The sequence below is a fragment of the Haematobia irritans genome, chromosome 2 (assembly GCF_050003625.1).
Source record: "Haematobia irritans isolate KBUSLIRL chromosome 2, ASM5000362v1, whole genome shotgun sequence".
NCBI lineage: Eukaryota > Metazoa > Arthropoda > Insecta > Diptera > Muscidae > Haematobia > Haematobia irritans.
In genome coordinates, this window is record NC_134398.1 from 52,465,257 (window position 1) to 52,609,435 (window position 144,179).

Here is a 144,179-nt window from a genome sequence, read left to right on the forward strand (position 1 = left end):
CAAACACTCATAGAATCAAATCAGAAAAAAAAACAATCGATGTCTTATTTTATATATCTGTTATTCTTGGCTCAAAGAACAAGAATTCCAATTTTTATTAGGTTTTTTACCATACCCTCATAGGAAGAAGTCTGCTTAAAACAGAAGTCGATAACTGCTGTAATATTTTTGACCTTCATGGTCTAGCGGAGAATAATTGGTAAAATGTTCAAGAACCAAAAAATCTCGTAAAAGTTATCTGCAATTATTTTCCTTTTATGGCTTATTTTGAGAAAAAAAATCTTAAAATATAGTTTTTTTTGTGCTGCGAAAGCCCCTGGATTAATTTTTTCAGCCTAATCAAATGATAGTCGAATTTAAAAAATAACAGAAAAATTTTTGATATTTCAGCAAACATTGTCTGCTTCCCTTTTTGTTGTTTGAACTGAATTTTCTGTTGTTTCCACTAATGAATTTATTTGAGGGTACTTTACAGATTTTCAAGAATCAAAAATTGTTTTTATTGTACTGTGATAGCCTCTCGATTAAATCTTTTTTCGCCAAATGAAAAAATACCAGAAAATGTTTGCTATTTCAGCAAACATTATCTGCTTCCCTTTTTGCTGTTTTAACAATTTTTTGTGCCATTTTCCCTAACAAATTTCTTTGAGAGTATGCTACAGATTTTCAATAACAGCAGAAATAGCACAACATATTCGCTAGTTAAGCGATCATTGACTGCTTCCCTTTTGTTGTTTTAACTAAGTTATCTGCTGTTTCCACTAACAAATTTCTTTGAGATTACGTTACAGATTTTCAAGAATCAAAAATGTTTTTATTGTACTGCGATAGTCTCTGGATTAAATCTTTTTCCGGAAAGATGGCAGAAAATGTTTGCTATTTCAACAAACATTGTCTGCTTCCCTTTTTGCTATTTTAATAAAATTTTCTGCTGTTTCCACTTATTTCTTTGAGAGTACCTTACAGATTTTCAAGAATAAAAGTTTTTTTGTATATTTGTATATTCATATATTCTTAGCAGATTTTTTTACTGACAAATATTTTACTAACAAATTTCCTTATAAATGTTGAAGAATCAATAATAGTTTTCTGTTTTTGTATAGTCCAACATTCAAATATTCTGAAAATATATTGAATATGCAAATACATGGAATTTCAATATGTTGTTTACAATTTTAAGAAGTCAAAATCACCTGATAAAAGAATCGTATGGCATTGGTAAAAGTGGCAACTATTTATTCTTTCAATTGTCCTGAAAAAAATAATACAAATCCAGAGAAAAGTGAAGGTTCAAATTTAATTGCGTCTCCTATGAGTGATTGTGAAGTGGATAATACATCCGAGGAACGCCGATATGAGACAAATAAGACTATAATACCCACCAAAGTTAAGAATGGAAGTCAGTCAAATGGCTCTTCGCCAGCTATTAACAAAACAGTTCATGATGCAGTTTAAAAACTGATGTGTGTGATATTTTGGGACTGGAATATGTTATCAAGAATAATTCTCCAGCTATGAAAACCATAAACATATGATTTTGACATCTTAAAATTTTGTCGAAGTAAAAAGATTGTAATCATATGGGCCCATGATTTAACCTTCTTGTTCAGCCATTGGCAAATATGTTGTTTGCTTTTATGTCCCAATTTGAGAAAAAATAAAATTTTGGGATAAATGGTAGACAATTTCAAACATTCAAATATTTTGTTTGTTTTATTCAAATTAAATTGTGCCATTTGGTGATGTTTAAATTTACATTTTTTTTGTTCATATCAATTTGAATTATACCGAAATCGTATTTGAATTTGTAATTGAATTGAATTCTAGTCTTTAAGTTTTTTGTTATCGAACATCCATCTATGACTAATCGTGCCTAAATAGTGCTTATTCTGAAAAATCGATACACGTCAAGATTTGGCGGAAAACAAAAAGAGAGAGAGCTTTAATACGATGGATTGATGTTCGACGTAAGCATAAAAAGAAATAAATGGACACTTACTTTAGACAACTGCAACGGTGAGCATCAAGTTATTTCTTAACTCCTCTGCCTTTCCTACGCTAATTGGATTCCCATCTATTTTTATCGAGTCTTTGCTATTTCTAACTGTTCATAAAGAAAAGTTTGAATAGCAAAAGACATTGCGAATTTCTTCGTAGGTTGAATTTGGAGCAATTGAAAAATATAAACTTTTCTGTAATATTGGATTATCCAAAGTCTCGCTGTTTTCAAAGAAATATCGAATAAGGCGAATTTATCCAATCTTCTCTTTGCCCCTCTTACATATTGGATAAGGCCGAATTTTTTATGCATGGTCCTTCTGAACCTCACGTGAACTGGCTTTTGGAATTAAGACACTCTACGCAATCCAGACTTATTGTAAAATGAGGTATGTGACAAGCCAGGTGAAACGCAGCAAGCAAGATACAAGGTAACCAAAAATTTTATCACTCCAAAAAAAAAAAAAAAAAATCGTGAGTAGAAATGAACAAACATTTTTTCTTGAAAAGTGAAAATGAAAATTTTATGAACTCGAAAGTGTGATTTTTACAAAAATACCGTAATAACGGTTCCTATAGAACAAGTTAAAAATCTTGGTTTACCACATTGCATAATCGATGGTTGAGTTTTGTTTCTTTATTTCGGGGTATTTCTCAAATTACACGAACTGCGAATTAAAGAAAAGGAAACATTAAAGAAAACATGTGTCTGGACTAGTCTCAACACCGGCAATTGTATGAAGGTTGTTTAAACGTAGAGAAATGCATAGCAACATTTAGCAACATTAACATTTGTTATATTTACCAAATGTTAGTCTACATAAAATTTTGCTGTGTAACATCACGCCTCTCATTTTTGAACTACACCACATGTTTCAAATGTTAATTACCGTCTCCCCATACGTCTCCGAGTGTATTCTCTTTTCTGCTTTATCACAACTCTGTTATCTCATATTTGAAGTACACCACATGTTTCTAATGTTAATTACCGTCTCCCCATACGACTCCGAGTGTATTCTCTTTTCTGCTTTATCACAACTCTGTTATCGATCTTCTGCGTACAGGCATACATACATATCTATATTGAATCACTAACATAAGTTTTCACTTGCACTCTTAATTGGTTACGGTCTCCACGTACCATACTGTAAATTGAAGCTCATCTCTGTTAATGCGCTTTACGGGGCTCTGCTCGATTTCAAAATATATTTACACATATATATAGATGACTTACCGTATTGTCATGGAAGCCATTGAAGATTTGTAAAACTTTATCCCAACTCTGTCGTACACATATTATTTAATTTAAATTGCATTCGAAATTAGAATAACACTATCATATCTGAGCACAGTGAGAAAATTGTTATTGACTAAGAACCAAGAAAATTTGCAATTAGTAACTTTGTATCCGTTTGTGGTTGCAGTTTTGACTTTTAACGTGGTAAAGACTGCATGAAATAAATTTCATTCATTTACTGTGCATACGCGTTTGCAAAATTTCACAATATTCTAAGTCTGTAATCAAAGATTCTTAAATGCCCATTTTTTTAATTTGCCTGCCATGAAATGACTGGGTTCTGAAAATAAATTTGTTGCTTTGATGACTCACTTTCAAATGTTAATATGTCACAGTAAAAAGAGTGAATTATAATTCGTCTCTACTCCGCCATATTTACATTACTGAGAAGCAAGCACATAGAGAGTAATTCCAACAACGCCAAACTGTTATACAAGTTCCCGCAACATTTTGCTTATTATACATTGTCTCCATATTCATAACAAAAAGACGAGCCTTTTATATATTGCATTTTGTCTCCATTTTCATAACAAGGGACAGACATAGTGTTCATGGAGGAATAACACAGACAGAAGAAAACTGATGAAAGCAATCTTACAGATACTTTGTTTAACACATGTGATCGGAGAAATCAGATACATGTGATCGTATTTCAAAATAATTTCCCACAACATATTGTTAAATAAATCAATAGGATTTAAATTTTTATAACTTCTAATAGAAGTTTCATTACATGAAGACTTCGTACTTGCGTTACGTAGAACTCTGATATTAATTGATTTATTTCTTAAGATTATGTGAATATAGATTCACTATATTTTCGACTTGTCTGTTTTAAGTATCAATATTTATTGGTTCTTTGAACAATTGTACTTACGTTACAAAATTTTGGAAAACCGATCTCGTAATAGCACCGCTGTTTGGACAGGCGATTTTCTCTTTGTACATTTTGTACTGACGTTACAATTTGTGCTGATATTATATTTGTATATTCATGTATATATATTTATTTAATTTCAATATTGTGCTCTGTAAATCGGAAATTAGAATTAAAACCGTATCACTAGTTGCATTTTCGCTACAAATCATTGGTAATACATTTATACATATACATTTTGAAATACTTGCCAAAAGTTCTCAAACGTTTCATTTACAAGATACAAGGTTTAATAAGCCTGGGCTTGAAAATTTTGGCTGTGTTATTTAGTTTTTCGGTTGCCATTGCGGGTGCACTATATTAATATTTTTTCTCAGTCGGCTTGCCTCAAATCTCCACAATGGAAAAAGCAACGGATCCAAAAAATGTGTTTATATTCTCCTCTGACTTTTTAATATTGTTTTGTACCCAATTCGCATCAATCAGGGAGGATGACCAAACTGAATCGATTTTAGAGGTAAAGATGATGGATTTAGAGGAAAGGTGGACCAAGCTTCAGGGGGCATATTCCACGATAACAATTATGTTTGGTAGTAAGGACGGGGATGCCGACAGAGAATTTTTGGACTCAGCCCGGAGTAAGTTTGAGAACTGTTCGGATAACTACTATATTTGTAAATCTAAAATCTTAGACCTGTTACGGATTAAAAAGGGAGGAGTTAGGCACACAGAATTCGCTGCCCCTGTAGTACCTCTTCAATCGTGTCCACAGGCCATGGCCACGGGTTTAAATATTAAACTACCACCGTGCGATACCGAGATTTTTGAGGGAGGATATGAGGAATGGCCATCGTTCCGCGATATGTTTATCGCCATATACATCAATCACCCAAAGCTAACACCTGCACAGAAATTGTTTCATTTGAGAAACAAGACAAGAGGTGAAGCCGGTGCCATTGTAAAACGATTCACGTTATGTGACGAAACATTTCCCCTTGCGTGGGAGGCCCTAAAACTAAGATATGAAAACACCCGAGTATTAGTCGATGGCCAATTAAGAATCCTATTTAATATCCCTATTGCCTCGGCGGAAAATAGTCGTTCTATTCAGAATTTACAATCGACAGTGAACGACTGTCTAGCTAGACTCCAAACCCTTGGAGTATCAACTGACGGTTGGGACCCTTTACTAGTGTATTTGGTGTCCACAAAACTGCCCGAGGCTACTTTAGCATTGTGGGAACAATCGCTAGATTCTCACAAAACTTTACCGAAGTGGTCCCAAATGAATACCTTTTTAATAAGTCGATATGAAATTGTTGAACGAATTTCTAGCATTAAGGAAACTCAAAACTTTTTCGGGGCTCAAATGGAGCCAATTCAATCCTATGTTTCGGAGGAAAAAGTGGAGAGTAAGTGTAGACTTTGCGATATGATCCATTCACTGCGAATTTGCCCAGCCTTCAGACAACTCTCTGTTGCAGAACGAATAGAATTTGTATTTAAAAACAAATTTTGCAACAATTGCTTATCGCCTTGGCACGTAAAAAAAGAATGCAAAAGTAAAAATAGGTGTACTGAATGCAAACAATATCACCACTCCCTGCTTCATTTGAAAAAGGCCAAACCTCCATCAAATAATACCACAATCACTCAGACAGCAATGGTGGCTCACGACCTACCTAATGTGACCCCTCAAATCATGCAAGAGTCGATCCCATCGACTGAGAATTTTGCATCTCCATCGGTCTTACAACCTGACATAAACGTCCATGTATCCTCTGATTACACAAGCGTCCTTTTACGGACAGCTTTAGTTCCTGTGGAATATTTGGGTGAAATATTTACCATTAGGGCTTTAATTGACCCCGGTTCACAACGAACCTTTGTATCTGAACGGATTCGTAACAGGCTGCAAGTACCAACGAGGCGTTCACATTGTGTTGTATCTGGAATCGGTGGTAAAACTCAGAGTTCAGATAAGGAATGTGATCTTACCTTATGCTCAAAAGATATGAAGACCAAAATAGTGGTCTCTGCTATTATCTTACCTAAGGTGACAAATCACCTTCCATCATTTACTATCAAACCACCCAATTTTCATGCCTTTGCTGAAATTCAGTTGGCCGATCCATACTTTTTCAAGTCTGCACAAATAGACCTCATTATCGGGGCAGATAATACCCATCACATTGAGAGGGAAGGATTTCTCAAAGACATTTATGGCCATCTCTCGGCCCATAATACTATCTTCGGATGGGTTGTTAGTGGACCAGTTCCTACCGTTCATAGTTTTTCTGCCACAGTTAGTGCATCGGAAAATGTAGCCCTTAATGATCTTCTGCGTAATTTTTGGGAAGTAGAAGAAATTCCAAACGTTCCAAAGGTGTCTGAACAGGATATTTATTGTGAAGAATATTATAAACGCACTACTCTCAGGGAACCTGATGGTCGATACATGGTTCGCCTGCCGTTTAAAAAAGAATTCAATACCACACTTTCACTAGGTCCTTCGAGAATGATTGCACTACAACAATATATCCGAATAGAAAAATCACTTTCAAAACAGACCGATCTTTCTAATGAATATCGAAAAGTGCTGTCTGAGTATATCACTTTAAACCACATGCAGGAAACACATTCAGCCGAAGAGCGACAAAACGGGAAATATTGTTCGTTCTATTTGCCACACCATGCTGTGGTACGTCCCGATAGCAAGACTACCAAAGTTCGAGTAGTTTTCAATGGCTCTGTCAGAACTAACACCGGTCTTTCACTTAATGATGTGCTTTATTCAGGACCAACTTTGCAAGCCGATTTGATGTCAATACTTTTACACTGGAGAATTTATCGATACGTTTTCAGCGGAGATGTGCAAAAAATGTACCGCCAAATTTTAATTCACCCGGAAGATAGATGTTTTCAGAGGATTCTATTCAGATCTCACACTGAAACAGATATTAAAAATTTCGAATTAAAAACTGTTACCTTTGGCCTCAATTGTGCACCGTTTCTAGCCATTAGAACTTTGCTACAATTGGCACAAGACTCGGAGAAACAGTTTCCTTCAGCTGCATCCATTATTCGCAATGAGACATATGTAGACGATATACTGGCGGGAGGCCATTCTCTTGACGAGACAAAATTAGCTCAATCTCAATTAATTTCGGTTTTGAATTCAGGGGGATTTCCACTCAAAAAAATCACAGCCAATGATCCCTATCTATTACAAGATCTTCCCCCCGAAGATCTATACGACTCTGATTTCCTTAAATTTGATGAGGCTAGTTCTACGAAAACCCTTGGCATTCAGTGGAATGCTCTTACTGATTGCTTCTCGTACGCCTTCAATAATGAAATAGCTTCCGCCGCGGTTACGAAACGTCAAATCCTATCAGCTGTTGCCAAATTATATGACCCAGCTGGATGGTTGTCCCCAATCATAATTCGGGCTAAAATTCTAATGCAAAGCCTTTGGTTAGAGGGACTTGAATGGGATCAACCAGTTGGATCGTCTTCTCAAATTCGTTGGAAATCGATAGCTTCACAACTACCACTCATACATCAAATAAAAATTCCAAGATGGATACATTACAGCCCCTCTAATTGTATTGAAATTCACGGTTTTAGTGACGCGTCTTTACATGCATACTGTGCTGCTGTTTATATTAGGGTTAGCAGTTCCGATGGAATTTTTTCGAATTTATTGGTTTCGAAAACGAAAGTAGCACCCCTCGAAACAATTAGTTTACCTCGCCTTGAACTCTGTGGGGCCTTGTTGCTATCGAAATTAATAAAACAAATTCTGTCTTTTATGCCCTTCAACAATTCCGATATCTTCTTGTGGTGTGATTCTCTAATTGTGCTTGGTTGGCTTAGTAAACCACCATACATGTGGAAAACCTACATAGCCAACAGAGTTTCCCAAATTCGATACAATGTTCCAAATGCTTATTGGAGACACGTTCCTACAGGCGAAAACCCCGGAGATTTGGGAACAAGAGGTTGTCGCGTGAATGAATTAATCGATAATACTCTATGGTGGCATGGTCCAACTTGGTTGCGGCAGGAATCGTCCTGCTGGCCTCCACATATAATTCCATATCCTCCAGAATCCGAGAGAAGAAAGGTGGAGAGTTTTCCCGCTGTTTTAACTGAACCATACCCTTTCGAAAAATTTTCTACGTATTCGAAAGCTTTACGAGTTTTTTGTTATGTCTTTCGCTTCTACCATAACTGCTCCAAAGAGCAAAGACTCAATCGATCACACACGTCTATTTCCCATGACGAGATTAATTTTGTAAGAAGAAGATTTATACTTCTTTCTCAACAAAGATTTTATTCTGATGAATATCGGTACTTATCAAATTCGAAACTTTTACCTAAGAAAAGTCCCCTCGCTTCTCTTAACCCATTTATAGATGAACATGGTCTTTTGAGAGTCCATGGACGTCTTGCTAATTCCGACCTTCCATACAATGAAAAATTCCCAATTATTCTGCCCTATCAGGCTCATTTTACAAAGCTTTATCTAGAGTTTATTCACAACCTTCTTTTACATGGAGAATGTTCGCTTATGTGCCGCATTATAAATACTGAATTTCATATCAGTCGGCTAAAATACACCGTGAAAAGAATTATTCACTTTTGTAAAACGTGTACCATTCACAAAAAAAGACCATGCAATCAAATCATGGCACCATTACCTGTTGACCGTACCACACTCACGTTACCATTTGAAGTAACCGGTGTTGATTTCGCTGGTCCCTTTGAGCTTAAAAGTTCCAGTCTTCGTAATGCTCCAATCATAAAGGGATATGTCAGTGTTTTTATATATTTTGCCACAAAGGCTATACATTTGGAGCCTTGCTCAGAGCTTACTTCCACAGCATTTCTTGCTGCATTTTCTCGGTTTGTCGGAAGACGTGGTTTACCCAAAAAAGTCGTATCTGATAATGGGAAGAATTTCTTAGGAGCAAGCAAAAGCCTAATCAAGGATTTCAAACAGTTTGTCAACAAAACCTCCTTCGATATCTCACAAAGATATGTAGTACATGGTCTAGATTGGTCATTCATACCTCCTCATGCCCCCCATATGGGAGGTTTGTGGGAGGCAGCTGTAAAAAGTTTTAAGTTTCATTTCCGTCGTATCATGGGCTCCCATCGCTGTACATTCGAAGAATTTTCCACCGTTCTAGCTCGTATTGAGGGTGTCCTTAACTCTAGACCCATTTCTGCTCTATCTGAGGACCCCCATGATATTACTGCTTTAACCCCTGGACATTTCCTCCGAGGGGGTCCAGTTATGGCCCTACCTGAACTTCACAACAGTAATTTATCGGTAATAAATCGGTGGGAAAAGCTTAAGGCTCTTCACCACCAATTTGCTGCCCGATGGAAGGAGGACTATTTACGAAATCTGCAAAAGAGATATAAATGGAAATCTCCCACCCCAAATATTCAGAAAGATAATCTAGTGGTAGTCATTGATGACCTTCTTCCACCTAGTGAGTGGAAGCTAGGAAGAATTGATAAGGTGTACACAGGAAGTGATACCAAGGTTCGCATTGCCGATATACGTACTTCAACCGGTATTATCACACGACCGATTGTTAAGCTTTGCTTATTACCCTACGATAATGCTTAATATCCAATTGAGTTATTCATTTTCATTTTTTCTTTTTTATTCGCATTAAATTAAAGTATTCAACATCCTTCTTGTTTATTTTCAAAAGAGCTCGACGAGATCCAAGAATCCATCAGTGCAAAGTTTGTTTGAAATACCATTCTCTCCGATTCTGCAAAAGGTTCTTGCACATGAACGCCTCTGACCGGAAGCATGCTGTCTATAAATATCACTATTGCGTTAACTGTCTGGCAAGGAGCCATGGCTTAAGAAATTGCACCTCCCAAGTAACATGTCAAAATTGTGGACATTATCATCATACACTTCTTCACCATGCACTACACCCTCGTATAGAGCCAACATCTAGTAGACGACGTCCTAAGGCACCCAAACGTTCACAAAATGGTAACGGAACCTCAAAACTTCAACGACGCCAACCAAATGTGTTACATCGGCGAGTAACATCAAATTCGAATGAACATCAACTGATACCATCGGATAGACAACAAATTATCTCCGCAGCTATCAAATCTTTAGCAAATCTCCTTATATAATTCTTTAATATTTGCATACATGCAAAGGGCCCCCAGTATGTTTAAATTTACATTTTTTTTGTTCATATCAATTTGAATTATACCGAAATCGTATTTGAATTTGTAATTGAATTGAATTCTAGTCTTTAAGTTTTTTGTTATCGAACATCCATCTATGACTAATCGTGCCTAAATAGTGCTTATTCTGAAAAATCGATACACGTCAAGATTTGGCGGAAAACAAAAAGAGAGAGAGCTTTAATACGATGGATTGATGTTCGACGTAAGCATAAAAAGAAATAAATGGACACTTACTTTAGACAACTGCAACGGTGAGCATCAAGTTATTTCTTAACTCCTCTGCCTTTCCTACGCTAATTGGATTCCCATCTATTTTTATCGAGTCTTTGCTATTTCTAACTGTTCATAAAGAAAAGTTTGAATAGCAAAAGACATTGCGAATTTCTTCGTAGGTTGAATTTGGAGCAATTGAAAAATATAAACTTTTCTGTAATATTGGATTATCCAAAGTCTCGCTGTTTTCAAAGAAATATCGAATAAGGCGAATTTATCCAATCTTCTCTTTGCCCCTCTTACATATTGGATAAGGCCGAATTTTTTATGCAGGTGAATAAGAGGCAAAGATTGTTATTTAAAATGTAACAGTTTTCCATTTTTCAGTAGTAGATTTTTCTTCTGAGTGTTTCTACACTTTTTTTTGAGTGTGCACTCCAGTATTGGTTTTTTCTTTTCTCCGATACGAAAACAAACCGGGCAGATCATAGACCTCTTTTTAGTGTACTCAAAGATATTTGCTAGTGAAAACGGCAGAACCTTTTGCTGTATCAACAAAACGTCTACCAAAAAATGGGACAGCAGAATGGTTTTCTAAGAAGCCCGGTTTTATTTTTTAATGAATTGCCTCAAAAATTTGTTTGTTTGGCTGAAAGGAATGACCACATAATGTGGGGACTATTGTAAAACAATAAAAGCAATAATTTTAAAAAAATGTAATAGCAACTCCAGATGCAGACTTTTTTCCATGAGTGTGCGAATAAACCCAGATTTTTTGATAATACTGGACAAAATCTAATTTTGTAAAAAAAATTACTAAAATGAATTTAACTTATCGTCAGCAGAATGGTTTTCTAAGAAGCCCGGTTTTTTTTAATGAATTGCCTCAAAAATGTTTTTGTTCGGCTGAAAGGAATGACCACATAATGTGGGGACTATTGTAAAACGCTATAAGGAATAATTTAAAAATTTTAATAGTAACTCCAGTTGCAGACTTTTTTCTATGAGTGTGCGAATAAACCCAGATTTTTTGATAATACTGGACAAAATCTGGTTTTGTAAAAATAAGTACTAAAATTAAAATTTAACTTATCGTCGCTGAAGGTTGATATTTCTTTGCTGATTAACGAAATAAAAAAAACTAAGCTTTCTTTTGGCGCAAAAAAATCTTTACAAGCAAATTAAAAAAATATAGACTAGACGAGTTTAAAAACACTAGACGAGTTTAAAAAAAATACTTTATGATTTTCTAAAATTTCCAGAAGAAAGTATTTTATCTTTGTGTGTAGCTTCAATAAAGGCAGATTCTGTTTTTGTTTTTCAATTTAACTGTCAATGGTAGCATTTCCATATCAGCGGTTTCTGCAAACAGCATACACCCAAAGAAGAAATACTTTCCTCCGGAACGAAACTTTAGACTAAAGAAATTCTCCTTTTCTATAAAGTATTTTCTTCTAGAGCAAATAAACCTGCATTTATGATAAGTGATTCAACGATTGTCTCTAAACGATTTTATTAACTTTTAAAGAAAACTTTACTTTTTAAAAGAAAACTCTTCTTTCAATGAATTTTAAAACGATACAAAAGGTCAATTATAAACCTTCTGAAATCCAGAAATTGCAAATTTTATCTGGTTTCTCTTTTCATCAGATTCTGATTTTCTCTCTAGACATTTTTTTGTTAGTACTAACAAATTTTCTTGGGTGTAATATTTCTAGAATTTTGTTTTTAAAAATATCTTAAAAGTTTTTTCGAAACTATCACATTGTTTTAAAAAATTTTATATTTATAATTTTTCTCCTTTCATTTTCGATAATCATAACTTGCATATACACAAAACAAACTTTCTTTGCTCAAAATAATTTAAAAAAAAATGAAGAACAAAAACTGAAAAATAATAAAAAAAAATCTCAGTGAAAAAGTTTCTTGCAAAACAAAACAAAGTATTGACAAAAATATTAACTTACATTCCTCCGCATATCTTGTTAAATACAGACAAAATCTAACAACTTTTATAAAAAAAAAAAAATAAATAAAACAAAAAATACAAAAAACACCAATATTTTTTTACTTCCAAAAATAAAACAAACAAAAACGAAACAACAACAATTTATTTTAAATGTTGATCCTTAATTTAAACATTTTAAATATATATATATATAAAAAGTATATTAAAACACAAAACAATAATTACATATATTTTATAAAAAAAAATAATAATATTTTTAAATATTATACTGATATAAAACTATTAGACTGTTTACCATAGAAAAAAACTCCACTGAGCTCTTACCCAATCTGTCCGTCTGTCGTCAGTCTGATTTTATTTCATATTTACATTGATATATTTTTCACTCTATAAGGATTTCCCCATTTTACAAAATCAAAACAAAAATCATTCCATCACATACAAAATCCACGTATTTCACACGTATAGCAGGCCCCCCCCCTCACACAGGAAACAAAATTATTTACTTAAACTCATATAAATTTTATGTACAAACACTATATATATAGCAATGTGCATAACGTAAAAAAAACCAAATAAAAAAGCGATCTTGTCTAGGTTCATAAATATTATAAAATATTGTGCTTTTTATGTGAATGTTGAATATTTATTACAAACGAAAGAGAATACTATACTAATTATTACTATTCATAAATATTACAATATACAATACAGAATTATATAATTGTAAGTTATAGACGGAAATTCTTTGTAGTAGTTATTGTGCTAAAACATAAAAGCTCCAAAAAAATATTCCCAGTATATTTTAAATTTCAACAAATCATATATTAGTTAACAAAATTGATTGATTGATATTGGGATGTTGGATGAATCAGAAATAGTATAGTATACTTTTAGGTGGTACGGAATATTTATTCGTGCTTAGGTTATTTTTGGGGAATAAGATTAAGCAATATAAACATTTCATTAGTTGATCAGTATTTTCATCCATAGATATTTTTACTAGTAATAAATATTGTAAAATCATGCTATCAAAAATACTCGAAACAAGAAAAGAGGAAATTTTTGTCGGCAAGCTAATTGTATTTGTCATCGCAGAAAAAATGTTTCGCCTACCGCCTATCGCTATGGTTATATTTACACATTAACGGCGTATGGGAAATTGACATTAAGAATATCTCATATATTTCTATATTTTTCTCGTCAGATAATATATTTGTATTACAGCCTGTTTCTGTATGTCGAACGAGCTCTATCGATCGACTGAAATGCACAGCAACAGCTGATTTTTGGTTATAAATTCAGCTGTTTGTCTCCATTTCAGTCGATCGATAGAGCTCGTTCGACATACAGAAACAGGCTGTTAATGTCGGTACTAACATCCTGTTTCTGTATGTCGATCTAGCTCTATCGATCGACTGGAATGCTTAGAAAAAGCTGATTTCTAGTTATAAATTCAGCTGTTTGTGTCGATTTCAGTCGATCGATTGAGCTCGTTCGACATACAGAAACAGGCTGTAAGTTCTCCCACTGTGGACGTTTTTCATTGCATTTTATGGCGTTGTGAACACAATAGAATATACTGCGATTTTCGATTTTATTCTACAAATGGTAATATTTTGAAAATTTACACCCAAAAAAACGCAAACTGTTTTATAGGAAGAATGAACTAACACCCACGAAAATAAATTTTACTCCACAAAGGGTTGTTAAAACCGGGAAAATTTAATGTACTGTTCTACTTTTTAACTGCAGTTCACGAAATTACATCATCTCATAGAAGAAAAAATTAACTAAAAGTAAAGAAGAAAATCATTGGCGCCAAACCATGACCATTTTAACCATACATTAGTTCATTCTTACTATTTCTGGGAATCGTACGAAAATCTTCTTTTGCGTTAGTTCATATTGAACTTATGTGTACGGTCATTGAACTTTATACCCACGTTTAGTTCATAATATTTTTGATACATACTTAAAAAAAGTAAAATTTCATGAAGCTGTGGAAAATTTCGAAAAAAAATAATAAATTTAACTACTAGCAAATAATTTTTTTCCAATAAAATAAATTTAAATTTAGAGTTAGTTTAACTACGGAAATTTTTTTCGGTGTACTGAAAACTCGACTTTGATATTGCGACTTTCAACTTTCAGATGAAATGAATTTCAGTTCAAATAGGACTTTTCGATTTCTTCGTTAAAAGACGCTTAGTGGATTTAGATTATTATCGTTTAGTCGATTACTCGATTTTGATCAACATCAAAGTTTGATCAGTCAATTTGACTGAATTAAAAAAATGTCGATTTGTCATATTTGATTGAATAAAATAAAAATTTTGCAAAAAAAGACGAAAAGTCGATTTTCGACTGCAATGAAATTTGACAAAAGTCGATTTGGCAAATTTGATTGCATAAAGTAAACTTTTCGTCAAAAAAGTCGACAAGTTGAGTTTTAACTTTTGGTCCAAAAAGACGAAATGTCGATTTTGACTTTGGTATTTCTAACCTAATTTTGATTTTTTTTTTCGATTTCTTCGTAAAAAGTTGAATTTTGTTACTATCAAAAGTCCATTAGACGATTTTGACTATGTCAAATTTGATTTGTCAAAAAATCGAAAAGTTGTTTTTACTTATGTATTTTTAGCATAAATGCGAATTTTTGATCTCCACGTTAAAAGTCGATTTTGGTTACTATCAAAAGTCGATTAGTTGATCGATTTGATTTTTAAAAAAATCAAAAGTCATTTGTCAAATTTGATTGCATGAGAAGTAAAAGTCGATTTTCGACTTTTTACTTCTAACCCAAATTTGATTTTTTTTAATTTCATCATTAAAAGTCGATTTTGGTTACTATCAACAGTCGATTAGTCGAGTTTGGTCATAAAAAATTTGAAATTAAACTTTGTTTCAAAGAAAAAAAAGAAAAGTTTTGTTTCGACTTTTGTATTTCTAATATAATTTAGACTTTTTGATTTCTTCGTTAAAAGTCGATTTTGGTTACAATCAAAAGTCGATTAGTAGTCGATATACGATAGTCGATTATGTGATTGACTAGATTTTTAAAAAATCAAAAGTCATTTTGTGAAATTTGATTGCATAAAGTAAAAGTTTGTCAAAATGTTGATTTTTGACTTTTATACACGCAAAAAAATAATTCTTTCCTCCCAAACGAAATTTTAGACAAACAAAGTTCGTTTCTCATTTGCTTTTCGCTGTAAGGAAGTGTATTTGGAAGAAAAGTATATAGTTTTTGTGATAAACGTTTATTCTTTTCCAGGATGTAAAAACAATTTCATAAAGACAAACTCAAAAAAAAAACATTGTTTTCTTGCTAATTGCATTTTCCCTCACATCCAAGAGTTTTTTTAGTTCTTAACACCTTTTCCTGTAATACCAATAATGTAGAAGAAATTATACGATTTTATATATTTTTAAAATTGTTTTACCTTTCGCCTGGACGGAGAATCGAACCGCGGACCATGCACTTTGTAAGCCAACACACTAACCACTGAGCTATGTACCTGTTATGGTCATCAATAGATAAATATCCATATAAGTTATATTTATATAGCATAGCTTGCGGCGCCCACGAACGGAATAAACAAAGTTTATTTAACAGAAACAAACATTTAGTTTGGCACCGTGGAGCAGTTGTTGCTACGTCCAACTTGCATGCCAAGGGTCGTGGGTTCGATCCCTGCTTCGACCAAAGTTTTTTTTTTGTTTTTTTTTTTTTTTTTTACATATTCGGAAGATTCCGAAAAAATGTTCAACATTACATTGTAGTATATTAAATTTTGAACTGTAAAATGTGTCTTATTAAAGACCTAAAGTCAGAAAAGAACAGTGTTTGATATAAACGAATTGGACTGTGTTGTTGTTTCGAAAATAACTTTTTTTATTGAAAAAATAAAAATTTTCTAACAAACGATAAAAGTGATAAAAGTTTAAGCAATTCAAAAAACTCTAACAAAAGAAAAACGCTTTCGGCACACGTTTTCCAAACGTTTTTTTTGCGTGTATTTTTGACCTAAATTCGAATTTTTCATTTCTTCGTTAAAAGTCGTTTTGAGTTACTATCAAAAGTCGATTAGTGGATTTCACACAAAACAAAATTTTTCTGATTCATGAATCATGAAATTAATTGATCCAATATAATTTTTAATTGAAATGTCGTCAATCTCAGAAATGATAGTATCAATTAAAATTTAATTGAAAGTCAATTAAAAAACTAATTGATTGATATTAATTTTTGTGTGATTGATTTTTGTTTCATTTTAAGAAAATTGTTGAATCAATTAAATTTTTGTATTCCTAAACTATTCACAGGCATGCTTAAAGTGTTTTTGGTAATTCCAAAATGAGTTTTATAAAAACAAATATATTTTAATTAAAACCTGAAGTTTGTATTATTTCAATATTTCTGTTTCATCCAACATTACTGTCGAAGGTCTAACTAAAGTCAATATTACAATAAAAATTTAATACTACAACTCAATTTTTTTAGTCTTAAAAAAGAAGTACATAAAATCCTTACCACCACAACATGTTTTCAAAGAAAAGAATAAAAAAATACAACTTTTTTTAATTGTTAGGATCTGTGAAACAAAAAGAAAAAAACTTAAAGATAAAAATGTTACTGTAATAATGTTTGGAACAAATTGAAATAAAATACAAATAAATATCTATATATATATATTAATCAAAAAGAAATAAATAAATATTTATCAATTAACTATTTTAAATAAGACAAAAAAACTCTTTTTATATTACAAATCATGCAACTTTTTAAGCTGTTCTCATCGAATCAGTAATCACTCATATATTCATTACATTTGGTTTTTTCTATTTTTTTTTTTTTAATTATTAATCATCAATAAATGTTGTCTCATCTTCACAATGGTTTATAATAGAAAGAAAAATAACTTAAGAGAAAACAGTAAATACAAAAAATTAGGGGTTAGGATTAAAACAAAATGCAAAATAAATTGTTGTTGGAAAAATCGTTATAAAAGGCACAAAACTTCTGAGAAAAACAAAGAAATACAAATCATATGACAGAATAACAATGATGTTATGAATAATGTAGTTTATATTTTTGATAAATGTTGTTACCAAAAAACACAAAACAAAAAAACAAGCAATGGTCAAGGAACAATCTAAATTATCCCCTTAAGAAGAAGAAACGTTTTCTCCTTTTTCCCCTGTAATTTCTCTTATCTCTTACTATTTGAAAATGTTTTTCTTTTATTAAAAAAAAAAAAATATATATATATATATATTGAATTTAATTTTCTAACACAAAATTATATATTTGTGTGCAGATAAATAACTCAAAGTGATGTTTGCATGATAACGTTAAAAACATATAGACAAACAAAAAGATAAAATTACATTTCAGATAATTTTATTTACATATTTTTCTTTTGTTTAAATTTTTATCATTCCATTTGTATTTGCTGATGCATAATGTACATGAAGAATAGTGTCGTGGCTTTTTATATAACATTTAATTAATCAACTATATGCATTCATGGACCAGATTAAAGGATTTATTGTACAATATTAGAAAGTTAATCTGAACAACAAGTTTATTTTTTTCAAAATATCTGTGTTTGTAGAAAATATTGTAATCAAAGAATGAAGCCGCGGAGTCGCGCCGCCGGCGACAATTTATTGTCAGTCGACAATGCCGCGAAATATGTCGACTCATTTCGATTCATACTGAATTAAAATTAGTATTTGTACTTGTTATATTTTAAAATTTTGAACTTTCAATATCAAGTTGCTATACTCGTAATAATTTTCCCAAAATCCTCACCAAGAAGATATAAATGAAATGTAAATTTTATATAAGATTGGTTGTACGAATAATCTAAACACCTTTCGGACAAGTTCTATTCAATCAATTTGGTTTTGTAGTGAATAATTGTCACCGCCGCATAGAAAAAATGTTATCAGTTCAGCTGTGCAGCTGCGATCGCCGGTCGGAAAGATTGAGTATGGGCCACCGCCGAAAAAAGTGGATCGGCTTCATTCTCTGATCAGAGGTAAATAAAACAATAAATTGATTAAAAGATTGGTTGTAAATTAGCCCTCTGAATACTTTAAATTTGATGTTTTAATAGATAAACTTGTACCAGCTCAGCCGTGAAGCCGCCGCTGGTGGCAAAGATGAAACGCTAGGCGATGAAACGCCAATGTGAATTAAAATTAGCAACTGGTGAAATATAACAAATTAATAAAAAAAGGATGATAAAGGCATTTAAATAAAAAATATTTATTATGACGATATCATAAATTAAATACTTCAATAGATTTTCAAATATAAGCTACGGTGTGGCCAATTAGTATTTGAGAGTTTTAATCGAAAAGTTAGATATCGAAATTATTATGGAAAATTTTTCCAATCTGAAAAAAATAAACAGAAAAATACTTAGGCTGTTTTTCTATTAAAGTCTTAATTGTATTTGGAATTCGTAAAAAACCTATTGAATGGATTACATTGCTGATTGGACCAATTATTTTTTTAATTGGCATCAATTCATATGACCATTTGAAGCAATTTCAATAAAAAAAAATAATTGGATCAATTAATAAAGGCATTTAAATAAAAAAATATTTATTTGACGATATCATAAATTAAATACTTCTATAGAAGCGATGATTTTAACATGGGCTTGTCATAGGACGGATGTCCACCATTACAACAGACGTTGCACTGAAATTGCATCACTTCTTAAGGTGTGATGCGAATTCAGTGATTTGGATGTGAATAAAGAAATTTTGTGATATTTTGACGAATAAATATTTTTTAAATTTTTTTACGATTTTTAATGCATTATAATGCTTATCTGGAACGTTTGACATCAAATATTTTTAAAAATTCGCAATTTTCGTAGAAAGGATTTAGCATTTTTTCCAAAATTTAAATAATTTGCACTATTTTATTAATTTTCAATCTGTTTTTAACCCATTTGAAATAATAAAAATGTGAAAAAAGCGAATTATAAAAAATTTCTTCAAATTAACTTCCTGTGCAGTTAAAATAAAGAACATCTTTGGGAGGACATTTTTGGAACTGCTTTTAAAGTTGTGCCTTAAGAAGAACTTCCAAATTTTTTTGCTGGGATGGTGTGGCCAATTAGGATTTTAATCGAAAACTTTGATACCGAATCGATTACATTTTTAATTGCACCAATTAATTTTTTAATTGACATCGATGATTCATATGACCATTTTCATTATTGAAGGAATTTCAATAAAAAAATATTATAATTAATATCGCGATAGATCTAAAACAATACATTTCCAATCAATTTCTGTTTTAATATTTATAATCATTTAAATATTGTATCACTGATTAGTCTGAAACTTAATCGGGCTGCCACTTTAAACTTGTATCACTGATTTTATATAATCTAGAAAATGTCCAAAATCATATACCTTATACATCAGCATATATATTTATTATTATTATTTTTTTTAATTATATAGCTTTTGAAGCAAATTTACTTTCCTTTTCTATGATTTTGAACTCTTGCTAAAGAATTTATATAAAATCTAAGTATTATTAGCTAAAAAAAAACATAATTCGTAGTTTATACATACATTGAAAAAGAAAATTCTACTTAAAGAAAACGATATAACTTTAATATAAACAGAAAACCTAGTAAGCCAAGTAGTAGTATATTTTCTTTTTGTAGGCATTTTATGTATTTTACATGTTATGTACACAATCATATACTCTATATTTATATACATATACATAAGTAAATCTTTATATACACATACACACCAATTTTTAAAGAAAACGAAAAACAAACAAATTAACAATTACATGTTAATCATGAAAGAAAAATCCGTCAAAATATTAAAAACACTTAAAAGTCTTAAAAATGTTGAGGAATTTTAACAAACCATATAAATATAAGAATTTTTAAAGAAAACCAAACCAGAAACCAAAAGAAAAATCTAAAGTTTTTTTATTATTATTTTTCTTATTGACTATATTCTCACAGTATAATTAATGAAAAATCGTTAAAAAAAAAGCTCCCGCGAAAAAAATAAATGTTGTTTGAGGTAGTTGCAATTATTTTTTTATAAACGAAAATATTTACCATCCCGAAAACTCAAAAAGAAATCACTTAAAAAAAATAAATAAATAAATAACTTTTCTTTTCAAAGTGAAAGAAACAATGCAAAATCTGTGTTCTATAAATCATCCCTCTATACACATATGCATATACTCATCGATAATATAAACATAAATTCATCATTAGAAGTTATCAATTTTTAACACTCATGATAGCGATATTCTATCAATAAATAAATTTCTTAAAAAAAAAAATATATATATATATGTACTTCATAAATGATATACATATTTATACATAAATACATTAACTCATTCATATATACACATAATTCATAACTCTTGACTGATTTTTTAAAACCAAAAAAAAAATAAAAATAACGTAATATTAATCAAGTACTTAATAACTCTCACACAAATTATATTTATATGTTAATGTTACTTATATATATAAATATATATTTGTATAAAAAGAAAAACAAAGCGAATAACTCTAATAAAAAAAATTTAATTGCAAAATTTCAGTAAACCATCAAAACTAAATATAACTAATTGATAGTTTGCTGACTTCGATACTGTCAATATTCTTAATTAACTTATAAGTTCGCGTATTCTTTTTATTCTGCCTGGAAATGGGTAATAAGATCGTATTTTGCCAAGAGATAATAATATTTTAATAATAATATTTTATATTTTAATAAAAATAGTTTAATGTGAAAGTCGAATAAACATGAAAAAGTTTAGTCGGTCGCTCCTAACTAATAAAATAATTGAATTAGTTTGAAACAATCTGAGTATATCATCTAAAACATAGCCACTAATTATTTAGAAATTATTTGTTACAAAATATTGTAACAAATAAGAAATTATTTGTTACAAAATATTGTAACAAATAAGAAATTATTTGTTACAAAATATTGAATTGTCATGGACGATGAGAAATTAATATTAATCGTGAAATTCCTTTTAAATCCACATTTTTTCTGCCTGTCCTTGATAGTTTGTTGGACGTTTTTTTTTCAATTAAGCTCAGTAGTAATAGTAGCAGTAGTAGTAGCAGAGTGAATAAAAACAAAAGAGGACGAAAATTTCTCTTCTACAAAAACAACAAATGCCAACCGTATAGATGTCGCACAATGCCTGCAGCTTTGGTATTACCGACGTTGCGGTCGAAGCGCTGTTTTAATAAATTGTTTATAAAGGCATCGGCAGTTATAATTTCAAATTGTCTATCAAAAAAAAAATTAATGGAATGAAAACATTTATAAAAAAGAACATTTGTTACTACAAAGTAGGTTTTAAATCCTATTTTCTTTACGTTTCGTAAAGTCGGCAGAGAACTGAACTGGGTGACGCCGACGCAAACTGTATGATATTTGGGAGAAATGCCGACAAAAACTGCATGATATTAGAGAAATTTTCCTCGTGACTGCCACCTACTGACACAGCTTCGCTTCACAATTTCGTTCTCTTGTGTGTTTTATTCTCTCTGGTAATGGGCTGTTCATATGTCAAATTGATATGGGATTTACCAAAAAATCCCATGGATTTCCAGACTTTCTTATCCCAAAACGTTACAATCCAAATTATGTGATAAATGCAAAATTAATTAATCATGGGCAAACTGCAAATTGTTTTGATTGGATAACACATTGTTGCATCGAGTACACTTACCTTCGATTAAAATGTCAAAAACAGCTGTTTTGTTTATAAATTCGTCTGCAGCATACAAATTCCGGTGCTTGTATGTCTATCGGCAGACAGTTTTTATTGTTCTTGAGTCATAAAAATGCAAATTCTTCTATTCGTAAGTGTCCTAGGCTTTACATACGAACTTAGTACCCAGTTAAAATTCAGACTTAGTGAAAATCCAACATTTTGACATGAGGTTAACAACTTTAATGTAAATTTCCTTTAATTGCCAGTTGGAAAAAATGAGTAATGAAGAATAAAAATGCGACTATTTAGGTCGCTCCTCACTAATGTAAGATTTTCACTATAGCATATATTGCCTTTTTTAACCAAAAACAAAACATCCGCATGAGTTTTATTAAAAAGCTATATAATCTTAAACTTGTCCTTTCTTTCATTAATAAATCTATTTTTTTTTTCTATATACTTCTGTTTTTTCCTCTTAAAGAGCTTTTTGATGTTTTAGAGACGTTTTCTAGAAAAAAAAATAATAATAAAAAAATAAAAAATAAAAAAAATATTTTTATAAATTAAAAACAAAACACAAACACACAAAATCGTAATCAAGTTAGACTGCTTACAAAAACAAAACAAAAACAAACAAAAAAAAAAAACTTTTAACAAAAACTAAAAACATTTCGATTAAATTCAAATTACAAATTATTAAACTTAATTTCGTATTTTGAGTTTTTTCCTTTAACCTAAAAAAAAAATAATAAAATCTTAACATCTTGTGAACATTGAGACTCGTTTAGGGAATTTTTCAAATTCGAAAAATTTTTGAAATAAATGTGAAGCAAAACCAAACTTACTTACTACATACGAAAAATTTTTTAAGCCTAACTAAACAAAACAAAAAATAATAAAATTAACTTTTTATACCAATAACACATAAACCAAACACCATTTTAAAAACTAACCTCTAAACCTACCGCCATAAATGTTGGTTGGAAGTCTTCTTCTTATTAAGATATTGAGAATATCTAAGGAAAATCGATTAAGAGTTAAGAATTTCAAGAAAATTCGCAATATTGAAACCAAAAATATTACAAGAAAATATTCAAGAAAAACAAAAAACCCGCTCCCAAATGAGTTGAACAAGTGTGTGGAAAAGGAATAATTGATTTTATTTAGTTTTGCGGTCTTAGTAAAGTAACATTTAACTTTTATTACTTAATTATTTTCAATTAAACATAAACCAGTGGTAAAGAATATAAAATATTTGTTAATTGTTACCATACAAGACACCTCTGACCTTTTCTAAACACTATTAGTTTTTGTTTTTATGAACTTGAAATGAAAAAAAAAACACACAAAAATAAATATCAAAATGGAAGATATTAATTTTAAAAATAAGTAAACAAAAACTCTTGCAAACATATTTTTATATGGAACTTGTAGTATTCTTGAACATATAAAATATATATTAAATTACTGTTGTTGTTGGCTTTTATATATATTAAAAAAAAACGGAAAAAATTAAAAAAAATGCATTATTAAACTTTTATATACACCTTGCATTTGTAACTTTTAGTAGTTGTAATGAAAAATGGTGAATACATATAGAAAATACAACATTACAAGCATTACATATGCTACAAATATGAAATGAACAGAAAATGCAAAAATTAAAAAAAAAACATATTAAGAGAACATTCTTATTTAAATTAATATTAATTAAGCGAATAAGGCTTACATATACATATATTTTTAAGCTATCTTATAATGATTATGTGACAAACAAAGAAACCAAACACAAAACAAAAAATAAGAAAATCATACAACAAACGCCGCCGCCGCTTAGATTGTGTTTTTATTTATAAATAGATCTACATATATCTATGCAATAATATTATCATCATTATTATACTATTTATTAAATAAAAAAAACTGAATTTGTTTTATACAATTTTATACTCTTGCATATATTTTGAATTAGTTTCTTTTTTACTTGTTCTTGTTATGAAAATAGTTTGAGTTCGTTACATGAGAAAAAGGCATTTAAATAAAAATGAATAAAGTTTTAATAAATAAATCTATAAATTTATGTTAAGTTTAAGTTATATTTTATCTATCATCAACATTAATATACATACCATGGCAAATATTAAGTTTTATCTCTAATATAATGTAATATTTCTTCACATAGATATATTTGTCTTTAACAAAATGACTGATGAATCTATAAGTTGAAAGAAAAATTATTATGCTATTCAGAACTATTGAAAATATCTATTTTTTTATAAAAAAATTTATTTTTTTAGTACCCAGAAAAATGAGTTAGCTATTAAAAGGAGTTGTGAAACAAACTGATACAAAAATCTTAAAAAATCTTGCCAAAATGAGTTTATAATCCTCTCCTAATCAAAAATATCAAAATCAAACTTTGAAATATTCTAAATAATCAGTTATATAAATAAATAAAATTAATAAAATAATAATAATAATAATAATAATAAATCGAATTTTTGACTATTTCAGAATTTAAAAAATGTCGACTTTAACAAAAGAAGAAAGATTTTTCGAAATATTGGAAAACTCGAGTTTTGGAAATTTATAAAATTCGATTTTTATTATTATTATTCTAATTTTTAAAATTTGAAAAAGTCGATTAGCCTAATTTTTAACACAAAGAAAACTTCGACTTTCGTAACTTTCCGACCTTTTCAAAATTTTAACAAACTAACTATTCCAACTAACATTTTTTCGAAATTTGGAAAAGCCGAGTTTTCGAAATTTTTAAAATTGATTTTTATTATTATTATTCTAATCTTTAAAATTTGAAAAAGTCGATTATTCTAATTTTTAAAATTGGATAAAGTCGACTTGTGACTATTGAAAAGTCGGGTTTTGACGTCTAGACTTTCGTACATTTTTGACGTCGTGACTTTTGTCCTTTTGATGAATTTTCAGGCAAAAAAAAAGTTTCAATTCACTTTTACCCAAAATGAGTTTATAATCCTCTGAATTAGAAATAATCAAAATATTTATTTACGTGTGTGCTTCAATACTCGACTTTTCAATGATCGCTAATGGTGAAAACTAGATTTTTAAATATAAAAAAATACTCTAATCTAAATAATCGGGTATATACATATAAATAAAATAAGGGATAAAACGTCGAGTGTTTGACTTTTTTTTTCAAAATCTTAACAAAGTACACGCAGCGAAGGAATATGATCACCTCAAACATGTTTCAAGAGCAAAATGTTATTTTTGGATGGTGACCATGTAGCATGTTTGCTTGCCGAAAGCATATACATAATTTCCGAGAAAATAACATGGGTGCGATAAACATGTTAAATGGTCACCATCCAAAAATAACATTTTGCTCTTGAAATATGTTTGAGGTGATCATATTAATTCTCTGAGTGTAACTATTCGACTTTTGCAAAAGTAGACATTTCAACTTTCTGGCCTTTTCGATATTTCGAATGTTGACTTTGGACTCCTGCGTCAATTAAAAAGTCCACTTTTGGCGTCTCAACTGTCGACTTTGTGATGATTTTTTAGCAAACAAGAGTTAAATCCTATTCACCTTTCTATTCAATTTTCCTTAAATGAATAAGAAATAATCAAAAAATCTACGTGTGCTTCAATACTCGACTTTTCAATGATCGCAAATGGTGAAAACCAGACTCTTTAAACATAAAAAAATTAAATTTGGAAATAATTTAGGAATATATATGAAAATGCGGGCCAATAGTGTTGAATTCTTAACTTTTTAAAAATGTTTAACAGGAAACACTTAAAAAATATTTTAAATACGTTTTAAAAATGTTAAAAAAAAACGATAAGTTTGACTTTTACACGAAAAAAAATGATTTTTCGAAAGTTAATTTTTTAACTTTTTAAAATTTAAACAAATCTACATTTGACACTATTTTTATTAGAAAAAAAAATGACTTTTCGAAATTTGGAAAAAAAGTTTATTATTCTACTTTTTAAAAAATTAAAAGAAAAATCAACTATTGAAATTCATATTTTGACATTTCGACACTCGACTTTTTAATGAATAAGAAATTATGAAACAGCTGTATATCCAACTATCTTGCAGTCTATAGGGCTTTGCCCAAATAAATTTGACAAGCATACTTTACCCGCTTGGTTAAGCTACACCTGTAGTTTAGTCAATGCATGGTTTTAAGCTGAAATCAAAAACAACAATTATGCAAAATGTTGAAAACTGAACCCTAAAATATTAAAAATCCAATTTGGAATAATTAATACAATTAAAATGAAGTTTTAAAAATTCGAATTTTTTACTCCTTCAAAATTTGAAAAGATTGCACTTTTTTCTTCGAAAAATTGACTTTCGAGTTTTGCAAAGGAGAATTTTCGATTTTCGACTTGGAAGCCAATTTTTCAACTTGAAAAAATTTGAAAAATTCGAATTTCGAATTTAGCGATTATTAAAAAGTTGACTTTTTGGCGCCGCGATTTTCAACTTTGTGATGAATTTTCAGCATAAAGAGGGCTAAAACATTCCTCTTTCAATTCAAATTTAATCGTTAAAGGTAGATTGCCCAAAAAAATCGATTTTCGACTCTTGTATCCATACACTGGCATCAGCTGTTTAAATGCAAAAATAGAAAATATGTAAAAGTCTACATTTTTACTTAATGCATTAAATATTCGGTAATGAGTTTGTTTATAATACTTTAGTTTTTTATTTTTCCATTTATTGGATAAAGTAATAACAATAAATAGCTATTGTGAATTGAAGAAACATCACCAAGACAACTTGGCAATATTGGCAAAATTTGCCCTGATGAGATGTTCGAACAGAGAGAATAAAAACACAAGAGGACGAAAAATTCTCTTCTACAAATACAACAAATGTCAACCGTATAAATGTCGCACATTTGGTATTACCGACTTTGCGGTCGAAGCGCTGCTTTGATAAATTCTTTATAAAGGCATCGGCAGTTTAATTTCAAATTGTCTGCCAAAAAATTTAATGGAATGAAAACATTTATGAAAAAGAACATTTGTTACTACAAAGTAGGTTTTAAACCCTATTTTATTTACGTAAAGTCGGCGGAGAACTGCACTGGGTGACGCCAACGCAAACTGTATGATATTTGAAAGAAGCGCCGACAAAAACTGCATTAGAAAATATGTTTAGAGAAATTTTCCTCATGACTGCCACCTACTGACGCAGATTTGCTTCACAGTTTCGTTCTCTAGTGGTTTGGTTCGAAATCGGAACATGGATACCACAGTTGGTAAAATTTTACCAAAAATGCTAAATTTTTTACTGTTTGGTAATTTGGTAGAATTTGACAAAATTTTGTATATAAATAAAATTTTGACAAAATTTTCTTTAGAAATAGACAACGTTTTCTATAGAAATTTAATTTTAGGAAAATTTTTCTATAGAAAAAAAAATTTGCAAAAATTTTCTATAGAAAAAAAATTTGCAAAAATTTTCTATAGTAATAAAATTTTGCAAAAAATTACTATATAATTCCTATATAAATTTGCAAAATTTTCCTATGGAGAGGAAATTTTGCAAAATTTCCTATAAAAATAAAATTTTGCAGACATTTTCAAAAATGTTCTTTAAGAAATAAGATTCGGACAACATTTTCTATAGAAATAATTTTTTTTTGGTCGGTTTGTGGTAAAATTTTCTTCAAATTTTGGTAGATTATTTTTGGCAAGAGTGGCAACTGTGAATAATCCTAAAATTATGCTATGAACAAATCGTGGCACATATACCCAAAAACAAATGTTTACTTGGATCCAAAGATTTTTTAAGGATTTTGGTATTGATTCCGAGCCAAAGGCGCGGCTTCTTTAAAATAAAGAAATAAAATTTTGACAAAATTTTCTTTAAAAATAGACAAAATTTTCTATAGAAATTTAATTTTAGGAAAATTTTTCTATAGAAAAAAAAATTGCAAAAATTTTCTATAGAAAAAAAAACTTGCAAAAATTTTCTATAGTAATAAAATTTTGCAAAAAATTGTTATATAAATTTGCAAAATTTTCCTATGGAGATGAAATGTTGTAAAATTAAAAATTAAAAATAAAATTTTACAGACATTTTCTAAAGAACTAAAATTTTGCAAAAATTTCTTTAAGAAATAAGATTTGGACAACATTTTCTATAGAAATAATTTTTTTTTGGTCGATTTGTAGTAAAATTTTCTTCAAATTTTGGTAGATTATTTTTGGCAAGAGTGGCAACTGTGAATAATCCTAAAATTATGATATGAAAAAATCGTGGAACATACACTCAAAAGATTTGGATCCAAAGATTTTGACCTTCCCTTAAGGATTTTGGCCAAAGATGCGGCTTCTTTAAAATAAAGAAATTTTTTAGCGACATATCTGGCTTTAAATCTAGGACCAATAAAATTAAAATTAGGATACAAATCTCATTTATCAAATTTTCATTCTCCTTTCGCGGTTTATTAATAAAGGTACTCACATACAAATAAATACCAGATTAAAAATCCAAATTATAACCGATACTTGAAAATAAAAAAATGTTTTCTTAATTCAAAAAAAAAAAAAAAAACGTTGAACCAAAGACGCTAAATTCTCAAAATAAGTCTTAGCCTATATTTGAAGTATTTTTATCTTAAATCTAAAGTTTCAATATTTCAGTTAATTTATCAGGACAATTTCTTTAAATCAAAAATGTGTTTCTTTACTTTAAGGAAAATTAGGCTTAGTTCAAAGACATGCGACTTTAAAGGAGGGACGAAAATTTACAAAATCTGTGTCCTAAATTTAATGAAAAAAGTTTTTGAAGAAAGATTATAAACTTTATTTTAATGAAAATTTCATTATCTTAAAGAAATTTGTTCTTAAGAGTTTGTAAATTTCGCATCCCAAAATTTAAGTTGCGTAATCTTTAATATAACGTAATTTTTTTCAGTATATATGTATAAAATATACTGAAATATTCCTAAAAATAACGCTTTGACAAGCATGCTACTGATATTTAGTGTGTCAATTACAAAATATACAAAGGCCACCCTACAGGGAAAAAACACTGAAAAAAATAGTTTTTCTTCTATCTCGAAATGAATTGATCACAGAAATGCTAGTATTAATCAATAACGTCAATTAAAAAATTAATTTATGATTGATTGATTTTTGCTTTAATCAAAAATTTTCTGAATTAATAATATTTTTTTAAATGCATTTAATGTATACATTTTATCAGATTTAGAGTTGGATATTATAATTAGGGCTTGTTATCCTTTTATCGAACATATTCTCGTATGTCCGTGGATCAGAAACTTCTAATAGAAAACTTATTTGTCTATGGGTACTGTTATAATTTCAATGTCATATAAATAATTTATAATATTTTTTTAATTTATTTCTAAGTTCTAAACAATACAAAAGTTTAAAAATTTAATTTAAAACAAAACAATTCCTTTTTGATATCTAGTCATTCCTTTCTAAAAGTTTAAATAAAATTTTTGTTCGTTTAACCAAAATAACGAAAGGCGGATGCCTCCATTTTTTCTATGTAATATTTTTTCTGTTTGTTATTAGAAGAAAAAAAGTTAATGCAATAATTGCGTAGTAATACAGGGTGTTGAAATGCAAGTGAAGAAAAAACTATAAACGTTTTTTCTGTTAAAAAAGAGTTAATTAATTTTATACGTACATGAAAAAAAACGAAAATGCTTAAAGTTAAAAAACCCAAAAAAAAAATATATATATCCCTATATTGTGGACAATTATTTGTAATACTTTGCTTATATTAAGTTTATTTTAAGAAAACAACAAATGTGTAATAAAAATTAATCTTTTTCAAAAAAAAAAAAAAAAAACTAAAATGTTACAATATTTTCAAAAACTGAGAAACCCCACCTTTTCAACGAAATAACCAAAATGAAATACAAAAATATAAAATCGTTGTCATTAAAAATTTATTAAAATAAAATCAAACTCTCACAACCGCCCTTCTTCACAATACAACATTTACTTACCAATCACATCGACATATTTACATATATTTACATACTACTCTACAATATCCAGCAACACTAAACCACAAAAAAGGAAAAGAAACCATAAATGTTTTTTAAAATTTTTTGGTTTTTTGTTTTTTTTTTTAATGGAAACTAATATTTCTATACAACATTTAAAAATAAATAGAAAGCCACACTACTTTAGTCCTTAAAGGTTATTATTATGATTATTATGAATTTAAATAATAATGATAATAATTAAACATATTATACTTTATATAAAAATGAAATTATTAATAATAATTGTGTGTGTGTGAACTTAGATCAAACATGAATATTTTTAAATGTTTATGGTTAAAAACAAATAATAATAAAATAATACATAAAGAGCAATTATTAAACTAAATTTAAAATAAAATTAAACCCCCAGAAACCAAAAACAAAAAAAAAATAAAATAAAATCTTTGTAAAAACAAAAACGAACCAAATCATATTTTGCATATAGTCTCTATTGCATAGAATTTATTTTCTTAATAGTTGCGTTTTATTTGCTTTTCTTTACTTTCGTTTAGGAATCTATGTAATTTATATGTATATTGTTTTAGAAACAAAATGTTATATTTACTCCCATCTCCATACGAACATTTCATGATATTTTCATGAATTTGTCAATGTTATTATTGAAAATAAATTATTTTTAAACCTTATTGGCATTAAAAATTATTATAATAAAAATTAAGTCATGCATATACATATTTTTTATACCTTAAATATGAAAGAAAATTTTTGAAAAATCCCCCCCCCAAAAAAATATTGAAAAAGGAAAACTATTCTTATAAGTAACTATTATTATAAATTAATGATTATTATTATTATGTATTTGTCATTTAAAACCAAACAACCCACATCAATTTATCAAATATTAAAGCATTTTGATATAAACCGATTGAAAACAAAAAATCTTAAAACAAATACAGTCTTTTTTAATTGCTTAGGGGCCACAATTTTCCAAAAAAAAAAAATATTATAATATAATGAAAGTCTTATATAATAATAATTATTATAAAATACATAATTATAAATATTGTAAGTATTTCTATTTCCATCACAATAAAATTATTTTGTTTTTTAATAAAACTAAACATAGATGTGTTTTATTTTTAAATTGTGGTGGGGGAAGATGAGATAGTGAGCTATTATGCCAATGGTTCATTGAAAAAAGTTCTGTTTGCTTTGGGCTGTCGATCACGAATCGTTTTTTCTAAATCCCGGGATTCAGTATTTCAAAATATAGAATTCGCGGATCCTGGGATTTTTTAAATACATTGTACATTAAAAATTGCTGTACATTAAACCAATTTAGTTTAATTCATTTTTTTTAACAAAACAAGAACATAAGAGTAAATTGAAAAGCAATTTCAAATTGATACTTAACGAAAACTTACTCCAATGTAAAAAAAGAAAAACAAAAAATTATGAAAAAAAAACAAAATAAATTAAAAAGCAATTTCATAGCGCTATCTTACTCAACAAAACATTTTAACTCTTTTACTACCGCAATAAACCTAATGAAAAAAACCTTTTATTTTTCTTCTGTTTTTACTTGTACTAACATCATGTAGAACAAAAATTGTCATTTTGAAAACCTACCTCAATTACTTCAAGAGCTATATGAGCTTGTTCTGAAAACTTGATTCTTGAATTGTGACCAAATGGCCTTACGAAAATAAGCGCTATTTTGTCTATAATATCTTTCAAAGTGTGAGAAAAAATACAAAAAAGAATTCTAAAAGTATCAGAAACATATAGTAAAAAAATTGTCTCAAATGTTCGTATTTTTCTTTTATTGTTAAAGAAGTAAAAATGTATTTTAGACCTCATCAACAGGCAAAGAAAAAAAAAAAAACGTTTGGAAAACGTGTACCGAAAATGTTTTTCTTTTGTTAGAGTTTTTTGAATTCGTTTGTTACAGAATTTTTGTTTTTATACCCTAAACCACATAGTGGTCAGGGTATAATAAGTTTGATCGGCAAAAATTGTGCCTACCAGAAATATTGATTTTAGACCCCATAAAATATATACCGATCGACTCAGAATCACCTCCTGAGTCGATCTAGCGCTTGGTGTTCGTCCGTCCGTCCGTCTGTCCATGTATTTGTTGTTCACAGGATTCCGGTCGCAATTATTAACCGATTTTGATGAAATCGCTATTGAATTTGGAAGAAATCGGATCAAATTTAGATATAGCTCCCATATATATGTATCGCCCGATTTCGACAAATGGGGTCACGTTGCGTGTTTTTTCAAACGGATCGTCACGAAATTTGGCAAAAGGTAATCTTTTCTATCGCCCTTCAAGTCTGCAAAATTTCATCCAAATCGGTTCAGATTTAGATATAGCTCTCATATATATGTATCGCCCGATTTTCCCAAATTTGGCCACAAAACCTTTATTTATCAACCGATCTTACTCAATCTTGGCTAAATATAATCTTCTATGGCACTAACTATATGTGCAAAAAATCATCGAAATCGGTTCAGATTTAGATATAGCTCCCATATATATGCATAGCCCGATTTTCCCAAATTTGGCCATAGAACCCTTATTTATTAACCGATCTTACTAAAAGTTGGCTAGATCCAGTCCTCTATAGTACTAACTATATGTGCAAAATTTCATCGAAATCGGTTAAGATGTAGATATAGCTCCCATATATGTATCTCCCGATTTTGAAAAATTCGCCCCTAATAACCTTATGTTTGATCATACAGGCCTCATTTCTTAACTGATCTTACTCAAATCTTGCACAAGGTAACCTTTTGTGGTATTAATCAAACCCGCAAAATATTATGCAAATTGCGTCTAACGTTAGCGTTAAACGTCCCTAACGTAGGGCCACAATGTAGGACATTTTCATTCAACACATTTTGTAATAATTTTTACATTTTGGTGGCTCTAGAGGAGGAAATTAGAAGCCGACAAGGCTTGATCTTTAACAATGTGTGGTAAACTTTATTCCTGTAGAGAATTCTGTCAACATTTTATTTCTATAGAACATTTTGTCAAAATTGTACTTCTATAGAATTTTTTTTCAAAGTAATATTTCTATAAAAAATTTTCGCAAAATTTTATTTCTATAGAATTTATTGTCAAAATTTTATTTCTATAGAAAAATTTCTCACAAAAATTTGTTTATAGAAACTTTTTTCCAAAATTTTATTTTTATAGAGATTTAACAAAAAAGATTACTAATTTGGGTAGAATTCTACCAACTGTGGCAACCGTGGTGGTAATACAAATTTATATTCTAAGTTATATACGTTGCATATTCATGTATTAAGATAATAAAGTACTTAGAACCATTTTTGTTTTGTAAAATTTTTTTAAATTTAACGAAAAATATGGTAGGGAAAATTGTTTGGGAATGTATGGGAAAGTAGGGAACTTTTTTTGTCCTTGTAGGGTAAACCGAACATTTTCCGTGGCAACATTGACTATGAGCTATAGTCAGATTGACACAGATAGACATGTACCCCTTAATTTTCTTAAATATGCAACTGCGGTTTATCTCCCAGACCTATATGTTACCCACAAATGCTTATGATTACTAATTCTGTAATGGTGGTTTAGGGTATGATATAGTCGGCCCCGCCCGACTTTCTACTTTACTTACTTGTTTCAATATAAAAAGTTATTTTTGAAACAACAACACAGTCCATTTCGTTTATATCAAACACTGTTCTTTTCTGACTTTAGGTCTTTAATAAGACACATTTTACAGTTCAAAATTTAATATACTACAATGTAATGTTGAACATTTTTTCGGAATCTTCTGAACATATCTGGAATATATGTAAAAAAAAAACTTTGGTCGAAGCAGGGATCGAATCCACGACCCTTGGAATGCAAGTCGGACGTAGCAACCACTGCTCCACGGTGCCAAACTAAATGTTTGTTTCTGTTAAATAAACTTTGTTTATTCGGTTCGTGGGCGCCGCAAGCTATGCTATATAAATATAACTTATAAGGATATTTATCTATTGATGACTATAACAGGTACATAGCTCAGTGGTTAGTGTGTTGGCTTACAAAGTGCATGGTCCGCGTTTCGATTCTCCGTCCAAGCGAAAGGTAAAAAAATTTTAAAAATTTATAAAATCGTATAATTTCTCCTACATTGTTGGTATTACAGGAAAAGGTGTTAAGAACTAAAAAACCTCGTGGATGTGAGAAAGATGTGAGGGGAACTGCAATTAGCAAGAAAACAATGTTTTTTTTTTAGTTTGTCTTTATGAAATTGTTTTTACATCCTGGAAAAGAATAAACGTTTATCACAAAAAGTATATACTTTCCAAATACACTTCCTTACAGCAAAAAGCAAATGAGAAACGAACTTTGTTTGTCTAAAATTTCGTTTGGGAGGAAAGAATTATTTTTTTGCGTGAATATGGACAATATTTATAGCTTATTTAGATTAAAGCCTCTACTTTAAAATAACATCGAGAAATAAATCGAAACTATATGGGAAAATAGAATTTGGTGTCTTCTTCGAATGTCCTTCTAAGTGGACATCGGTAGTGAAAGGGTTAAGGGTTTTGATTAGATTAGATATATATTTTCGTACACTTGTGTTAATACTTTCGCACTTCATCGTTTTAAGTAACTTCTTAAAAATATCAAGGTATCCTAATTTTTATCAGATAAACGCGATCTTGTCATGTTGTCGACCGACTTTTTATCATTGCTTTTTATTTTATCTTGCACAAATTCCATTTCACATGAACTCATTGTTCAAAGGAGGGCCTTATCGTTTACTTCGGTATTTCATGAAATTCTGTTTGTTATAGTGTATAATAATCATGTATAATAATCTAAGGGGCGTTTCCACTGAATGAGGACTCCAATTTATAAATAAACAATCATAAAAACGCAAATTTAACAAATTGGAATTATTTTTCGGGATCCCGAAAAATCCCGGGATTCAAAAGAAAAAATCCCGGAATTCGAGATTAATCTCGTTCCGAAAATACCGCGATTTATCCCGGGTGACAGCCCTAGTTTGGCTTTAAAGATTTCATCACAGCTTCATCCTGTGCCCGCAATTTTCATTCAGTACGATTCAAATTCGCCTCATGGTGTCATTAATCGCCAATCATAACAAAATTGAAATAACTCTTATATATATGAATCATAATCATAAAAATTATATATAGCCTCACAAAAACAGGCCTATTATGGATTTGCAAATTAAAGTAAATAGTTCCAACACTAGATGGAGTTATATGAAATATCTAACAGATTTGTTGCATAGTTTTAGGCTCGCATAGAAGCATATAACGTTTGTGGTATTGCCAATCAAATGGACACAGTTTCTAACACTAGATGGGGGTGCCAGTGTACATGATGTTATAGAATCTACATATACTTTTAGGCTGCACCAATCCCAGCGTTGCCAATATCAAGATGTCGCACTTACATTACAGGCAAATCGCAATAGAGGTCGTTATTAAATATTAGCCATTGATTTTGTTAATTTTGATTTTAATTACAGGGTTGAATTTTATCACTGTGTCTACTGTTCTATACAACGTTGCCAACTCTGGCGAGTTTTCATAGGCAAATACGTATATAACAAGATGTCGCACTTACATATTTGGCAATATCCAATAGATGTCGTCGTTGCATATTGGTCCAATCTTTCACTCATTGGAAAAGTTCATTTCTGATCTTGCACTCAATGGCAGTGTTGCCGTTTTAGGAATTTCTTTACAAAATTGGGCAAACATATTTGTAAAGCGAGATAGCAATTTTATGAAATTTTGTAAAATTGATTTCTTCAAATGACAAAACAAAATTATTAGCACAAACTGCTAACCAATAAGCTAAATGAATATTAAGAATTGTCAAGGAATGCAAAATTTACTACAAAGTATAACTTCCTCTTACATATTGGAGTTTTAATAAACTGCGGTATGATAATGATTTTGTAAGATAAAATTTTCTTTGAAAGGCAAAGGCTGGCTATGTAGGAAATCATTTATAATTCTGCATTCTTTTATCTGTCATTATTATTATCATGTACTTCTTACGTATATTAGTGAACAATCAACGACTTGTGAAGAAAAAGTCATATAATATGAATAAAATTATCTCCAGATTTGAATAACTAAAATATAATTAGTTTCATTGAATTATATCCGAAAAATTTTTGATGTATTTGATTTTCAATTGGCCTTGATTATAAATAAAAAATTAGACAAAACCTTTACCTCATTTTTCTGATGTGTGATTTTTTATATTTACGTATTTATAAATTGTACTACGACAACACTGTTCATTCAAAAGTTCATTTCTTTTGAGCATGTTCGAATCCAGCATTACTCTATGTGTCTCTTTTTCACTTTATATTAGAATTTGAAAAAATATCAACCATCTCCTTTTCGCACACATAATGCTTAGTTTTTTGTTTGTTTCCTTAGCCAATCAAACTGACGCTTAAGCGGACCTTAGACGGTCGGATAAACACTCCGACAGAGGTTCGTCTATTCGTTGTGTGTTCGTTCAAGTTTTGCCCTTACACTGCACGAACAAATGTGATGACAACATGAAAAAATAAGAAGAAGCATAAACAAACAATGAAGTTGTACGAAGATGTATGGGTGAAACCATTTTTTACTGAAAAAATGGAAGAAAATAATAAAAAAATCCTGGTATATTTGTCAAATCAATGATTCCTGAAGTAATCCACATTTAATATATTACAAATTACTTGATGAATTTAAAATACTTGTCGCCTGGTTTCCCATTGATTGGAAGTGGAATTTTTCCACGTTTTTGCCACAATACTTGTTTAGATTTATATATTTCTTTAATTTTCAACCAGAATTGGCGATCCATCATTAATTTCATTGCAGAAATACCTGTTTTTAATGTAAAAATAAATTTTTCTTTGATAATGTTTGTCGAACATCCCCTTACACTCAATGATTTGTACCACCCAACCAGAAAAAATCAAAGTTGTTTTGATTTTATGCCAACACGTCCCCGCGACAGCCGAACACGACCTTATACAATCGGATTTGTCGCCGCAACGTGTTGTGTCGCAGGGTTTATCCGACCATATAAGGTGCCCTTTACACTGATTGTGCGATTATTCTCTTTATTTCGATTATTTCTTTTATTTTCATATTAATTCATCTATTTGGTTAGACATAAGGCTAAACTTGAGTTGTCCTAAAACCCAGAATAATATGTACAAGTCGTGGTGATCCTTAAATGTCTTCCAATAAGGTTTATCCTCCTCAAGCTTAAGTTATTGAGGCTGGCGTAAATTGGAATCATGTTCAAAGCAATGCATTACATTGTCATACACGCTCACAAAAAATCGCTTCTGCAACATATACTCCCAAACATATTTTGCTTCAAGCATATACATTTTTGGGTATTGCCCAAACATTTATATGTTTGATCTCTTCCCATATATAATATGTTTGAAAGCATATTGGTCTAAACAATATATGTTTGGGTAGTCTAAGTTCCAAACATTTTGAATTTTTGCATCCAAATTCAATAATGTTGTCTTCCAAAAAACAATATGTTATTATGTGAACATATAATATGTTTGGAAGCATTTTGCACCCAAAAATATTATATGCTTAAAAAAAATTCTCCCAAACAATATTGTGCTCAAAATTTTATTTATTTATTTATATATTTACAATCATAATGAATTATGAAAATAAACAGGTAATATAGGTGCTAACAACATAGGTTTTCGACCTGAATGCTCAAAATTTTGTTTCTGCCCAATTGTATATTCCCCCACATCTTTCTCACTTCCACGAGATTTTTTAGTTCTTAGCACCTTTTTCTGTAATACAAACATTGTAGAAGAAATTATTCAATTTTATGATTTTTTTATTTTAATTTTACCTTTTGCCGGACGGGGATTCGAACAGCGGACCACACAGTTTGTAAGGATCAAAGAAGTAGCTGATTAATTGCCCAAGGAAAAATAAAGTGTTAATTTTGTAATAACAAGCAACAACCACCAACTTAATTCAATATCGCTCCCTGTTAAATAGCGCTCCAAGCTACTAAACACGTATATGTTTATAGGCTATTTCTAAATTAATATATGTTTGCATCCAAGCATATTATATTTACAAACATTTTATGTCCCAAACATAATATGTTCTAACATATTAACATATATGTCCCAAACATGTTATGCTAGCTTATGAACATTATATGCTTGCACTCAAAAATATTGTGTTTAAAAATTTGGTTTCCAAACATATAATGTTTATGCCAAACATATGAAAAACAGTCTTTTTCATCCGTGTAAAAATATAGTTTCCTATTCAAAGTCGTACACCTGTAGAATTTATTTGAAATAAATACACATTTAAAAGTATTTTTTAATTATATACAAATTTAGTTTTTTTCACAATCATTTAAATTTATTTATGTATCATTGTGATATACGTTACGATAAAGTCAATACAACTTGAAAAAATATGCGTTACGTTTCAACAATGCTATACAACCAGGTTGCACGGACATATTTCCTACATATTTTGTTCAACTAGTTGTCGAAAATCAAGAATACAACCCTTCATTAATATTTCACTCAATTGTATATATTGGAACGAAATAAACCTGGCTCATCCAATTGTGAGCGACATCTGTGTGGCCAAAAATATCCCTACTGGAAAAATGAATTTGCATCATCTTTAAAATGAACGTCTTTGTCATAGGCAACAAAAAAACAAATGTTGCCGGGATAAAAAAATGAAAGCCTTCAAAAAAAAAAATAAATAAAATAAAAATTTAGTATTTACATACATACAACGTAAAAAGTTATATGTTGACGATTCATTGTTAGTTAGTTGTAATATAAAGAAGCTTTTTTAATCTCAATACTATGACAATTTATATTTAGCTTGTTCCATGCCAAATTTATCATCCTCCAAATTTTTAGAGAAATAAAGTTTTGACAAAATTGTCTATTGAAATACAATTTTTGACAAAATTTTCTATAGAAATAAAATTTCGACAAAATTTTCTATAGAAATAAAATTTGACAAAATTTTCTATACATATAAATTTTGACAAAATTTTCTATAGAAATAAAATTTTGACAAAATTTCTATACAAATAAAATTTTGACAAAATTTTCTATACATATAAATTTTGACAAAATTTTCTATTGTTTTCTTGCTTCTCACGGAGATTGTGGCCGTTGGCTTTTCAGAGTTTCCAAGTTGGAGAGACGAATATTGCAGGAAATATCCAAGTCCAGATATAACCCGGAAAAATCTGTACACATTACCAAAAATGTTTACAAATAGATAAAATTACGTTCGAAAATAGTGTACACACATACAAAATTAATGGAAATGGAAAGGTTCACGAAAAATCAAACCCGAATGTTCACCGTTCCAATCTTGAAAAAAAATCTTTAGACGTTGTTGTGGCAACTTCGTCGTGGTGCAATGTGCTAAGGCGAATGTTAATCACGGTTGCCACCGTTGGGGACAATTCTACCAAACACGGTAGACTTTTTACTGTTTGCGAGATTGATAGAATTCTTGAAGTTTTGGTAGATTTTACAAAATATTCCTCTCCAACTGAAAGGTACTTCAAAAAATTTCTGTAGAAATAAAATTTTGACATTTTCTATAGAAATAAAATTTTGACAAAATTTTCTATAGAAATTAAATTTTGACAATATTTTCTATAGAAATAAAATTTTGACAAAACTTTCTATAGAAATAAAATTTTTAGGGAACTAAAATTTTGACAAAAAGTTTGACAAAATCTTCTATACATATAAATTTTGCCAAAATTTTCTTTAGAAATAAAATTTTTACAAAATTTTCTTAGAAATAAAATTTTGACAAAGTTTTCTATAGAAATAAATTTTGACAAAATTTTTATAGAAATACAATTTTGACAAAATTTTCTATAGCAATACAAGTTTGATAAAATTTTCTACTGAAATTAAATTTTGCAAAATTAGATTTTTTGCTTGGTAATTTTTTGGTAAAATTTTCCTAAAATGTTTGTAGATTAATTTTGGCTCGAATGGCAGCCGTGCTGTTAATGTGTACACGGATGAAAAAGACTGTTTTTCATATGTTTGGCTATAAACATTATATGTTTGGAAAACAAATTTTTAAACACAATATTTTTGAGTGCAAGCATATAATGTTCATAAACTAGCATAACATGTTTGGGACATATATGTTAATATGTTAGAACATATTATGTTTGGGACATAAAATGTTTTTAAATATAATATGCTTGGATGCAAACATATATTAATTTAGAAATAGTCTATAAACATATATGTGTTTAGTAGCTTGGAGCGCTATTTAACAGGGAGCGATATTGAATTAAGTTGGTGGTTGTTGCTTGTTATTACAAAATTAACATTTTATTTTTCCTTGGGCAATTGATCAGCTACTTCTTTGATCCTTACAAACTGTGTGGTCCGCTGTTCGAATCCCCGTCCGGCAAAAGGTAAAATTAAAATAAAAAAAATTTGAATAATTTCTTCTACAATGTTTGTATTACAGAAAAAGGTGTTAAGAACTAAAAAATGTCGTGGAAGTGAGAAAGATGTGGGGGAATATACAATTAGGCAGAAACAAAATTTTGAGCATTCAGGTCGAAAACCTATGTTGTTAGCACCTATATTACCTGTTTATTTTCATAATTCATTATGATTGTAAATATATAAATAAATGAATAAAATTTTGAGCACAATATTGTTTGGGAGAATTTTTTTAAGCATATAATATTTTTGGGTGCAAAATGCTTCTAAACATATTATATGTTCACAAAATAACAAATTGTTTTTTGGAAGACAACATTATTGATGCAAAAATACAAAATGTGTGGAACTTAGACTACCCAAACATATATTGTTTAGACCAATATGCTTTCAAACATATTATATATTGGAAGAGATCAAACATATAAATGTTTGGGCAATACCCAAAAATGTATATGCTTGAAGCAAAATATGTTTGGGAGTATATGTTACAGAAGCGATTTTTTATGAGGGTGTATGGAGCATTAACAGTAGTGGAAATAATTGTAGATGTATATATGGATTAATTAGTAATGTAAATTTAGATAGAACAAGTAAGGAAAGTCTAAAGTCGGGCGGGGCCGACTATATTATACCCTGCACCACTTTGTAGATCTAAATTTTCGATACCATATCACATCCGTCAAATGTGTTGGGTGCTATATATAGAGGTTTGTCCCAAATACATACATTTAAATATCACTCGATTTGGACAGAATTTGATAGACTTGTACAAAATCTATAGACTCAAAATTTAAGTTGGCTAATGCACTAGGGTGGAACACAATTTTAGTACAAAAATATGGGAAACATTTAAATCTGAAGCAATTTTAAGGAAACTTCGCAAAAGTTTATTTATGATTTATCGCTCGATATATATGTATTAGAAGTTTAGGAAAATTAGAGTCATTTTTACAACTTTTCGACTAAGCGGTGGCGATTTAACAAGGAAAATGTTGGTATTTTGACCATTTATGTCGAAATCAGAAAAACATATATATGGGAGCTATATCTAAATCTGAACCGATGTCAACCAAATTTGGCACGCATAGCTACAATGGTAATTCTACTCCCTGTGCAAAATGTCAACTAAATCGGAGTTAAAAATTGGCCTCTGTGGTCATATGAGTGTAAATCGGGCGAAAGCTATATATGGGAGATATATCTAAATCTGAACCGATTTCAACCAAATTTGGCACCCATAGTTACAATGCTAATTCTACTCCCTACACAGAAAGAAATTTCACGAAAATTTTTCCAATTAAAATTTTAATTGAGTTTTAAAAAATATTCAATTAAAAATTTAATTGATTCAACAAATTTTTTAATTGAAACAAAAATCAATCACAAAAATTAATAGTATCAATTAATTTTTTAATTGGATCAATTAATTTTTTAATTGACCTTCAATTAATTTTTTAATTGATACTATCATTTCTGTGATTGAAGACATTTCAATTAAAAAATTAATTGGATCAATTAATTTCGTGATTGAACCAGAAAAAAATTTTTTTGTGTGTATGCAAAATTTCAACTAAATCGGAGCAAAAATTTGGCCTCTGTGGGCAAATGAGTGTAAATCGGGCGAAAGCTATATATGGGAGCTATATCTAAATCTGAACCGATTTGGCTGATATTTTGTTTTTCGAGACTCATAAAATATTCGGATGTACGGAATTTGAGGAAGATCGGTTGATATACACGCCAGTTATGACCAGATCGGTGAAAAATATATATGGCAGCTATATCTAAATCTGAACCGATTTTTTCCACAATCGTCTTTGAGCCAAAACATGACCCTATACCAAATTTTAGGACAATCGGACTAAAACTGCGAGCTGTACTTTGCACACAAAAATACATCAACAGACAGACAGACGGACATCGCTAAATCGACTCAGAATTTAATTCTAAGCCGATCCGTATACTAAAATGTTGGTCTATGATTACTCCTTCTTGGCGTTACATACAAATGCACAAACTTATTATACCCTGTACCACAGTAGTGGTGAAGGGTATAATGACAACGTGTAAATTAGTATTAATAACAATGTAACTGTACAGGATTAAAAGAAAAAAAAAACTAAATTGCTTGATTATAAATTCGTAACAATTACGTGTTCAGATCATGAACGCTGGTTGGTTTTCTCCATTTAACACCACATGTGTGTTGATTCACTTTCATGAACGGATCATTTTGAAACGTGCACGCCGTTTATGATTTTTTCTATGGGTTTAGGGTACACTAGGCAAATATTTCCAAGTTTTGAAATATCTAACCGCGAAGAAAACAGGTCTCGCAAACATTGTTTTTGTTTTTGGTATAGTTTTTTGAAATACCAACCTTTTTCACCTACATTTTTATACCCTCCACCATAGGATGGGGGTATATTAACTTTGTCATTCCGTTTGTAACACATCGAAATATTGCTCTAAGACCCCATAAAGTATATATATTCTGGTCCACATCGGTCCATAATTATATATAGCCCCCATATAAACCGATCCCCAGATTTGACCTCCGGAGCCTCGTGGAAGAGCAAAATTCAACCGATTCGGTTGAAATTTGGTATGTGGTGTTAATATATGGCCTCAAACACCCATGCAAAAATTGGTCGAAATCGGTCCATAATTATATATAGCACCCATATAAACCGATCCACAGATTTGACCTCCGCAGCCCTTTGGAAGAGCAAAATTCATCCGATTCGGTTGAAATTTGGTACGTGAATTTAGTACATGATATTTAACAACCATGCCAAAAGTGGTCATATCAGTCCATAATCATATATAGCCCCCATATAAACCGATCCCGAGATTTGGTTTTGGAGCCACTTGGAGGAGCAAATTTCATCCGAGTCAGTTGAAATTTGGTACATTGTGCTAGTATATGGCCGTTAACAACCATGCCTAACTAGGTCCATATCGGTCTATAGTTACACCCAGAAAAAAGTGCCTTCGAAACTAAAGGAAAAAATTTTCATCAATATATTTTATCCATTTTATTTCCATTAAGGTAAATTTTTGTGAAAAATAATAAAATTTACTCGTTTCAGTAAAAAAATCCTAAACTATAAGCAGTTAGGAATAGTTCATTTAAGGCATGGAATTTTACTCATACTATTTTCTTCGCTGGGTATAAGAATTTACTACTGAAAAAGAAAATTTTATTCACCGATAACAAAGCATTCGTAAAAATAAACAAAAACCGAACTAAAACCAAGTTTCCTCAAAATTAGTAAAATTTCTTATAAAATGATAATTGCGACTTCCTTTATAATAGAAAGTTTTTCATACATACGAACAACACTTGGCATAGAAAAATATTTTAGTTCATTCGTACTAAGAAGTATGCAATCCTTTCAAGACTTAAGGAAACACACTTGTTAGAATATAGGAAATTTTCCTAAATTTCTATTGTCTACCTGTAATCGATACCTGTCATCGTAATCGATGTGTTTGCGCGTGGGTGTAATAGATATATTTGCGCGTCGGTTGTTTTTTTTAGTTGGAATCGCGTTGTTTTGGTATACGGAGAGATTGTTAAAAAATAATATGGTAAAATAATATAATAAATAACAAATAAAATATATAAAATATTTGTTATTTTAAATTAGTGAGAAAAATTTTCGTTTTTTTTTAAATAAATCTATCAATGTTCGTGATAGTGTATAAAGAAAGAAAACACCAGCAGAATAACAACCCTTTCATTTGTCTTCATTTTGGAATCTTCAATTATCAGGTAATATTCAGTGACGCTAACCTTTTGCAACAAAAATGTTTTATGATTTTTTATATTTGTAGGTATTGAAATTGTAAAATGAGGACAAAATCGTTAGGCAGCAACTTATTAAAAGTGAAAAGTACAAGAAGAAAAAGTGCGTTTTACAGTTGATAATATCACACGGAAATTGGAAATAGTGGAATAATAAACTAATATTTCAAAGAGATTCGATGCTGTTGATTCTTAATAAATATATTCAATATATTAATAAAACATGTCTTTTATTGAAGATAAAATTGCTTATAGAAATAAATAAAATTGTATTTAAAAACGAAGGTAAGCAGTTCTAATTATGAAGTAAAAGTTTTACCACAAATGTGTAAGATTTGTCGAAATGAATGAAAAAATTTCAATAAAATCATTCCATATATGAATTCAAATTAGTTAAATTTTTTCATTCTGTAGTATAGTGGTATATAAATATAGGAAAATGTTAACTAATATATGGAATGCATTATTCCTAATTTCTACGAAAATCACATCGTTCAAACAAATAAAAATGTCTTTGGCGCTATACGAAGTTCAACTTTCTTCACAATGAGTTCATTTTAACTTAAAGAAGGGGTCACTTTTTTCTGGGAGTATATATAGCCCTCAGATAAATAGATCCCCAATCACACAAAAATTGGTCTATATCAAGTTCATAATTGTATATAGCCCACATATAAGCGACCCCATATTTAAATTCTGGCTCTCTACGTACCGTGCAAAAGTCCATATCGATTCGTAATTATTTGTAGACTTACCTATACATACCTTTTTTGTCTAATATATACCACGTATGGACTAACTCACAATTTAGAAAACGATGTTAAGAAGTTTTAAGATACCACAACCCAATTAATTCGATTGTGGATGACAGTCTTTCGTAGAAGTTTCTACTCAATCCATGGTGGATTGATTACGGCCGTATATACTTGTTTTTTACAATAAAATATTCTTAAATTATAACACATTTTACTTTCCCGACTTTATGTCCTTTTTGAGGTTCCATTGTAAAAATTTAATATAGCAGTATGTAATGCCGAACATCCTTTCGAACAAAAAATGTATACACGCAACAAAATAATTCTTTCCTCCCAATCGAAATTTTAGACAAACAAAGATCGTTTCTCATTTGCTTTTCGCTGTAAGGAAGAAAATTATATACTTTTTGTGATAAACGTTTATTCTTTTCCAGGATGTAAAAACAATTTCATAAAGACTAACTCAAAAACTGGCTAATTGCATTTGCCCTCTCATCTTTCTCACTTCCCGGAGATTTTTTAGCTCTTGGCACCTTTTTCTGTAATACAAACAATGTAGAAGAAATTATTCGATTTTATATAATCGAATAATTTCTTCTACATTGTTTGTTTTTTCGCCTGGACGGAGAATCGAACCGCGGACCATGTAATTTGTGGGCTACGTAGCTGTTATTGTCATCAATAGACAATTATCGTTATAGTTATATTGATATAGCATAGTTTGCGGCGACCAAAAAGTTTTTATTGTTTTTTTTTTTTGTACATATATTCCAGATATGTTCGGAAGATTCCGAAAAGGTGTTAAACATTACATACTTAGGCTGTCCATTACATCTCTTTTAAAGAGAACATGTTCTCTTTTTGTGTTCGTATCTTTTTGTTCACTCTCTTTTTTGGTGCCGTATTTTTATGTCCAACAGTGCTCTTTATGTACTCTATTTCAAAAAAACTCCTAGATTGATGGAGTTTTATTTATTTAGTAGGAATTCGCCACAATTGTTCGCCACTAATTGTTTACTGGGTTAAGTCTGTCGACTAATTAAAGGCCGGAACACAATTGCGACGTTTCGACGTACTGCGTAAAAATTAGAAATAGATGTAATTGAACGTACGACGTAAATACGCCAACACGTTATCGTCATCAATTGTGGGCGAGATCATAGGAACATGTGTGTTTTATTTTTGACAGCGTATTTTTGAATTTATTCTGTTTATTTGTTAAGAATATGTGATTCTTTTTGTTTTTTATTGTTTTATCATATATTTATTTCGTTGTTTCTATCATTAGAAACTATTATTATTTTAATTTTAACATCAATAAAATTATTAATTATTTAATAAAGAATTTTTTTATTGTAAACTCTTTTTTAGTTAAAATGTTCTCTTTTTTTAAAGCGAAAGTTCTCTTTTGAAAATGATCCATATGGAAACCCTATACATACTACTATATTAAATTTTTACTATGAAACTGTAAAATGCAAAGACTTAAAGTCAGAAAAGAACAGCGCTTGATATAAACGAAATGGACTGTGTTGTTGGTTCAAAAATAATTTTTTTTTATTGAAAAAATAATAAAAGAATTTTTTGGTGATAAAAAATTAAAAATTTTCGAAGAAATTCAAAAAAACTCTAACAGAAGAAAAACGTTTTCGGTACACGTTTTCCAAACGTTTTTGTTTTCTTTGCGTGTACTCCCTGCCAGCATTTCAAAGTTCCATTTCATCCTCATCGCTACCACAGACTCGTAAATGTCACCACAACCATCGCGAACTGTGATGGGGGAAGCATATCAAAAAGTACAAAATGTACATGAAAGTATTTTGCCATCACTACTGTTAGAAGAGCCATTTTATTTTTTGTGAAACGCCAAGCGCAACCAGCTTGTTATATTTTATTTAAATAAAAACGAAAATAAAGTTCTGAAAACATAGATATTACGCTTAAAATTGTGAAAGGTATATGGTGAACAATTTTCGACTTTCCAAATAGAATAAAGTGATCGTTTTTCAAATATTTTTCCAGGCACGCTGTCTCCATCGAAAATAAACAAACTGGCTGATAGACGTTGCAATATGTAACTTGCTACTTAAAACTCAACATCATTATTTTATTAATGCAAAAAATTATGTTAAATGTGATGAGATAAACCGAAAAATGTTATATTTATAAGAAATTATAAATGTTTAATCAAATCAATAAACATCTACACCATCGTGTTTTACTTGACCACAATGATTCTTCTACAATTACCTTAAAATTCACTTTTTCTGATAGTTTGCAGGGGTTCTTATTGGCGTCCTTCGAAATTGATCTAAGTAGGCACCTAATAATTGCACTGATGAGATACTTTTTCGTAGTAACTTGGCGTGGTACAACTTCTCAATAGTGACGGCGCTTTTCCGACGAGTTTTTGATGTCGTATATGATTGTTTTCGACGTAGTGGGGATTCTCAGAAGCGCCCCCAAATTCAAAAAATGTTGGCAGGGCTGTTTCAAATAATGCAGTACGATGTTTCAGCAGTGATATTTTCAAAAAAATTTTGCAACACTTGCTAATTGAGCAGTATTTATTTGCTATTTCAGCAGAGAAAAATATTTTCTGTTTTAACTAAAGGTTGTTTGTTGAAGCTACTACATTGCTTTTCATTTTTATGCAGAAAAAAGTGCTGTTTTAGCAAACATTTTTGCGTGTACTTACTGCGATTATTTCCAAGCTTTGAAATTCAAACAGGTGAAGTAAATTTTCCAAAAATATATTTATAATTTAAAACAATTGTCATTGGTAATCTTTAATTAAATTATTATATAACTGTAATAATCAGTGCATTTAAAACAATCAGTGCTTAATAGCAAAACAAAAGAAAAACAAACAAAAAAAACATGGAAACCAAAACATAAAAATCAAGTAGTGAATATTTTACAACATATATTCCTTGGAATACTTAGTTAACATCACCTAAACACTGGATAAAGCTTTAATACAATTTGTTCATGTGTCCATTTAGCATTTACTCATTCTTAGTGTTCGCCAATTTCGCGCAATTCACGGTTACCCAAGGGCAAAGGTGGACGGAAATTGTTGATAACCTTGCCGTTCAATTCATTGCAAGGACAGTCTTCTTTTACATCATAACAGTTCATGTCACGCATAGCTTCCAATTGATCGTGGGAAACCTCAATGGGTGTCTTGAATACAATCCAAATAACACATTCTGAACATGGGGGAGTGGTCAAGGAACCTTCATAAGTCCAATAGGTTGTGGTACTGGGTAAAAGTTTGGCAGGATCACAGCCATTGGGTAGAGTGATGCGATCGCCTTTATGCTTAATGAATTCCAAGAGGCTGGAAATTCTATCAAATTCAGGATGATGAAGACCAGGCTAAACGGTTGGAGAAAAATTGATTATCAAATAAATTCTTTTAAAAGAAACCGCCTTTTTACCTTCAAGAAAACGCCCAATACAGCCAAACCATCAGGCTTCGAAGCTGCTTCGTTGAAGCTCTCGTATTTAGTTGTGTTCCAATGAACTAAATGCAATTCACCAGCATAGGAAACACCATCGACAGTGTGTTCTGAACCTTTGCTATCATTACATCCCCAATGACAATGGAATTGTTCCAATTTATAGATATTGTCACCCAATGGACCACCAGTTAGTTCGGATTCGGTGCCATTAACATCTACGCGCCAACAATAGCCCGGATTAACCAAACTCTTGGTGTGCTCAGGAACATATTTCCACTTGAGAGGAGAGACTTTCAAGTCACTGCCTCGTTTGCAAGAGTTAGTATTAATGTCAACAGGTGATTGGCGAGAACCCTTGGCTTGTGGGAATTCTACGAACCACTTATCAGGTCCTGGAATAAACAAAAAGATAATATAAGGAGAGATGTTAGTTTTGTGAAAATATAAAATGTATACAATTTAATATGAAAAAAAAAATAATTAGAGTTAATTAGAAATTCTAAGACGATATAACCATTTCCGTCTGTAATAATGAATGAATAATGAAGCAATTTTGCACAAACTCGTCTTTTGTCTGCAGGCAGGTCAAGTTCCAAGATGGGTTATATCGGTCCAGGTTTTGATATAGTCCCCATATAAACCGAACTCCTGTTCTGGGGTCTTGGGCTTATAGAAACCGTAGTTTTTATCAAATTTGCATTAAATTGGAACGCTAGAGGTATTTTAGGACTACAATGAGGTATGCCGGTGGGTATCGGTCCATGTTTTGATATAGCCCCCATATAGACTGATCACCCGATTTGGGGTCTTGGGCGTATAGAAACCGTAGTTTTTATCCAATTTACCTGAAATTGAAAATCTAGACCTATTTTAAGACCGTAAAAAGGTGTACTGAAAATGGTGAGTATCGGTCCATGTTTTGATATAGTCCCCATATAGACTGATCTCACGATTTTATTTCTTCTACAATCCGTGGTTTTTATCCAATTTGCCGGAAATTGGAAATCTAGAGGTATTTTAGGACCATAACGAGGTATTGTGACAATGGTGAGTATCTGTCCATAGGTGTGCCGAATATATTGTGTATCGGTACAGTTTTTGATATAGTCCTCTTATAAACCGGCCCTCCGATTTGGGGTCTATGTCCTAGAACTACAATTAGATGTGCTGAATATTGTGTGTATCCGTCCATGTTTTTGGCATAGTCCCTATAAGACTGATCTCCCGATTTAACTCCTTTGGTTTCTAGAAACCGTAATTTTTATCCGATTTGCCTGAAATTGTAAATATACAGGTATTTTAGACCCACAAAAACGCGTATAGGATTTAGTTTTTATCTGTCCATTTGGTAAGGCTTCACTACTTGAGTGTACCTCGTATGAAAATTGAACTAAATTGTATTCCAAATTTCGAGATTCATTAAATTCATGCAAAATGTCTTACATTTTTGGATTTTAAACTACCATTTATCAATTTGGATTTTTAACTACCATGTATCCTTCTCGAAAGCAAAAATGAACTAAAAATACTAAAATAAATCTTAGACGCCAGATAATTCCCATTTTAACCACGTTGTAGTTCACCCAAAAAAAAAAATATTTTTTTTTTCTTCAATCACACCAAAGTCAATTAAAGTATTAATTGATCCAATTAAAAAATTATTTGATAGAACAAATTATTGTGATTGATCTTTGTTAAAAAAATTATTGAATTAATTAAATTTTTAATTGAATATTTTTTAAAACTAAATTTAAATTTTAATTGGAGAAATTTTCGTGATATATTTTTCTGTGTTCATTCTTACTATTTTTGAGAAGTGTACAAAAAAACTTCTACTGTTTCAGTTAGAATTGAACTTATTTGTATGTCATTGAAATTTTACTGTTCATAAAATTTTTGAGACATACTTGGAATAAAGAAAAAATCGTTGGTTAATTTTAGAAAATTTAGATTATTTTTAGAAAATTTTAACTAAACAGTATTACAAACGCTGACATCACGCCGATATCACAAAAATAAGTAAATATCTTTCGACAAATTCAAGAAAATTTATTTTACATAATTAATTTTTTTCACTTATTAAAGAAAATTTTATAGTTTGAAGGAAAAAATTGGAGTTCAAAATTGGAGAATGTCTTAAGTGACACATTTGTGTTACAAATTTAAAGAAATCTCTTTTGTGAGAAATACGATTTAGTACATCTTTATGTTTCATTTGTGTATAATTTTTCCCGTTTTTTAGTTAAATGAACTAATGTACGCAAAACTTTATTAGAGTAAAGGAAACTTTCTCCAAACATAATAATTCCATGAATTTAAATAAAGTTAAATTGGTTTTAGTGAAATAAGATGGTTTACTTTTTTTTGAGTGTATCCATACCTCAATTCTCCGATCTTTAAAATCTTTAAACCGGACATTGTTTTTTTTAAGTATACATTTTTATGCTTCTCGGTAGTAAACAAACTACACTCATAGAAAAAATCATGCGCGGCGTGCTCATTTCAAAACGTATGTGGTGTCAAACTGAGAACATGCGGTGTCAATCTGACAACGATAAAATGACACCATGCGTTGTCAAAATAACAACCAGCGTTCATGATCTGAAAACGTTATGGTTACGACCAGGAATCCGGAGCGGTCCATTTTTTCGCTCCGCTCCCGCTCCGGAGAAAAAAACCGCTCCGCTCCGAGAAAAAAAAATCGCTCCGCTCCGCTCCTCTTCGAGAAAATTATAGTACAAACATTGTATTATTTGTTCAATTGAGTTTTATTTTATTTAGAAAAATCGGGCGGTACATATATGGGAGCTATAGCTAAATCTGAACCGATTTCGATGATTTTTTGCACATATAGTTAGTGCTATAGAAGATTACATTTCGCCAACTTTGAGTAGGATCGGTTGATAAATAAGGGTTTATGACCTAATTTGGCAAAGTCGGGCGATACATATATATGGGACCTATATCTAAATCTGAACCGATTTCGATGAAATTTTCAGACTTAAAGGGTGATACAGAAGATTATTTTGTGTTAAATTTGACGACGATCGGTTAGTAATACAGAAGATTATTTTGTGTTAAATTTGACGACGATCGGTTAGTAAAAAAGTGCAACGTGACCCTATTTGTCGAAATCGGGCAATACATATATATGGGAGCTATATCTAAATTTGATCCGATTTCTTCCAAATTCAATAACGTTCGTCCTTGTGCCCAAAAAAACTCCCTGTACCAAATTTCATCAAAATCGGTTAATAATTGCGACCGAAATCATGTGAACAACAAATACATGGACAGACGGACGGATGGACGGACGGACACCAAGCGCTAGATCGACTCGGGAGGTGATTCTGAGTCGATCGGTATATATTTTATGGGGTCTAAAATCAATATTTCTTGTAGGCACATTTTTTGGCAGATCAAACTTATTATACCCTAACCACTATGTGGTTTAGGGTATAATGACTTTAAAACAATGTGTTGAAACATTTTATTAATTTTGAAGATTTTTTCAGAAATATTAAATCCATTTTGACTTCATTAAAACGAAATTTGCATTCATGTTAGGATATACATTTTTATGTCGAATCACTTAGCTATAAGGATAAACAGACTTCATTGAAAAGTTTAGAGACTTTTAGACAAGGAAAAACTTTTTTTCAGTGAAATACGTCTTCTATTCTAAGCAAAATTCGTATTTTAAGCAGGTGAAATATTTGGCCTCCCGACAATATTCTTTGCGGTGCACCATCTACTATTTAATATGTGATAGAAACCAAATTTATGAAAATGGACCAAAATGGACCAAATTCTGTTTGGTCTGACCATCGGATCAAATTTAAAAATTAGAAATCTTTTGGACCAATTTTGGTCCGATCGGACCAAAACGGCAACGCTGATTGGAATTGAAAGTCTATACACAGAGTAGAAGTAACTACTCTCCGAAAGTTTTTTTTTGTTTTGCAACAGACGTAGAGAAGAGGTTTTGTTATATTTGTAATGTGTGTGTGTGTATGTTTATGTTTGCAACAACCTCCATCGACATCAGTCCGTGGTATACCTACGAATATTCTTACTCAGATCTAGCGTTACCTAATTTCGCTTTTTTCCCCTTTATTGTATAATAAATGTATATGCGCACATTTTTCAACCAAAATTGAAACTATCCATAATTTTAATTAAATTTTCGAGAACTAATATCAGAAATAAGAGAATGCTAGGATATAGTAAAGGGTGATTCTTTTGAGGTTAGGATTTTCATGCATTAGTATTTGACAGATCACGTGGGATTTCAGACATGGTGTCAAAGAGAAAGATGCTCAGTATGCTTTGACATTTCATCATGAATAGACTTACTAACGAGCAACGCTTGCAAATCATTGAATTTTATTACCAAAATCAGTGGCAGAAAATCCGCTTTTTTATCGACAAATTTTGTTCAGCGATGAGGCTCATTTCTGGTTGAATGGCTACGTAAATAAGCAAAATTGCCGCATTTGGAGTGAAGAGCAACCAGAAGCCGTTCAAGAACTGCCCATGCATCCCGAAAAATGCACTGTTTGGTGTGGTTTGTACGCTGGTGGAATCATTGGACCGTATTTTTTCAAAGATGCTGTTGGACGCAACGTTACGGTGAATGGCGATCGCTATCGTTCGATGCTAACAAACTTTTTGTTGCCAAAAATGGAAGAACTGAACTTGGTTGACATGTGGTTTCAACAAGATGGCGCTACATGCCACACAGCTCGCGATTCTATGGCCATTTTGAGGGAAAACTTCGGAGAACAATTCATCTCAAGAAATGGACCGGTAAGTTGGCCACCAAGATCATGCGATTTGACGCCTTTAGACTATTTTTTGTGGGGCTACGTCAAGTCTAAAGTCTACAGAAATAAGCCACAACTATTCCAGCTTTGGAAGACAACATTTCCGAAGAAATTCGGGCTATTCCGGCCGAAATGCTCGAAAAAGTTGCCCAAAATTGGACTTTCCGAATGGACCACCTAAGACGCAGCCGCGGTCAACATTTAAATGAAATTATCTTCAAAAAGTAAATGTCATGGACCAATCTAACGTTTCAAATAAAGAACCGATGAGATTTTGCAAATTTTATGCGTTTTTTAAAAAAAAAAAAGTTATCAAGCTCTTAACAAATCACCCTTTACAATAGTAAAGCAAATATGAATGTCCTTACACTGAAAAAAAGCATGCCCGGTTCCAAAGATTTTGTCTTTACTTTAACAGTTTGGGTATTAATTCCGAGCCAAAGAAGCGGAGAATACAAGTAAGGATACTTTAAAGACGTAATTCTTTTCTCTTTTAAATTTGGTGGTTATGTACTTGCTTCTAGGTAGCAAATTTTAATTTTTCATTTTTTTAGATTTTTTTCGTCAGTTGTTATCAAAATCCTTTAAAAACGAGTTATTTTTTTTCCTTATTAAGACTCGACTTCCAGTAGAAATTATGCTATGTTTCAAGTAAAAAGCGTCTTTAAAATAAAGTGTTGAAAAACATGTCTTATTTTTTAACGATTTTTTGCTTTGTAGGCAAGATGCAAAAAGGAAACAAATTTAAAGACAATTTTATTAATTTTAAAGAATTTTTCTTAATTATTAAAGTCACGTTGACCTTACCTCAAAAATTTTAACTTTCATGTTATGATACACATTTTTAAGTAAAATCACTTAGTTATAAGGGCATTACAACTTCATTCAAAAGTTTATGCATCTTCCATGTTAAGCAAAATTTGCATTCTTATTCTAAGGACATGGAATCTTTGACTTCACGACAATATTTTTTTCAGTGTAGAAAACTAAAAAATTAAATATACATAAGATCGTTTAATTGCATTTATTTGACGTTCATTACAAACATCTTTGTAGTAATACGGGATGAAATTGATCGAAAGTACTGTTGTTATTTTTACAACACATACTAGAGATATATTTTGACATTTGCCGTTTTTGAAAACAATTACTAAAAAAACACGTTGTGTTTTTCCCAATGTACGTACGTACAAAAATACATATCGTACATTTTAAACGTTTGCTCACACTACGCTAAGTACTAGCTAAATTTGAAATTACCTACACAGTGTAATTTCAAAGTTACACATTTCATTCAAGTAATATTTTATTCGGAGCGGAGCGGTTTTTCATTTGGAAACCGCTCCGCTCCGGATTTTAGAAATGCCGCTCCCGCTCCGGCTAAAAAAGGGCTTGCTCCGCTCCGGATCCCTGGTTACGACTTTATAAACAAAATTAAAAAAAGATTTCCGCTAGCGTAACTCGAACCTGTGTTTTCTGCACCATACGCGTTAACAGTCGCCTTAGCACATTGTTACACGCTCAAAAAAAAAGTAAACTCTCTATTTCACTAAAGCCAATTTATCTGTATTTTAGTTCATGGAATTATTATGTTTGGAGAAAGTTTCATTTACTCTAACAATTTTTTGCGTACGTTAGTTAAATGAACTAAAAAAACGGGGAAAAAATAAGCAAAAAGATTTACTAAATTCGCGCTTCTTTAAATTTTGTAAATTTTACTAAAAATGCGTTCATCATGAACTTCGTATGTCACTAAAGACATTCTTGCATTTTTTAACTCCGAGTTTTTCCTTCAAACTACAAAATTTTCTTTGACAAGTGAAAAAAATTAATTATGCCTAATAAAAATATTCAAAATTTTCTAAAATTAACCAAACATGTTCTTCCTAGTGGGTTCACTGTTTTTTCAGTGCACCGAGGGAGTTGCCATAATAACATCTAATGATTATTTTAAGACTTTTCATGGCCAAAGAAAAACGAATGCCGTTCATGAAATCGTGAACGCCCGTGGACGAAATTGTGAACATTCCGTTTTGATTTTTTGGCAACTTTTCCGTTTCATTTTGTCACCGTCCGTTCACGACTATGGAACGTAATGTTTTCTATTAGTGTATTTCCCATAAAAGGTTGCGATAGCTTTTACACAGTTTTAGGTTTGCAAAGTTCCATAATGTCGACGACTTTAAACTAATGACTAATGAAATTTTCTAGATAGGTCATGCACACGCAGAGAAGAAACATGATTGTCACAATCATATTCGAAGAGCAAAATAATATGATAGCAGCTATTTTTGCGGCGACCATGTAACATTTTAACCTGCAACCATGTTGGCTCAGTGAACATGGTTCTAAAAAAAATATAATTGTCCTCATCTAAAATGTTATTATATTGATAAAAAGAATTTTGTTTGAATGAAAAGACAATGGTCACGATTTAAATTGTTACGGTATTCATTAAAAATGTTTTTCTTCTAGATAAAAGAACATGGTCACAACCTAAAATGTTTTGATCTTTATGAAAAAACTTTTTTCATCGTCGAAAAAAGGACGCCACTTGAGAAAAGAAAACACAAAATTAACTTTATTTGTTTGTTTTTAGTTATTTATAAATTAATTCATTGTTTATTTGTATTTATAATGCCGTTCAAGCAAACAACATATATTTTTACACACTCTATTTTATTTCAATTTCAACAGTAAGTAATTATTCCATATTTACATCGTGCCCATCAAATGTACAAACGCAGACATCATGTAACTGCAAATAAAAATAAATGATCCATATAGCAAAATGCAGAACAAAAAACAGGTACATTTTTTCAATTACACTTTCCTTTTTTGTGTTCACATAAAACCACGTGCCACTTCTGAATAAATAAATTAACACAAAACACAGTAAATCCGTATTATCCGTCCATTCCAAGAAACAATCAAAACACGACTGACGCACAAAATGAAAATCGTGTGTACCTGCTCAATGTTTTTATAAAATTCTTTTCGCTGCAAAAAAGTTAAAAAATTAAATGGTCACGAAAAAAATGTAAATGGTCTTTATGGTCATGTAATGGTTCTAGACATGTATATACTTAACCTATAAAAATACTTTTTTTCCCTGTAAAAAAGTAAACAAATTGAATGGTCAGGTACATGATTTTCCCGACCATTTAATGGTCTCAAATTCTATCATTTAAATGATAGAACATGTTTGCGGTATTTCAGAACCATTCAAAAGCTTATTGCCACCATAGATTTTTCTCCGCTCGAAAACTATTTTTACAAAGACAAAATACATGGTTTTCGCGGCAATTATATGCTCTATATGTCCATGTCCAAACATGTTTTCCTGTGCGTGCAAATGCTGTTTGCAGTACAAAAATTAGTCCTATTATTGCACTAATTTAATTCAGATGCTTCTGCATCGATCATACATTTATATACCATACTCGTACTACTAGCCTATTCTAGCCTTTGTTTGAAATAGAAAAAATCTCTTTTGATGAGTTTTATGTTTGAAAATGATAACAGAAACAGAAAATTGTCATGTACTCGAATATGTATTTTCGTGTTGGTTTTTCTGTGTTAATACGATAACAATCAAGGCTATTAGCTACATATTCAGTTCAATGAGAGAAATTTTAAATCATAAAAAAAAAAAATCTTGACATTGCTTACTCAAAACTTATCTTTATAAATTGGTTTAATCCATTTGTTTGTTGCCTTTTAAGATTGAGCGATGCAGGCTACATCATAAAAATGTAGTTGAGTGTCAATAAATCACTTCGTTTTGTATTCGGATCACTTGTGTTCTATTACATGAACTACCATAATAAAGGTTAATTTAATGGTTTATAATTATATGTTATAAAATTTTACGACATTAATAGTATTGTAGAGACCTCATGGAGGATTGTCGAGGAAATGCATGCAAAAAAATAGTTTTCGTATGTATTATGTTTTTACACCTTCACCGAGGAAGGAGCCTATATTTAATGTTTTTTTTTTAATTAATTCCTTAAAGTTTCTTTAATGTTAATAAAAATTTTTTGTTTAAAGGCCGGTATGCACCTTTAGCGAAAAATTTCATTCCCATAAGAAATGCATTGCTATTTATGCTAACGAAATTTTCGGTAGCGTTCAATTTCGTAAGCTGGTACGCACCTCTAAGGAAAATAACAGGGTTGTCAAAAGCATATTTTGGCAGCAAACATTTAATTTATTACAATCATTGTGTGCGTAAATGTTTTAAAAGGTCTGTAAATAATAAACAATTTATTTGAGGAATATTTGGAACATATATTAACAATTTTTAAAAGAGATTAGCTGGTTTAAAATTTATGTACACAGCCCTGTTTTTTTTTTTGTTGTAGACTTAAATAAATTTTTGCTACCGAAAATTTCGCTAGAGGTGCATACCGGCCTTAACAAAATAAACAATTTTTAAACTAAGTTAGAATTTAATTCTTTGGATAAAGAGAATTTATTTTGAGTATGTCGCATCCGTTCATGAAGATTGTTTTTTTATGTTTAGAAAGAAATTTTCACTTGGAACTGTTGGTCATAATTTGGATTTTTAAATCAGTTTTTGAATAACTTTGTTAATAACATAGTGATGTAATATTCAACTTATTCCTCCCTGTTCTGATTTACGAATTCGCAAAACGAAAAATTTTTCTGAATCTTTATTTTCCGAACCGCTACAATATATAATACGAAATTTTCAAAAACTGTTGCTATCGATAAGGAATTTGTAAAAATGTCATGCCTAGATTAGGTTAGGTATAGTGGCTCACTTAGACAATTCAGTCCATTGTGATACCACAGGGGTGAACTTCTCTCTTATCTCTGAGTGCTGCCCGATTCCATGTTAAGTTCAATGACAAGGGACCTCCTTTTTATAGCCGAGTTCGAACGGCGTTCCACATTGCAGTGAAACCTCTTACAGAAGCTTTGAAACCCTCAGAAATGTCACCAGCATTACTGAGGTGGTATAATCCACCGCTGAAAAACTTTTTAATGTTTGGTCGAAACTGGGTTCGAACCCACGACCCTGTCTATGCAAGGCGGGCATGCCACGGTAGCTCGATGTCATGCCTAAAGACGTATCGGTTGACGAGTTATTGCAAAATCAAAATTTGGGGTTTTGCGAATTCGTAAACCAGAACTGGGGGGTTTGACTCAAAAAAAAAAAAAAAAAAAACAAATCATTTATCGCAATCAAAAGTACTTGATGAGAGTAAAACAGTAATTTTTAGACTTTGATAGAATGGGTGACGTTCGTTTTTTATGAGCCTTTAGAGTTTTTTTCTCCAAATGCGATTTTGAGCACTTTTTTCTTCTATTTTTCTTCTTCTTCTTTTCTTCTATTTTTCGCATAGCCATAGCTCGAAAAATTATGTGAATTTGTTTTTTCTGTCTTCAGCAAAGTTGTAGCTCTTGACCCTGTCAAAAAAAAAAATGATGCATATATTAAGTCGGAACAATTTTGTCTTCATGCTCAAAACCCAAAAAATTACGAAAAAATACCACTTTTTCACGATTTTCTCCGTTTTTCGACAAGAGCTTTTGATCTATTGAAAATTTTTGTTTGGAAGTTTTGTGTTGTGTTGTGTCCTATAACCTAAATTTTGAGACAAATTTCTTTAAAATAGAGAAATTTAAATTTAAAAAATGTTCATAATCTTCAGTTTAAAGATTTTTTTCATTAAATTTAGGACGCTCATTTTGAAATTTGCGTGTGTATTTGAAGTAAAGTAAAGTTTCCTTATAGTACACCCAAAGAAAAAATATATTAACACGTAAAATAAAATTATACATGTTAATAATAAGAAAATGACATGTTTGCGACAACCATTCTACATATTTCCCGTCAATAAAATAAAACAATATTTTGCTTTTGAAACATGTTTGAGATAGTCATATTTCTTCCTGGGAGTAGATTTAAAAACACACATAAGTAGTTGGACTCGAAGATGAAAGGAATTGCTGCGCTTTAAAGAAAGTGGTGAAAATCTAATGAGCAATTCGTAAATACCGAAAATGACTATATGGACTTAGATCAAGGAAGTATTTATTAACTTTAATTTATTTAATTAACTTCAAGAAAAGTATTAGTTCAAAAACAAAATTAATTGATACAAGAATTAGTTAACTGAAATTGATTCAATTGTGAATATGATAGCATCAATCTACGACGTCAATTAAACAATTAATTGAACAACCTTAATTTATTAATTGAATCAATTTGATTGATTCAATTAATTTATGTGATTGATTTTTTTTTATTAAAAATGTAAATACAATCCAAATATTTTTCAATTTTTAAATTTAACTAAAATTTCAATTGAAAAAATATTAAATACATTTTTTTCCTGTGTACAAGCATTTTATCCTACGAACATTTGTTGTGAAGCTACTTTTGAGCTGTGCTTGCAACCTTTTTGCTTTGATCGTATCAGATCAATAGTTAAGACAAATCGTTGTCGTATTACGCAAAAGTGATAGGAATTTGAAATTAATATACTTCCACACATTTTTCATCCTGCAACTTTAACTTGACAATTAAAAATATGCTTCATACGTGACTTGTATAAAATATAATAGGACTTATTTATTATTATCATAATAAATTAATACGCAAAATCTATCTTGGGTTAATTTCAAGAAGAACAGTGTTTACACACCAACAAAAAATATTATAATTTTGAGTTGCTCTTTATTAAATTGTTTTCACCTTGTAGAGGAGTCAACTTTTATCACAAAAAATCTATACTTGTCTTCAAAACAAAGTTCCTTACAGCGAAAAGCAACTGGTAAACGATGGTTGTTTGGTTTCAGGTGGAAGAATTATTTTGTTTTATATTGTGTAGAATAGGACATATTTATAATTATCATAATAAATTAATATACAAAATCTATTTTCGCTTATTTCCAAGATCAATGTCTACAAACAAAATAACTAAAAAAGTATTTCTTCAGAAACAAACGAACATCGTTTGGCATTTCTCTCGTGGCTAAAGCTTATTTGGCAGAAAGATATATTATTTTTGTGATAAACGTTCATGTCTTTTACAGGATGTAATAACAACTAGTTAAATTGTTTTTTTTTTTCATTTTCTGTCTAATTGCATCTTCCCTAATATTATCTATACTCCTCAGTAATTTATCCAAAATCTAGAAACAAATGTTCAGTTTTTTATAAATTTCACAATTTTGCCCGAACGCAGAATCCAAACGTTGACCGTTCTGTACACCAAAACACTACTCATTTGGCCATGAAGCTCTTATTGTCATCGCCATTAACGCACAAGCAACGCAGCCAATTCAACAACTCTATTTATACACAGAAAAAAAATCATGAAAATGTTTCCAATTAAAGTCTTAATTAAATTTTAAATATTAAAATATTCAATTAAACATTTAACTGATTCATTTTTTTTAATTGTATTTTTTTTAATTGGATCAATAAATTTTTTAATTGACTTTCAATTAAGTTTTTAATCGATACAATAATTTGTGAGATTGAAGACATTTCAATTAAAAATTAATTGTATGTAGGCCAGTGTGAAAAGCAAAACCAAACGCATTTAAAGAATCTTCGTTTGCAGTAAACAAATGAAATTCATTTGGAAATGATCTGATGATCTATTTCTTGCAAACGTTGTACCAAGGATAACAATGGGTAGAACCAAAACGTAATTATTGTTATTTTACAAGCACTTAAAAAAAGGAAGGAAAATTGAGGTTATTTTTAGAAAATGTTAACTAAACTATATTACAAACGCCGATATCAATAAAATAAGTAAATATTTCTCGATAAATTCAAAAAAAAATTCATTAGACACAATTATTTTTATGCCCTCCACCATAGGATGGGGGTATATTAACTTTGTCATTCCGTTTGTAACACATCGAAATATTGCTCTAAGACCCTATAAAGTATATATATTCTGGGTCGTGGTGAAATTCTGAGTCGATCTAGGCATGTCCGTCCGTCCGTCTGTTGAAATCACGCTAACTTCCGAACGAAACAAGCTATCGAAACTTGGCACAAGAAGTTGTTGTTGATGTAGGTCGGATGTTATTCAAAATGGGCCATATCGGACCACTTTTACGTATAGCCCCCATATAAACCGATGCTCAGATTTGGCTTGCGGAGCCTCTTAGAGGAGCAAAATTCATCCAATCCGGTTGAAATTTGGTACATGGTGTTAGTATATGGTCTCTCACAACCATGCAAAAATTGGTCCAAATCGATCCGGCTGAAATTTGATACATGGTGTAGGTATATGGTCTCTAACAACTATGCAAAAATTGGTCTACATCGGTCCATAATTATATATAGCCCCCGATTTGGCTTGCGGAGCCTCTAAGAGAAGCAAATTTCATCCGATCCGGCTGAAATTTGGTACATGGTGCTAGTATATGGTCTCTAATAACCATGCAAAAATTGGTTCACATCGGTCCATAATTATATATAGCCCCCATATAAACCGATCCCTAGATTTGAGCTCCGGAGCCCCTTGGAAGAGCAAAATTCACCCGATACGGTTGAAATTTGGTACGTGGTGTTAGAAAATGGTCTCCAACAACCATGCAAAAATTGGTCCATATCGGTCTATAGTTATGTATAGCCGATCCCCAAAAATAATCTACCAGAATTTTATTACTATAGAAAATTTTGTCAAAATTTTATTTCCATAAAAAATTTTGTCAAGATTTTATTTCTATAGAAAATTTTGTCAAAATTTTATTGCTATAGAAAATTTTGTCAAGATTTTATTTCTATAGAAAATTTTGTAAAATTTTATTTGTATAGAAAATTTTGTCAAAATTTTATTTCTATAGAAAATTTTGTTAAAATTTTATTTCTATAGAAATTTTTTTTTAAATTTTAGATTTGGCTTGTGGAGCCAATTCATCCAATCCGGTTGCAATTTGGTACATGGTGTTAGTTATGGTCTCTCACAACCATGCAAAAATTGGTCCAAATCGATCCGGCTGAAATTTGGTACATAGTGTAAGTAGTCTCTAACAACTATGCAAAAATTGGTCTACATCGATCCATAATTATATATAGCCCCCATATAAACCGTTGTTAAAATTTTATTTCTATAGAAAATTTTGTCAAAATTTTAGTTCTATAGAAAATTTTGTCAAAATTTTATTTCTATAGAAAATTTTGTCAAACTGAATTATTTACGTATTTAATCGGCCTTTTTTGTTTAATATATACTCCGTATGGACTAACTTACACTTGAGAAGACGGAGTTAAGAAATTTTAAGATACCTTGCCATCGGCAAGTGTTACCGCAACCCAAGTAATTCGATTGTGGATGACAGTCTTTAGTACAAGTTTTTATGTAATCCATGGTGGATAAGATTCGGCCTGGCCGAACTTACGGCGGTATATACTTGTTTTTTTTTTTTTTTTAATATATACCCGGTATGGACTAACTTACAACTTAGAAAACGGCAACCCAAGTAATTCACAACCCAAGTAATTCGATTGTGAATGACAATCTTTAGTAGAAGTTTCTATGCAATCCATGATGGAGGGTACATAAGATTCGGCCTGGCTGAACTTACGACCGTATATGCTTGTTTTCGCTTGTTTACATTGAAGTTCAAAATTGTGCCATACCAACTTCAAGATGAGCACATATACATATGTACAATATTTTTTTTACGTGTACTGGACACAAATTACAATACCTCACATATATATAACATACTGTTACGAATTTGATAATTATAGATATAAGTTTATTTAAATTAGTTTCCGTTAATTTAAAACTTCAAATTGTAACGATAAAATTTCGCTATCACTTGTTGGAATCATCTATTCATTTTCTAGTATTTTCCTGAATTTCGTTTATGTTCTTTTGTTTGCTTACCGAAATGTTAGTTCTTACTCTCATAGAATAGCAACCCCTTTGCTTTGTTATTCTGCATTCTCATTTCATCTCATTGTCTATTGTCATTATTGTTGTTGTTGTAGTAATGCGAGCATATATCTATGTGAGTGTGTATGTGTTTGGCAGCCACCAGATGAACATCTTAATGGTCGTGGATCCTTCTAGCATTGTCTAAGAATGTTCTGGCGTTGCCGGAATATTGTAGTGCTACCAGAATGTTCTCGTATTGCCACACCGTCATATATAAAAGCGCTCGCATGCTGCTAACGAGTCAGTCTTAATTAAAGCGTCAAACGAATAACTTCAGTGTGAACGAATTGTAAAGTGTGAAGTCATAGTAAATAAATTGTAGATTGTCGTTATTTAAAAGAACTGTGTTTTAATTGTCGGGTAATTAAAAACGCCTAAATATAAAAGCGTAACAATTGGTGTCGGAAGTGAAATAACGAAAAAAAATCTACAATGAAGTTTAATGAGCTTCGTGTGGAAGACTTAAAAAAGGAATTGAGCAAACTGGAGCTGCCGACAACAGGCAATAAGGCCCAGCTTCAAAAGCGTCTACTGGAAGAGTTTGAACGGCGTAATATGGACATTGCGACGCATGAGTTTGATTATAAGGAAGACATTGATGAATCAATACTCGTCAATACAAGCAGTGTAGAAACTCCATCTGTGGCTTCGTGTTGTGGATTACACATCAATGCTCAATGTTTTGAGCAAAATGATGGAAGCAAATTCTAGAAAAATGGAAGAAAAATTCGACGAAAATTCTAGAATGGTCAACGAAAAATTACAACAAATTTCTGAAGGCATGGAGAAACGTGTGGATCATATAGAAAATCAAATTGTGGAATTGGATAAGAAAGTTCTTTCCGTGGATGAGAAAATTATGGTTCATGATGAGAAGTTTCTGCACATCGAGAAAAAAATGTCAGAGCTGGAAATTAAAGGTGGTCCAGTGCGCGTCATCGAGGGCTCAAAAATCAAAACTCCTGTTTTCGATGGCTCAACGTCATTTGATGTCTTCAAATTCCAATTCGAAATGGTTGCTTGTAGAAATTTGTGGAATGACGATGATAAAGCAATTGAACTTCTATTGGCATTAAAGGGCAATGCTGCTGATGTGATACAAAGCATTCCCGCTGCTTCTAGAAATAACTATAATGAGGTAATAGCGGCACTTCAACGCAAGTATGGTGGAGAGCACAAGCAGGACATCTTCAGAATGGAATTGAGAGGAAGAATCCAGAAATCGAATGAAACCCTACAAGATTTCGCAACAGAAGTTGAGCGGCTAGTGCTTTTGACATACCCAGGTGAGAGTCATCCTCTTGTGGACCGCATCAAGATTGAAACCTTCGTCAATGGAATTCGAGACCCAGATATAAAATGTGCAACATATGCGTCACAAAAGGCTACATTCGCTGAAACAGTAACATTCGCACTTGCACAGGAGACTGCGAGATTGCTAGCGCGGCCTCAAATTCACAAGGTACGTAAAGTAGAGGCAGAGTGTGATGAATCAAAGTCCGTTATTGAGTCGATGAAAGAGGCCATGAAGCAGGCAATGCAAGAAATGAAGCAAGAGGCAAATAAATCCCGGATCAAATGCTATAACTGTGATAAGCCGGGACATCTAGCTCGAGAATGCAAAGCACGACGCAAACGGTCAAGGTCCACATCACCATCTCCATTAAACAATAGCCATAAGAAGGTGACCCCACAGTCAAGTGAGTCACCTTTAAACTAAATCGAGCTAGTTCAGCGGGGCAAGAGCTGGCTCCCACAGACGATGGCCCCACCATCTCCATAGCAATAGTTCAACAGAAAAATAACAATTTAACTATTGCGGGTGTTATTAATGGCGACAAGCGTACTTTGACGTTGGATACTGGTGCATCAAAGTCTATCATTAGATCTGATTTAGTAAAAGGAAAAGTTACACCACTGATTGGAGTCAAGCTACGCACGGCTACAGGGGAACCCGCAACCGTATATGGAAAGGTCACCGTAAAATTAACTATTGCTAACAAATCCGTTACTTATGATTTCATTGTGGCCGATATAGTAGACGAAGTTATAATTGGAGCGGATTTCATGATTGCTTTTGGCCTCAATCTGGATATGAAGCGTCGTGTAATGACATGGTGCGATGCCGAAATAACGGTAAACGTGGGATACGACGAGAATACACCTGTCAGACGTTTGACAACGAGCCAGTCAGAGTCTATACCACCGAATGCCGAAGCAATTATATGGGTTTCTATGAATGGAGATTGTGAAGTCGGCCAATTGTGGGTTGTTGAACCAGCAGAAAACAAAAGCAACAACATCTTGATAGCAAATGCCCTGGTAACAACGAACGAAGAGAGACTAATACCAGTTCGTGTCTTGAACTTGTCTGACAATCATGAGCAAATTGTAAAATTTTCTGATATTGGAAAATGTACACCAGCCGAGGCAATAGTCAATTTGGAAGGCAACTCATCAAAGACACATGGAGCAGTGAGAAAACATCTAGAAGGGTATTTCGAGGCTTGGACACGTCATCTATCGCCGTCAGAGAGAAATAAAGCCAAGCAATTGTTGTGGAAAAACGCCTCTGCTTTTGCTTCTGAAAAGGGAAATCAAGGAAGAACATCTGTAGTGAAACATGAAATTAAAACCGCAGAAGAAAGGCCCATAAAACAGGCACCACGAAGTGTTCCCCTGGCAAAAAGAGACGAAGTTCAAAAGCTCATAAAGGAAATGGCGGAGAGTGGAGTGATCGAGCCATCATCAAGTCCTTGGTGTTCCCCAGTTGTGCTGGTCAAAAAGAAAGATGGAAGTACCCGATTCTGCGTGGACTACAGAAAACTGAATGATGTCACCAAAAAGGACAGTTATCCGCTTCCACGCATTGATGACACGTTGGACACACTAGCCGGAACAACATGGTTTTCTACGCTTGATTTGCAGAGTGGATATTGGCAAGTAGAGATCGCCGAGAAAGACAAGGAAAAGACGGCTTTTGGCGTTAATGGCGGTCTCTGGCAATTCAATGTAATGCCGTTCGGGCTCTGCAACGCTCCGGCTACCTTCGAAAGATTGATGGAGCGGGTACTGAAGGGGTTGCACTGGAAGTCGTGCTTGATATACTTGGACGACATCATAGTGATGGGCAAAACGTTTGACGAGCACCTTAAGAACTTGAAAGACGTTATCCAGCAATTGTCAGCCGCTGGTCTACGCCTTAACGCAAAGAAATGCTCCCTTTTCCAGCGGGAAGTTAAATACCTGGGTCATCATGTGACTGCAGAGGGCATATCCACCGATGAAGACAAAATCCAAGCTGTCAGAGATTGGCCACGACCCCGAAATCTCCACGAATTAAGAAGTTTCCTTGGGTTATGTACATATTACCGACGATTCGTCCCAAACTTCGCCAGCATCGCCGCTAGTCTCCATAAATTGACGCAAAAAGGTCAGAAGTTCCAGTGGAGCGACGAACAGGAGGAGTCATTCCAACATTTAAAAGAACTTTTATGTTCAGCTCCTGTTCTAGCGTATCCTATTCCGGGCGAAAAAATTGTTTTGGATACAGATGCTAGCGCACATGGTATTGGAGGTGTGCTATCCCAACAGATAGACGGCAAGGAGAAGGTCATCGGATATTTCAGCCGAACGTTGTCCAAGCCCGAAAAGAACTACTGTGTAACGCGACGAGAGCTGCTAGCCGTCATAGAGAGTGTAAAACATTATCATAAATATTTGTATGGACAACACTTCTTGCTCAGGACTGATCACTCAGCTCTACGATGGTTGCTCCAATTCAAGAATCCGGAAGCTCAACTGGCACGTTGGATCGAGAGGCTCCAAAGCTATGATTTCAGTGTCGAGCATAGAAAAGGTGGAAAACACGGTAACGCTGACGCTTTGTCACGTCGACCTTGCAGTATAGAATGCAAGCACTGCTCGAAAGCTGAACATAAGGAGGAGATTGTTGATATTCGGCTGTTACACATCGAATCTGGAGTGGACTGGCCAACAGAACAGCGTAAAGATCCCATTTTGAGCAAAATTATTTCGGCAAAGGAAGAGAACGAGAAGCCCATTAAGAAAGACATCGCAGCCGAAAGTCCACTTATGAAATCATACTGGGCTCAATGGGATAGTTTAGTTCTAGTCAATGGATCCCTGCAACGTAAATGGGAAAGCGAAGATGGCAAGAGCAGCCGAAATTTGATCATCGTTCCAGATTCCAAAATAAGAGACGTTTTGGCGGAGTTCCATAATGGTCCCAGTGGAGGTCATCTGGGAATAACCAAAACCGCCGAGAAAGTGAAGCAACGATTCTACTGGGTTGGATGCCAGAAATCAATTGCTGAATGGGTAGCCAATTGCGAGAAGTGCATGAAGGCGAAAGGTCCAACAAGGAAAAGTCGAGGTCCTATGCAAGAATATAGACCAGGAGCCCCGTTTGAAAGAATAGCAATGGACGTGGCAGGCCCTTTCCCAGTAAGTGATTCTGGAAACCGTTATGTCCTTGTGGTCATGGATTACTTCAGCAAATGGCCGGAGGTGTATGCAATTCCAAACCAAGAGGCAAAAACGATTGTGGATGTGGTCAACAAAAACTGGATATGTCGCTACGGTGTGCCGTCCGAGATTCACTCAGACCAGGGAAGAAATTTTGAATCGGCCATATTCAAAGAGATGTGTGAATCCCTTGGTATCAAGAAAACGAGGACTACGCCATTACATCCACAATCCGATGGCATGGTAGAAAGGTTTAATCGCACTCTGGAGGAACATCTTCGAAAAGTAGTGGACAACGGCCAGAGGGACTGGGACGAGCATATACCGAAGTTTTTGCTGTCGTATAGATCTGCCATTCATGATTCCACCTCTCGAACACCGGCCAATGTTCTATTCGGAACTGAGTTGAAGTTACCTGGAGATCTGATATTCGGCGCTAAACCTAATGAGCTCGCCATGGAAGAAAACAGAAACGACATCCCAAACACTTTCGGTGAAGTTCACGAATCAGTGCGCAACAAAATAAAAATGGTCAGCAACAGAATGAAGGCGAGATACGATCGTGCTGTAAATACTGAGGGCTTCCAAGAAGAAGAATTGGTTCTGCTATTTAACCCGCAACGAAAGAAAGGATTGTGTCCTAAACTGCAAAGACAGTGGGAAGGCCCATACAAAGTCATCAAGAAGATCAATGATGTTGTATACCGGATTCAGAAGGACGACAGCCCTAGATCAAAGATGAAAGTTGTACATCTGGAACGATTGGCTCCTTACGGAACAGGTTCTGTGCCTGTTCGGGACGAACAGGCTTAAGCGGGAGGCAGTGTTACGAATTTGATAATTATAGATATAAGTTTATTTAAATTAGTTTCCGTTAATTTAAAACTTCAAATTGTAACGATAAAATTTCGCTATCACTTGTTGGAATCATCTATTCATTTTCTAGTATTTTCCTGAATTTCGTTTATGTTCTTTTGTTTGCTTACCGAAATGTTAGTTCTTACTCTCATAGAATAGCAACCCCTTTGCTTTGTTATTCTGCATTCTCATTTCATCTCATTGTCTATTGTCATTATTGTTGTTGTTGTAGTAATGCGAGCATATATCTATGTGAGTGTGTATGTGTTTGGCAGCCACCAGATGAACATCTTAATGGTCGTGGATCCTTCTAGCATTGTCTAAGAATGTTCTGGCGTTGCCGGAATATTGTAGTGCTACCAGAATGTTCTCGTATTGCCACACCGTCATATATAAAAGCGCTCGCATGCTGCTAACGAGTCAGTCTTAATTAAAGCGTCAAACGAATAACTTCAGTGTGAACGAATTGTAAAGTGTGAAGTCATAGTAAATAAATTGTAGATTGTCGTTATTTAAAAGAACTGTGTTTTAATTGTCGGGTAATTAAAAACGCCTAAATATAAAAGCGTAACAATACGTATTGACAAAATAGAATGATAATTCCATATGAAAACAATTATATAATGCGATCGTCCATAAACACTTAATTTTTATTCCTTACAGAAGAGACATCAATCCTTAATTGCACATGCATTGTATATTTTATCAAAAAAAGACAAATTTATATGTGAGGACAGTTTTGGGTAATAAAGCATGTGATGACGGCAATGATGCAATTCTATAGTGATTGGCTACTCAATCATATGGAATATAACTCAATAGATAGCCAAGGAAGGAAATTAACCACAATGGAATGAATAAATCTTGCTTCTTGTGTCATCAATTATGGAAATCATCGTAATACCCTAAAAAACAATTGCGATAAATATTTAATTGTATGTGGAAAATATACAACGAATACGAATATACTGAGGACAAAACATAAAGAAACTTAATGTGAAATGTTATCAAATTTTAATTGTTGTTGGTGCTTTTTAATTTTAGATTTTTTGAAATCCAGCATTTTGACATTTTGATATATTAGCAAGCTTGACAGTATTGTACTTAAACAATGTGTTTATGTGTTCCATATTTTCTAAGTGATATCTTAACATATAAATTTTGTCGTTAATGCAGGTGGTTTTCGATATGTCATTTATAAAACCTTCAAATACTATCGATAAGTATTTTGTTGCTTCTTATTATTAAAATAATATTTTTTGTTGGGCAAATTAAATCTGAACCTCATGACTAAATTGTCGTCAAAATAAAGTTAAGAGATCTTCATAAATTTGGTCATATGAGACATTTGTATACAAATGTGGTCATAATTATTGATACATTAAATGTTAACATATCAGTATCGAGTGCAAGATTATAATCCATAAAATGTGTGTTCCAAAATCCTATGAAATTATTATCTTCTAATTTACCATATTGCAAAACTAATGAAAAAAAGCTCCTCTTAGTAACTAAAATATTACAAAATGATTTTTAAACAATTATTCACACAAAGAAAACAAAAACGTTTGGAAAACGTGTATCTTTTGTTTGAGTTTTTTCGAAAATTTCAAACTTTTATCACCAAAAAAATTTTTTGTACAAAATTTTTATTTTTGCTATAAAAAGAAATATTACAAAAATCACAGTGCATTTCGTTTATATCAAGTTCTGTTCTTTCTGACATAGAGTCTTTAATAAGAAACATTTTCAAGTTTCATAGCAAAAATGTAATATAGTAATAAGTAATGTCGGACATATTTTCGAAATATTGCAAACATGTTTGGAATATATGTAAAATTAAATTTTTTCCATTTCCAAAAGTTATATTTTTAAGAAAGTGATCAATTAAAGGTATGTTCCTGTCAAATAACGTTTCTATACATCGGCTCGTAGATCCCCAAAACTATGATCTATACACTGAAAGAGAAGTTTTCTTATCTGAGGAACGAAATTTTAGGCAAGCAAAGTTTTATTTTGACGTTAAAGAATTTTCTTTAAAGGCAAATAAAAAGAACTAGAGACAATCGTTGAATCGCATATCATAAATTTGGGTTTGTTTGGTCGAAAATAAAATACTTTATAAGAAAGGGGAATTTCGGTTGCCTAAAACTTCTTTCCTGAGGAAAGTATTTTTTCTTTGGCTGTAAATATAAATGCTAACTGTATGCGTTGTTTCTGCGTTGATAGCTATAGTCCGTTGTCCGATAAGTGTCCGTTGATGAAAATAACAGCCAGTGGATAGTGTGTTGGATTATAAACTGTAAGGTCCGTGGTTCGGTTCATGGTCCAGGGGAATGGTAAAATTTAAAAAATCAAGAAAACAAATAATTTCTTCTACATTGTTTGTCCTACTGAAAAAAGACGCTAGAACAAAATAAACCTCGTACCAGTGAGATGTGAGTGAAATATAAATTTGCTTGTAAAATTGGTTGTACAAATAATCTCATAACCATTTGGATATTCTCAATTTGATTTTATAATTGATGTCGAAAAGACAAATTTATATCGGCTTAGCCATCAAATCTCCGCCGACGGCAATAATGTGGCTTCATTTTCTGATTACATCGTTTGAGCAATAAAATGAGCAAAAAATAATAGAATTGCCCAGCAAAAACTCTCATTACCCGGTAATCTTGTAGGTAAGCCTATTTTAAAATTAATAACCACTTATTAATCGGCATCGCTTCGGATTACATTTACATACACATGTCCTAGAAGGAAAGTACTTCTCCCCAGGCATACTTTCGGCCATAAAATAAGTAGTGCATTTAAAGCATATAATCCCCTAATATGTAATGACTTATTCGTAGATACACCAAAGTTTGCAAAATAGCCACTTATTGTCTCAGCCAACCAAATATCGAAAATATTGATTTCTGTCGCCGATTACAATGGATCAAAATATGGCGAGTGATGCTGTAATAGGAGAACTACTTGAATAGAAACGAATATTGTATAAATAAACAAAAAAGTAATAAATAATCTAAATAAGATTACACGCAAATTAATTTCACACTTAAAATAGAAATAGATGTAGGTTGTTTTAGGGAGTTGGATTCGTGAATTACGTTATAATATATCCAATAGCCAATTCACATAAGGTTCGAATCTACTAAAAGTGGATTTAAAGTTTCTTTTTTATAAGGCAAATGGTATTTGAAATTTAGTTTAAGCGCATTTTGGAAGTGTAATGTGAATGAGGTATAAAAAAGCATTTATTTAAAACATAATATGATAATGTCATTAAACACAATTATTATGAAATATTTGTGATAAAAATTTCTTAACGGAAAATTTTTCAGAATTACCGTCATATTACATATTATTTTTGATTTTTTATTTAAGCGCTCGATTATGTGAATAATTATACCTAATGGTACCATCATTTGTTCTATTTTATAAGTTCGTTAACTTCAACTGCCTAAAAATTTGAGAATAACAATTCGAAAATTACCGAGAAGTATTTATTTTTGTCATTACAAGTTAGTCATTATAACTCGCCGCAATGTAATGCAACGTGTAATGACAGCTTTACTCCTGGTAATGTCAATTGTAATGAGATGTGGTTACCTAGTTTTTGCTGGGTGTGTTTTATTTATCATTTTGGACTGATAGTAGTTCCGTTTCTGTATTCAACAAATTCAGACACATTTTGTTTAGAGTTGCCCACAAAGGCTCAAGAAAATTATGTTATAAGTCAACCAAGTAATTTAAGGACCCCCGTGGTCATATGAGTGTAAAACGGGCGAAAGATATATATAGAAGCTATATCTAAATGTGAACCGATTTCAACCAAATTTGGCACACTTACCGATACTATTAAAAGTACTCCTTGTGCAAAATTTTAAGCAAGTCAGGGCAAAACTCTGACTTTTGAGGCTATATAAGTCCAAATCGGACGAAAGATATATATCTAAATCTGAACCGATTTTACCAAATTTGGCACACATAACGATACCATACGTACCCCTTGTGCAAAATTTGAAACAAATCACGGCAAAACCCTGGCTTTTGAGGCCATATAAGTTCAAATCGGACGAAAGTTATATATGGAAGCTATATGTAAATCTTAAAAGATTTTAACCAAATTTGGCACACATAACGATACTATTAAACGTACCCCTTGTGCAAAATTTGAAGCAAATCACGGCAAAACTCTGTGTTTTGAGGCCATATAAGTTCAAATCGGACGAAAGATATATATGGGTGCTATATCTAAGTAAGTGTAAGTTATGACTTTCATGATATCCATATGAAGGTATACAAAAGCGATCAGCCAAAGGATTCCGAAACGGACAAGACTCCGGTAGAGTCAGCAGTGAAAAAATCTCCTAGCGAAGCCGAAGGAGGCATAAAACCTGCAGACTATGGCGAAAATCATATGCGGGAAGTTTCTACAGGCTCAACCTCACCAAAGCTGAACCGCGGATTGTTGAGAGAGTCACCGAGATCTGTGAAGAGGAAGCCCTTGATGACTCAATTGAAGCGGCTGATGTGATGGTGGTTTAAAATTTGGATGGTTCTATGGTTCCTCCAGATAAATCTTCATTATTGTAAGGCCGCTTGTGCTGCCTTAAAAGTTCTCCTGTTGAAAGGAGACATAGATATAGTTCTTATTCAAGAACTATACATATATAAGAACAAGATCTGTGAATTAAGCACTCCGGGTTTCAAACTTTTGTATAATACCGGTAACGATATAAATCGAGCATGTATAATTGCTAAAAACGAACTAAACTTGTTTCTGCTTCCTTCATTGAGCAATGCAGACACTGTCGTAGCCAGTCTAGAGATATCCAAATGCAAATATTGGGTATCTTCGGTTTTGACTGATATTTTGCAAGGATTTGGCTGATATTTTGCAAGTTTTTCGAGACTCATAAAATATTCGGATGTACGGAATTTGAAGAACATCGGTTGATAAACATGCCAATTGTCATCAGATCGGGGATAAATATATATGTCAGCTATATCTAAATCTGAACCGATTTTTTCCAAAATCAATAGCTTTGTCTTTGTCCCAAAAAACGACCCTATGCCAAATTTGAGGATGATCTGCGACCTGTACTTTGCACACAAAAATACATGAACAGACAGACGGACATCGCTAAATCGACTCAGAATTTAATTCTAAGACGATCGGTATACTAAACGATGGGTCTCAGACTTTTCCTTCTTGGCGTTACATACAAATGCACAAACTTATTATACCCTGTACCACAGTAGTGGTGAAGGGTATAATGATTATTAAAGTGTGATTTGTTCGCACGTTAATATGGTAGCTTTATTAATATACCGCGAAAAGAGAATGCAAATTCGATAAAAGAAATCTCTATCCTAATTTCAATTTTATTAATCCTAGATTTGAATCCACTTTATTTATTTTAAAGAAGCCGCATCTGTGGCTCGGAAGTAATACTAAAATCCTTAAGGGAAGGTCAAAATCTTTGGATTCAAGTAAACTTTTTTTAGTGTGTCTGTTGGTCTATAAATGTATTCTTTTAATAAAAACCAAACTGCGACCCGATTTCTTTTTCTCAATTCAATTGATTCTTTGGCTGGAAACGTCAATTTCGTAAGAATTGAATCATATAAAGACATATGTCTTTACTTTGATTACAAAAATACAAGTACTGACAAGACCTTCAGATTTGTAAGGAAAGTGGGCGTGATTCTTCTCCAACACCACCCATTTCTTCAATAAATTGTGTCTATTTATGAGATCCTTTCATACCAAATTTTAAGACGTTAAGTTGAATGGGTCGAAAGATATTGATTTTTGTAGTCTCAGATTGGTCATTTACTGTATGGACCGAAAAAAACCGTGATTCTCATACACCACCTATAACAACTTTTATCATTTTGATAAAATTACTTTTACTCTACTGACTTCTCTATTAAAAAAGAAAAAACTATACAGAGTGTAAACAACATATATAATCTTATAGAAAAAGGTCGATCAACTTTGTTAATAGCTTTTTTAGTTTCCGGAAGGCATTCAAAACAAAAAAAAAAACACCAAACAAAATGGCATGGTATTTTTTAGATACATTTTGACGAAAAGGTGTGTGAACAGATATATTACACTAGGTCACAAATAACAAAATTTTCTGTGTTATTTTTTTCTAGCATACTTTTTCCCATTGATTTTGACCTACTAAACATGAAAATGAGTTTTATAAAATTTTTCTGTCGATTGGTTTTCGAGATACAAATTTTTTAACTTTTTTTTAATTTTTGGAGGTACTCTTACAGTTTTGAGCATATCTTTCTTCTTCTTTGACCTATTTTATTCTACTACTACTCAAATTAAAGAAAATTGAGCCGTCTACAACTCATTCTCAGAAAATTTTCAAATCGGGTAATTAGTTTTGATGTTGGCGGCTTAAAAAGGTTAAAAACGGCGATTTTTTAGTAAAAATGTGGCAGAAAAAAAAACATATAAAAATTCATATAAAATATAAAAATGCTAACAGCAATTTTGGTTTTTTTATGTATAGCTGGAATTTTTATAAAGAAAATAAGCCCTTAGGTTAGGTTAGGTTAGATGGCAAGCCCGATGTATCGGGCTCACTTAGACTATTCAGCCCATTGTGATACCACATTGGTGAACTGCTCTCTTATCACTGAGTGCTGCCCGATTCCATGTTAAGCTCAATGACAAGAGACCTCCTTTTTATAGCCGAGTCCGAACGGCGTTCCACATTGCAGTGAAACCACTTAGAGAAGCTTTGAAACCCTCAGAAATGTCACCAGCATTACTGAGGTGGGATAATCCACTGCTGAAAAACGTTTTGGTGTTCGGTCGAAGCAGGAATCGAACCCACGACCTTGTGTATGCAAGGCGGGCATGCTACCTATTGCACCACGGTGGCTCCCTTACTTAACAAAATCTGACCCTTACTCAACAAAATCTGACCCTTACTTAACAAAATAACAAGCCCTTACTTAACAAAATCTGACAAATAGCGGACTTATAATTATACCCTGTGCCACACTGTGGAACAGGGTATTATAAGTTAGTGCATATGTTTGTAACACCCAGAAGGAGACGAGATAGACACATGGTGTCTTTGGCAATAATGCTCAGGGTGGGTCCCTGAGTCGATATAACCATGTCCGTCTGTCCGTCCGTCCGTCTGTCTGTGAATACATTTTTGTGATCAAAGTCTAGGTCGCAATTTAAGTCCAATCGCCTTCAAATTTGGCATATGTTCCTAATTTGGGTCAGAATAGAACCCTATTGATTTTGAAAGAAATCGGTTCAGATTTAGATATAGCTCCCATATATATCTTTCGCCCGATATGCACTAATATGGACCCAGCAGCCAGAGTTTTATACCGATATGCTTGAAATTTTGTACAAACATAACACTTAGTCGTATAGTCAAGTGTGCAAAATTTGATTGAAATCGGTTCAGATTTAGATATAGCTCCCATATATATCTTTCGCCCGATATGGACTTATATGGCCCCAGAAGCCAGACTTTTGGCCGAATTTGGTTGAAATTTTGCACTAGGGGTACAATTAGTAGTATAGTCAAGTGTGCAAAATTTGATTGAAATCGGTTCAGATTTAGATATAGCTCCCATATATATGTTTTTCTGACTTCAAAAAAAATGGTCAAAATACCAACATTTTCCTTGTTAAATCGCCACTGCTTAGTAGAAAAGTTGTAAAAATGACTAATTTTCATAAACTTCTAATACATATATATCGAGCGATAAATCATAAATAAATTTTTGCGAAGTTTCCTTAAAATTGCTTCAGATTTAAATGTTTCTCATATTTCTTTACTAAAATTGTGGTCCACCCTAGTGCATTAGCCAACTTAAATTTTGAGTCTATAGATTTTGTAAAAGTCTATCAAATTCTGTCCAAATCGAGTGATATTTAAATGTATGTATTTGGGACAAACCTTTATATATAGCACCCAACACATTTGATTTGAGTCATATGGTATCGAAAACTTAGATCTACAAAGTGGTGCAGGGTATAATATAGTCGGCCCCGCCTGACTTTAGACTTTCCTTACTTGTTATAATTATAATTTGGTAGACACTTGTTGAAAACAAAAAGAAGAAGTCAGCTGTTTTTCCACATGGCATAAAATGTACAGTTATATCTTTGTTTGTACTCATTTTTTTTGGGTGTTGATTTGGTCTTTTCGGTCTTTTACCAAAAAATTATAAGTTAAAAATTGCTGTTAGCATCGTGTTTTATATTTTATATGAATTTTTATATGTTTTTTTCTGCCACATTTTTACTAAAAACAACCTTTAACCTTTTTAAGCTGCCAACATCAAAACTACTTACCCGATTTGAAAATTTTCTGAGAATGAGTTGTAGACGGCTCAATTTTCTTTAATTTGAGTAGTAGTAGGATCAAATAGATCAAAGAAGACAAAAGATATGCTCAAAATTGTAAGTGTACCTCCAAAAATTTAAAAAAAAAGTTCAAAAATGTGTATTTCAAAAACTAATCGACAGAAAAATTTTTAAAACTCATTTTCGTGTTTAGTAGGTCAAAATCAATGAGAAAAACTATGCTAGAACCAAATAACAAAACTACTGTTGGCTAGTGTTATCAAATAGACATTTCAATTGTTATCGCTCATTTATTTTATTTCGGTCGCAATGGTAATTTGTTATCGATAACAATCAATTTTCTTTCATATCCATTGTTATTTCAACCACTTGTTAATAATAATTTAAAAAAAAAAAAAATAATTAATGTATATCAATCATAATTAACCGTTTTCATGTGAGTAATATTGTTTAAATGAGTTTGCTTCTGTTTGTCTTTGTTTTGGATATGCCGCATAAATTTTGGAACTCACATGACTGTATCTTAAGCACGTGACATTGGGGGATTGAATGTAGAATGGGATTTATGATATCTTCTATTTACATTTATGTTTTTTTTTCTCCTGTTTTATTGTCAAGTGTGTTATCGGCAGATTTTTGTTTGTACATGTGAATCTACTTTGGTGAAGTTGTATATCATTTATTTCGCTCTATATATGAGGTATACAGGCAGAAATGTGTAGCATATATCTACGTGTGTAAATTTGTTACTAAAGGTTGTTGCACTGAAAAAAAAAAATTGTCGTGAGACCAAATATGATGTGACCTTAAAATACGAATGCGAATTTTGCTTAGCATAGAAGACGCAACTCTCTGATATAAAGTTTCTTTCCTTGTCCAAAAGTCGATAAACTTTTCAATTAAGTCATTTGTCCTTATAGTTAAGTCATTCGACTTAAAACTGGATATCTTTATATGAAAGAAAATTTTACTTGACTAAGGTCAACTTGGCTTTACCATTTCTGAAAAATTCTTTAAAATTTATGAAATTGTTTATAATTTATAATTTTCTTTAAGGTTGTTGACTTTTTGTATCTTAGCCACAAAGCAGAAAAATGTCCAAAAATAGAATATGTTTTCGAATACTTTATTTTAAAGACGTTTTTTATTTGATACATAGCATAGCATTTAAAAGAGATTTGTGATTTAAAGGTATCCTTACTTCTAACGGTTATTTTACTTTAATAATTTACTTTAAAGAAAATAAACTTTTTATATTTTTGCTTTGGTTGATTCCCCATCAGGTTATAAACAAATTTGCCCAAAAAGTTATAATTTTAGCGGCTAAACTCGAATTTAATATACACCTTAAAAGATGTTTTTCATTTACAATAAGATAAAATCTTTGATATTTTTAAGAGATTACTTAAAATGATGAAGTATAAAAGAAAATCCTTAAAATCTTTTGTTGAATACGAAAGAAATATAAAATAGCTTTTTGATTTATTTTTGTGTTCATATATTCTTTTCTTTTTTTTTTTAAGTAACAATTTGAAATTGCTTTTTAATGTTTTCTTATGTTCTTTGGTTAGGTTTTTTTTTGTTAATAAAATTGAATTAAAACAAATTTGTTTAATGTACTACAATTCTTTGATGCTGCAGATTGTTATTACTCAAAATATTTAAAAATCCCGGGATTTAATATTTTATAATCCCCGGATTTAATATTTTGAAATCCCAAATCCCGGGATTTATAAAAATCGACCCCGAATGACAGAGTTGCCACGTGGCAACTATATATGTGAGTTTAAACTACTGAGAATAAGTGGCAACTCTGTGTCATTTACCGCCAAAAAATTAGGATAGAGTTTCGTTTGAGGACATTCCACTGACCATTGTATGTACCTTTCTGTCGCAGTCGGATATATCTGCGATTGTCGGTAGTAAATATGTGTGAAAGTCACAACTAACAGTTCACATAAGTATGAAATGTATGGATAAAAAACAGAAATTTTCCAATAACAGAAATTTTATATATTATTAATAAGCTTTCAATTCACGAAAATGTGAATTATCCCGATTGTATTGTATGAAATGTGTAATCTCTCTTAACTATATTTATATATTCTTTTCGCACGCACAATCGTTACAAAAATTGCATTAGCACCTCCATAATTGTATGAATTTATTCTCTTCATTTTATCTAGTGATTATTGCTCAAAATTCATTCTCTATCAATAGCAGAATTAAAAAAAAAAATAAATAATTTACACATCACTATTTTCTCAATATATTTCACAATCAACAAAATATATCGATGACAGAATTTCAACATAATAAATCACATTTCATTTTCACTATTTTCTCGGATTTTCTTTCGCTATCAATAAGTTTATATCTATAAGAAAATATTTACTGCCAACTTTATTTTGTTTACATTGGCTGATATACAATATATTGTATGATTTAATAATAAACAAGAAAATAAAACATTTTTTGTTTTTGCATTTAGATTTACTGTTGTTGTGTGACTCTTGATCAAAGCCATTTTTCACATACTTCCATATGTGAAATGCTATAAATTCTCTATTAATTATAGAAACATGAGCCAAATACAGAATACTGAAAAGCTTAAAAAATTTACGATTTCTAAGAACAATTATAGCTAAAAGAAAGTATGCGTTAAAAACCACATTGGATCTTTTATTGTTGTTGTGAAATTACTCAGAATTCAATAGGGAACAAATATGGATTTCATACAATATTGAATTTATTAACATGAAAAGCAGTCCCTGACGAACGTCAAATATTTCCTACGGCCTGTTTGTACCCTCAGTATTGATGGTGGATTTTGCGGTGTAAAACACAACTATCGTACTCAAAGTCGAATATGCTTAATCCTTAGCCCCAATATATTGGTAACACAATGAAGTTCTATGTACATACACAGAAAAAAATATCACCAAAATATTGCCGATTAAAAAGTTAATTGAAGTTGAATGTTTTTTCAATTAATAAATTAATTGATACAATTAACTTTTTAATCAAGATAGAAACATTAAGTTAATTAAGTCAATGATTGAAAATTTTAAAATTTTTAATTAAAAAAATAATTGATACAATTAACTTTTTAATGAAATTCGGAAGACTAAGTCAGTTAAAAAAAGTGATGAACATTTCTTAATCCAAATAAAAACTCTAAGCCAATTCAGAAAGTAATTGAAAATAGTTACCTTTTTAAATAAAAAATTAATTGGGGTTTGCATTCAAAATCAATTAAATTTCTAATTGAATCAATTAAAAAATTAATTGAAAATTGCTAATGACATCAATTAATTTTTTAATCAAGAATTTTTCTATGCCCAATTAAAACTGTGATTGATACTATCATTTTCGTGATTGAAGACATTTCAATTAAAAAATTAATTGGATCAATTAATTTCGTGATTGAATCAGAAATTTTTTTTGTGTGTATGATATCAAAGAAGTACTACAATAGACTTCGAGCAAACCAAAAGAGGATTCGAAGAATTAATTTGGATTCAGATATAAAAATGTTTCATGTTTGGATTGATCATATTCCTTCTCGAGTGTAATGTGATCTACAGCGTTCAGAAATAAAGCCATTCGTGAATTCAATCGTGATTGTTTTATATTTGACTTGCAAAACGCAAGTGGCTATCGTAAGAACCCTTCAGCATTTAAATGTGAATATATCTTTTGTTTTTACCAAATTTACCAAAAAACTACCAACAAAAAATTTTATTTCTATAGAAACATCTGTCGAAATTTTATTTCTATAGAAAATTTTGTCAACATTTTATTTCTATAGGAAATTTTGTCAAAATTTTATTTCTATAGAAAATTTTGTCAAAATTTTATTTCTATAGAAAATTTTGTCAAAATTTTATTTCTATAGAAAATTTTGTTAAAATTTTTTTTCCATAGAAATTTTTTTCAAAATTTTATTTCTATAGAAAATTTTGTCAAAATTTTATTTCTATAGAAAATTTCGTCAAAATTTTATTTCTTTAGAAAATTTTATTTCTATAGAAAATTTTGTCAAAATTATATTTCTATAGAAAATTTTGTCAAATATTTTTTTTTATAGAAAATTTTGTCAAATATTTTTTTCTATAGAAAATTTTGTCAAAATTTTATTTCTATAGAAAATTTTGCCAAATTTTTTTATAGAAAATTTTGTCAAAATTTTATTTCTATAGAAAATTTTGTCAAAATTTTATTTCTATAGAAAAATTTTGTCAACATTTTATTTCTATAGAAAATTTTGTCAAAATGTTATATCTACAGAAAATTTGTGAAGTACCTCTTAGTTGGAGAGGAATATTTTGCAAATTTTACCAAAACATCAGGAATTCTACCAATCTACCAAATAGTAAAATTAAAATATTATCTTGAAGATTTCTTAAATACAGTGTTGCAATTCTGGGCAGACAAACATTTCGGTCGCAGACCATGTAAATTCGAACAGGACTCACCACCATACAACCCAGCACTCGTCAACCAAGAAGTATGGCTTAAACACAAGGTTCCTCGCAATGGCTACGTCTGGGGCATTATGGAGAATAAGGGTGGTACTAAAAAATACCAAAGTGTCGATTATCTCCAGACGGTGAGCCAACATACTGCAGAGCCAACTGGCAACATACCGCGCGCAGCGTGGCTTTTTGTGGCCGTTTGAAGGTCCTAATTAGTGTCAAAGTTAGCCAATTGAAAAAAATATACGCTGATTCTAAAATTTTATGTTATTTCCGGTAGTTTTGTTTTTCGAACAATATAATTCAAAAAATATAGCGCTTTACATAGATGAATTATTCTACCGCCTCATTCCACCGAATCTTTTGATTTGGCCTAGTATAACTTTATTGCCGCACATATTTCAGTGAAATGTAATGTAGTCATGGGACATGACTAAATCTCTCGTATTGCAGTCAAAAATATAAATCCTATTTTCATAAATACCTCTCTATTTTAGTGACATTTCTTACATTTCTGTTAAACACTGTGTTTTGTGTGTTATGTAATCGCTCAATATTAATATGCCGATTGGTCAATGGTATTATAATACCACACTGACGTTTTCTCAATAACACAAAACGAAATATGTATTTACTCAATCCAACCTAGCACCCATTCATTCAGTTATGCGTTATTGCATTCGTAGGGTTTCCCCAAGTCTGGCAACATGTTGCCGTACATTAAGGTAAGGTCATGTTGACGAACATCTATGGCGTTTTGTTGTTGGACCCTTTGAATAACTCAGTAAGGCGCTCTTCGCTCTTCCTACACAAATGCCAAATGATTTCAATTAAATTTCACTACTTAAAAGTTCTGTTGTTGTATTTTCCTCAATTGTTTTAGTTTTTGGGGCTCCACAAAAAAATTGGGGCTTACTTAATAGGCAATTTAACAATTTAATGTTACAGAATAACGAAGACGATCTCGCACAATCAACAAATGTGACATGATTATGATGCTATTGCTGCTACTAATGACGATGATGATGACGATCATGGGGGTTGATTGACTAGATTTATTGAGCGTGTTTAGAGATGAAATTCTATCATTTAACAAAATGGAAATATTTCCACGAATACATTCACACATACTCGAACAGTGGCAATTAGGGAGATTTTTTTTTAATATCAAAGCAATTGCACAAAAGGGGGTGCACTTGCTTTAATATCTACAAAAATTGAATGAAAATACAGTTTTTCATGTGACAATGTAATCCAACCCCTTCAATCGAAGATGCGGTGAAAATAAGAGGTTGGCAAATTGTATGGGCGGTGCAATGACTCATGTATTTATGGTAATAATTTTCTTACAGGGAAAATGAGTTGTGTTTGATGTCTTATAAATGTTGAAAATATCATAATCACGCACTTGTTTTGTACATTGAAAAAATATTGAACTAAGGGCAGTTCGGAAACTTCTTAGCCTAGCACAAAAAGCGCGGTATAAACAGAAAAAAGTTAAGTGTTTTGGAAACTTCCATCTCTGTTATGAACACATGTTAAATTTTGTTTCGATCTGGCAACTCCTTCATATAGAAACAGGTGTTCAAACAAGACGCATCCGCAATTTTTTACAATGGAAAAATTAGAAATGCGTGCTGTCATTAAATATTTACACAAAAAAAGTTTATCGGGACAATAAATTCATAATGATATGGTGAATGTGATAGGTAAAAGTGCTCCTTCATATACAACAGTAAAAAAATTGGGTTGCTGAATTTAAACGTGGTCGTACAAGCATTGAAGATGAACCACGTAGTGGACGTCCTAAAACAGCAACAACAACAGAAATTGTAGCAAAAGTGCATGATATGGTATTAAATGATCGACAAATAAAAGTGCGTGAAATTGCTAATATCATGGGCATCTCAAATGATCGAGTCCATTTAATTGTGCATGAAGAACTACAGATGAAAAAGCTTTCTGCAAGATAGGTGCCGCATTTGTTAACAGTCGATCAAAAACGTATACAAATAAACATTTCTCAAGCTTGTTTGGATCGTTTTAAGCGAAATAAAATGGCTTTTAAGCATCGTTTCATAACTGTTGATGAAACATGGATCCACCACTATACTCCAGAGACAAAAGAACAATCCAAACAATGGACTGAAGCTGGAGGAAGTGCCCCAAAGAAGGCAAAAACAATTCAATCGACTGGTAAGGTTATGGCAACGGTTTTTTGGGACTTCAAAGGTATTTTATTGATTGACTATATGCAAAAGGGTAAAACAATAAATTCAGAGTACTATTGCAAGCTTTTGGATGAATTAAATGTACAAATTCGAGAAAAACGTCCTGGCTAACACACAAAAAAATAATTTTTCATCAAGACAACGCACCAGCGCAAAAGAGTGTTTTAACAATGGCTAAAATCAACGAATTAAAGTACTAGTTGCTTGACCACCCACCTTACTCTCCTGATTTAGCTCCCAGTGACTTTTACTTGTTCCCAAATCTAAAAAAATCCTTGCTGGCAAGCGTTTTACCTCAAATGAAGATGCAATTACAGTTCTAAACCACTATTTTGAAGACCTTGAGGAAAACTACTTTAATCAAGGGATAGAATTGCTGGAAAAGCGTTGGACTAAGTGTGTTGAAGTTTCAGGAGATTATATTGAAAAATAAAAATATTTTTGAAAAACTAACTATTCTCTTTCATTGATAGGTTAAGAAGTTTCCGAACCGCCCTCGTAATATAAAAGATTATGTTAATTGCAAGAATTTCAAAGTTCGATTTTATCCCTTCGCTACCATAAGGTGAGTACTATGTTCGGTTTTTCACCAAAACACTAAATTAAAAGTACAAAAATATATATGAAGACGACTATATTTTTTATCAAGTCTTCTCAAATTATGGGCGAAAAACATTCAAGGCATTGAATTCACCCAGAAAACGTGAACCCACCATGAAAGAAAATGTAGGTTTATTTTAGAAATTTTAACTGAAATAGTTTTCTAATTGCAACATATAATAAATAATAAGGTATTAAAAATAATATTTTTTTTCCTGTTGTTTAAGAAAATTTCATATGTTGAAGGAAAAAAATTGGATTTAAAAATTGTTAAAATATCTTTAGCGCTATACGTCGTTAAAGTTAGCAAAAAATTATTCAAAAAAAAGAGCATTTGCTCACTTTGGGCAAAATATAAATAATCTTCTTGAACGAAAATAAAATTGATTGAAAAAATTAAGCGTGAAAACAAGCATTGAAAACTAAATATAGTGGTTACCTAAACGCTAAATCGTCAACTGTGATGGAAATATACCAAAAAAACGTAAAGTATTTTGCCTCACTGTTGTTAAAAGAGCCATATTTTGTATTTTGTGAAATACCAATAGCAAATAGCTTCTTACAAATTATTCGATGAAATCCACAAAATCAGCACTGAAAACTTTGATGTTGCGCTTAAAATTGTGACAGATATATTGGAGAAAAATTGTGAAATACAAAATGAAATAGCATGACACTTTTTCAGATATACAGTCGAAGCTTTATTTAACGAATATCCCATTTAGCGAAATTCCAATTTAACAAACGTCCAAATTCTCAACATTGAGTATTCTAAATAACGAAAGTTTGAACAAAATTTACGTTCGATTTAACGAAAACGCTTTTAATCTTAAGGAAATATGTTAAACAACAAAAAATCAGCTATATTTCACGGTTGTGAGAGAGGCTTAAGTCCTTCGGAAATTATATTTAAATTCCATCAAATGTCTGGAAACACATATTCCGCTGCGGGAAATGGATCTACCCCAGAACTGGTGCAGGACTACTCCCTGATGTGAATGGACCAGTCCTAATCGAAACGTATGGACGGGATCGGTCACTTTAACACCGGTTTATCATTGACGGGGTAAATTTACACTGCAGGACACGGCTTGGACTCATTCCAAAGGACATGACATGGGAGAACTTAGTAGGACTAGACAGGTCCTCATTTTGAGGGTTGGTCCCCGACTGGTTAACCAACCCTCAAAAAAAAATGCACCAGAAAGGAAAACTTTTGGAATATGTGACCCATAGGTAAATGTCTAGATCCAATAAGATTTTAAAATCAATAAAGTATAGAAATCAATGGATTATATTAAAATTTAAAAAATGCGACAAACTGGAGCACTGAACCTAATCCTGTTATAGTTCCGTTAGTGGCAATATGCACCAAATTTTCATAGGATCGCCAGTTGGGCAGGTGGTGTTTTTTTTTTCTTATTAATGAGAATTACCCAATTCTATATTTAGTTCAATGACAAGGAACCTCCTTCTTACAGCTGAACAGAAACTATGAGATACATATGCGAATATTGACATGGGTGTATATAGGCTCTCATGAGACAGCGAATCTTGGATCCTCTTTTCAATTTAACCTAACCTATATATATGAAGTTCATCAGTTTTTAAGGATTATTTAAAGTAATAAATGCCTCTCTAGTTTAATTTTGCCAAATGCTTCTGAATTTTTCCTCTCTGGTAAAAACTTCTACGATTTTCAATAAAAGTTTACATTTAATTTTTCCCGTTCGATTATACGAATATTTCTAAATAACGAAAGGGCCTGACAATATATCGTTCGTTAAACCGAGCTTCGGCTATATTTCCAAATATACACTGGTACATAAGTACTAGAAAAACGAAACTAGCTGTTGTGTATTCTGTAGCTATAGGAATCATAGATAATCAACTAATAGATGACCCGACCCTCTCCGCATCGAAAATGTTGCAGAACCCCAACTGAATTCTCTGACAAATTCTGAACATTTCCTCGACTTTAAATTTTGTATTTTTGCGGTTTTGGTCACAATTTTTTTTTTTAACTTTAAGAATAATTCATCCGGTGTATCAATAATGTAAAAATTTTGGATAAAATAGGAAAATTGTAAGAACTAATCTCAAAGAAAATTTAAAATTCGCCATATATTCTTGGTTTATTACTCATTTTCGGAATTGTCAAACGCACCGATGGGTCATCTATATGTCAGAATTAATAAATAATACACTAAAAGGCTACAAAAAAATCAAAACGGAATGTTCACGGTTTCGTCAACAGGCGTTCACGATTTCAATAACGGCTTTCGTCTTTCTTTGGCCATGAAAAGTCTTAAAATTCTGTGATACCATGTGCTAAGGTGAATGTCAACACGGAACCAGACAATCCAGGTTCGCGGTGGCGGCTTTTTTATAACAATTCATAACCATCACGTTTTCAGATCATGAACGCTGGCTGTTAGTTTGACAAAGCGTGGTGTCATTTTATCGTTGTCAGATAGACACCGCCTGTTCTCCGTTTGACAACATATGTGTGTTGGATCACTTTCATGAACGGATCATTTTGAAACATGTAAGGCGTTCATGATTTTTTTCTATGGGTGTATACAGACTTAAAAACAATATTTTTATAAAATCTTACATTGATACATATAAAAGTTACTTATTGGGTACGTCTATTTGTATCAAAATAGACGCATAGCAAAGATACTCTAACAATCCTTTAATTTAGTATCTTGGCATGGTACAACTTCGCAATAGTGACGACGCTTTTGCTGTGAGATTTAGATATCATATACGACTGTGGAATTCAAAAAATGTTGGCAGGGTAGAAGTTTAGCTGTGCCATTTTTGTTTGACTCCGACTACAGCATTTCTCATTAGCCTCCGGGTAATGTAATTAAATCTCATCTCAATCAAATGGTAGAGGGTTCCAAATATTGACTGATATAAATATTCTTATTTTCCATATGAATTTATGTGTCCAAGAAAACACTAATTTTCAAAATTGACACGAATTGCATAATAACGATAATAATTTCATCGAAAAACTTCTCAATGAGTGGACAAATGAAACGTTTAGTAAAACATAATATAAAAATTATACACACTTACTGAGTAAACTGTTTTTTTAGCTAGCTTACCTGTAACGATATAAAAAGTTTATTGTATTTCTCGAATCATAATAAAAAAATTTGTATATATATTTTTGGTTTCAGCGCCGACAATAATAAATAATAAAAAATATATACATATTTTTCTAAAATATCCCAGCAAAAAAATTTGGAAAATCTTCTCAAGGCACAACCTTAAAAGAACTTCCAAAAATGCTCTCCCAAAGATGTTCTTCATTTTAACTGCACAGGAAGTTCATTTGAGTAAATTTGTTTTATAAACCGCTTTTTCATATTTTTAAAGATAAATTTATTTTTATTTGTTTGAAATAGGTTAAAAACATATTAAGAATTAAAAAAAATGGCACAAATTATTTAAATTTAGCCGAAAAAATGTTAATCCTTTCTAGAAAAATTGCGAATTTTTGAAAATATTTGATGACAAACGTAATCATAAAAAATTTAGTTATTTATTTGTCAAAATATCACAAAAATTCTTAATTCACATCCAAAACACTGAATTGACCTAACACCTAAAGAAGTGATGAAAATTCAGTGCAGCGGGTGTTGAAATGTTGGGCATCCGTCCTATGACAAGCCCATGTTAAATTCATCGCTTCTGCGTCAATTTGGCACCACTTACGGATCCAAAAAGAACATTTTCACTACTTTTTGGCGACGCTTTTTTTTACTGGGATGTAAGTAAAGTCTAAAGCTGATCGAGACTAACTAAATTATACCCTGAACCATTCTGGACACCATCGAACATTTTCATCCTAAGTCGCTCAAATTGGTAGGGAGCTATTTCTATACAAACACAACACAATGGCCACCAAAATCTCAGGATCTCAATCACGTTTGCCACTCGAGCCAAAAATGAAATGATGATTTGGAGAAAATTTTACCTAAAAACTACCAAACAAAAAAATCTTATTTTGCAAAATTTTAATTCTATAGACAATTTTGTAATTTTTTTAAATTTTGTTAAAATTTTATTTCTTTGGAAAATGTTATCAAAATTTTATTTCTATAGAAAATGTTATCAAAATTTTTTCAAAATTTTATTTCTATAGAAAATTTTGTCAAAATTTTATTTCTATAGAAAATATTATTAAAGTTTTATTTTTATAGTACACTCAAAAAAAAGTGAACTCTCTATTTCACTAAAGCCAATTTAACTTTATTTTAGTTCATGGAATTATTATGTTTGGAGAAAGTTTCCTTTACTCTAATAATTTTTTGTGTACGTTAGTTAAATTGACTAAAACCGAGGAAAAAAATATACTCAAATGAAGCATAAAGATTAACTAAATTTGTGTCTTCCACAAAATAGTTCAGAATTTCTTTAAATTTGTAAATTTTACCAAAAATGCGTCCATCATGAACTTCGTATGTCACTAAAGACATTCTTGCAATTTTGAACTCCAAATTTTTCCTTCAAACTACAAAATTTTCTTTAACAAGTGAAAAAACTTAGTTATGTCTAATAAATTTTCTTGAATTCGTCGAAAAATATTTATTTATTTTTATGACATCGGCGTGATGCCAACGTTTGTAATACTGTTTAGTTAAAATTTTCTACAAATATTTAAAATTTTCTAAAATTAACCGAAAGTTTTCTTCCTGGTGGGTTCACTGTTTTTTCAGTGTAAATTTATGAAAATCTACCAAAACTTGAAGAATTCTACCGATCTACCAAACAGTAAAAAATCTAAAAAATCTGAATCTGAATCCGTTGCCACAGGCGCAAATGTGTCTATAAAAAAGCCGGCTAATTAAGTTTTGTTTTCATTTAGTTCTGTATAATAATGCCAATTTACTAACTTCTTTCACTATGCCATCGGACATTTGGCTTTAACTCATTTTCTGAAAAAAAAATGCTATGGCAACCATTGTTTATTAATTAAATTAATATTATTGCACTAAATTTATATACCAGTGAACATATTATTTTTATAGTTTTGTATTCACTGAACATGGCGTGTTAACAAATTTCATTTTCTTAAAAACTAAAATGCTTAAAACCACCCAACTAAATTAATATTTCTATTAACCAATTTTCTGAAAATAAAATCCTATGGCTGCCATTGTTTATTAATTAAATTAATATTATTACACTAAATTTATAGACCAGTGATCATTTATTTCCTTTTTCATGTAATACTTGTCAATATTATTTTTATAGTTTTGTATTTACTGAACATGGCGTGTTAACAAATTTCATTTTCTTAAAAAATAAAATTCTTAGGACACCCTTGTTGATTAATTAAATTAATATTTCTATAGAATATTTATAGGCCAGTAAATATTTTTGCATTTATCATGTAATATTACTTAATATTAATTTTATAGTTTTGTATCCACTTGAACTTGGCGTGTTAACAAATTTCATTATTAACATTTTATGATTAATTCTTGCAATGGATATTGAACTTTTTGAAATCAATCAAGCGTACTTTTAGTGACCTTCCTTTAGGTTTATGCAGCAAAGAAAAAATATTCTAATTAATGCAATAAGCAAAACATAAATGAACTTAGTAAAAATACAAGCACTCAAAGAAGAAACGTAATTGTCCATATTTCTTTTAGAGACATTTTGTTATTTTGAAACGTAAAAAGCCGGCATTTCGAATCTTTCGAAATTTTGACAAGTTGATGTTTGATTATTGAAAAGACGATTCTTGGTGTACGCGACTTTTTTATGAGTTATATAGAATCCCAGCAAAAAATGGAAATGAAAAAATATTTACATGGTATTGAATATTACGCAATTTAAATTTAAGGGTGCGCAATTTACACAATATTAAGGAGAAATTTATTTAAATTGACGAAATTTTAATTAAAAGAATGATCATAATCTTTGCTCCAATTTTTTTTATTAGGTTTGGGAATTTTGGAAATTTTCGTCCGTCCGTTAATGTCTTTGAACTAAGGCAGAACTGAATTATTGAATCTCTAGATTTAACGCTTCAAATATGGACAAAGACTTATTTCGAGGATTTTGTATCTTCGGTTTAAATTATTTTTGTTTTTGGAATTAAGAAAATATTTTGTACTTGGAGGTATCTTTTATAATTTGGTATTTGTTTCTACGTAAATTGCTTTAGTAATATATCGCAAAAAGAGCATGAAAATTCCATAAATGTATGTATGCTAATTTTAATTTTATTTGTCCTACACTCAAAAAAAAGTGAACTCTCTATTTCACTAAAGCCAATTTAACTATATTTTATTTCATGAAATTATTATATTTGGAGAAAGTTTCATTTACTCTAATAATTTTTTGCGTACGTTAGTTAAATGAACTAAAAGACGGAAAAAAATTATACACAAATGAAGTAAAAAGTTTTACTAAATTCGTACTTCTCACAAAATAGTTCATTATTTCTTTAAATTTGTAAATTTTACTACAACAGCGTCCGTCATGAACTTCGTATGTCACTAAAGACATTCTTGCAATTTTGAACTCCAATTTTTTCCTTCAAACTACAAAATTTTCTTTAAAAAGTGAAAAAAATTATTTATGTCTAATAAATTTTCTTGAATTTGTCGAAAAATATTTACTTATTTTTGTGATATCAGCGTGATGCCAGCGCTTGTAATACTGTTTAGTTAAAAATTTCTAAAACTATTCAAAATTTTCTAAAATTAATCAAAAGTTTTCTTCCTGGTGGGTTCACTGTTTTTTCAGTGTAGATTTAAAGCTACAAAGGTCCCTAAAACATTTTCTTATTTTAGAGTTGCCGCATCTTTGGTTCCGAATTAATACCAAAATCTTTAAGGTCAAAATCTTTGGATCTACACCCTCAAAAAAAATCGCTTCTTTAACATATGTTCCAAACATATTTTGCAGGAAGCACATATATTATTGCATACTGCCGAAACATTAATATGTTTGTTTTATGTGAACATATTATATGTTTGGAAGCATTTTGAGCCAAAAATATTATATGCTTGAAAGAATTTTTCCCAAACACGATTGTGCTCATTCCCTAACATACTCGTAATTTTCACTTCCACGAATTTTTTTAGTTATTGGCACCTTTCTCTGTAATACAAATAATGTTGAAGAAATTATTCACTTTTATAAATTTTTTTAAATTTTACCTTTCGCCTGCACGGAGAATCGAACCGAGGACCATACAGTTTGTAAGCCAACACACTATCCACTGGGCTACGTAGCTGTTATAGTCACCAGTAGATAATTATCGTTTTAAGTTACATTTATATAGCATAGTTTGCAGCGCCCACGAGCCTATGCAAACATAACATTATTTAACAGAAACATACATTTGTTTGCCACGTGGAGCAGTGGTTAGCATGTCTGCCTTGCATGCAAAGGGTCGTGGGTTCAATCCCTGCTCCGACCGAACATTTTTTTTTTTTTTAATTTACACATTTATATTTATACTATATTAATTTTTTTTAAATGAAACTTCGAAATGTGCGTTATTAAAGATTTATAGTCAGTAACAGTGCTTGATATAAACGAAATTGACTGATTTTTGGATAAAATATTATTTTTTATTGCAAAAATAACAATCTTGTAATAAAAAACTGTTTTTGTACAAAACTTTAAAATTTGGAAGGAATTCAAAAACTAACAAAAGAAGAACGTGGAGTCGAGTATAAACATACATACATAATTTTATAATATAAACATAAATTTATTTAGGAGTGAACAGTTTTTTTCTAGCATTTAACACCATCGCTCTAAAATTCCTTTTATTTTTCTTTAATAATTCATTTTAAAGAAAATAAACTTTTTAAATTGTTTTAGCTGTAAAACTCGAACTTAATGCCCGCTTTTATATTTGATGGTGTCCGTCGACTCCTCGTGGACTACTTTTTAATAAAGAGGAACTAAAGTTTGTTTTTTTTACATTTTACTGTGTAATTTTTCACTATTTCCTCCTTATTTCATTTTACTGTCCCAACTCTAAAAAAGAGTATAGTGCCCTTTCGTTATTTTTATGAAGACCCCTGATTTCTTTTAACGAACCAAGAAAAAAATTGTGCCCATAATGCCAAAATGATAAACAAAACACATGTCCACACATACATAAAATGCTGCTCTCAAGGCGAAAACATAAGCTGTTTGTTTTTCAAATGTCTATTCTCTTGGTTCAGAATGTATATTCTCTTTATTCAAATTAAATAATATTTAGACTTAAACATATCAAATTTTTGGCCTTATCATAAAACAGTTTTCCGAAACAACATACAAGCGGTTTCACAGAAATTGTTCTCGTTTGACTCTTTTGCTGTGTTATATTGATATCTTTCGTCAACTCTCCCGGTTTCCATCTCTATTTCTCTCTATACTCTCTCTGTCGCTTTGAATAAAATATCACAACATATGTATGTTTAGTCGAAATTTGTAAATTTATATATGTTTGTATTCACACATATGATTTTTATGAAACATTCATGCCCCAAACATAATATATTCTAACATATTAACATAGATGTCCCAAACATTTAGTGTTAGTTCAGGAACATTACATGTTCGCACTTAAATATATTGTGGTTTAAAATCGTGCCCGAAACACATTTTGTTTATATCGGAACATATGAAAAACATATTTTTCTAACAGTGTAATTAAACTTTTTTAAGAGCTGTTTTATTTTTTCCTATACCTGGAGATCGGTTTATATGGGGGCTATATAAAATTATGGGGACCATATATATATTATGGACCGATATGCACCAATTTCCACATGGTAGTCAGAGGTCATATACTACACCCTCAAAAAAAATCGCTTCTCTAACATATGTTCCAAACATATTTTGCAGGAAGCACATATATTATTGGATACAGCTGAAACATTAATATGTTTGTTTTATGTGAACATATTATATGTTTGGAATCATTTTGAGCCCAAAAATATTATATGCTTGGAAGAATTTTCCCCAAAGAAGATTGTGCTCATTCCCTAACATAATTTTCACTTCCACGAAATTTTTAGTTCTTGGTACCTTTGTCTGTAATACAAATAATGTTAAAGAAATTATTCAATTTTATAAATTTTTTAAATTTTACCTTTCCGGAGAATCGAACCGAGAACCATACAGTCTGTAAGCCAAGACACTATCCACTGGGCTACGTAGCAGTTATAGTCACTAGTAGACAATTATCGTTATAAGTTACATTTATATAGCATAGTTTGCAGCGCCCACGAGCCCATGCAAACATAACATTATTTAAAAGAAACATACATTTGTTGGCCACGTGGAGCAGTGGTTAGCATGTCTGCCTTGCATGCAAAGGGTCGTGGGTTCAATTCCTGTTCCGACCAAACCAATTTTTTTGTTACACTATATTACATTTTTATAATGAAACTTCGAAATGTGGGTTATTAAAAATTTACAGTCAGAAACAGTGCTTGATATAAACGAAATGGCTTTTGAATAAAATATTATTATTTTTTTGCAAAAATAACAATTTTATAACAAAAAACTGTTTTTGGTATAAAAGTTTGAAATTTTGGAAGAAAATCAAAAACTCTAACAAAAGAAGAGTATAAACATATATAAATAATTTTATAATGTATTTAGGCGTTAACCGTTTTTTACTAGCATTTAACACCATTTTAAATGGCTTTAAAACTTATCGTGTTTTGTACTTAATTTCATTTTTATACCCTTCACCACTACTGTGGTGAAGGGTATAAGTTTGTGCATTTGTATGTAACGCCAAGAAGGAGTAATCATAGACCAACCTTTTAGTATACGGATCGGCTTAGAATTAAATTCTGAGTCGATTTAGCGATGTTCGTCTGTCTGTCTGTCTGTCTGTCTGTTGATGTATTTTTGTGTGCAAAGTACAGCTCGCAGTTTTAGTTCAATTGTCCTAAAATTTGGTATAGGGTCCTGTTTCGGCTCAAAGACGATCCCTATTGAAAAAATCGGTTCAGATTTAGATATAGCTGCCATATATATTTTTCACCGATCTGGTCATAATTGGCATGTATATCAACCGATCTTCCTCAAATTCCGTACATCCGAATATTTTATGAGTCTCGAAAAACTTGCAAAATATCAGCCAAATCGGTTCAGATTTAGATATAGCTCCCATATATAGCTTTCGCCCGATTTACACTCATTTGCCCACAGAGACCAATTTTTTGCTCCGATTTAGTTGAAATTTTGCATAGGGAGTAGAATTAGCATTGTAACTATGCGTGCCAAATTTGGTTGAAATGGGTTCAGATTTGGATATAACTCCCATATATAGCTTTCGCCCGATTTACAGATTTAGATATAGCTCCCATATATATGTTTTTCTGATTTCGACAAAAATGGTCAAAATACCAACATTTTCCTTGTTTTTTACTAACATTGTGTTTCATCCCAGGGCGTTAGCCGATTTAAATTGTAATTCTAGAGTTTTTGCAAAAGTACAAAAAATTGTCTCCATAAAAAGTATTTGTATCTGGAAATGCAAACCTTTATATAGCTCCCAGCTAATTTTAAGTAGTTGAGATGGTAACACAAATGTTGTCTACATAGTGGTGAAGGGTATAATATAGTCGGCTCCGCCCGACTTTAGACTTTACTTACTTGTTACCTTTAAGGCCGTTAAAAAATGTGTGTCCATAATCAAAGACGATTAAAGATGAAGATGTGAATTGGGCTTTGATAGTGTTAGTGTCAGAAACCACACGGTTGAAAAAGACTGTTTTTCATATGTTTGGCTATAAACATTATATGTTTGGAACACAAATTTTTAAACACAATATTTTTGAGTGCAAGCATATAATGTTCATAAACTAGCATAACATGTTTGGGACATATATGTTAATATGTTAGAACATATTATGTTTGGGACATAAAATGTTTGTAAATATAATATGCTTGGATGCAAACATATATTAATTTAGAAATAGCCTATAAACATATATGTGTTTAGTAGCTTGGAGCGCTATTTAACAGGGAGCGATTTTGAATTAAGTTGGTGGTTGTTGCTTGTTATTACAAAATTAACATTTTATTTTTCCTTGGGCAATTGATCAGCTACTTCTTTGATCCTTACAAACTGTGTGGTCCGCTGTTCGAATCCCCGTCCGGCAAAAGGTAAAATTAAAATAAAAAAAAAACATAAAATTGAATAATTTATTCTACAATGTTTGTATTACAGAAAAAGGTGCTAAGAACTAAAAAATCTCGTGGAAGTGAGAAAGATGTGGGGGAATATACAATTGGGCAGAAACAAAATTTTGAGCATTCAGGTCGAAAACCTATGTTGTTAGCACCTATATTACCTGTTTATTTTCATAATTCATTATGATTGTAAATATATAAATAAATAAATAAAATTTTGAGCACAATATTGTTTGGGAGAATTTTTTTAAGCATATAATATTTTTGGGTGCAAAATGCTTCCAAACATATGATATGGTCACATAATAACATATTGTTTTTTGGAAGACAACATTATTGAATTTGGATGCAAAAATACAAAATGTTTGGAAATTGACTACCCAAACATATATTTTTTTAGACCAATATGCTTTCAAACATATTATATATTGGAAGAGATCAAACATATAAATGTTTGGGCAATACCCAAAAATGTATATGCTTGAAGCAAAATATGTTTGGGAGTATATGTTACAGAAGCGATTTTTTGTGAGCGTGCAGAGATTAGCCCCATACTTGTAGGAAAGGCGCTTCGAACTTACTGGTTTGATGCAGACAATTTTTATTTTGCTATTTTCTCAAAAGTTCCCGCAAATGTCTGTGTCGTTTGCACTAAATTATTAATTAAATGTTTCATGAAGTGTTTTTGTTCTTTTAAAAGTTAAAAAATGTGCTAAAATAAGTGAATTAGGTTTTGTTACGAATCCAAAATGAAAAGAGAAACCGAAAAAAAGTTGCAACTTCTCATCGAACATATATGGGGCTAATCTCTGGTTCTCGAGAAAAAAGAATAACAACATGTCCAATTCACATCTTCCTCTTTAATCGTCTTTGGTCCATAATGCCAAAATGATAAACAAAACACTTGTCCACATATACATAAAATTCTCCTCTCAAGGCGAAAACACAGGCTGTTTTTTTCAAATCTCTATGCTCTTGGTTCCGAATGTCTATTCTCTTCTCTTGGTTCCGAATGTCTATTCTCTTTACTCCGAATACTCATTCTTATATTCAACTTAAATAATATTTAGACTTGAGCATATCAAATTGTTGGCCTTATCATAAAACAGTTTTCCGAAACAACATACAAGCGGTTTCACAGAAATTGCTCTCTTTTGATTCTTTCGCTGTGTTATGTTGATATCTTTCGTCAACACTCCCACTTTCCATCTCTATTTCTTTCTCTATACTCTCTCTCTCACTCTCTGTCGCTCTCTGAATAAGATATCACAACCAGGGCTGCCAATTTTGCCGATTTATCGGCAATTTTACTCACAAAATGGACAATGCCGATTTTTTTCCGATATTAACTACGTTCCTTAGACACATAGTTTAGTGAGTTAAAGTTTTTACATTTTGACAAAATTTTTGAAAATATTAAAATAAATTTGAAAAATTTTGGGGAAAAATTCGGAAACAAAACGTGGAGTACTTTGGCTTTTCGAGTTTTGTCAAAATTCGTATGATTCTTCCAAACTCCACAGCAAAGTATACATTTTTAAGCAAAAAACTAAAATTAAATGATAGCTGGAGAATAATTCATTGGATGGAATATTCTGTTCAAAAAAATAACCTAAAATGAAATAAATCAAGTTGTTTTAATACCAAAATTGATAATGATTTACTCAGAATGTGTGATAGAAACTTTTACTAATTATGATAAAATTCTCTATCGGAATATCTATCGGAAACACCATAAAAATCACCTGTTTTGGAAAACACGGGACTTTTTCTTTAGTTTCAAAATATTTAATTTTTAAATAAAAATGTTACTCAATTAATAACAATATTTTAGAATAATAGATTTTTTATACGAAATATTTTTGTTTAACCAGAAAATTATTTGTATGGTCTTGTTATTTGTATACAAAACTGATTTCTTTATATATTTTTTATTGAAATGCATAGTTGTGTGCATTAATTTTCTGTTTTGTATATGCAATAAATACTTTTGTGTTGTGTTTACCCAAAAAATAAGTTTAATTTTAATATTATTTATATTGCCGAGTTTTTGACGATTTTTAAAATGCAAGTGCCGATTACGACGATTTTTGTCGAAAAAAAGTGACGATATTTCTTGAAATTTTATTGGCAGCCCTGATCACAACATATATATGTTTACTCGAAATTTGTAAATTTATATATGTTTACATTCACACATATTATTTTTATGAAACATTCATGCCCAAACATAATATATTCTAACATATTAACATATGTGTCCCAAACATTAAGTGTTAGTTTAGGAACATTACATGTTTGCACTTAAAACACTCGAAAGATATGAAAAACATATTTTTCTAACAGTGTATATGTACGCCTTGATTTGGCTCTTATAATCGTTGTGTTGAAATTTATACTATTTATTTATTTAATCCAAAAGTGAAATTTTAGCCAGTCGATCTACCAAATCGTTTTTTTTTCTTCATTCAAATGAACTTCCAATACATAACTTCTAATGCAATGCAATGAATCCGATAACAGAATAATTGAATAGGTCATATAAATGTTATTGAGGATGATACAAATGTGTATCCAAACTAGTCTTGCTAGGATAAAGATCTTGTGGTTTATGAGAAAACCAATAAGACAAAATCGTAGAAACTTGTTACTTTTACATGTGGATTTTACTCATTATAGTATATAATAGCATACTATATAACATTGTCATAGTGTGATAATGATGAAGATTGAAAATTTTATGATCATAATTCTCATTATTCAAAATATCATGACCTTTAAATAGATTAACGGTATACAACTCAGATATCCAAGCTTCAAACGCAATCGTCAGTTTGGACATTTGAAATCTGACAAGATATCGTGTTGAGTATCAGTGTAGTTTTAAAGGAAAAATGCATTATCATTTTTCTACCATTCGGTATTTGAAAACATTAATACAAATTCTGAATTTAATTATTTACAAAAATGCTGACTGTACATTTTTACTTAGCATTTTATTTCTCATTACTTCCGTAAGAATTTCCTTAGTTTCTATCTGAAAGATACGAATTGTGTTTCAATACAAAGGTAGTAAATATCAACAATCAAACTGTCATCTCTCTGTACTATGGCTGTATCTATTCACAATGCGGTAAACTATTTAATTATTTTGTAAATATTTACAAAAGTCATTTTAGAGAAAGGCTTACATCATCATAACGGCAAATAAATCATGTGTGTTATCTTAAGATTTATATATTTGACAAAGTTAGAGAATGGTGACTAGCACGTGTTCTCATAACCAGTTCAGGTGGGGTACTTCCCATATATTTAGCTTTAGATCTATTGCAATTGCAAATATGGAAGTTTTAGATTAAATTTAGACTGAGGCAACATATGTTTACGCTGTAAGCCGTAAATGGATGTTGTGTTTGGCGTAATTCAAAACCGGTTTGGTATGATACTGAGAGAGAAATATGTAGCTTCTTTGTTTCATTTCCGAAAAGAAATATTGTGTATGTGAAAACAATCAATTTAATACAATCTCGTGCAAAAGACGTTTAAATTGCAATTATAGTTAACTATAGTGGTAATAAATCAATAGTAAACTATTCGTATTTAATAGTTTGCTAATTAAACAGAGAGTTATCGTAAACGGCAATAAAGTTGTAAATCATATACCACTTTTATGATACTATTTGAAGTGGGGACTTAACATGTTTGAATGCACAAAATAAACTAGCACACAATAAAATCATAATACTATAAGATTTGCACATTTTATGATATGTCTATAGGCAAATTATTATATGTACCAATAATTGTAACAGATAGCTAATTATTTTATTGTCTTAATTAAATAAAAAAAATATTCCAAGATAGTTATTATTTACCGTTCAGATTATAATAGATTTTCCTTTTCCATGAAACGAAATTTTAGATAAACTGGTAGACATTTTTTTCGATTTTTTTATCTATTTCGATTTTTTATTTTATTATTATTTTCTTAGAAATTTTTCAATTTTTCACTCCGTATCCCAAGTATATAAGTCTCAAAAATTTGGTGCTGAACGTCGGTACAAAACTCAATGATGGCAACCATCCAAACAAAACCAGCAAAAAAGCGTCGCCAAAAAAGTAGTAAACATGTTCTTTTTGGATCCGGAAGTGGTGCAAAATTGGCGCAGAAGCGATGAATTTAACCAAGAAAATTTCATTAAAAGTCAGCCAACGAAAAATTTTCATTGATATAACGAAACATTTTCATTAATACAATGAAAATATTCGTTAATAGTACGAAACGTTACGTTGATTGACAGAAAATTCGTTATATTAACGAATTTGTTTCATTGGATGACTTTTAACGACACATTTCGTTAATATAACGACACTTTTTCTATTAGGCTTGTCATAGGACGGATGTCCTCCATTTCAACAGCCGTTGCACTGAATTTGCATCACTTCTTAATACTACGTTCGCACTAGACACGAAATCTCGCTATTTAGAACCAAAATCTCTTTACAAATCTCAAGTGTTCGGACTGGCAAAATAACGAGATTTCGTAGATTTGAGGATTTAACAGCTGTTTGTAAATATATCAATACAAACACAAACCCCTATGTGCACACGCACACATTCATCTACATGGAAAATTGCGACAGGGTTGCAAAAAGCACATTTTTAGTACTAAAACCACAGTTGTACAAGGCAGTATAGAAGATTTTGAAAGAGATTTTGTTGAAATCCTCTACGAGCCACCTGATATTTGTCTATTGGGAATCTACTGAGATCTAGGAGGATTTCGGCCAAAATCCTCGTTTACGAGTATTTCGTGTCTAGTGCGAACGTAGTATAAGGTGTGATTCGAATCCAGTGTTTTGGATGTTAATGAAAACCATTAGTAATATTTTGTCAAATAAATAATTTCTATAACTTTTTATGATTTTTAATGCATTCTAACGCTTGTCTGAAACGTTTGAACTCAAATATATTTTATTAGCATTTTTTTCGACAAAATTTTAATAATTTGTACCATTTCATTAATTCTTACTCTGTTTTTAATCCATTTGAAACAAAAAAGTTAAAATTACCCATTGAAAATATAAAAACAGCGAGTTATAAAAAATTCAATGAAAATAACTTTCTGGTGTAGTTGAAATAAAGAACATCTTTGGGAGGAAATTTTTGGAATTGCTTTTAAAGTTGTGCCTTTGGAACAACTTCCAAATTTTTTGCTAGGATGTAGCGGAAGCGGTTTTCTACCATTGTATGGAGACTTTTTTGATGTAGGAATCTGCTTACTCTAGATGGGTTCACAATTATATTGTAGGCTTGCCATCAAACTATTTCTTTTCGCAGCATTATGTCTTGTTGTGTTATAATAAAGTGTGATTTTTTAGCTATAATATTTTTTGCAACATTGGTTTAAATAGCTTACACTCAAAAAAAAGCGAACCCTCTATTTCACTAAAGCCAATTTAATTTTATTATGGTTCATGGAATTATTATGTTTGGAGAAAGTTTCCTTCGCTCTTATACTTTTTTTGCGTATGTTAGTTAAATCAACTTAAAATCGGGGAAAAAGATATACACAAATAAAGCATAAGGATAGAATTGCACCCATCTTGAACTTCATATGGTACTAAAGACATTCTTGCAATTTTGAACTCCAATTTGTTCCTTCAAACTACAATTATTAATTATGTTTAATAAATGTTCTTGAATTTTTCGAAAAATATGTATTTATATAAAATTTTCTGTAAATAACCAAAGTTTTCTAAAATTAACCAAAACGATTTGGGTGAAATTTCCAAGGAAGGTTAGGAGTGATGTCTAGACAAAGACCCGCTACTTTATTTTTCGATATTTGGTCGCGGTTGTGGACCACCCCTTTATACGATTTTTTTTTTAAAGTACAGTAAAAAAAATTCTGTGATTTATGGTATGGTGACCATGTAACATGTTTGTCACTAAAATGTTATTTTCTCTTCAAATATAACCTGCTTGCCGAAATCATATACATGATTTCCGAGAAAATAACTTGGTTGCGAAAACTATGTTACATCGTCACCACCCAAAAATAACATTTTGCTCTTAAACATGTTTGAGGATCGTCGATAAATGGGAACTCGGTACATAATTTTATGATTTTTCCACAGGCTTCTGCCAGACTTTTTTAGGTAGAAATCTTAAATTTACATGAAGTTGGCAGGCAACGTTGAGGGTGCTTCATTTTCCGGTATATGTTTGGGAAAGGCATGTTCTCCGTGTCCAACACTTTAACAAATATTAATATGGTAAATTTTTACGTACTTTTACTTTTTTCGATTTTTTGGACGGTATGTTGAGGAGAAGTATACCTCCCCTTGAAAAAACCACGCTTGAAATTCATAGAAAATGTAGAATATTGTCCAACGATTTGAATACCGAACAATTAAAAAACAAAAAATTGGTTGAAAGGGTACACCCCCAACCCGACGATTGTTAAGCTGGTCCGTTTTACACCTGCATAATCGACCTCTTTCTGTATATAAACGAAAAAACATGTCCGATTTTTCTGAAATGTACGGGACACGTGTGTGGAAACCATGGAGTGATTAATCAGTACTTTAGTTTTTGTGCCAGACTTCCCCTGACCCTACTCTTTAACGGAGTTCAAATATTTTCGAATTTGTTTTCAGATCGAAGGATATACTAAGTTAACGAAAATATGCTTCGGGAGGCGCAGCGAAGCGGGCCGGGTTACGCTAGTTAATTTATATTTATTTAAATTTTCCTATGATTTATTCATATTATCCCATGGAAAATTTTATGCCCACAAAAGTCAAGTGATAACTTAAATTGATGTTTCAAAATAATAACATTTCGAAACGGTTATAAAATGACCCTACAATATCATGAATTTCCTTTGCAGTTTGTATATTTAATTAATTTAATCTGAGTGAATATCATAACTGGTTTTTATTTGTTATATAACATTAAAAAATTATTCAAAACTATGTCATTTATATATCAACAACAAAATATGACCTGCAATTATTTTCACATATTTTATTTGAGTTTCTTTGCTTTGTGCTAAGTACGTATTCTTTGAAAAGGGTTTTAAAGTTCATCGTTATAATATATGTTAATAAAATTCTTATAATTCACTTCAGACTTTTTGTAATTAAAACAATGACGTCCACATGAAATAAAATACAATGCTCGTATAAAAGTACTGAAATTAGTTTTTGTATTATTTTCAACGGAAAAGGGAAACTTAAAAGTTATTTAATTGTCGTACTGTTTCAAATTGACAATTTTGATGTCTACAAAAATATCACACCATATTTCCTATTAAAAAGTTGATTGAAGATGAAAATGTAATCTATTAAGAAATTAACTGATACAACTCTTTTTTATTCCAATATAAAAAGACAGACAAAAATATCACCATATTTGCTATTAAAATGGTGATTGAAGATGAAAATTTAATCACTTAAAAACTACAATGTAATCACAACAATGATACAACTCTTTTTTTATTCCAATATAAAAAAAGTTAGTTAAGAAAATGATTGAAAAGGTTTACATTTTAATGAAAATATTAATTAGCCCAATATATTTTTTTAATTTTAATTAATTAACGGAAATTTCTAGTCCTAATTTTTATGCAAAAATTTTTTGAAGCTAAGATTATAAATTTTCTTTTAATAAAAATTTCAGTCATTTTTCAATTGCGTGTCCTTAAATTTAGGCCGCATTTTCTTTCATATAAGATCAATATTGTTTTCAATATAGGTAAGTATTTTTTTTTTGGGTGTGCCCTTCAACGCTTACAAGTTATCTTTTAAGTATTTGTAACTAAAAGTTTATAAAATTAAAACAGGTTATATGTATATATTTTCTTTTTAATTTATATCTGCATTTTTTGGGTTGCTTTTTCCATTGTTTAATAAATAACATATATTTTTTATCGTCATAACGAAGATGGGAAATACTACGTAAAATTTATCTCTAATTTTGATAATGAAAAGTCAACATTCCAATATATGGACCCAAAATCTCACATACAAATAAAAACAACAAATCACAATAAAAAATTTTTGAATCATCAAAAAAATATGAACGAGTGGAAGAATTCAATTTCATTAGAAATTTACGCTTCAATGAGAATTGCTTGCTAACACCTGAAATTTGACAATTTTTTTTTAACTTATTAACGTATCTGTGATAATGTGTCATTTGCGTAAAATATTTTTTGTGCGTAAGTTATACAGAAAAAATTAGCTTGAAAATTGTTTTGAAATAAATTATTGAAAAAAGCTAAAAAGCCTTTTTTGCTTTGTAGTCAAGATAAGAAATATCAAAAAATTTAAAGACGAAATTAATGAAAAATTTTTCAGAATTATTGAAGCTTCCGATTTCGTCGGAAGTACTCAAAAATGTATACATATAAATTGAAATTAAACATAAAATGTGCAGATTTTCTTTTTCATTGGCATTTTATTTTAACATCTGGATGTACATCAGCTGTAATAGGTTTAGGCACACTGAAAAAAATATTGCCCTAACGTGAAAGATTATGCAACTTAAATTTTAGGATACGCAATTTTACACAATATTAAGGAAAAATTTACTTAAAATAAATACATTTCAATTTAAAGAAATTTCATAATTTTTCCTTTAAAAATTGTATTCTTTAAATTTAGGATATGTATCTTTGAAAGTCTTTTAAGTAAAGCAAATTTTTCTTAAAGTAATGAAAGACTTTTTTGATTTAATTTTAATTAAATTAAATTCACCTATAAATTATTGACATTTTTTTTAAGTACGTAATAGAAAATACGTAATAATTTAAAAATTAAAGGCGAAAGGAATATGCATTTTTTGTAATCCGATAAAAGCCTTCATCATCCGATAAAAGCCCTCATCAGAATTAGTTATGGATATAAAGAGTAATAAATAAAATTGGATATAAACTCTATGAGGGGCATCACTTCGAGCCGAGTCTTTCCGAAATAATTTCACAATGTTTTACAATTTCTTTCAGATTGATTGTGAAGAAGAAGGGATTCAACGGTCCAAAAAATCATTGAATGGCAATATTTCACAATTACACACAACCGCAAATGACTTTCAGTCGTATCGCATTTTAACCTCCAAATTAAATGTGGGTGTCTTAAAAAAGAATGTCAGCCCTTAGGTTAGGTTAGGTGGCAGCCCGATGTATCAGGCTCACTTAGACTATTCAGTCCATTGTGATACCACATTGGTGAACTTCTCTCTTATCACTGAGTGCTGCCCGATTCCATGTTAAGCTCAATGACAAGGGACCTCCTTTGTATAGCCGAGTCCGAACGGCGTTCCACATTGCAGTGAAACCGCTTAGAGAAGCTTTGAAACCCTCAGAAATGTCACCAGCATTACTGAGGTGGGATAATCCACCGCTGAAAAACTTTTTGGTGTTCGGTCGAAGCAGGAATCGAACCCACGACCTTGTGTATGCAAGGAGGACATGCTAACAATTGCACCACGGTGGCAACCCTTAATCTAGGGGTTGTCTCAAATGCTTCAACTTTTAGACATTTTGTTCTTCAGAATGTTAAATGTCGACTTTCCGTAAACTTCGAAAATCAAGACATTTCCCCCCACTGTGCCAAATTGCATTAACGAAATACAAACACTGCACTTATCGATTGCACAAAAAATTAAGAAATTTAAAGTGATCTCATATGAAATAAATAAGCAAACTACCAGAAAACACGAGAAAGTATTCATGTACTGTCATAAGAATTCAAAACAAAACTCGTTTCTCCAAATCCCACCCCCTTCCCCACTCAAATTGAAATAACAATAAGTCTCATTACTTTAAACTCTGTATAATTAAATTTTAGGGAAGTGAATGGGCACTTTTCACCTCACGCCTCAATTTGACATCGAATCGAACAACACAATCGCAGCTGTGACGGCGACGATAACGTTCGTACGGAATTATTCATCACGAGACTTTATTGTAATCTCGATTGAATTGCATAGACAAGTTTGAATGAATGGGATGATGGTGGGACGCGAGTTAAAGCTTGAGTTCTTTCTTTGCAAAAACAAAACCAAACAATCTAACTGACAATACAAGATCGAACGTGTAAAAATGTTTATTATACAATAATAAAAAATTAATTAAAAATAGAAATATGTGAGTCAAATGTTTTGAAAATACTCTTAAGTTGATTGAAAAGCGATTAAAAGCACTGGAAAAATTTCCAATTAAAGAGTTAAAACAATAATAGGCCTGTTTTCTTTTAGTACTGGATGCAACATTTGTATGAGCTATCCAGAGCATCGTTGCACTGGTGTTCTATCCAGAACATCTCATCAGTGCAAATCGGCACGGTGTTACCAGATCGCATTTTCATAAAGTGACGTTTCTTCGATTCACAGTTTTGTTTATCGAGTAACATGAAATTAAAAGTGGTAAAATATTGTAAATAATCATAGCAGCACTTCATACATAAAAAATAAAGGATTTCTCCTCTTTTCTGTGATTTCTCTTTTTTTCTGCGTAAACAGCTATTGCCAGTGTCGCACATTTTTCGACAAGTCCTGGATAAATGAGTACTCCGTTTTCCTTTAGTCTGTCACAGCTTAAGGTATACAGTATTAAAAATAACAAGAGTATTATACGGTACTTGGACGACGGGCTTGATAATTTCTACACTGAAAAAATATTATCCTAATTTGAAAGATTATGCAAAGGTTACGCAATTTACTTAATATTAAAGTCAAATTTCTTTAAAATAATTAAATTTTAATTAAAAGAAAGTTCATAATCTTCTTCTTTTCATTAAATTTAGAACGCAAATCTTGAATATTTGTGTCCCTCTCTTTAAGTCATATATTTTTGAACTAAGAAAACATTCCTTAAAGTAAAGAAAAATACTTTTGATCTAAAGAAATAGTACAGTAATCCCTCGATTTACGTCGTTTCGATTTACGTCGTCAAATTTTTTGTTCCATCAAACTTCGATTTGCGTAAAATAAGTATCAACCATAAGCGAAATAAGTATCAACGATGATGACATCGAAACATTTTTTTTTCTGAAATTCTTACCGAAATTAGTGAATTACCTTTATTTTTGAAGTTTTTTATTATGTACACGCACATACATACATAAATGGACTTAGGAGAAGTATGAGCAATTTTTAATTCAGTTTACGTCGTTTCGATTAACGTCGTCAAATTCCGTAACCAATCACGACGTAAAACGAGGGATTACTGTATTTCAATTAACTGATATATTAAATATTTAGATAAATCACTTCAAATGTAGTTTAAGATTTATTTTGACGATTTTGCATCTTTGGTCTAGAGTTTTTTCGTTTGGAATTAAGAAAACAGTTTTTACTTTGAAGTATTTGTTATAATTTGGATTTTGAAACTGGCATTTGTTTGTACATGAATATATCACCAAAGGAGATTAAAAATTCGATAAATGAGATCTGTACCGAAATTTTACTTTTATTTATCCTAGATTTAAATCCCTTAAAAATGTCTTTATTTTAAAGAAGCCGCGTCTTTGGCTCGGAATCAATACCAAAATCTTTATTAGAAAGACAAAATTTTTTAATATAAGTAAACTTTTTTTGAGTGTAATTTCGCAGTGAAATGTCCCTATAAATGTTATTGGGCCACCTGTAATATAAATTTTCAGCGTGTATGAGCCATAATGTGATTACAAAACATTTTATAGTTGGAATTGCTCACGCAAAACTTGAAATCGTGACCAAAGATTATGCCATATTTTTAATCGAGATTCCGTTTATCATTTGTTCAATATCATATTCAATATTGTGTAAATCAGTCCACTTTAATAGATGCAAACACTCGTCATATGATTATTACATATGTAACATACAGGCAAAAGTTCCACTATCTATTATTACTCAATACTTTCTAAGTAAGTAACATTTCTAAAACTATTCTATAAAAAATGCTATTTTAATACCTCAAAACTGATCATGTTAAAAAACCAAATATTTTTTTAATGTAATATGAGTTTTATAATCCTTTACGTTTAGTGATTATAAAAGTCAATAATGAATATGATATGAATAGATATTAATGTCTTATCCACAATGAAAAACTGAACTTAATTTTAGTTAATAACAAATTGACCTAACTGTATACTAAACAGTTATTGCCACACATTAGGGAAATATTTCTTTTGTATAAGGATATTTTAAACTGTTATAAGCAAGGTTCATAATTGCATATTTGACAGCTAAAAGAAAATTCCATACCCCGAGGTGACCAAGTTTCAACTACATACAGGTCAGCCCACTACACAGTGCTTCGAAAGCGGAAAAAACTGTGCTCCGATTTTTATTCTAAATCTGTTTTAATAGTGTATGATATCGAGCTTCGAATAAAAAAATTAAATTTAACAAAATTTTATTCCTATAGAAATTTTTTTCAAAATTTTATTTCTACAGAAGATATTGACCAAATTTTGTTTCTATAGAAAATTTCATTTATATAAAAATTTTGTCAAAACTTTATTTATAGAAAATTTTCTGAACATTTTATTTCTATAGAAAATTTTTCAAAATCTTATTTCTATAGAAGATTTTCTTAAAATTTTATTTCTATAGAAAGTTTAGTCAAAATTGTATTTCTATAGATAATTTTGTCAAAACTTTATTTATATAGAAATTTTTCTGAAATTTTTATTTCTGTAGAAAATTTAGTCAAAATTTTATTTCTATAGAAAACTTTGTCAAAACTTTATTTATATAGAAAATTTTCAGAAAATTTTATTTTTATACAAAATTTTTCAAAATCTTATTTCTATAGAAGATTTTGTTAAAATTTTATTTCTGTTGAAAGTTTAGTCAAAACTTTATTTATATAGAAATTTTTTAACAAAATTTTATATATATATATATAGAAAATTTTTGACATTTTATTCCTTCAGAAAATTTTTGACAAAATTTTATTTCTATAGAAAATTTTGTCAAAATGTTATTTGTCAAAATTTTATGTCTATAGAAAATTTTGTCAAAATTTTACTTCTATAGAAAATTTTATCAAAATTTTATTTCTATAGAATATTTTCTAAAATTTTTAATAATAATGAAGGGATTTGGTTTGAATGAGTTTTTGTCCTGTATTGTGTTTTATATTAATTTTATTAGGTTTGCCTTTTCGATTTTAGTTTACTGTTTGTTGTAAACTATCATTCACAAAAATGAAATTCTGTAAACATTAGAAATTAACGTTATTTGTTTTTTTTAATTTTAACATTTTTATATCTCTAAATTTCCTTATTTTTTTGATTTTGTTTTATAAATGTTGTACGTTTTTCCATTCAAAAAATAAAATTATGCTAGATTTGAAAAAGTAGCGTTATTTTTGCAAAAGTTTGTGAAAATTACATTTTTTCTTTCAGGACTTGTAACAAAAAATATATAAAAATAGTTTTGGACATCAAGAAGGCCCTTCAAGGTTTCGCTTCCCTACGGGATCGAAGCACTGTGCACTAGAGATCCACATACTTCCAAACTTAGAGCAAAAGACCACACAAAGAAAAAATTATGTTGATATCTTTATCCGTTCAAAAGTTCGCGAATAATTAAAAAAAAAGTGATTTGGAAGCATTGTGCGCCGTGCGACTTCCAAATTTAAAAATATTTCCCCAAGATTAATTGAAGAATACGTATTTTTTTAGAAGAAAAAACACACATATCTTGAAAATGTTTTCTTTTATGGGCTAAGTGATTATCGGACCACACTCGATTTGATTTAAATAATAATTAACATCAAAATATATTTAAAGCAGATTTCAAAATCTTTGTATCCAAGAAATGTTAGATTCCATTTCGAATCGGGATGCTTGTAAATCTCTCTAGGGCAATTAAAACTCGCCAGGAGATTCCAACAAAATTGAGTTTTTTTGTACTAAAAAACAAAATTAAAAATAAAAGAAAACCTTCGTACCTATAATTACATGTCGTTTTGCTGTGTTTTGGCACCATTTATTAACAAATATAGTAGACCCCCAAATGGAATCAATCTTTCTGTATACTTCAAATGGTAATATGGCCATATATTACATATTTATAATTAAATTAGTGACAATGCAAATGTTAAAATTTTTGTAAAGGTGAAAGAGAAAGGTTTCGAAGACAATATTACTAATTATACGTCTATAGATATTTTTGTCAAAATTTTATTTCTATAGAAAATTTAGTCAAAATTTTATCTCTATAAACAATTTTCTCAAAATTTTATTTCTATAGAAAATTTTGTCAAAAATTGTATCTCTATAGACAGTTTTCTCAAAATTTTATTTCTATAGAAAAATTTGTCAAAATTTTATTTCTTCTGAAAAATTTGTCAAATTTTATTTCTTTTGAAAATTTTGTCAAAATTTAATTTCTTTAGAAAACTTTGTCAAAATTTTATCTCCATAGACAATTTTCTCAAAATTTTATTTCTATATAAAATTTTGTCAAAATTTCATTTCTTTTGAAAATTTTGTCAAAATTTTATTTCTATATAAAATTTTGTCAAAATTTTATTTCTATATTAAATTTTGTCAAAATTTTATTTCTTTAGAAAACTTTGTCAAAATTTTATTTCTATAGAAAACTTTGTCAAAATTTTATTTCTTTTGAAAATTTTGTCAAAATTTTATTTCTTTTGAAAATTTTGTCAAAATTTTATTTCTATTGAAAATTTTGTCAAAAATTTAATTCTATGGAAAATATTGTCAAAATTTTATTTCTACGAAAATTTTTTTCAAAATTTTATTTCTATGGAAAATTTTGTCAAAAATTTATTTCTATAGAAAATTTTCTTAAATTTTATTTCTATAGAAAATTTTCTTAAAATTTTATTTCTATAGAACATTAAGTCAAAATGTTATTACTGTAGAAAAATTTTTCAAAATTTTATTTCCATAGACTTTTCTTATGTATTTTGATCTGTTGAATTCGAAAAAAAAAAAATGTTATGTTTTCGCACTTTTTTCACTAAACAAACTATAACTCGAGTTAGAAATGCCCATTATATGTTGGTACTTAAATGAAAGGTATTGAGATGACGAATAATAATTGAATCTGTGATAAGTTAGGTTAGGTGGCAGCCCGATGTATCAGGCTCACTTAGACTATTCAGTCCATTGTGATACCACATTGGTGAACTTCTCTCTTACCACTGAGTGCAGCCCGATTCCATGTTAAGCTCAATGACAAGGGACCTCCTTTTTATAGCCGAGTCCGAACGGCGTTCCAAATTGCACTGAAACCACTTAGAGAAGCTTTGAAACCCTCAGAATTGTCACCAGCATTACTGAGGTGGGATAAATCACCGCTGAAAAACTTTTTGGTGTTCGGTCGAAGCAGGAATCGAACCCACGACCTTGTGTATGCAAGGAGGGCATGCTAACCATTGCACCACGGTGGCTCCCGTGTGATAAGTTGAGTGGTTCAAAAAAGGACTAAGGACACGTCCTGGCACAGTTTAGTAAAACCGTACTATAGAAAAAAAAGTAATGAACCAACCTTGGACAACGTGCTAAGAACCTATTTCATTTTGAGCATACGAAATGCACCAGAAAGGAAATAAATTTTGAAATATTAAACAATAGAAAATTCTAAAAATTGCATATAAGTTAATGTATAGATCCAATAAGATTTTAAAATCATGAGATTATAGAATAAATAAATTATTCAAAAATTTAAAAATTGCGATAAATTGGAGCATCGGTACCAGTCCTATGGTAGGTCTGTCAGTGGCACAAAAGGCGAATAAAATATCCATATTTTGAAACAAAAGGCAACCGCATTAAATTAAACGGCCTTTTTGCCTGTAAATTAATTAATCTGAAATTCAAACTTTTTGATCAAAATAATTTTTTTTAATGTAAACATAATTAACGAAAAACACCTCATTTCATTTTTTTGCCATCAGTTTTGTTCTTTTCCTATTGAGATATTTTTATTTGAGTTTATAAAAAGTAAACATCTCTCATGTTTACCTTATTTTTTCTCTCATAAAAAGCCGGGCTTTTTATAATCTACATAAAGAAAATTTTATACTTTGTATTTTTAGAGAATCTCTGAAAACAAAAAAAAACAACTCTCCATGGGTTATTTGAGTTCAATCAGTAAAGGTACTCGCGAGCACTATTATTCATTTTACGCAGTTCCCAAAACTTACCATTTTCTTTTGTATAACCCCAGTGGTGAGCCATTATTGCAGTAGTACCTTAAAGTTTTTTGTTTGGTTGTGTCAAGAAAGAAACTACTAATTATAATATTTTTGTATTTTTTCGAATTCACTTCAGATCTCTGAAACACAAGATCTCAAAAAGCACTTGAAATAACCGTTAATAAAAGTTGTGTTACAAAAAAAATTTCCAGCGATACGAGCTGTTTGTCTGCTAAGTGATGACTGACTACAAATGTCTGTCGATGAATCGCTCAATTCCGTAAAGAGCAACAACAGAACAGAACTGAACTGAGATTGACGCAGACGTTGGCGCTGCTGGAATTAAGTTAAATTGTTAGTGGCATTGGTGCTGCTGTTATCGTCGGCACCGGTCAATATTATTATGAGTACTGCACGAAATCGTCACCATCATTTTACAAAATATCCGAATGTAGTAGCAAATAATAGTGTGCGATGCGTTCTTGTTTGTTTACGTTCATAGTAGACAACAGAAACAGTAGCCATACCAGTCAGATTATGAGGTCCGGAACTGGCATTGGCGTAGCTAAAGGGGGTCCTGTGGGGTGCTAAGCCACCCCAGAAAAATGTTAGCCCCCACCAGAATATACATACACTGTAAAAAAGGTTACTTGGACCCAAAGATTTTGACCTTCCCCCAAGGATTTGGATTGATTACGAGTCAAAGATTCAGCTTCCTTAAAATAAAGAAATTTTTATACCCTCCATTACATTTGTAAAGCATCGAAATATTGGTCTAAGACCCCATAGAGTATATATATTCTGGTTCGTGGTGAAATTCTGAGTCGATCTAGCGATATTGATGTAGGTCGGATGGTTTCGCAAATGGGCCATATCGGACCATTTTTACGTATGGCCCCCATATAAACCGACCCTCAGATTTGGCTTGAGGAGCCTCTTAGAGAAGAAAATGTATCCGATACGTTTGAAATTTGGTACGCCGTATTCATATATGGCCACTAACACCCATGCAAAAATTGGTCCATATCGGTTCATAATTATATGTAGCCCCCATATAAACCGATCCCCAGATTTTGCTTGCGGATCCTCTTGGAGCAGCAAAATACATCCGATTCGGTTGAAATTTGGTACGTGGTGTTAGTACTGGCACAAAAAGACTGTTTTTCAAACGTTTGAGTGCAAAAATTATATGTTTGGAACTCAAATTTTTTAACACAATATTTTTAAGTGCAACCATACAATGTTCATAAACTAGCATAACATGTTTGGGACATAGTATATGTTAATATGTTAGAACATATTATGCTTGGGACATAAAATGTTTGTAAATATAATATGCTTGGATGCAAACATATATCAATTTAGAAACAGGCTATAAACATATATGTGTTTAGAAAGAGAGACCTAGAGAGTAAGCTGCAAGTAAAAGAATGGAAGTAACCAATTGGCGCCATAAAAATATATATACACAAAGAAAATTCCATTAAAATTTTTTACTACCAGTGTAAGCCTAAGGCGAAAGATAATATGTTTGAACAATACAAACAATATTTTGTTTGGACCAATCCTGAAACTATTTTTGCTTGAAGCAAAATGTGTATGGGGTTTATGTTACAGAAGCGATTTTTTTTGAGGGTGAGGGCCCCCATATAAACCGATCCCCAACCACATAAAAATTCGTCCATATCGGTTTATAATTGTATATAAACCCCATATAAAGCGACCGCCATATTTCACTTATGGCTTTCTAATTACCGCGAAAAAGTACATATCGGTTCGTAATTATTTATAGATTCCCCTATAGATACCGGTCAATAACTGCATTATATTGGTATGTAATCTGCCTTTTTTTGTATAGTATATACCACGTATGGACTAACTTACAATTTAGAAGACGATGTTAAGAAGTTTTAAGATACCTTGCCTTTAACAAGTATTACCATAAACCAAGTGAAGGTACAAATTCGGCCTGGCCGAACTTACAGCCGAACTATATTTAACACTAGGCTCTATAAAATTAATATTAGGCTACAATTTTTTCTTTTTTCAAATAAATGGCAATGTAAAAAAAAACTAAATTATAACAGACACTTCAAAGTAAATAACGTTTTTTTTTTTTTAATTAAAAAAAAATTAAACCAAAGATCTAAAATCCTCCAAATAACTTCTAGCCTTTATTTGAAGCTTTTTATCTTTAATCCAAAGATTGCTTTAAAGATTATTTTAAAAATGATTTTTTACTTTACATAAAACAAAAGATTCCTTGCGTCAAATACATACTACTTAAACAAAGAGACCCAAATTTCAAAAATGCATGTCCTAAATTTAATGAAAAAAATTTTAAAACAACGATTTTGACAATTTAAAAAACTAAATTATAACAGACACTTAAAATTAAATAAGGGTTTCTAAACAAAAAAAAACTTGAAGTTTTTTTATCATTAATCAAAAATCATTTTCTTACGGATTTAAGGAAGGTAAGCAAATTACAACAATTCGTGTCCTAAATTTGATAAAAAAAGCAATTTGAGGCAACGATTTTGAATTTTCTTTTAATTAAAAATTATTTATTTTTTTTATAAATCTAATCTTACGTAAATTGCATGTCCTAAACTGTATGTTGTATAATCTTCCATATTAGGTCAGTGTTGATTACAAGGCAAAAAAAAGTTCCCTACACTGTTAGAAAAACATGCTGATAAGTCCCCGGTCTAACAAAGAAAAACACATTTTTTTTGTCAAAATTCGTTTTTATTATTCAACATAGTTCCCTTCAAGAGCGATATAACGTTTATAACGACCTTCCAATTTTTTGATACCATTTTGATAGTACTCCTTCGGTTTTGCCTCAATATAGGCCTCAGTTTCGGCGATCACCTCTTCATTGTAGCCAAATTTTTTCCCTGCGAGCACCCTTTTGAGGTCTGAGAACAAGAAAGAGTCGCTGGGAGCCAGATCTGGAGAATACGGTGGGTGGGGAAGCAATGACTTGTGGCACGGTGCGTTGTCTTGGTGGAACAACACTTTTTTCTTCTTCATATGGGGCCGTTTTGCCGCGATTTCGACCTTCAAACGCTCCAATAACGCCATATAATAGTCACTGTTGATGGTTTTTCCCTTCTCAAGATAATCCATAAAAATTATTCCATGCGCATCCCAAAAAACAGAGGCCATTACTTTGCCAGCGGACTTTTGTCTTTCTTTCCACGCTTCGGAGACGGTTCACCGGTCGCTGTCCACTCAGCCGACTGTCGATTGGACTCAGGAGTGTAGTGATGGAGCTATGTTTCATCTATTGTCACATATCGACGGAAAAACTCGGGTGTATTACGAGTTAACAGCTGCAAACACCGCTCAGAATCATCAACAAGTTGTTGTTTTTGGTCAAATGTGAGCTCGCGCGGCACCCATTTTGCACAGAGCTTCCGCATATCCAAATATTGATGAATGATATGACCAACACGTTCCTTTGATATCTTTAAGGCCTCTGCTATCTCGATCAACTTCATTTTACGGTCATTCAAAATCATTTTGTGGATTTTTTTGATGTTTTCGTCGGTAACCACCTCTTTCGGGCATCCACTGCGTTCACCGTCCTCCGTGCTCATTTCACCAGGCTTGAATTTTGCATATCAATCAATTATTGTTGATTTCCCTGGGGCAGAATCCGGAAACTCATTATCAAGCCAAGTTTTTGCTTCCACCGTATTTTTCCCCTTCAGAAAACAGTATTTTATAAAAACACGAAATTTCTTTTTTTCCATTTTTTTCACAATAACAAAAGTTGCTTCACAAAAGACGCTCTATCTCACAAACTAATTGACTTACAGACGTCAAATTTTGACACGAATCATTTGAAGGTTGGTACTATATAAAAATAATATGCATTTAATACTAGCGACGCCATCTATGTGTCAGACCGGGGACTTATCAGCCAACCTGTTAAACTGTATGTTGCACAATCTTTCATATTAGGTCAGTGTTGACTACAAGGCAAAAAAAGTTCCCTACACTGTTAGAAAAACATGTTTTTAATATGTTCCGATATAAACAAAATGTGTTTCGGGCACAATTTTTAAACACAATATATTTAAGTGCAAAAATGTAATGTTCCTAAACTAACATTAAATGTTTGGGACATATATGTTAATATGTTAGAATATATTTTGTTTAGGACAAGAATGTTTCATAAAAATATTTTTTGTGTGAATGTAAACATATATAAATTTACAAATTTCGAGTAAGCATATATATGTTGTAATATTTTATTCAGGGAGCGACAGAGAGGTAGAATCAAAAGAGAGCAATTCTTGCGAAACTGCTTGTATGTTGTTTTACGTGTTCATTTGTTTTGGCTATGCGCTTGGCATGTTAATAAGGCTTGGCCAAAAATTGGATATGCTTAAGTCTAAATATTATTTAATTTGAACATTAAATTGCGTATTCGGAGTAAAGAGAATAGACATTCGGAACCAAGAGAATAGACATTAAAAAAAACAGCATGTGTTTGTGCCTTGAGAGCAGCAATTTAAGTATGTGTGGACATGTGTTTTGTTTATCATTTTGGTATTATATTTTTGTATTCGTAGGTTGGTATCATAGACTATTAAGAACAGAAATTAGAATAAAAATCGGAGCATATATTTTTTGCCGCTTTCGAAACACTGTGCGTGGGCGCTATCAACCTTGTGTTATATAAATTTACCTGGCTCCTATTGTCAGACTTTTGTAACTCCATGTCTCTTTTTCCCGGTATGACATGACATCAAAATGATTCAGGACTCTCATATCCAACCTCATAGCCCTCAGAGCTATCGTCCTGTTTATGCTGAGTCCTTTGACATATTCCCTTATTTCAAAACCATACTAGGGGTCCACCACATGTTCTAGCCAACCCCATTCTCTCCTCCATCCTTTGACCATCTGTGCACACCCTCAGAAAAAAATCGCTTCTGTAACATATACTCCGAAACACTGTGCGTGGGCGCTATCAATCTTGTGTTCTATAAATTTACCTGACTCGTATTGTCAGACTTTTGTAACTCCATGTCTCTTTTTTCCGGTATAACATGACATCAAAATGATTCAGGACTCTCATATCCAATATCATAGCCATCAGAGCTATAGTCCTGTTTATGCTGCGTCCTTTGACATATTCCGTTATCTCAGAACCATACTAGGGGTCCACCATATGTTCTAGCCAACCCCATTCTCGATTCTGTAACATATACTCCCAAACACATTCTGCTTCAAGCATATATATTTTCCGGAAACCAAATATTGTTTGTATTGTTCAAACATATTATGCTTCACCTTAGGTATATACAGTAAGGGACAAAATTGTTCACGAAATTATAGAGAAAACATTAATGTAAAAAATATACATCAAAGATAGAGCCTTGGCAACTCTAATACTTTGTCTATGGTCAAGGGACTAGTTAGTGATAATATGGCATCTTTCGTTTCGAAATTTACTCTTCTTCTAGTTTTAAACAATATTGACCCTGTGTTAATATTCTCTAACAATTTCAATGAACTTAAACTATTGTTTGTGGATTTGATTAAGAAAGTAAGTAAAATAATTATTAGACGATATCTTCTTACAGATTTTTCATCAACATTTTGGATTTCTTATCTAATTTATTTTTGCGATAGAAAAAGCCAAGGGCACTCTTTTGAAATGTCGTAAAAAATTTAAAAGGAGCCCAATATCGAGAGATCGCTAAAAAATATAACATATCAGTTAGATTTATAAATAAAATAAAAAATCTGAATAATTTGGAAATTATTGGTAATCCAGCAGGTCGTAAAAAAAACTTTCGCCGGCTGATAGACGCGAAGCTAAGCGATTGATCGTTACCGGTGTAGTAAATACAGCTGTTTAGGTCAAACAAATATTAAATGAGGAACATAACTTAAACGTGAGTACCAAAACTGTTCGTAGAACCTTGAAAGCCAGTGGATTAGTAGACAGGGCAAAGCCAAAAAAAGCCGCTTTTGACCGACAAAAACCAGAAAAAAACGACTGGACATTGCAAAAAAATACGAAAACTTAACAATATACGATTGGATGCGGGTAACTTGGTCAGATGCAGTGTTGCCAGGTTGGGGGTTTTCCCCCCCAAATTTAGGGGTTTTTTACACGTTTAGGGGGATTTTTAGGGGTAACATTTATTTGGGGGGATTTTTGGGGGTAATAAATTATTTTAAACCCTATAAAGTGGAGCAATCCTCAACAAAATTTGGAACAATTCTGGCATGAATTTAAAAAAAAAAAAATGAGGGAAGTCAACCCATGTTCTTAAATACAAACAAGTAAGCAATGACATTCTGTTTTAAACGCATCTGTTGAAGGGCATTTTTAATATTTGATACAAATAAAAACAAATTAAGAAATGGTATTGTAACATTAAATTATTGGTCTCATAATTTCACGCCTGCAATTTTGCCGAATAATGTATATATTTACTGAACTTTAATTTTTTTTTTATTTTTTATTTCTATTATTTGTACTTTATAAGCCATTGTTTTAATTAATTTGATTTGAAAGATTTATACATTGAATTATATTGTTTTGTCTGCTCTTTATATTGATATACATTTTGTATTATTATACCCATAGAAAAATTACTTTCCTCAGGAACGAAATTTTAGACAAATAAACCCGACTTTGTGAAAAGTGGTATAATGATGTTATCTACGATTTTTATTTACTTCAAAAGAAATTTTGTTCTTCAGAAAAAAAATTTTTTTTGTATATATATTTGTGTTAAATTTAATTTGTAAAGTGTAACACTGCAGGATTTTTTAACGAATTTTGGGACACCTTTTTGACTTATTAACATTCTTAAATTTTTTGGGGGTTTTTGAAAAAAAGTCTAGACCTATTTAGGGGTTTTTTTCTTAAGATTTGGGGGGAAGAGTCAAAAATCACCTGGCAACACTGGTCAGATGAGACAAAAATCAATCGAATTGGCTCTGATGGACGGTTAAAGAGCGAAATATTTGCTAAACATTAAAATTTAGAGGTGGCTCATTAATGGCTTGGGGCTGTGTTCGTGGAAACCTACTTGGAGTACTTCGCCGAATAAGAGGTAAAATGTGTGCTGTGGACTATATCACCATTCTTGAAGACTCATATCTTCCAAGTCTGGACATATTTGGCTTGGAACCAGGACAAAACCACACCTTTATGCAGGATAACGATCCTAAGCATACAGCGAAAAAGACTAAAAATTGGTTCGAAGAATATGGTATCAAGCTTTTAGATTGGCCCCCCCAATCGCCCGATTTAAACCCAATCGAACAATTTTGGTCTATTTTAAAAAGAAAGATTTTTGCTAAAAAGCATCCGCCTGAGACTGTTTGGGACCGCTCTAAAGGGTGATACGGTCAAAATTTGGTCAATATAAACTTGACGTATTTCTTTCAATTTTGCATTTAAAAAACCTGAACACCCCTCATTTTGAAGGTGGGTGTGTGTAGAATGTTGCTCCTATTTTGATTTTGGAATTCACTCTTCAGTTGTCAATATGCCGTCCAAGCAAGAAGAGCAGCGTATCAAAATTTTGCTCGCTCATCGCGAAAATCCGAGCTACTCGCACGCAAAGCTGGCAAAATCGCTAAAAGTTGCCAAATCAACCGTTACAAATGTAATTAAAGTGTTTGGGGAACGTTTGTCGACAGCCAGGAAGTCTGGATCTGGGGGAAATCGAAAACCGGAAGCCGCTGAGACGACAAAGAGAGTTGCCGGTAGTTTCAAGCGAAACCCTAACCTCTCTTTCCGAGATGCCGCAAATAAGCTGGGTGTATCGTCTACAACCGTGCATCGAGCCAAAAAACGAGCCGGACTATCGACTTACAAGAAGGTAGTGACTCCAAATCGCGATGATAAACAAAATACGACGGCCAAAGCGCGATCCCGGAGGCTGTACACGACGATGATGACGAAGTTTGACTGCGTGGTAATGGACGACGAAACCTACGTCAAAGCCGACTACAAGTAGCTTCCGGGACAGGAGTTTTATACGGCAAAAGGAAGGGGAAAGGTAGCAGATATTTTCAAGCAAATAAAACTGTCAAAGTTCGCAAAGAAATATCTGGTTTGGCAAGCCATCTGTACCTGTGGCTTGAAAAGCAGCATTTTCATAGCTTCTGGGACTGTCAACCAAGAAATTTACGTGAAAGAGCGTTTGAATAAACGTCTGCTGCCTTTCCTGAAGAAACACGGTTGTTCCGTACTGTTTTGGACGGATTTGGCATCTTGCCATTACGGTAAAAAGGCCATGGAGTGGTACGCCGCCAACAACGTGCAGGTGGTTCCCAAGGACAAGAACCCTCCCAATACGCCAGAGCTCCGCCCAAACTGGCTTTCTGCGGCGAAGAAGGTGGCCAAGGTGGCTGTACAAAATCTGATGGCAGGTGTCAAGCGTGAGGCCCGGCAATTCGGATTTGGAAAAGCGAAAGCCTAACAGAATATTTTTCCTGAATTTTATACTAATTGAACTTGAAAAAGAAATTTAATTTGATTTTTTAAATAAACGATTTCACCGATTTACACGCGTTTTCCCTTGACCAAATTTTGACCGTATCACCCTTTATCGAAGCCTGGGTAAATATTGATCCAGAAGTATTAAATAAACTCGTAAAAAGTATGCCAAAATGAATAAAAGCAGTTAAGAAAGCACGCGGAGGTCACACAAAATACTGATAGAAATCTAACACGACTTTTCCACTAGGGGTCATAATTGTTCACAATTAAGCCCTTGTATTAATATCTGCTAAAACGTTATATTCAAAGAAGAAAGTTTCTGTATTTTGTATTCAGTAAGAGGAATGTATTTAAAATAATTAAAAATGTTGACATTAAAATGAGTAAAATAAAAAGTTTGGTTACATTTTCTTAAAGACTTGTATTTCATGAACAATTTTGTCCCTTATTTTAAGGTGCCAATTGGTTAGGTTAGGTATAGTGGCAGTCCGATATTTCAGGCTCGCTTAGACTATTCAGTCCATTGTGATACCACAGTGGTGAACTTATCCCTTATCACTGAATGCTGCCCGATTCTATGTTAAGTTCAATGACAAGGGACCTCCTTTTTATAGCCGAGTCCTTTGAACTCCTCAGTAATGTCACCAGCATTACTGAGGTGGGATATCCACCGCTGAAAAACTATTTGGTGTTTGGTCGAAACTGGGTTTGAACCCACGACCCTGTGTATGCAAGGCGGCCATGCTAACACTTTACTTCCATTTTTTTATCTGCAGCAAAATGCATACATACTTGTGTTAGATTACAAATAAAAAAATGTTTATAATTTATTCGAATGTTATACAACAAATATTTTTTATAAACAAAAAATAAAAATTCATTCGTGTTGGACTTTTAGCCTCACTGTGTTGTCTTTCGTTATATCCCCCATTCGTCATCTTTTGTTTTTTTTTTATACTCTCTCGGTCTCTCTTTCTAAACACATATATGTTTATAGGCAATTCTAAATTAATATATGTTTGCATCCACACATATTAAATTTAAAAAATGTTATGCCCCAAACATAATATGTTCTAAAATATTAACGTATATGTCGTAAACATGTTATGCTAGTTTATGTACATTATATGCTTGCACTTAAAAATAATGTGCTAAAAAACTGAGTTCCAAAAATTTAATTTTTACACCGAAACATATGAAAAACAGTCTCTTTCGTCCGAGCAACAATTGTTAACATTTGTTTCTTCGGCATCAGAAAACTTAGTCGTTGACTGAGTGTAAATGTAGAGAAGTAATATGATCATCTCAAACATGTTTCAAGAGCAAAATGATATTTTCTGACGGGGAACATTTTTGTATCAAAAATTTTATTAACATAACATATATATGCTTGCCTAAATCAGAAATATAATTTCCTGTTCCACATCCAAAAATAACATTTTGCTCCTGAAAGTGGTTGGGGTGATCATACTCCTTATCCTTTCATGTATTAAATCTGTAGCTTCTCACATGGTTACCAGCAATATCCTCTTATTGTAATTACCCGGACAATTTTTTTCGGAATGTCTCTACAGTACGTATTAAAAATAGAAAAAATTGCATTATAAAATTATTAAGCACAGCATCCGCGTCAACCATAAAAAGGGGTTGAATAATTATAGATCGTCGCCGTGGTTAATGGCAAGCATCTCCTGTTTGAGATTCTAACCTTAGTTTAATTTCTTCTATTTCTACCTCAAAGTATTTTAGCAAAAAAATTAATTTCGTACAACCGTGACAGCCATACACTCATCGAAATAATTAAAAACGTTTCCTTAATTAAATTTGAAAATGTTCGTAACCGTCACCAATTAGATGATAAGTTGTGCAAATATTTTGTGTTTCAGTTGTCGTTTTCCCAGCAATGGACGTTAAATGTTTAATGTCAACAATAATACATTCAATTGGCATTAACTACTCAGTATGTTTATATTTTTTATTTTTTTTTATGTAGCATAATTTCCATTGTCAATATTTGAACAAATCTATTTATTAAGTGTACTTCTTGAAATCCTATAAAAGGTGTTGTGTGTAATGTCATAATTCACAATTCTATTATCAGTATATTAATAATTACTTAATAAAATAGATACGACATTATTATTTGATAAATAGAGCGCAAATTATTCTGATTTGTTTAACTTCCCATATACACTATTTATCCAAGCAATTTGAAATTGAAATTTATTATGAAATTTATTTATTAACTGCTCATTATAGATCACGTGTTGATTTGACTATGAAAAATTATTAAGTTCTTGTGACTTCATGTCTGTCGCCCCCACTATGAAAAAGCCGAAAGCGAAGAAAATATCAATACGAAAGTGACAATCCCACAAATACATTGCCCTGTTGAAAATCTAAATAAATTTTATTTGGTAAATTGCAAAATACAGATTAAGCTTCGCATGAACTAAAACTAAAAAACTCATAAATGTCAAGTATGACTTTTTGAGTAGTATTTACCACAGACACATTTGGAAATCTTATTAAAAATTAAGAATATTTACGGCCACTTTCATGTAGCTCCGTTAGGCTTTAACTGCCAGTTAACAGAAAGTCTTCGGTTAACTTTAACCCTTAAATACATATGACCTTATGCATTCCTCCGAAAAAGAAATATAATATGCGAAATGGTAAATAAAGAACATCTGCATACAATATTTAAAAAAATATATGTATTTTATTTTTTGGAAAAAATACGGTCACTCTGAAAAACAGGCATGCCCGGTTCCAAAGGTTTTGTATTTACACAATAAGGATACTTTTAAGACAGAATTCTCTTTTAAATTTATTTTTTTCGTACTTGATTCTAGGCAACAAATGTCAATTAATTCGTGTTTTCTGTTTTTTTCTTCATGTGCTATTAAAGTCCTTTAAAATAGTGTTAACGACATCTTAAATTTTCAACTGCAGACTCGACTTCAATCAGAAATTTTGCTATGTTTCAAGTAAAAATCGTCTTTATACCCTCCACCATAGGATGGGGGATATACTAACTTTCTCATTCCGTTTGTAACACATCGAAATATTGCTTTAAGATCCCATAAAGTATATATATTCTGGGTCGTGGTGAAATTCTGAGACGATCTAAGCATGTCCGTCCGTTCGTCTGTTGAAATCACGCTCACTTCCGAACGAAACAAGCTATCGACTTGAAACTTGGCACAAGTAGTTGTTATTGATGTAGGTCGGGTGGTATTGCAAATGGGTCATATCGGTCCACTTTTACGTATAGCCCCCATATAAACGGACCCCCAAATTTGTCTTGCGGAGCCTCAAAGAGAAGCAAATTTCATCCGATCCGGCTGAAATTTGGTACATGGTGTTGGTATATGGCCTCTAACAACCACGCAAAAATTGGTCCACATCAGTCCATAATTATATATAGCCCCCCAATATAAACCGATCCCCAGATTTGGCTTGCGGAGCCTTACACAGAAGCACATTGCATATGATCCGGTTGAAATTTGGAACATGGTGTTAGTATATGGTCTCTAACAACCAAGCCAGAATTGGTCCACATCGGTACATAATTATATATAGCCCTCATATAAACCGATCCCCAGATTTGACTTGCGGAGCCTCGAAGAGAAGCAAATTTCATCTGATCCGGCTGAAATTTGGTACATGGTGTTGGTATATTGTCTCTAACAACCATGCCAGAATTGGTCCACATCGGTCCATAATTATATATAGCCCCCAAATAAACCGATCACCAGATTTGGCTTGCGGAGCCTCAAAGAGAAGCAAATTTCATCCGATCCGGTTGAAATTTGGTACATGGTGTTGGTATATTGTCTCTAACAACCCCGCCAAAATTAGTCCACATCAGTTCATAATTATATATAGCCCCATATAAACCGTCCTCCAGATTTGACCTCGGGAGCCTCTTGGAGGAGCAAAATTCATCCGATCCGGTTCAAATTTGGAACGTGGTGTTAGTATATGGCCGCTAACAACCATACCAAAATATGTCCATCGGTCTATAGTTAGGTTAGGTTAAAGTGACAGCCCGATTAATAGTCACACTATTCAGTCCATTGTTATATATAACTCATCCCCAATCACACAAAAATTGGTCCATATGAATCGATAATCATGGTTGCCACTCGAGCAAAAAATAACCTACCAAAATTTAATTTCTATAAAAAATTTTGTCAAAATTTTATTTCTATAGAAAATTTTGTCAAAATTTTATTTCTATTGAAAATTTTGTCAAAATTTTATTTCTATAGAAAATTTTGTCAAAATTTTATTTCTATAGAAAATTTTGTTAAAATGTTATTTCTATACAAAATTTTGTTAAAATTTCATTTCTATATAAAATTTTGTTAAAATTTCATTTCTATAGAAAATTTTGTCAACATTTTATTATTTCTACAGTAAATTTACAGTAAATTTTGTTAAAATTTTATTTCTATAGAAAATTTTGTCAAAATTTTATTTCTATAGAAAATTTAGTCAAAATTTTATTTCTATAGAAAATTTTGTCAAAATTTTATTTCTATAGAAAATTTTGTCAAAATTTTATTTCTATAGAAAATTTTGTCAAACTGATTTATATACGTATTTAATCGGTCTTTTTAATTTAATATATACCACGTATGGACTTACTTACAATTTCGAAGACTTTGTTATGAGGTTTTAAGATACCTTGCCAGCGGCAAGCGTTACCGCAACCCAAGTAATTCGATTGTGGATGGCAGTGTTTAGAAGAAGTTTCTACGCAATCCATGGTGGAGGGTACATAAGCTTCGGCCTGGCCGAACTTACGGCCGTATATACATGTTTTTTATTTAGCAATGACTATTGTAACAAGAGCCATTTTATATTTTGTGAAACACCAAGCGCAAATATTACAATTTATTTAAATAAAAACGAAAATGAAGTACTGAAAACATAGTTATTACGTTTAAAATTGTGAACAATTTTCGACTATCCAAATGGAATAAATTGATAGTTTTCCAAATATTTTTCCAGGCACGATAAATCCATCAAGAATAAACACTGATAGACGCTGCAGCATCAGCCGAATATAGCAGAATTTCTACTTATAAACCAACACAATTCCTTCTTTAAGGTATTATGTTCAATGTGTTTTTATTCATGTTATAAATGTTATACCTGGTATATTTTATAAATATTTATTCAAATTAATAAACACCTAAACAATCGTATTTTACTTGACCACAAAGATTTTACAACTATCTTAAAATGTACTTTGTCTAACAGTTTGAAGGGACTCTTATTGGCGTCGTTCCAAATTGATCTAAAAAGGCACCTAATAATTGCACTCCTGCAATACTTTTTTGTAGTAACTTGGCTTGGTAAAACTTCTCAATAGGGACGGCACTTTTGCGACGAGTTTTGGATATCGTATACGACTGTTTTCGACGTGGTGGGGATTCTCAGAAACGCCGTCAAATTCAAAAAATTTTGGAAGGATAGGAACAAAACGCCTTTATAGAAAACTTTATAGTTTTTTTGGGCAAGGAAAACAACTTTATATCGGGGAATGGTGTCTTCCATCCTAGGTAAAAACGCGCTTGAATTGTAAGGACATGAAACCTTTGGCCTCACGACAATATTTTTTTCAGTACATATACCAAGAATCTATTGCATTCATCCTCAATATTCCCTACACTTATAGAGAAAAGTCGGCTAAAAATATCAGCTGGTTTTTGCTTTTAATTTTTTTGTACATTTTTGTCTACTTGACAACAATTCGTAAAAATTTTAGGTTCTATAATTTGTCTTGCGGAGCCTCAAAGAGAAGCAAATTTCATCCGATCCGGCTGAAATTTGGTACATGTTGTTGGTATATAGTCTCTAACAACCACGCAAAAATTGGTCCACATCAGTCCATAATTATATATAGCCCCCCAATATAAACCGATCCCCAGATTTGGCTTGCGGAGCCTTACAGAGAAGCACATTTCATACGATCCGGTTGAAATTTGGAACATGGTGTTAGTATATGGTCTCTAACAACCAAGCCAGAATTGGTCCACATCGGTCCATAATTATATATAGCCCTCATATAAACCGATCCCCAGATTTGACTTGCGGAGCCTCAAAGAGAAGCAAATTTCATCCGATCCGGCTGAAATTTGGTACATGGTGTTGGTATATTGTCTCTAACAACCATGCCAGAATTGGTCCACATCGGTCCAAAATTATATATAGCCCCCAAATAAACCGATCACCAGATTTGGCTTGCGGAGCCTCAAAGAGAACCAAATTTCATCCGATCCGGTTGAAATTTGGTACATGGTGTTGGTATATTGTCTCTAACAACCCCGCCAAAATTGGTCCACATCAGTTCATAATTATATATAGCCCCATATAAACCGTCCTCCAGATTTGACCTCGGGAGCCTCTTGGAGGAGCAAAATTCATCCGATCCGGTTCAAATTTGGAACGTGGTGTTAGTATATGGCCGCTAACAACCATATCAAAATTGGTCCATCGGTCTATAGTTAGGTTAGGTTAAAGTGACAGCCCGATTAATAGTCACACTATTCAGTCCATTGTTATATATAACTCATCCCCAATCACACAAAAATTGGTCCATATCGATTCATAATCATGGTTGCCACTCGAGCAAAAAATAACCTACCAAAATTTTATTTCTATAAAAATTTTTGTCAAAATTTTATTTCTATTGAAAATTTTGTCAAAATTTTATTTCTATAGAAAATTTTGTCAAAATTTTATTTCTAAAGAAAATTTTGTTAACATGTTATTTCTATACAAAATTTTGTTAAAATTTCATTTCTATATAAAATTTTTTAAAATTTCATTTCTATAGAAAATTTTGTCAAAATTTTATCATTTCTACAGTAAATTTTGTAAAAATTTTATTTCTATAGAAAATTTTGTCAAAATTTTATTTCTATAGAAAATTTTGTCAAAATTTTATTTCTATAGAAAATTTTGTCAAAATTTTATTTCTATAGAAAATTTTGTCAAAATTTTATTTCTATAGAAAATTTTGTCAAACTGATTTATATACGTATTTAATCGGTCTTTTTAATTTAATATATACCACGTATGGACTTACTTACAATTTCGAAGACTTTGTTCTGAGGTTTTAAGATACCTTGCCAGCGGCAAGCGTTACCGCAACCCAAGTAATTCGATTGTGGATGGCAGTGTTTAGAAGAAGTTTCTACGCAATCCATGGTGGAGGGTACATAAGCTTCGGCCTGGTCGAACTTACCGTATATACATGTTTTTTATTTAACAATCACTATTGTAACAAGAGCCATTTTATATTTTGTGAAACACCAAGCGCAAATATTACAATTTATTTAAATAAAAACGAAAATGAAGTGCTGAAAACATAGTTATTACGTTTAAAATTGTGAACAATTTTCGACTATCCAAATGGAATAAATTGATAGTTTTCCAAATATTTTTCCAGACACGATTAATCCATCAAGAATAAACACTGATAGACGCTGCAGCATCAGCCGAATATAGCAGAATTTCTACTTATAAACCAACACAATTCCTTCTTTAAGGTATTATGTTCAATGTGTTTTTATTCATGTTATAAATGTTATATCTGGTATATTTTATAAATATTTATTCAAATTAACAAACACCTAAACAATCGTATTTTACTTGACCACAAAGATTTAACAACTATCTTAAAATGTACTTTGTCTAACAGTTTGAAGGGACTCTTATTGGCGTCGTTCCAAATTGATATAAAAAGGCACCTAATAATTGCACTCCTGCAATACTTTTTTGTAGTAACTTGGCTTGGTAAAACTTCTCAATAGGGACGGCACTTTTGCGACGAGTTTTGGATATCGTATACGACTGTTTTCGACGTGGTGGGGATTCTCAGAAGCGCCGTCAAATTCAAAAAATTTTGGAAGGATAGGAACAAAACGCCTTTATAGAAAACTTTATATTTTTTTTGGGCAAGGAAAACAACTTTATATCGGGGAATGGTGTCTTCCATCCTAGGTAAAAACGCGCTTGAATTGTAAGGACATGAAACCTTTGGCCTCACGACAATATTTTTTTCAGTACATATACCAAGAATCTATTGCATTCATCCTCAATATTCCCTACACTTATAGAGAAAAGTCGGCTAAAAATATCAGCTGGTTTTTGCTTTTAATTTTTTTTGTACATTTTTGTCTACTTGACAACAATTCGTAAAAATTTTAGGTTCTATAATTTTGAAAGCACCTAAATGCGTTCAGCAAACATTTTGTTTGCTGTTATGCCTTAATTTAAAAAATATTCAGATAACATTTTAAAATCTAATATTTTTTAGTTTTGAATTCGGTTGATTATGAATTACTAAAATATAACAGCAGACATCGACTGCTGATTTTTGTAGTCTTTTTTCTATGACTGTACGATGGCAATTAGTTAAACATTTTTTTTTTCCAGCCAAACCAAAACATGTTTAAGGGTAATGAGTTTAAAAAATAGCAGAAAATGCTTGCTATTTCAGAAAACAGAGACAGCTTACACTTTTTCAGCCGACTTTCTGCTGTTTTAGCAGATTATTCTGCTGTGTCTACTAACAAATTTCATTGGGCGTAAATACTTAACAGAACACGAGCTACACAACTGATCGTCAAACAATCTGTTTTGAATTGGGAGAAAGCAATTGAAATGTTGAATGCTTTTATTTAATTTCTGCTTCTATAAAATGTGTTTAATTTAATTAACATTTTGACACTTCTCAATATAGCAATTCAATATCAAATTCAAATTTGCCAGCGTCAATGTCCAGAGAGTGCTGTCAACTATTCGATCGACAACAACACAGTTCCCCAAGATTCCCATTCCAATAACATTGATATGTTAAAAGATTTAGTTGCTTCGTTTGCCTGTCAGCATTGAAAAATATTTGATTTTTTTATATTTTTGGCGGATGCTAATAATAATATTCCATCATAGCCCACAATCACTGCCGTCGTTTGGTGGTGTGTTAATTGGATGAATATAAATTATTATTTATGATTTTATAGCAATAACAGAGATTTAAGCCAATAAAACATCCCCATCCAAGATGCAAACTTTCGTAACAACTCTTTCTTAGAACAGTGCTAATTACTGTTTATTATAAATTGGATTAACATTACTGTTCATAGCTTCATAGGTATACCTTCGGAGATTCATTGGAATCGATGGAATAAAAACTAAATTTTATTTAATCATTTTTTTATTAAAATGCATAACAATTTACAAAGGCCATCGAACAGGATTCGTTATTTGAATTAAATAAGAAAATTACAGACCGTATTTTTTATGCAAAAGTATTTTTTATTGTATTTGTTATTGATGACATCAATTTATAAAGAAGTAAGAAATAACTAAGACATAGTTAATATGGTCATGATTTGAAACTAGTGATTACATTTAGTAAAGCAGAAACTATGGTACAATGGTTTGCATGCACGGTTGTCTCTTGGACCAAAAATAATCTACCAAAATTTGAAGATGAGTTTAACAAATATCTACCAACTTTAAACAAAATATTATTTTGAAATTTTTGATCAAATTTGAGTGCTTAGTATGAAAAAAAAATGTTTTTAAAATTTGATTTCTATATAAATTTTTTCAAAGTTTTACTTCTATACAGAATTTCGTCAAAATTTTATTTCTATAGAAAATTTTGTCAAAATTTTATTTCTATAGAAAATTTTGTCAAAATTTCATTTCTATAGAAAATTTTGTCAAAATTTGATTTCTATTCTAAATTTTGTCAAAATTTAATTTCTATAGAAAAATTTGTCAACATTTTATTTCTATAGAAAATGTTGTCAAAATTTTATTTTTATGGAAAATTTTGTCAAAATTTTATTTCTATAGAAAATGTAATTTCTATAGAAAATTTTATCAAAAATTTATTTTTATAGAATATTTTGTCAAAATTTTATTTTTATAGAATATTTTGTCAAAATGTTATTTTTACAGAAAATTTTGTCAAAATTTTATTTCTATAGAACATTTTGTCAAAATTTTATTTTGTCAAAATTTTGTTTCTGTATAAAAATTTATCAAAAGTTTATTTCTATAGAATATTTTTTCAAAAGTTTATTTCTATAGAAAATTTTTTCAAATCCGATTTTCTATAGAAAACAAAATAGGAGCAAAACATCAAGAATTACCTACCAAAATGTCAATCTACCACAGTTTTTTGGTAGAATTCAACCAACTGTGGCAACAGTGTTGGCCTGATCGCCTAGGATACACAGAAAAATTATCAACCAAATATTTCCTATTAAAAAGTTGATTTATTTTGAAAACGTCATCAATTCATAAATAAAACTGATAAACTACTTTTGTAATCAAATTAAAAAAAAAACTAATAAATTAATTAAATTTTTTTAAATTAAAAATGTTTCAAATTAAAAATATAACTTAAACTTTTTGTGAGAAATAATTACTTTTTCGAGAAAAAAAAGTATATACTATATATACTATTTTTTCCGAATACCAAGATAATTTCAATTTTCAACTATAATTATAATCGAAAATACATAAGAAAATGCTAAATCATATGAACTCTTATAAAATTACAAGAAAATTATTTCATCAAAAGGTGAAACAGTTACAAATAAATATTCAATAAGCAATTGTATCCTTCAATGTTTAATTGAATTGAATTAAAAACTTAATTGAAAGTGCCGAAATTAGATACTTTTTTAATCAAGAATGATACACAAAAAAAGAAGTAAACTATTTTATAGAAAGAACGAAGTAACTCATGCGAAAATTTAAATAAATTTTAATTTCCACAAAGCGTTATTAAAACCAGGAAAACTTAATATCCTGTTGTACTTTTTAACTGCAGTTCACGGAATTACACCCTCTCTAGAAGAAAAACTTAACTAAAAGTAAAGAAGAAAATTATTGGGGTCAAATCATGGTAGTTAATTCTTACTTTTTTGAGAATTGTACGAAAATTTCCTTTTGCTTTAGTTCATATTAAACTTATGTGTTCGTTCATTGAACTTTGTACCCACGTTTAGTTCATAACATTTTTGAGACATACTTTAAAAAAGTAAAATTTCATAAGGCTTTTGAAAATTTAGAGAAAATAGTAAAGTTTAACAAAAAACAAATAATTTTTTTGCAATATAAATAAGTTAAATTTAGTGTTAGTTTAACTACGGATTTTTGTTTTTCGATGTAATAAAATTTTTATGATTGAATCAATTTCAATTTAAAAATTAATTGGAACAATTAATTTCGTGATTGAAACAGTAAACAAAAACTTGTGTACACCGGGCCATGGGTTCAATTTCAATTTCGAACGGACAAGGCCGTAGCCAGGATTTTAATTCGGGGGGGAGGGGGGTGGGTTAAACTTAAAAAAAAATATTCATATAATCTCATGTGTAGAAAATTTTATTTATGCATAGGTATGTATACAATATTTTTATAATATTAAATTGAGCCGACGGGCTTTTTGGGCAGCAAATAAATCAATGACTTCTTCAGTCGGCACATTTATTCGGCGATGGACCGACATTATTGCCAATCCATTGAGTCTACTCTCGCTAGTCGAATTTCTAAGATACGTCTTTAAACTCTTCATTGTTGAAAATGAACGTTCGGATTAGCACGTAGTAACTGCAGGGATGGAAAATGCAATACTATAGTACTTTTTTCAATACTTTTTCACCCCGGTCAGTACCGTAGTACCCCCGCGAAGGATTTAGTACCTTTTGTGTAGACATTTTTGAGTCGATATCAGATTTATGGTACAATAGCTTTAACAAAATATTTTAATATTTTGAGAAAGTCTTTATCAACCTTATTTGCTAATAGTCTTTTACAAATATGGCAAAACAGACATTTTCATGTGGGAAGAAAATCTCGATTTTGTAAAAAACATAGTCAAAAACAGGATTTTATTGAACTTCAAGAATGTTTTAGTCGAAAAAAGAATGCGATTCTATATTATCGATTTTTTATTTCGGTAGAAAATGTTGTCAAAATTTTATTTCTATATAGAATTTTTGCAAAATTTTATTTTTATAGAAAATTTTGTCAAAATTTTATTTCAATTGAAAATTTTGTAAAAATTTTATTTCTATAGGAAATTTTTGCAAAATTTTATTTCTATAGAAAAATTTTGCAAATTTTTTTTCTGTAGAATTTTTTTGCAAAATTTTATTTCTATAGAAAATGTTTGCAAAATTTTATTTATATAGAAAATTTTGTCAAAATTTTATTTTATTTAAAATTCAGTCTCTTGACAATAATCTTCCAGTGAAATTTTTGTTGAAATTTAGTAAAAAGTACCTTTCCGCTCAAAAAATACCTTTTTTGTACTGGAAAAGTGACCAAAATTTTTAAAAGAATATGCACGTTTGGAAATATCTCTTTATTGCACTCTCCAAGTGCTTCCATCGCTGAATTAGGCAGGTTCTTTTCGTAGGTTTTGCGCCATTTAATTTACAAATGTGTGTTTGCCTGTTTTGTTGTTGTTGCTATGGCCAAACAAAGCGAGTCATGTTCACAAAAAGAACAACAAACACACATAAAAAGCAGAAAGACATTTTCCAAAAATGAAATTTGTGGTGCGAGAACAAAAACAATTTGTTTTTTTCGACCGTCGTTTGACGGACTTTTCAACTAGTATTCTATGAATTGTGCAAGTTTTATAGGTAAGCGTTTTTCAAATTAAAACCTCCAGTTTTCTTCAACATCTTCGATAAGATTTTTCTATGCAGCTAAAAATATTTATATATATTTATAAAGGGTGATTTGTTAAGAGCTTGATAATTTAAAAAAAAAAAAACGCATAAAATTTGCAAAATCTCATCGGTTCTTTATTTGAAACGTTAGATTGGTCCATGACATTTACTTTTTGAAGATAATTTCATTTAAATGTTGACCGCGGCTGCGTCTTAGGTGGTCCATTCGGAAAGTCCAATTTTGGGCAACTTTTTCGAGCATTTCGGCCGGAATAGCCCGAATTTCTTCGGAAATGTTGTCTTCCAAAGCTGGAATAGTTGCTGGCTTATTTCTGTAGACTTTAGACTTGACGTAGCCCCACAAAAAATAGTCTAAAGGCGTCAAATCGCATGATCTTGGTGGCCAACTTACCGGTCCGTTTCTTGAGATGAATTGTTCTCCGAAGTTTTCCCTCAAAATGGCCATAGAATCGCGAGCTGTGTGGCATGTAGCGCCATCTTGTTGAAACCACATGTCAACCAAGTTCAGTTCTTCCATTTTTGGCAACAAAAAGTTTGTTAGCATCGAACGATAGCGATCGCCATTCACCGTAACGTTGCGTCCAACAGCATCTTTGAAAAAATACGGTCCAATGATTCCACCAGCGTACAAACCACACCAAACAGTGCATTTTTCGGGATGCATGGGCAGTTCTTGAACGGCTTCTGGTTGCTCTTCACTCCAAATGCGGCAATTTTGCTTATTTACGTAGCCATTCAACCAGAAATGAGCCTCATCGCTGAACAAAATTTGTCGATAAAAAAGCGGATTTTCTGCCAACTTTTCTAGGGCCCATTCACTGAAAATTCGACGTTGTGGCTCGTTAGTAAGTCTATTCATGATGAAATGTCAAAGCATACTGAGCATCTTTCTCTTTGACACCATGTCTGAAATCCCACGTGATCTGTCAAATACTAATGCATGAAAATCCTAACCTCAAAAGAATCACCCTTTATAAAAACATTCATTCATTTCGGGGGGTTTGATCCCTCCATCCCCCCTCCCCCTGAATACGGCCTTGCGAACGGACACCAAAAAGTGGATTATCCCCAGCGGTGGATTATCCCCAGAATGTTCTTGACATTTCTGAGTGTTTCAAAGCTTTTCTAAGAGGTTTCATTGTAAAACTCCGTTCGTAATGATCTATAAAAAGGCGATCCTTTATCATTGGGCTTAACATAAAATAGGGCAGTACTCATTGATATCGGAGAAGTTCACCACGTGTGGACTGCATAGTCGCATTGAGTCTAAAATAATGGACTGCCGCTTTTTTTCTTTACAAAGAGAAGTAATTTCGTAAATGGCAGTTAAATAGCATATAAGGTCATTATATTTCCCTGTTTTAATGCATTCTGTCAATCGAAATACAATTTAGGTAGTTCCATTTTCCCATTAAACAGTTTATTTTTTTGTCAGTGTGTGATTTAAAATTTAGGAGCTACATAAAACTGGGAGTAAAATTAGCTTTTTTATAAAATACATACTTCCAATTTATTACATTTATGTCCTTAATATTTTGTAATTTGTGCATCCTAAAATTTAGGTTGCTCAATCTTTAATATCACGTAATTTTTTTCAGTGTACACTCATAGAACAATATCTGCTAAAAGCAGCTGTCGGTGTCTGTTACTATACACATGGTCATGGCAGAACAACAATTGGTAACATTTTTGGGGTTTGAAATGGTACCCAAAGCATTTCCAAGAATCAAATATTCCGGCACTCTAATAAATATTTTTAAAATGTCCTAAATGGGATAATCAAACACTTTCTTTGTTATGTTATTATTCCTTAATTTTATAAAATTTTATCTTTTTAAGCAATTTATTAATATTAACATACTGTTTATATTGATTTCCTCTTATTTTCTGCTCAAATTTTTAAAATTGTGAGATTGTTTAATCAGTGTACTTCCTTGTGTAAAGGTAACATATGCTCATTTTTTATCATATAATTAAATAAACTGTTATATATTGTTCTATTTCAAAGAAAATATTTTTACGGCTTTTAGCATTTATAATGGCAAAATACAGTTTTGTATCTAAATTGAAAATATGGCCACAGGTTATTATAAATTTTTATTTTATTAGTCGTAAATTGTGCCAAACATTTTTTTCTGTTTTATTATTTTCAAATAAATAAACACCCGACTCATTTGAGTATTTTTTTGCCAGCGAGTAGCATATTCTCTCATATTTGGGGATATTCTAATGTGGTACATTTACTGCAGCATTGAATTTGATTTGTTTTGACGAATTCTACCTGCTTCAGAAGAATATGATAAGAATATTATTTTTTATTATCAAGATTAGTGTTAAGTAAATAAGGTTTGTTGAAAATTGTACAAGCTAAATCATTTTCTCATTTAAAGTCTCGTGAGTTTTGTCTGCTGCTTTTTTTTTTCTATTTTTCTAGAAAATGTTAATACAAACAAGTATATACGGCCGTAAGTTCGGCCAGGCCGAGTCTTATGTGCCCTCCACCATGTATTGCGTAAAAACTTCTACTAAAGACGGTCATCCACAATCGAATTACTTGGGTAGTGGTAATCAGCGTTGCCAGAATTGTTTCACCAAAAACCGCTAGATTTGCCCAAAAGAATAGCTAAAAAAGCTAAAAAATGCTAAAAAAAATAGCTAGAAAAAAAGCTAAATTTTTTTGTATCAAAAGTCACATTTTTGATTGAAATTTAACAAACTTAAAGGCTTTATTTCACTTACAATGCATATTATTTTCATTTTAATTCCACTTCTGTGAGACTGTAACAATATCTAAGGCATAGTAGCTCTGTTTGTGTATTCGATACATTTTGATTACTATCACAAATTTTTTACTGGAAGTCCTTCGTTTTGTGGGAGCTACCTTCCCAACACCTCTATTTTATTTACTTGTTATTTTAAAATATTAAATGATCTAAGCATGCTTTGGATTTGGTAAAAAAAATGATTTGTCATTTTTTTAAATAAAATTTTAGTTTGGATTTGAAATTGTGAAAAATTCGAAATACATTACTTTTATTTAAATTGTAGAAAATACCTATAGTTTACATTTCCCAGTAAAAACATTTTCCTTTTCTTCATGAGCTATCAAAGTGCTTTAAAAACGTGCTAACACCAACTTAAATTTCCAAATTCAGTGTTGAAAAACATCTATTTTTGAACGCTATTTTGGTTTGTGGTTAAGAAGCAAAAACTCCTCACATTTAAAGACTATTTCATTAATTCTTCCTTCTTTCATGAAAACATACCCATTTTTAACTTAATTATAAGGACAAAACGACTTTATCGTCTTTTGGACAAGGAAAACAGTTTATATAAAAGAAATTCACAAATGCTATTATAATCAAAATTCGCGTTCGTATTTTAAGGAGACGACAATATTTTTTCAGTGCACAAAGCTATTCACATCTACTATTTTAATTTAGTAATATCGTAATAACTTTAGAATATTATAATAACATAAAAAGGATAAACGAGTCAAATGATAATATTCCCAATAATTTACTGACAGTTTATCAAACAAATTTGTATGGTAATAGTAGATTTAAAGTTTACGATAAATTTTATGTATATAATGAAAAAAACTTTACAACAAGGTGTATTTGCTACAAAAATGCCCGCATAATGGCTGGACTCATTATTAATGTTTCAACTGAGCTTTGAAATATGTGGAAACCCTTACACTTGCAGCAAGGCTTAGATAAAAACGCCGATTTATCCACATTTCAATAGAAACATGTCGAAAATAAAAAAAGCCAAAAATAGCTAAAAGGGTCATGAAAAAGCCAGAAAAAAAGCGAAAAGCTAAATAAATGCATTTTTTCCCGCTAAACGCCTTCAAAAAAAGCCAAATCTAGCGGGAAAAAAGCTAAATTGGCAACGCTGGTGGTAATACTTACCGATGACAAGGCATCTTAAACTGTTTAACATCGATGGTATACAATAGACAAAAAGGGCAGATTAAATACATACGAGTATATAATTCATTTATTGACCGATATATCTACAAATAATTGTGAGCCGATAATTAAAGAGCCAGAAATATGGGGATCTCTTTATATGGGACTATTTATAATTTTGAACCAATATGGACCAATTTTTGTGTGATTGGGGATCAGGGGACTATATACAACTATATGCTGATATACCGATCCGAAGGTCAAATATGGGGATTGGTTTATAGTGAAATCTACAAATAATTAATGGGGATCTCTTTATATGGGGCTATATACAATTATGAACCAATATGGACCAATTTTTGTGTGATTGGGGATAAGGGGAATATATACGACTATATGCTGATATACCGATCCGGAGGTCAAATATGGGGATTGGTTTATATGTTGGCTATATATAATTATTGACCGATATGGACTAATTTTTGCATGGTTGTTACCCAGCAAAAAATGGAGCACTATTTCAGCAGGATTGTAAGGGAGAGAGGCAGTACCAACTGCTTGCAAAACAACCGAATCAGCGCTGATTTTTGTGGGCTATGTCCCGATTTAGAGCAGCTTCTACATAGCGCTAATATAATTGCTCATTTTAATAGAAATATTGGTCAGATGTGATATAAAATCTTGAGTATAGCATTGTTGGCATGAAGGAAAACAGCACTACCTTTCATGCATCTATTTATACTGCATGAATTGGTTGCAATAACGTAAACGAATGATCATAAACTAGTTTGATTACTCGTTTACGTTATTGCCACCGATGCATGCAGTGTGGATGCACTGCCTACTTTATTGTATACCAAAAAGCGCAACTAAACTCTTACTGCTGAAGTATTTTTTGCTGGGCAGTGTCCTTATACTGACACAAAATACAAAAAAAAGAGGTTCTGCAAGCCAAATCTTAAATTTTAAAACTTGTTAACATCGTCTTCTGAATTCCAAGTTAGTCCATAGGTGCACCCAGAAAAAAGTGACCACTTCTTTAAGTTAAAATGAACTCATTGTGAAGAAAGTTGAACTTCGTATAGCGCCAAAAACATGTTTATTTTTTTGAACGATGTGATTTTCGTAGAAATTAGGTAGAATGCATTCCATATATTAGTTAACATTTTCCTACATATATGTACCACTATACTACAGAATGAAAAAAATTAACTGAATTGAATTCATATATGGAATGATTTTATTGAACTTTTTCATTCATTTGGAGAAATCGTACATATTTGTGGTAAACCTTTTACTTCACAATTAGAACTGCTTACCTTTGTTTTTAAATACAGTTTTATTTATTTATATAGGTAGTTTTTTCTTCAATAAAAGACATGTCTTATTAATATATTAAATATATTTATTTAGAATCAACAGCATCGACTGGCCTTGAAATATTAAAACACATTTTTTTTCTTCTTCTAATACCTTTCACTTTAAATAAGTTGCAATTTTGTCCACCTTTTACAATTTCAATACCTACAAATATAAACAAAAAATCCTAAACCAAATTTTTTCACAAAAGGTTAGCGTCACTGAATATTACCTGTTAATTGAAGATTTCAAAAATGAAGTCGAATAAAGGGGTTGTTATTCTGCTGGCGTTTTATAAACCAATTTTCAAAAAAACGAACATTTTTCTCACTAGTTTAAAATAAATAAAATATATATATATATATATATATATATATATATATATATATATATATATATATATATATATATATATATATATATATATATATATATATATATATATATATATATATATATATATATATATATATATATATATATATATATATATATATATATATATATATATATATATATATATATATATATATATATATATATATATATATATATATATATATATATATATATATATATATATATATATATATATATATATATATATATATATATATATATATATATCTGGCTGGTGTGTTGTCTTGATGAAAAATTATTTTTTTGCGTTGTAACCCAGTACGTTTTTCTCGAATTTGTACATTTAATTGATCCAAAAGGTTGCAATTGTACTCTGGATTTATTGTTTTACCCTTTTGCAGATAGTCAATCAATAAAATACCTTTGGAGTCCCACAAACCGTTGCCATAAGCTTACCAGCCGATTGAATTGTTCTTGTCTTCTTTGGGACACTTCCTCCAGCTTCAGTCCATTGTTTGGATAGTTCTTTTGTCTCTGGAGTATAGTGGTGGATCCATGTCTCATCAACAGTTATGAAACGATGCTTAAAAGCCATTTTATTTCGCTTAAAACGATCCAAACAAGCGTGAGATATTTTCATTTGTATGTGTTTTTGATCGACTGTTAACAAATGCGGCACCCATCTTGCAGAAAGCTTTTTCATCTGTAGTTCTTCATGCAAAATTAAATGGACTCGATAATTTGAGATGTCCATGCTATTAGCAATTTCACGCACTTTTATTCGTCGATCATTTAATACCATATCATGCACTTTGGCTACAATTTCTGTTGTTGTTGCTGGTTTTGGACGTCCACTACGTGGTTCATCTTCAATGCATGTACGACCACGTTAAAATTCAGCAACTGTTGGATATGAAGGAGCGCTTCCACTTAACACATTCACCATATCATTTCTTGTCTCGATAAACCTTTTTTAATTAAATATTTAATGACAGCACGCATTTCTAATTTTTCCATAGTAAAAAAATGGAGTTGACAGATCGAAACAAAATTTAACATGTGTTCATAACAGAGATGGAAGTTTCTTATTCAACCGTCGAACGGAACGGACGTGTTTTTTAATAGCGGATAAAATCATCGTAATAAGTACCTACTACGAATTTCAAGTGTGGTGGGATATTAGGCCACCATGCAGAGAAATTCAAAGACATCCACTGGGTTGCTAACTTCAGGGCCCAGTGGACGAGTATCGACTGGAGTTATAGATTTGGGCAATGACCAAGAGTTAGGCCCAATTAGTCGACCTGTAGACGGGTCGACAGGTGGCGACAATTTGACAAGTCGGACCTTTTCCAAGGTAACGGCATCAAAAGGAGGTAATCCCTCACGAAAGAGATTCAAAGAACGCAGAAATGCTTTGTTTATCCTAAAGAAATTAGGATCAGTCGACCCAAGCACGTTGTCGGCTAAACAAAGCGATTCCTTAAAATGGGCTCAAGGAATTCTTGAGGCTGGAAAAAGGGAACGATCACCGGATGAGCTGCCATCCTCCAAAAGGGATCAACGATCGTTTGCCTCAGTTGCTAAAGACAGCCTTGTGATGGCTATCATTAATAAAGGAGCATTGGACGGTATGGTTCCAAAGCAAAAATGGGGGGAAATTGAGAATGCTTTGTCTGGCGTCTACTCACAGGTGCTGGAAAAGTTTCCCGGCCCAGATCCTCGACACCAAGAGGCTGGTTGGTATCAAGGACGATTTAAGCTAGTCGCATTTGAGGACCAGAGGTCTATAGAATGTTTTAAAGCTGCTCTGACCCTAATTGGTGAAGTTTGGGAAGGAGCTGCTCTAGAGTTAGTCGAGAAGAAAGACATACCGGCTAGACCAAGAGCACATGCGTGGATACCTGCAAACCCTCCTGACCCTGAATCTATTTTAAATAGACTGAAACAATGCAATCCAGATCTTCCAACAGCTGATTGGAAGGTTGGCCGTTTGGATGAAGTGGATGGGCCAAGACGGCATGCAGTGTTTATATTGAACACTCAGTCTTTGCCACATCTAGCAAAGTCCCAGGGCCGTGTATGTTATGGCTTTCATTATATCCAAATGAAGGTGTATAAAAACGATCAGCTAAAGGATTCAGAAATGGACAAGCCTCTGTCTGAATCAGAAGTAAGCGGATCCTCTTGCGAAGTCGAGGGGGATACCAAGACATTTGAAGACATGGATAGATACCGTATGCGTGAGGAGGCTTCTACTGCCTCAGAACTCACCAAAGTTGAACCTATGGTTATTGCGAGAGTCACCGATATCTCTGAAGAGGACATTCTTGATGACTCGATTGAAGCGGTTGATGTGACGGTTGTTGAAAATCTCGATGGTCCTACGGATCCTCCAGATAAATCTTCATCATTGTAAGGCTGCATGTGCTGCCTTAAAAGTTCTCCTGATGAAAGGGGACATAGATATAGTTCTTATTCAAGAACCATATGTTTATAAAAACAAAATATGTGAATTAAGTACTCCGGGGTTCAAACTATTGCAGTATAGTGGTAATGATGTAAATCGAGCCTGTATAATTGCTAAAAACGAGCTCAACTTGTTTCTGCTTCCTCCAATGTGCAATACAGACACTGTCGTTGCCAGTTTAGAAATAGCCAAATGCAAATATTGGGTATCTTCGGTCTACATGGGACATGACAGGGAGATGCCTCCATATGCCGTTAAGACCTTAGTGGAGGAGTCACGGAAAACAAAGACGAAACTCATTATGGGATGCGATGCGAATTCACATCATAGTATATGGGGAAGTAGTGATACTAATGCAAGGGGAGAGTCGCTAATAGAGTTTATTTTGCGTACTAATCTGGTAGTTTGCAACAAGGGAGATGTCCCAACCTTTGTCACTAAAAACAGGCAAGAGGTTTTGGACATCACCTTGGCCTCGCAAGAACTGAATGAAATGATATCTGAGTGGCATGTTTTAAGTGAACACAGCTACTCAGATCATCGCTACATCAGTTTCAAATTTGATGTTCATACCACCAAGACCATATTTCCGCCAAATGCAAGGAAAGCTGACTGGAATAGGTATAGGGAATCGTTCAATATGATGATACCGGAAATACCAGAGACAAATATGAGAAATGTGCAAGATATCGAATACGCAGTGGAGCGGATTACTAAGGCCTTCAACATCTCACTGAAAGCTGCATGCCCTAGAGGAAAGCCAAGGGGGAAACATCGACCACCATGGTGGTCTACGGAATTAAGTAATATGAGGAAATCCTGCAGGAAGCTCTTTAACAAGGCAAAGTCCACCAGAGCTTCTGAGGACTGGGACGCTTACAAGAAGATTCTGAGAGGATACAAGCGAGAACTAAGAAAGGCTCAGCATAACTCTTGGAATGCTTACTGCAGCAGTATTGAGAATACGTCCGAGGCTTCCAGACTACGGAAGGTTCTAGCATCCACCAACTCCGCTCCAGGTTTCATTAAAACATCGGAGGGCAATTGGACAACGTCCAGTGAGGAGACGCTGGAGGTACTATTGGACACACATTTTCCTGGCAATCAGACGGTTGAACCATGTACTGGCGGTGCCACAGTTGCTCAGCGGTCGTTTCCTGTCGAGGAAATTGTATCGGAAACTAGAATAAGATGGGCGCTAAATAGCTTTGGACCATTCAAATCCCCTGGACCTGATGGAATTACTCCGGCGGAGTTACAAGCTGTAACTGACAAAATTATCCCCTGGTTGTCGGTGATATATAAAGGATGTATCAACTTATCATATATCCCAGGAAAGTGGAGGGAAACAAAAGTCGTCTTCATACCTAAAGCGGGAAAAGCCTCTCACTCGAGGGCGAAGGATTTCCGACCAATCAGCTTATCCTCATTCCTACTTAAGACTCTGGAGAGGATGATAGATATTTATCTTAGAACTAGCATCGATTCAAGTTTGTTCTCGAAACGACAGTATGCATACTCGAAGGGCAGGTCTACTGAGACCGCACTACATGAACTAGTCAGCTTTATTGAAAGCTCACTATCTGTCAAAGAATACACAATCGTGGCGTTTCTAGACATCGAAGGGGCGTTCAATAATGTCCATCCGAGCTCGATATTAAATGGACTGACAACTCTGAATGTTGATCCATGTATACTCAGGCTGTTAGACGAACTGCTAATGAAGAGACGTATTTCAGCCACACTAGGACAAGCAAACATACAAAAGTATGTGAACAGAGGCACTCCCCAAGGAGGAGTTCTATCACCTCTTCTTTGGAATGTTGCTATAAATAGCCTTCTGGTTACTCTAGAAAAAGAAAGGATAAAAGTGGTGGCATACGCAGATGATGTAGCTCTGGCAGTCAGGGGAAAATTCCCATCCACAATCAGAGATATTATTCAGAGGGCCCTCCGGATGACTGAAAAATGGGCGAAAGACAATGGTCTTGGGGTAAATCCCGCAAAGACAGAATTAGTCATGTACTGCAAAGATCGCAAAACTCCCACGGTTAGGCCTATTTCCTTAGGGGGTATTGAAATTCCCTTTGGTGATTGTGCAAAATACCTTGGCGTTATTTTGGACAGGAAGCTGAACTTTAAGCTTAATATTGAAGAAAGGGCGAGGAAGGCAACTGTAGCTTTGTACTCGTGCAAAAAGGCAATAGGAAAAAAGTGGGGACTAAAACCAAAAATTGTGCATTGGCTATACACGGCAGTGGTTAGACCTATAATGCTATATGGTGTTGTAGTCTGGTGGCCGGCACTTCAGAAACCGACTGGTTTAGATAAAGTTCAGCGTATGGCGTGTTTGTGTATTTCAGGCGCATTCAGCAAGACAGGAACAAATTCCCTTAATGTCATGCTGCATCTATTGCCTTTAGACATTTTGGCCAAACAGTCAGCTGCAACAACGGCTGTGCGATTGCGCGAACTATCGCTGTGGTCGGAAAAAGGTTACGGTCACAGTTCTGTCCTCAAAACAATGTCAGATGTGCCTAACGTAGTGGATTACACTTTGGCGAGTCCACTTTTCGACAAAAAGTTTGAGACTCTAATCCCCAACAGTGAGGCGTGGTGCACACAGACCCCGGGGAATAAAGAATATATAGATTTCTACACTGATGGCTCCAAATTGGATGGACAAGTGGGTTTCGGAGTATATTCTAATGATTTGGAACTTCAAATAGCGAAAAGATTACCTAATCACT

The 144,179-nt window shown here is 31.5% G+C and overlaps 2 protein-coding genes across 2 annotated transcripts; one reads left to right on the forward strand and one right to left on the reverse strand.

Annotated features, from left to right (window-relative positions):
• Positions 1-1,783: 1,783 nt before the first annotated feature.
• LOC142227533 (uncharacterized) lies at positions 1,784-10,661 on the forward strand. Its single transcript, XM_075298065.1, has 2 exons — positions 1,784-2,429; positions 9,908-10,661. Exons 1-2 carry the CDS (start codon positions 2,383-2,385, stop codon positions 10,350-10,352), a joined length of 492 nt encoding a protein of 163 aa, XP_075154180.1. The 5' UTR covers positions 1,784-2,382; the 3' UTR covers positions 10,353-10,661.
• A 37,531-nt stretch (positions 10,662-48,192) lies between these two features.
• Positions 48,193-112,340, reverse strand: CAH1 (carbonic anhydrase 1). The gene is made up of 3 exons (XM_075294112.1): positions 112,096-112,340; positions 48,899-49,314; positions 48,193-48,836 (listed from the first exon to the last, which is right to left on the reverse strand). The coding sequence occupies exons 1-3, from the start codon at positions 112,127-112,129 to the stop codon at positions 48,474-48,476; spliced, it is 813 nt and encodes a 270-aa protein (XP_075150227.1). The 5' UTR covers positions 112,130-112,340; the 3' UTR covers positions 48,193-48,473.
• Positions 112,341-144,179: the final 31,839 nt, after the last annotated feature.

Bases quoted from the DNA above. Each gene is read 5' to 3' on its own strand.
- LOC142227533 (XM_075298065.1), top strand. From the start codon at position 2,383: ATGAGGTATGTGACAAGCCAGGTGAAACGCAGCAAGCAAGATACAAG. The intron at 2,430-9,907 runs GTAACCAAAAAT...TATTTTCAAAAG, and splicing joins CGCAGCAAGCAAGATACAAG to AGCTCGACGAGATCCAAGAA.
- CAH1 (XM_075294112.1), bottom strand. From the start codon at position 112,129: ATGGCTCACCACTGGGGTTATACAAAAGAAAATG. The intron at 49,315-112,095 runs GTAAGTTTTGGG...TGTTTATTCCAG, and splicing joins GGGTTATACAAAAGAAAATG to GACCTGATAAGTGGTTCGTA. The intron at 48,837-48,898 runs GTAAAAAGGCGG...CCAACCGTTTAG, and splicing joins TATTGGGCGTTTTCTTGAAG to CCTGGTCTTCATCATCCTGA.